We start from the raw sequence: 144,179 nt of genomic DNA, 5'->3' as shown, positions 1-144,179 counted from the left end.
TCTTGACTTTATCCTTTCTTTCAAGGTTTTAACTCTACCAATAGTATCACTTTAGAGTTATAGTATCTAGATTAGTAAATTGGTATATTGAAGCAATTATATGTATGAATCCATCTAGCATATAGGTCAAGAGTCCCCTTACTAATGTGGGTTGGCCAATCTTTGCATCACAACTAGTTGTGATACTAACAATTTTTTTAGTCTTGTTGTGAAAGAACAGATGGTTTCAACATCTTATATAATCAATTATCAGATTTAGATTTAATGATTTGTAACTGTGTGTTGTTGCGCATGTGTAACGTACACTAACATATCTGGTTTTAAGTGTATCACACACTTCCTTTGCAGAACTAACTCTTCGGGTAGCGTTTGAAATAAATAAGCACCTACATACTTGCCCTTGTTGACATCTGCAATTGTTTCAGTAGGGAGTTCTACCATCTCCTATAGACCATTTGCATCTAGTATGATCATCATTCGAAATGTCCTGGTTTTGCAGTTTGTAGGCATCAACATAGGGCATTGGAATATCGACAGAGGTGAATCTAACTCCTTATGACTCACATGGGTATTTTTGTTCTTTGATGATTCTGACATGGTCACCTGACAAAACTAATAGGTTAATGTGTGACCAAATAAACACACAATCGGATTTTGGCCTAAATGCCAAGTTACGATTTCTTTGTATTACGGGTAAAGTAGTCACAAAATAGGAAACGACAGATTTAACAAAATGCATACATAGGCTTTCTGTAAGACCGGGGAACAACAGCAATGCCAACGAGGGGTTGAATTTCTGAACTTTGGTTACCAAGAACACACAATACTGCCTATTTTGATCCCGTGGCAAAATCAAACTGATTTCTAAATGCTTTGGGATCTAAACTGAACACCTTTATCTTATGATGGTGTGACATTTGTCAATTTCGGGTTATTTTATACTTGTATTCTTAATGTAAACCCGACCCGTTTTGTATCCCGAACCTTTCGATATTATCAAAATGATGAATTTTATGTTTTATAGTTGTCGGATCTAAAAAAAACACCCTTTTCGGTTCTTAAAATGCCCCGAAAACGCTCAAAACGAACTCCAGGGACTAAAACTACCAAAATGAAGACTTGAAAGACCCATTTGTAGTTTGTGCTTTCTTGGGTCTATAACCAACCCATTTTCATGAAGCACCCTTTATGAAATACCCATTCAACTTACCTTATATACACACACACATCTTCTTCATTTATGCTTGCTCATTTCCTCATTTCTCTCTCAAATTCTTGAATTTTAAGGTTGTTCTTCATAGTTTGACTCTCAAGGTCAAACTAAGCTAATCTTTTATTTTAACTAACTTCTCGATACTTAAAGCTTGATGTTACAACATATATATAATATACACTCCTTGTTTACCTTCGGTTTTTTATTTCTCTGGTCTCGGCCGGTTGAAATGTCGGGCTAGTAAGGCAAGGTTACATGGAGGACTTTGTAGTCCTTGTTTATATATTTAACAAATCTAACTATATAACTTGTTATACTTGCTTAGCTTCTGCATATTTTAGTTTATCGTTCATATTTGTCAAGTTCCATGGTATTGGGTATGTGGTGACTAGCCTCGGTTTCATCCCGAGTTGAGAACCGAACCAAAAACCGAACTTTCGTTTAAAAGCTTTATTGTTAACTTTTTTAATGTAAAACTTGAGTATTATTATTTATAAGTTATTTTACAAGTTCCATGGTAATTGGGTATGTGGTAACCATCCTTGGTCTTATTCCGAGTCAAGGACCGAACCAAAAACCGAACTAAACCGAGTTCACTCGCTTAAGACACACAAGTGTGTTTTTAGCCACCAAAACTCATATTTTTCTTTAAGATTATATTTTAAATCAATTTTAGTTAATTTCTAAACATACTTGGCATGTCGGTAATCAACTTGATCTTATAACAAGTTCGGACCGATAAAGTCGTATACTCGCTTAACGGACGTTAAGGTTCTTCACAATAGAACTACATACTTGGTTAAGTCTATTTTGATTTTATTGAGTTATCTCATAACATTTATTATTTTGGGAAGTTAACTTTGAGCTTGGTCAATTATCAAGTCTCGGACCGACAAACCCGAACACTCGTTTAAACCTCGTTTTGGTATTCTTATAACCAAGGGTTTTGCAATATTGCATTTTAACCCACATTAGTACTTAACATAGGTTGAGTAAAAAAAGAAAAAAAAAACTAATAAATAGAATACCGAGACCCGGTTTCGAGTAAACTTATTTTACAAAATTCGTTTCTTTAATTTCTCAAATATTTACATTTTAAATCCTAAACTTTATTTATTTATTTTATTTGTCATGTATTTTATTTTAAACCCTTCCAAGACTAACTACTAACACAAGACCCATTTAATATAGGTTTTGCTTGTTAAACCGATCTCTCCGATTATTCACGACACTATCTTTCAAGTTACTTGTTAATGTGAGTACTTTTTCATCCCCCGTTTTCCATCTTTCGTCTTGGGGGTGGCATTGCATACTTACTCAAATTCAAATGATTTATACTTGAGTCTTAAACCACAACACTTATTGTATATGTTTACTTAAATAAATGCTCGATTTGGTGTTATATGCTTAACATGATTATGTGCAAATTCTTGAATGCTAAGGCGGGTAGCCTCATCAAAGTATGATCATACGTTAATTCCGAGTATATATGGTATCCCCATATAGAAAGGTGTCGTCAATGTATTCTTATTGACGATTTCATTATTGTCGTCAATGTATTCTTATTGACGGTTCGTCAATGTATTCTTATTGACGGTTTTATTATCTAAATTGTTGCTATAATTTATTGTTTTCATATACTAGTTGTGGATTTCATACTATATACTTATTGTCCAAAACAATGAAAATTGCTCACCCAACCTTTGTGTTGACAAACTCTATTTTATGCAATGTTACAGGTTTGATGTTAACTTGATTGGATTACTTGAAGAAACTTATCATCTTGGCTTTAGGATATTAGAAAATGAAAGAACAAGTTATTTGTTTATCTATCTATTTGGCATTTTGTATGAACAATTGTTGTGTTATTTATGATGATATGAATTTAAATGAGTTGTTTAAATATTGTAACTTTATAGTGTCGTTGTGCAATGAGCAATCATGTCGCACCTCGACGTTTCCGCCTTCATTGGTCGGGGTGTGACAGATGGTTTGTCGAACGAAACAGAAATAAGTACATTTATTTTGATTTCGAGCATTGAAAATAGACGTAATAGTCTGTATTTCTTGGTATAATTTCTCAAACAATAGAACCGATCAATTAAGTGTAATCTAAATATGCAGTCGGTAGCAACTATCATGATTGCAGAATCCATTTTTTTTCTTGAATACTCAGAAACGGACCAAAAAACCAGAATGTGATTCTTATGATATGGCTTGATTGTAAAATAGAACAATTCAAATTGTTTTGGTATTTCACAATCAATTCCGTTAAAGCCGGTTTGCGTGTGTAATCCAAATCGATAATGATAAGCGATGAATGCAATTCTTCAATTGAGAACAAAGGTGACACTAATGCCAATTGCTACCCAAGAACAATAATAACAAGAAGATTGAAAGTGAATAATAACAATAAATTGCGGAAGGTGTGTGATTTCCGTTGATTTGGTTTGCACATAACATACCAATTCATTCCTTAGCCTAAAACGACATCACTTGATAACCAAGTTTGATGTTGTTGGAGTTTATTGTCATAAATGTCAAGTTTGATGTTGTTGGAATATACCAACTCATTTACATTTATTTTGAGTTCAATTTATCAAAAATAAGATCCTGTATACATAGAACTGGTACATCAAATTCGGCTAGCTGTGAAGTGTGAAGGTATCTTTAAAATACAAAATTTACTTACTCTAGAGGTATTCTTAATTTAAAATACATTATATTTACTTACCGTAGCCGAATGAGAATTCCGACATTGCAACCGCACTCTGACTTCTAACAGGTCTCGGCCCCGTTGGCAACCGGTTCGAGCCCAACCCAATCTCTTGAATCTCACCTTCTTCAACATCTGTCCGATTGTCTCTCCTGAAGTTATCTGGTTCGTTTAAAGAAGACTCGTTGGCCCAGCCTTCGCCTCTCGGTGATTCTGGCGGGCTATCTACACTGTCGACTGGGTGCCTATGTAAAAGATGTATAGGGGATGTACTCCCGTGAAGAGGGGTCCCGGGTCTGCTTGAGAATGGTGTGTTTGTACTCGAGTGGTGGCCGTGTTTGATGTTGTGTTTGGCTGTGTGATGCCATTTTTCTAGACCTTTTGCTACATTATCACCAAAGATGGTTGGTTTCATTCTTGAACCCATCTGTTGAATGGTCAACCACAATAATCAACGGTCAAATTGTGTTATTGTGCCTTTACATTGTTTAGGAGTTCAAATCTCTTGATGAACAAAGGTGTAGATTTAGAAATAAGATTAGAGGGTGTGTGTTAGCTTTTATAAAAGAACCGACAAATTTACCTGCGACACTAAGGCGTATAGTGGGAGTGTCACATAACTGCAAAGAAACTGTATTACCACCCTGAAAACGAGCAACATGCCAAAGTTAGTGCAATGCTTGTTATGGTTGTTGCGCGTTATGAATAAAAGGAACCCACCCCATTGTGAGCCTGATTACGATGTCTTCAGTTCGGTGGTGGAAGCAAGTAGCAATTCCGAATGTATCCTGTAAGAAAGTACCACAAACAGCTACTTAATACCATACGAAGTAAAACTAATCAATCCTGAAATCATTTTGGTTTTTGAATCCATTCAAGATGCTTACCCAACTCCACCAAAGAAATGCCAGTTGAAACGCATTCTGTAAAATTAACAAGAAATTATTATAACATCGTGTCAAGATGACACGAAAACGATTAACACTCGGTATATGGACCAATTTGACAAATGTCCTAATGTCTTGGGCCTAAATTGCTTCACTTACAATCATATACATTAGAAGATTTTGTATCTTTTTTATCCATTTTAATAATAAAAGTGTGTATAACATGACATTTGTTGATTTAACTTTGTGCGTGTACAAATTTCGAACCTGAAAGAGAACGAAGTTGATCAAAAGGAGTATGAGTCCTGGTTTTCCAAACCAAAAGAGATCGTCGCTGGCTGAACCATGGGTGTACCCTTCACCACATCGGCCATTTCATGAGTCCTTCTCCCCATTTTTGTTATGATCACCTGTAGCTTTGTTCCAACCACAAGTATTACCTTGCATTGTTTCAAATTCAAGTCATCAACACATGGTCACAAGATGAGATGAGAACACATAACTGATAACACTACTTACAATTAATGGGATGAAGGGCAGCCAAAGATATGCATACCAATCTGTCAAAAAAAAAAGTGAATACAAAGTATATAAATGAAAAAAAAGAGGGCAACAAATTGTACTTTCAGTGAGAATCTAACTTTATTGTTCCTTATTTCGTAATCATATATATGTAGAAAAAGTTACGTGACTTGTTCATAAATGTATAGGCGCATTAAAAATAGTTGTTGTCAATTTCCCCATAAATATAACATATAACTAAAATATTATTAGTCCCATTATTAATATGCGATGATTGATTTAAGAAAAAGTATTTGAAGAATTTTAAAAGTTAAGAAAAGCTACAACATACCATGGGTGTTTGTGAGGAGAAGCAAAACGGCGAAAAACCACACTATAGGACTGCATATACAAAGCCTTAATTTGTTACAAGCTTCATCTTCAAAATAAAATGGTTTTTGAACAAAATAAAATGAGTAACCTTATTCCAACGACTTCTTTGAAATCTTCCTCTAGTGATTTAGTGATATATTTGTGGAAATCAAGCTGACTTTCGGGAGTCAAATGTGTCTGCATATACACACACAAATATGTGTACGGTAAACGTATAATGAATTAAATGGTTAGCGATTTCTTATATAAAGTGATTTGATGTAGAAGTTTTGAGCTCAATCTTTCGCTGATCTAGGTATTGCCATAGTGAACTACATAAATAACGAGCCTCTAATTTTTTTTTAAGAGCAAACCACTAACGAGCCTATATTGGGTAAATATATAGGCTGCTTTAAAAACTTTATAGAAAATGGCACATCCTTTGTGTTACAGAATCCATACAAAGAGGGGTTGTTAGGTCGGGTTTACAAGAAAAGTTAAGAGCTAGTGCTGGCTAAAAAAAATTTGTTTAGGAGTAGCAGATAAATAAAATAAAGAAAAAAATTACACTAAAAGTATAATTCACCAAAGTTAGGAGTAGCGCCGGCTACCTCGCAACCCATACAAGATTCACCCCTCTGTGAGATGTTTAATGAAAATAATAAGCTTGGAAGGTTGTTTTTAGTTACTTACATTGATGAAGCCATGTCTAAGGGTAAGGTAATCAACTTTTGTGACCGATGAGAAAAACTGTCGGAAAAAGCAACCCTATAAAAAAAGATGAATAAGTTAGCATTCACAAATATAAAAAAGAAAACTTATAAAAATTTTCATTACGATAAATAAGAAAGATGTATTTAAAAATATACCAATATGATTTAATTGATTTCACCATCACCATTGGAAGTAATATGTTTTTCAGCGGGGAATTCTAGGGACACCCCCCTTTTTGCTAAAACACCTCCCCCCAATACGCCCAGCATAGAGTTATAGAGGCATATTGGGTTATATTTGGGGGGTGGGTTGGGTGTCCCTAGCATGATCTTTTTAAGCTTTGTTATATTTATAATATATTATATTTAGATATTCTAGTATTGGCTAATCTTCTTGTTAAATATAAATATAAATACATAAAAAGTATAAATTATAAATTGAAAATCACGTACACTATTATGAAATATTTAGGATTCTTTTTAGTTTAAGACGTCTTCACGAAATACATTTTTGTATTTAACTAAGTTCTTGAACTTATAAAAATATTTTGGGGGATTGTTAAGTGCACGTGCAAACTAAAAGTGTAAAGATTTTTTTTTTCTTTTTTTCTTTATTTTTTGAAAATCAATATTTGTTTCATAAATTAACAATCCTGTTCTACTCAAAGCTCAACTATACTAAAATTGTTCCAAAAATATTGTATTATTTTAACTAATTAAATTGGTACAGTTTAGCAGATATTACGTAACATATTTTGACTAATTTTTTAAAGAAGTATATGGCTAGTTCATGTTGTTTTTTTTTCTTTATACACAAATAATCCTTTTAATCGAATTCTACGTGCTTAAAAAAAGCAAAACCAATAAACTCTTAATTTATATGATAGTGATAAACATATAATATAATTACGCAATTTTACAATTTGAATTGATATATTATTATAGATGGTAGACTCGATAAAGGCAAATTTGTAGTGAACCACAGTAGAGTAAAAACGCTCTGTCACGTACGTGAAAAGCACCTCACAAAAAAGAGTATGTAATTGTTTCACTAGTCACATTAATTAAAATAATATATAAGTTAAATAAATAAGAAAAAGTAAAACGAATTTGGAGAGCGCGGTAGCCTATATACAAGAAAGTCGCCCAAGTCAAACTCTGAACTTAACGTAGGCCCGGTTAAGACAAAATAGTCTGGCCAGAGTGAGGCATCGGGGCTCTCCAAATTTAGAGAGCGCGGTAGACTATATATATACAAGAAAGTTGTCGTTCTAAAAAAAATCCTATGTTGGATCTGAAATTTGATAATGATATTATCAATTAAATGATATATTTATTTCACACTCTTGAGCGGCATTTCTTGTGACACTAGTATTGTCACAGAAGGTATTTTCAATATTAGAAGTGCTGCCCCGACACATAGCGATAATGGATAGTGGTTTGAAGTTGGTTCCAAAGAAGATACAAGTTGTTGATAACATTAATCTAAATGAGAGATTGTTAGGGTTTAAAATTGTAGTATAGACTGTTATTATTAATATAAATATGTAATTGTGTCAACATCAACGCTATCAAGTCAAAACACCATTGTTTGGACGAAGGTTTATCACGTGAAGTTCAAGTTGTGAACGAAAATATTATTCCGACCATATTATATATATATTTAGTGGTCACATAATATAGTTTATATATGTTTTAGATATACTCTAGGGACTTAAATGTAATTAGCCTAAGTTTGATGTTCGGCTATAAATAGAAAAGTGTCATAACACATATTAGAGAGATTTGGGTTGGGTTTCTTAATTGTATTTATCTTTTGCAAATCAATCCAAGTATCTATGCGTGCTGATCAAATTTCTTTATCAAAATCATATTCGTGTTAAACGATCCTATACCCTCGTTCACAATACACCGAAATGATGTTGATGGTTTTTGGCACGATGTGACAATGGGTGTACACCCACACCCACACCCACACCCACACCCACACCCACTACAAGTAAACTAGGAATCAAAAAAATTATTATTTTAGTGAAAGAAATTATTTGAACAGTTACGTAAAATGGTTACTTAGAGCATTCTCATCCCGTACCCTATCCCTATATCCATATATATCATATAATTACACTAAAAGACACTAAGTTTCTCTCTCCTGTTCAATTAAATAATATTTTTTTATATCTTTTTCATTACAGTTTTCTCTTTCCACCCTATAATTTACAAAAAAATCACTACATTTTCCCTAAATTTACAAAAAATCAATACCTTTACTCTCTCCATCCTATAATTACACTCACAACCCCACCCTACAATTTACAAACCCTCCTCACATAATTTTAGGGGATGGGCTATCTTCGTTTTTTAGTTCGACGTCACTATTTGAATGCTATTCTTTTCATTAAACTTTCAGTCCAAGAATTTGTCAAAATTAGTGTTTTATTACGAAAACTAATGATGGGCCCTTTGTTTGTGGTTGTGTTTTAAACTACAGTGACAGAGTTGGCCCAATCGATGTTTTGGTGTATGTTATTTTCACTTTAATGAAGAATTGAAGAGGTCAACTTGTGCACATTGTTGGAATTTCTTGAATTCCTAGATATTTATAGTCTACATATACTTTTCTTTATTAATCTTAATTTGAAAATTCTTATAACTAAGTTTTGGATAACTACTCAAGTTTATCTATTAAACCCATCGTATGCATGATCACATTATTTTTGTTTTAGAGGACATGTGACCTTTGAAAAGAATACGATTACTAAAATGATGTATTATAAACACAAACTAGTGTTATTTTCTTAGATTAAATTGGGAAACTTTTGGTTTTTTAAGAGAGCTAACTAGTATTAAGTGCTTACAATCCATAGGAGAATTGTCGAGGTACTCCAAGATCTTAAATGTCGACGTCCAAATGTCGTCTCCCTCGCGAATCTAAATCTTTCAGGATCTGATTTTCAAGATAAAACACAAAAGGGATATTTTAAAAAACTTAAATAAACTCAAGTTATCTAACTTTATAAATTTTTAAAACGTCCCAAGCTATAGAAATTTAAATATTTCAAAAAACGTAAGTTACAGAAATTTACAAATTTTCAAAAACACTTCAAACTTAAAACTAACATGCTTACCGTGATGGTATTGGTATTCAACCGTCCTTGTTTCATCTTCCCAAGCCTTCCACCTCCTCATCTATATTCATTTTCATAATAAATAATCCTAAGTCAATTTTCTTGATAAGATGAGAGGAGCTAAAGTGGTTTATTCTAAGGTCTATTCGATTATTAAGAGTATCTAATGTCACCATTTATTAAGACCTTCACTTTTCAAATTGTCACATATAACTTAATTAAAGCATGTGTAAAAGGACTTTTATTATTACCCATAGTTAAAACAATTTTAATTGTACTAGTTATAAGGAACGACCAAACACGTGTATATGCATAATTCGAGTTTGAGTTGTTAATAAGTATAGAAACTAATACTCAAAACACATGCATATGTTAGAAAGTTATTCGATCAAGATTATGTGTACCTTGAGTTTTCCCAAAACCAAAGTAAGAAGGCAATACGCGACATGAACCACAGCTAACACAAAGAGAAATATGTGGAGTTGGTGTATCCCATAGTTTGACTCCATTTGTACCTTTCCCTGATCATTTAACATCAACATGGTAATCACCATAAGAATAAACTAATAATTGGTTTATAATACACTAATAATTGGTTTTGTAAGAAATTATACACATGAAGAGAGGTAATTTGTATATCGTTAAATATGCAAACTTTAGTTATACAAATCGACCTTTGGTGATATACAAATCATCTCTCATATATGAAATTGCATTTATGATGGCTTTGTGCAAATGTATATATACATTGAACCCAATGACATATCTAGAAAATTTTGTACTGGCGGGGGGTAAAAGTTGGGTAGGTTCAGTAAACAATAAATTAACAGATTAATTGGCTAACCATTAATTATTAATAACATGCATTTATCCAACACTTTTAGATTATTTATATTCAAATCAAACTAAAACGTATATATAGTAATTATAAGTAAAACCAAGAAAAAGATTAAAAATGCATACTTCCTGCTCTTTTAGAGAGGACGGGGCACCCATACGGATAGGGTGTATAGCTTCCAAACGACATGTCAACACCACTCCACCTCATGTGGGTAAGGTGTATAGCTTTATTTCATGGCAGTGCTTGCCACATAAAATTGATTTTTTATTGACCATTGAAAAATTAAAATAAATTTATAAAGTTCTAGGCTACGAGCGACAATATTAAATGCTTTTGGCACCGCCTATATATACACGGCACCTACCATTTATTATTATTATTATTATTATTAAATGACATGATGTATATCACATACCTTCTTAAGACAAGGATCATAAAAATCAGTGTCCTTACTGTCGTCGTTACAAGGGTGCCATGTTCTTGCAACTTCACTTGAAATACATATTTTGGAAATCGGTTCTTGACCCACGGTTAGTAGCAGTGATATGAACCTGAAGAAACACTAAGTGACCCCGGGCAGATTATAGGTAATCTGGGGGCTAAGTAATGTTTCCCACGAAGGTTAGGTCCAGCAGAGTAAGTTGTACTTCAGGGAACCTGCAAAACAGACACCGTAAGCTCGTCACTGAGAAGGGGGGGGTTCCTCCTTATGACCACCCTCCGGCGTGAGAATCAGTCTATATTGCTCTTTGAATATAAAAGTATATGAATACTATTAGAGCAGTTATCAAGTAAGTTATACGAGATAGTAGATGATGAAATGATAATACCATTTGCTGTCTTTTATAGCCGAAGGTGGGTTTCCAAGGGGTTTAGCCGGCCCAACACGCTACCAACTGTAACCTATGCACGTGCCCTACCTGTGAGTGGTGGATAGGTAGCGGCTGACACAGAGCAGGCGTGCCGTGCACTCTTCGTCTTCTACCAACTGCAGGCTAGGCACGTGGTCTGGCAGGAGTTGGTGGGCAGGCGGCGGCTATTGGTCACAGTGCTGTGGCGTGCTGTCTGCCACGCTGCTGTCAGTGAGCTGTCGCATTCTTGGTCAGATCTTTTGTCTTTACCTCGTCAGGTATCACGCAAAAGATCCTCCATCATACGGACTGGCCCATTTTGGCGGGAGTTTTCCCCCTCCCGCCTTTGCTCATTCTTTCAGGTGACACTGAATATTTGTAAGTGTTAAGCCTTATGCGTGTAGCTATGCTGTGCGGGTAGCCTTCCCTGATGGCTTGTATCCGCAACTGCGGGAACAGGCGGGTTACTTTACCATTGGGAGGCTTTTCCCTGCGTATGCAGCTTGCATACTGCGCGTAGGCTTCTCTGAGCATGGTGGGTCCTGCGGGAGTAGATGGTCTTTGCGCAGACATCCCTGTTCAAGGTGAGTCATGCGGGACCAACTGAGCCCTGCTGGGACCTACCTCTTCAAGTCCCCCCAGTCCAATGTTCTTCTCACGAATGTCTAATAAAGTGAGGTGAATTTTTGGACTTAAGCAAAGGGTTTTGAAAAGGGGTTTTTGTAAGGTTTTCCATGGGGGTTCTTCCCGCGGAAGTCCTTGTCACTTGCAGAAATTCCCGAGTTTCCTGCTTGGTCTTTGGGTATGATGCGGGTAGGTCTGTAACCTCCTCGCAAGTCAGGAGCATTGAGTCTTAGTTGTGCGGATTCTCCCTGTGGTTCTGGTAGTTTTTGAACATAGTGATCAATTATGTTTAAACCACCAATTCCATCTTGGAGCCTCAAACAACGTAGTACTCGATGTTCCCGCAATGCGGGGATATTATTTCCGTTTTCACAAGCATTGCCCAGAAGATCCTTCCTGGTTTCAATTCTCAGCGGGTGCTAGGTATGTGAAGGGTTTTGCCTTTACACTGTACCTGCGTCCGTCTTACGGTTACTTTACTTCCAAGGTATTCCTGGCGTCCATTCCCTGCGGGTGCTAGGTATGTGAAGGGTTTTGCCTTTACACTGTACCCGCACCCGTCTTATGGTTACTTGGTTGCCAAATATTTTGGCTTCAATTCCCTGCGGGTGTTAGGTATGTGAAGGGTTTTGCCTTTACACTGTACCCACACCCGGCTTATGGTTACTTGTTTGCCAAGGTAAGGGGTATTTTCCCGCTTACTTTTTTGAACCTTAGTCTTCAAATTTTTAAATTTTGAAATTTGAAGAGTTGGATGGATAACAACCCAATACCTCAAACGTCGTGCGACGGTTTCTTCTGACTGTGTCAGGACGTGCCAGAAGTTATGGCGACATGACATTATGTGGTCATTCCAGTTGCTTTTTCAGGCGCGTGGGCACGGGATTTCGGGCGCGTAGCCGCGAAATCTCTGGCACACGTCCTTTTTGACAGCTGTTGCCAGTTTGCTTTTGCCACGCGTCATGGTTTCATTGCACCTTTGATTTCTCTCTCTTCCGTATTAAATTCATCGCATTAATTGCGATTGCTATATAAAGGGGGAGAAGGTTATTTGCAATTCACACTTTCCACTTTCATCTCTTCTTCTCCAGTAATTTCCGGCGAATTTCTCTTTTTCAGTAAAGCATTGCTCTGAAATCTCTTATTTCTTCCACCATGTCTTCTCACGATGCTGATGATCAGAAGACTGCTGGCGAATGCCAGTGTTATCTTCCTGTCGAGCTGTACCAGTATATCGTCAGGAAGTTCATGCTCGAGTCTCTCGAGCCTGAGTTTCCTGAGCCCCATCATACTGTGTACGATGCCCCTAGTGGCAAGATCGGGGTTTATGCTGCATTCTTTGTCTACGGGAACCTTAGGTTTCCGTTGACAAAGTTTGTGTACCGTGTCCTAGAGAGGCACGGTGTGCACCTGACAGAGGTGCACCCCATGGCCATTGCCAAGGTCCGGCACTTTGAGTGGGTGTGCCGGATACTGGGCCTTGAGCCCCTTGTTGACCGCCTGATGACCTTCTATACTTGGAGGTGCATCCAAGGGTGGTACACTCTTACAACCCGTATCAAGGGTTTAAAGATTTGTACCACCGAGCGGAGTCTTCGCTCATGGAGAAGAGAGTTCTTCTTTATATCCGCTCGAGCCATCCCCATTGCCATGAAGTTCAAGAATGGCCAGCCGCTTCCGAACCTTCCCGCCATCAACTACGAGGAGGCGGAATGGTTCGCGAAGATATCCCGGGTCCAGTCCCCGGTTTTCCGTTTTCCGGAGTCGGCGATGGTGATGCTGGGGATGAGCCGGGTGTGGAAGGCGGCGAATGCGGATAAGGTTCCGATCGTCCTTGAATATGGTTCGAACTCTACCCCTTATGGTATGTCTTGTTTCTTTTTTGCTGACTACGATTTTTTCTAACTTTCTTGTTGATTTCAGAGGGTAACGATCTTCAGTCGCTCCTGAATCCGCGGGAGGAAGATGGTCCTGCGCGGATGGGTACTCGTGCTCTGGACGAGAACGAGTTGCCCATCTTAGAGCAGACTGCGGGTCGGTTCGTGGAGGTTTACCCGCCAGGCCAAGAGATCCTGAGCCACCGACGGCCAGGTAAGCCTATCTTCTACCCTGAACCTCTCAATGCTGTGCCTGCTGCTGGAGTTCATGACATTTCTTCTTCTGAGGAATCCGCAGAAGGTCCTCCACTGGTGCGGAAGAAAAAGGCTGCCGTCGGGAAAGGCAAGGAGAAGGCGGCCTCTACGGCCGACCCGGTAGTCCTATCTGACTCGGAGTCAGATAATGCAGAGGTGGCGGGGAAGCCCGGTGGTGAGGAGACCACCGCTCCGGAGGCTGCAGGTGTTACCTCCGGGGAGGCAGCGACGACGACGGTTACCGGTGTCAAGAGGCCGGCTCCATCGGGTTCGCCCCCGCTCGTCCGTGCGTTCAAGCTCAAGAAACCCCGTAAGTACCCCCATAATTCTTGTCTAGATTTGTTGTTTCAAATAAATTTTTCTAACACTTTTGCTTGTGCAGGTGTGGATGTTGACGCATTCCAGGGTGGAGTTGGAGCAAGTATTCCCCCGCCAATGACGGTAGGCTCGGTCAGCCTTCCCGAGGCGTCGACCCAGGCGTCTACGCTTGCTTCCGCTGGTTCCAGCCTTCCTGAGGCTGTTCCTGCTGAGAAGGTGTCTCCGCCGGCCGTGAGTGCAATTTTCACAGCATCTTTCACGGAGCCGGCGGTTACTGTTGCTGAGGAGACGGCGCCAACAATGGCTACCACGGCGGCTGCCACTATACCTGCGCCACCGGCACCGACGGCCGGACCATCAGGTACGCGCCGGGCTTCCCGCCGATCTACGCCACCTTCCCGTCTGCCTGACCTGTTGGATGGATTTCCTTTAGGTTCAGGTGATGGGTTTGGCGGCTATCGGCCTGTTATTGACCCTACAGGTACGTAGGGTTCTTTTTTCTTTGTATATTTTTGTCATCTTTTCCTAACTGCCTTTGTTTCTTTTGCAGTGTCGGATTCCAATGAAGTGTATGTTCCAAGATGGAACATACGCCGAGGAACAACCCTTCGCACCCCTGTGGAGTGCGTGGACTGGGCTCGCCACGCTGCTCCTCATGGTGCGTTGGGGGAAGCCATGGCTAGCTACCAAGAGGGTAGGCTAACCAATGAGCTTCGGGTTCTCCAGGCCCGAACGCAGCCCCGCGTCGAGCTGCTTTGTCGTGAAAACGACAAGTTAAAAGCAGCTCGCGCCAAAGATGTATCTGAAGCGCGGGCTCTTCGGGAGGAGAACCGGCAGTTGGCCGCTGCCGCAGCCGAGAAGGAGAAGGCATTCAAGGCCCTCGAGGTTGAAGTCCAGGCGCGACTCGAGGCCCGCTCCAAGGCTGCCCAAGCTGTGAATGAACAGCTTCGGCTGGCCAAGGAGACTGCGCGAAACTCAACTGAGAGGGATGCCAAGGCTGAAGCTGTTGCTGAGCCACTTCGCGAAGAGAATGAGCAGCTTAAATGCAAATTAAAGGCTCTTCAGCATGCTCATGACGCCTTGGCAATGGAAGATGCCAAGAAGCTGCAGGAGATCCTTGACCAGAGGGGGATGCTTGACCGTACTGAGAGGAAACTCAAAAGCGTCGAAGAAGCTGCCGCCAAGGAAGTTCAACTTGCCAACCTTGATAAAAGCGGAGCCGAACGTGCTTACAAAGAAAGTCAAGCTACCCTCCAATGGCTGCTTCGAGAAGCGTTGCCTGAGGTATCTTTATCTTTTTCTTTACGCTTTCCGCTCGTAATTAGAAAATGTTCTAACTTGTAATTTTCTTTTGTAGGTTGTGCGTCGGGTCCTTTCAGAGACCTCTTACGACGATGCAATGAGCGCAGCCCTCAACGCTTCTCATGAGGATGGGCAGAAGACTGGCTTCCTGCTTGGTCTAGGGTTTGCTGAGAGAGGCTTTCCGCCCTCCAACTTCCCTTTATTCAATGTTAATACTGAAGCTGCTTATGACCAAGCTGTGAATCAGTACGCTGCCTTCCCGCATCCAGTGGTGGAGAAGGTGAATGAAGCTGCTGCTGCTGATGATGGGCTAAGCATCCTTAAGGCTTTCCTTGGGCAGCCGCGCTCTGACGGTGCTGGTCCAAGCGGAGGTGGCCCTGAAGCCTGATCCTGAAGATCCCTTCCCACTGCTAGGATAGACTTAGCCTTGTATAGATTTCTTTTAGGCGGGTAGTTACCCAGCCATTCTTGTAATTGATTGTGAAATATTAATCTCTTTGCGTATAAGATTGTTATTTCCTTCCTTGGGTTCTTTGCTTTATAAACTTATGACTTGCATACTTAGTTTAAATTAGCAATTTCCCAAGTGTTTAGAATAAGAACCTTTGGACGTGGTTGATGATGGGTTAAAGTTTCGCCTCCTCCTTCGTGATTGTGCGGGTAAAACCGTCACTTGCACTTGGTAGGATGGCTAATCTTTACCCTCTATCTGACCTGCGTGTAGGTTTTCCTTTTCGAAATTTCTAAGGCATTAAGTTAAACCTTTGAACGTGGTTGATAATGGACTGAAGTTTTCGCTCCCTCTTTCGTGATTGTGCGGGTGTAACCGTCACTTGCACTTAGTAGGATGGCTTTAACTTTAGACCTATATCTGACCTGCGTGTAGGTTTTTCTTATCCTTTTTAAGTGTTCATAAGTTAACCTTTTAACGTGGTAGACGGTAAGTTAAGTTTGGCTTCCTTGTTCGTGATTGTGCGGGTAAGACCGTCACTTGCACTTACAAGGATGGCTAAACTTTACCTACATCTGACCTGCGTGTAGGTTTTCCTTAGAACTTTTTAACATTTTGGCGTTGTGTTTATGCGGGTATTGCCGCCTTCCACACGCAACTACTTCTTCCCGTAAGGGAAGTTCATAGGTTACAAGCTATTAATACATCATGAAAGGAGAATCATTTCCATTAGAAGTGGCTCTAGGCCTTTTCTTTACAAGTTGGAATTGATCTACATATAACATTTGCGTAATTGAGCTCCATTCCATGTTCTAGGGATGGGAGTGCCATCGAGCCTTTCGAGCCGGTACGCGCCCTTTCCCAGAACTTCTTTGATAATGTATGGCCCTTCCCAAATCGGGGCCAACTTTCCTGGGCGTTGTTGGTTCGAAGCCTCGTTGTTACGCAGTATGTAGTCTCCTTCCTTGAAGTTGCAGAGTTTTACCCGCGTGTTGTAGTATTTTTGCATTTGTCGTTTGTAGTTTTCTTCACGCACGGCGGCTAAGTCTCTGCGCTCTTCGGTTAGCATAAGGTCTAACCGTCTTTCCGCATCATTGTCTTCTGGTTGGATTAAGACCCTTGGTGAGGGTAAACCGATTTCGACTGGGATCATGGCTTCAGTGCCATAAGTGAGACTGAACGGGGTTTCTCCCGTACTGGTCTTCTTCAGCGTTCTGTTTGCCCAAAGGACGTGTGGAAGCTCGTCCACCCAACCGGATCTATGTTCCAAGAGTCTTCTCTTTATGCCTTCGACGATGCTCTTATTTGCTCTTTCCACCTCACCGTTACCTTGCGGGTGTGCCACTGAGGTAAAGGTGTGGGTGATTTGAAGTTCTTTCAGCCACTGCTGTAGCTTCTTGTCAGCAAAGTTGGTGCCATTGTCGCTTACCAAATTCTGTGGAAGTCCAAAACGACAAATAATAAATTCCCAAATAAATTTTTTGATATGCTTTGCGGTTGTTTGGGCTAAAGGTTTCGCTTCTATCCATTTGGTGAAGTAGTCAATGGCTACCACTAGGAACTGAACATTCCCAGCTGCTGTTGGAAATGGGCCTGTCACGTCAATGGCCCACTTCTGAAATGGCCACGAGGAAGTGACAGGAACAAGTTCATTTTTCGGGCGATGCGTGTTGGGTGCGTAAAGCTGGCAAGATCTGCATTTTCTGATGTATGCCAACGCGTCCATATGCATCCCCGGCCAGAAGTATCCCGCGTTGTTTAGCTTGGCTACCACAGCGCGGGGGCCTGCGTGTACTCCACAGATGCCTTCGTGAACTTCCCTTAGGAGGTAGTCAGCATCTTGGTTGTCCACGCATCTTAACAATGGGCCAAGAAAGTTACGTCTGTAAAGGGTGTCATTGACCAGCTGATAATTCAGTGCTTTACAGCGTAGTTTTCTTGCCTGTGACTTCGACTCTGGTAACGTTCCTGCTTCAAGGTATTTTATTATTGGGGTCATCCAACTCTTCAAATTTCAAAATTTAAAAATTTGAAGACTAAGTGACCCCTAGAAGCATCAACTCTGAAAGTAATTCAAGAAAAACACACTGTAAAAATGTAGCATATATACTTTGAGCAACTTAAAACATATACAATAGAATTATAGAAAAGATTAGAAATTTACCTGCTTTGATCTTTTCAAGGGCTTCATGGAGTGATTTCTTATGTTTGTGTTGTAACCACTGGAATTTAAAACAAAGTTTACTCTTCACCACTAATTTTTCATTTCATTCAATCTACACTACTAGAAAATTGGGTATTTGCGACAGTTTTGTGACCAAGGTTTATTTTGCAACTATAATTTAGTGACTGCTTCAGCTATAGCAAATACTGCGACCGAGCTGCAGTTGCCTTGCGACAGCCTAATTTACGACTGGTATTTATACTTCAATTTTGATTAGTTGTGCTTTTTGCAACTGAGTTGTGACTGAAATTCAGCGGTCGCACCTTTTGCAAATAGTTTGCAACCAAAATTAGTGGCTGCTTCTTCCATCGCCACATTGATATCGGTGCCTGACTTATGACCGGTATTTATATACTTAAAACTGATTAATTTTTTTTATGGTTCTCGCAACTGAGTTACAACAGACTAAAGTCCTAAACTATCACTTTTGCAACCGATTTGCCACTGGTTCCTCGTCGGTCACTTTGCGACAGTTTGATATCTGTCGCAAAGCGGATGCTAACAATTTTATGACCCTTTTCTCAGTTGCAATTGCCCGGTATTCCATTAGTGACAAGACATCACAAACAAATAAGCAGTTTTGAGGGTAATTTATAATCAGGGATTCCTAAATTATTTGCTTGGAAAAACAAATTAGTTGTATAAAATATTTCATTTCAGTTTTATTAAGGCTGTTCAAAATTGTTTATTCAAACTATTTTATATGATTTTTTAATGATAAATGAGCATATATCAGTTAACCATTAAAAAGTTGGTTATTTACAACATCTTTATATAATTATATCATTCTTTTAAGAAAAAATCTTTATATAAGCAAACCCCAAAACCTTTTAGGTAATATTAATGATCAAAGAAAAAGATAGGATACATACATGGCCAATGAGATGAAGTATGTATTCCAGAGCAATTGAGATGGCAAGTATCACAAACACCACCACTGCTACTGCCCATGATGGTGTTATCTTTAATGATCTCTCTTTTGTCTTTTTAAGTAACTCGACCTTATCTGCCATCTCTCTTCACTCCCTCTCTATGTATCTATATATATGTACCTCTGTCTCTCTCTTAATTGAAGAAGATGAGTTGATGAGTAGAGTTTGGTGCCATGACAGATGAAGGATATATATATGGTTGTGTGCGGTTTGATTATGCATATATAGACAATATATAAACATATCCGAACACCCAATAAGATATTTTGAGAACTATTATGAGTTGTGAAAATACAATGGAAACTCAATTTAATAATTTATTTTTAATCTTTTTATATGCATCATATGAAAGTTACATTTATGAAAACATTTTTTTATTTTTTGCACAAGTCTAAACATGTGTAACGATCAGTTTCGTTACGTATTCACGCTAAACTGTGACAACTCATTATACATATTTCAATAGTTGACTCACGTAAATTTTTTTTTAATTAATGTAACTTACATATAATAATTAATAGTTTAATACGTAGAAAAAAAAATTGTTATATGAAGTTGTTTTAGATTCTCACAAATCTTGAGAGTTCTTAAAATATTTTAAACTTGTATACACACACAGAGGATTTATGATATAAATTATTAAACTTTATTTCTTTTAATTATAACTTATAAGGTTAGAAATGCAACAAACAAATAAATAATATGTAACCCATGAAGTTATACAAACGTGTCTTGTACGTAACTTCATTATTTATATACTTTATTTTTTTTAAATGTCTTTCACATCTTTAACATTAATAATAAAACGAAGGAAATGAAAAAAATTGATTGCTTAGTAATAGTTCTTATCTCTTTTTAATTTTCTCATGATATTTTTTCTTTTCTCTCTCTCTCTATATATATACAGAGGAGGATCGATTATAGTAAAAAAAAGTATTTTTCTAGGAAGAATAAGAATAAATCATAGTTATTGGATCATGTTAATCAATGGTTGAGATTTAAAATTATCAAAAACCGATATGGTTTCCTAGAATTACTCTTTCACCATTATAACCGACATGGTTTCCTATAATTATTCTTTGACCATAGATTTTAATGCCAAATGTCAAATATTTGGTTCTTACCATTTCTTGGAAACTCTTATATTTGAACACTTATATATATATATATATATATATATATAGGGGATGGATCTTACGAGAAGTGATATTAATAGCGAGAAGAGAATCTGAACCATTGATTTGTTTAATCAATGGTCAATAAAATAAATAGCAAATTCGTAAATACAAACACATGTTTATGATATATTTATAATTAAAAAGGGTGTATATGTCTTTTATGATGTAGCTCTTTTCAAGCTAGACATTAATGCATTTAGCGGTTTCATTTTTTATGTTTAATCATTGGTCATAGTGTCATATGTAATTTTTACTATTTTATTTCTTTCATTAAGCTAGACTTTAATGTATGTGAAAATTTTATAATTGTAAATTATTAACATGATCCGCTAGTTATTATATGTAGTTTAATATATATAAAAAAGAGTTTATTTTGTATTGTGTAAGTAGTATTTAACGGATTTATTTTTTTATTCTTAATCAATGGTTATAGTGCCATATATAATTTTTACTATTTTATTTCTTTCATCAACCTAGGCATTACTGTATGTGAAAATTTTATAATTATAAGTTATTAGCATGATCCGCTATTTATTATATGTAGTTTAATATAAAAAAAAGAGTTTAGTTTGTACTGTGTAAGTGGTATTTTGAATTGTGTATGTGTAAACTTTATTGTGTGTGGCTACATATATGTAATGTGGAGGTGGTATTTTGAATTGTGTACGTGTAAATTTTGTCGTGTGTAAGTTCATATGTGTACTGTGTAGGTGGTATTTCGAACTTTGTACGTGTAAATTTTATAACATATAGGATCATTTATGTATTATATAGGTTCATATATGGGTTGTGTAGATAACATTTCATATTGTGTATTCGTAATTTTTATCTTCTATAGGTTCATATATATACTGTGTAAGTGGTATTTTAAATTGTGTATGTGTAAATTTTAGCGTGTGTAGGTTCATATATGTAGCGGGTATGTGGTATCTCGAATTATATACATGTAAATTTTATCATGTGTAGAATCATTTTATGTAATATGTAGATGGTTTTACTAATTCGGTATAAAGTTGAAAATATTTCTAGATATGGTTAAATTTGAAATATTATGACGAACGAATTAATCATAGATTAAAAAAACAATTTAAAACAAAACGTAGTTTGTTACTTGGTTATATTAGTTGATAAACTGGTATTCAAAATGCATCAATTATTTCATGGTAAATGGAACTAGTAAAAAAAGAAACAAAAATAAATTCATACTAACTAAAGGAGATATAGTGATATAAATAAATTGTAACTTACAAATCATAAAGTCTGGATATTAATGCTTTAGACTTTTATTTAGGGATAGATTAAAAAAAAATAAATGATAAATTATTTTAATCTACCTATACTACCCTTTTATTTATTTATTTATTTATTTTATTTTTTCTCAAATTTCATTAATTACAATAAATGCAATACATTTTCAACCATTGAATAATAATCTAATTGTTAAGATCACTTCTCGCACTTCTCGCTATAAGAATCACTTCTGAAATGAGCCTAATCATATATATATATATATATATATATTTATATTCTACCAAAATCTTTCCAAACTTACACTTGTAAGTTTTTAAGCCCGTCACCTTTTTTTCATAAGCAAACACCATCCTAATAGAACAATTGTATTTTAAGGGGTTTGAACCCACACTTTTATGTGGTGAATGGTTCACACTTCTTTTAATAGCGTTTGAAACTAGCCTCAACTTAGTTTTTTTAAGACGGAGAGTCAACCGTCCATACTGCTCCCTTCCCGATCACCCCGAATTATATATTAAAAGAATATGTATTCTTAACATTTAAATCCAATTACCCAATTCATTTAAGCTCATTTTTATGAGGAAAAAAAAAAGAAAAAAAAAATTGCGGAATCCAAATCATAACCCAATAAGCCTGTTTACAAATTTAAATGTTTTACACCCAATAAAAAAAACCTTTTATTTAAGTTCAATTTTTTTTCTCTCATTCGGTCTAAAATTTTTAAACGGTTCTCTCTGCCACCACTATGAGAAATCCCTTTTAAATGGTAAACCCGGTTTTAAACTTCTTACTACTCTAATAAAAGAGCACCATGTTTTGTCACTTGTCATGCTTTCATGACCCCCCCCCCCCCTTTTCTAACTCATATCCACTAGATAAATCAATTTAATTTAAGAGATAATTACTATTTGCGTCCCTGTGGTTTTAGGGCGAAGACACAATGAGTCCCCAAAATTTTTTTTGACCTGGTTGAGTCCCCGTGGTTTTAGAAACAAACAATTTGAGTCCCTGTGGTTTCAGTAAAATGAAAGTTTACCCTGAAAGTTAAGTAACGGCAGGGACTCAAATGGTTCATTTTTGAAACCACAGGGACTCAACCAGTTCAAAAAAAATTTCGGGGACTCATTGTGTCTCCGCTTTAGAACCACAGGGACGCAAACAGTAATTTTCTCTTAATTTAATTATACATTTAATATATTAGCAATTATGTTGTATTAATTTTTAAGATTGTAACTTGTAAGTATCGAATTTGACTTAATAACTGTTCAAAAGTCAAAGCAATAATGACGATTAAAAATGTTGATCTTTTAAAATAAAGTTTTTCTGTTTTAATTAAAATCTAGATTTGTTCTGCTTGGAATTTTTTCTATGGGGATTTAACTTTTAGGAATTTTTTCTATTCAATTATTTTTCACTAATGCTTGGATTTCAACTTTAATTTTCAAAATGAATGATTTTTTAATTTCGTCAATAGCTTATTATTATCTTATCCTTGGTTTGCTAATTGCATAAAATAATGGTGAACCAACACTTTTTCAATTGATATTTTAAACTTTCCATAGTCAATCAACATTTTTTAATGAAGAATTATTTCGAATTTAAAATCAATTGATATTTTGATTTGTTTAGTCTTACTTAAATTTGTTTGTTTAATTCATTCAGTATCATCAAGAATCCAACTCCATTACTGTTGGTGCGTCCGTTGACACATTTAGTGTAAAGGTATGTCACTTTTCATTTTAGGTTATTTTCCTTTATTATACAACAACAATAAATTATTAAACAACATTTGCTATTTACCGCTTCCTTTTTAAAATAGTAGTTGACACATTTGTTACTAGAGGTGCACAAACCGGTTTTTGGTTTAAACCCGAGCAGTTTCATTGAACGTTCGATTCTTAATGCCTATATTTTATAAAGAAGTTTTGACAGATTGTATATATCATCATCTTTTTTTATAACCTTGAGAAACTGTCAACCAAAGCATTACCAAGAATCTTTTACTTACCATATGCTATCAATAGATTTGGGTCTTCACGTACGTCAACCAAGACTTACGTCAATTGATATTATCCGATCAGTGTTAGTATCTATGTATTGAACTGCCATTACGGCTGGAACTAATTACTATATATTGATTTCCAATTGATATTTCCTATTTTCCTTTACAATAAATTGATTTCTAAATTTCAACCGGGCATTACATGGAATGGTTAATGAGCTATAAATGGATATGATATGTGAGCTATAAATTAGTTTTGAAGCTGACGTATATAGACAGACGAGTTTTAAACCGGGTTAAACCTGTTTTTGACTAACCGGTTCCAAAATATCTTTCTTATTGTAACATAAGCAATTGTTAATATCATTATTATAATTACAATCATATTTTCCTTTACAATAAATTGATTTTTCAATGGGGCATTACATGGAATGGTTAATGAGCTATAAATGGATATGATATGTGAGCTATAAATTAGTTTTGAGCTACAAACGGGTTTTAAACGGGATGAAACCTGTTTTTGTGTAACAGTTTCCAAAATATCGGGTTCAAACCAGTTGTAGCTAAAAAAAACTCCAAACCGGTCCTAACCCGGTGGTATATAACTACAAACCGTTTTTTGTAATATCGGGTTCAAACTGGTGTTCATGTTATGTTCATTAGAAATCTTAACTAGAAATAAGGCTTATGTAACGATACTCGATTACAAATTATATCTTTAGGTACTCGTGGAGTTGAAGCAAAATTATTTCTGGAAATAACATTGGACATAGAGTTTTGATCCACAGATCACCACTGACTCCAACAGACAACAAAATAGTATATAAGTTTCCAAGACGACAGTTTCCCCTTGCAGTATGTTTTGCGATGACTATAAACAAAAGCAAAGGTCAATCATTATCTAAGGTTGGTTTATACTTGAAAGAACCCGTGTTCTCACATGGACAACTATATGTCGCCTTGTCAAGAGTTACAAGTAGGTGTGGGCTAAAGATTCTGATTCTTGATAAACAAGGTAATCTGACCAATACAACCACAAATACAATGTACATGAAAATTTTTTCTTATTTGTAAAATAGTTGTGTAATGTTTGTTTTGTAATTCCTGTAATTTTAATGTAATTTGTAATTGTATTAATAATATATGATAATTGTGTTATGTGTTATTAATTGTATTTTGCTTAATGTTTAAATATTATAATTTTTATGAATTTCCCGTGTAATACACGGGTCTCAAACTAGTATGACCACAAAGATCTTATGCATCAACCGTCACATCTATATCATTAAACCAGAACACCCATTACGGTTTGCATAACAATACAAAATGAATAAATATGACAAACCCATAGGCAAAACAAGTTGCATGCGGAACATATTTTCGGGAACCCAATCTTCTATGACGGCTTGAATAGTAACCAATCAAATTTTATGTATCATAATAAAGGTTTTGATTTATAATAACAGTAGGATATAGAAAAAGAAAAATTCCCAAAATAGCCCTTTTAGCTAGAGAAGTCCTAAAATAGCCTTTTTTTTCTCAAAATCTTTTATAATTTAGACTGCCAAGACGTATTAGGAAAAGATAAAAATAAAGACGAGATTTCGAAAGAAAGTCAGGTAAAAGACGAGATTTGGGGAAATAATGTCGGTAAAGTCCAAATTATTTGTAATCTTGGAGCAAAAGTTCAAATTTTTCAAAAACTTTTTTACTAAAAAAAAACCGTCTTTAGAGATGTTTTTTTATGTTTTCTACCTTTCCCGTCCAGATTTTCAAATTCGTGAAAAAATATATTTTTTACGATTATACCCCTGAACCACCACCACCACCTTGAACCACCACCATCACCGACGCCGTCGGCCCCACCCCATCACCACCACCGTCACTACCACCATAGCCGCCTCCACCACCACCACCACCTTCTTGAACCACCACCGTCACTACCACCATAGCCAGATCAGAACCATGTCGCAGATTTCAAAATGGGTGAATAAATAAATCATAAGCACCAAAACGATTAGTACTTTGTACATACCTTGTGACCAAGTTATAATAAGCATGGCTGATCATGAGAGAGAGAGAGAGAGAGAGAGAGAGAGAGAGAGAGAGGGTTTTAAATTAGGGATTTATTTGTTTCTTTTGTTTGTTTACAAAACCGATTTGTAAGTAACCCTTGATTGCTTGATCAAATAGTGGGATTGGGACATTCACGGCCAAGAAAGTAATGTAAAATAGTGGGTTTAACATCATCGGTGCTGGTGGATCTGGCTATGGTGGTAGTGACGACGGTGGTTCAAGGTGGTGGTGGAGGCGGCTATGGTGGTAGTGACGGTGGTGGTGATGGGGTGGGGCCGACGGTGTCGGTGATGGTGGTGGTGGTGGTTGTGGTTCAAGGGTACAATCGTAAAAAATATATTTTTTCACGAATTTGAAAATCTGGACAGGAAATGTAGGAAACATAAAAAAACTGTCTCTCAAGACGGTTTTTTTGAGTAAAAAAGTTTTTGAAAACTTTTGCTCCAAAATTACAAATAATTTGGACTTTACCGACATTATTTCCCCAAATCTCGTCTTTTACCTGACTTTCTTTCAAAATCTCGTCTTTATTTTTATCTTTAACCAATCCGTCTTGGCAATCCAAATTATAAAAGATTTTGAGAAAAAAAGGGTTATTTTGGGACTTCTCTCTCTAAAAGGGGCTATTTATTTCCCCAAATCTCGTCTTTTACCTGACTTTCTTTCAAAATCTCGTCTTTATTTTTATCTTTTCCCAATCCGTCTTGGCAATCCAAATTATAAAAGATTTTGAAAAAAAAAAGTTATTTTGGGACTTCTCTCTCTAAAAGGGGCTATTTTGGGAATTTTCCCTATAAAAAACGTGTATACTAATGAAATAAGGATCACGGTAAATTTAGAATATAATCAAAATAATATTTTAATTGTGGATTTTACATATTTTTTTGAAGACTAGAGAAGCATACAAACACCGGAGTACAAGGAACCGAAAATCAAAAAGAAAAGAAACTCTCGTACCACGAATATGGGTAGCTTTGGGAAGTCTCCGTCTAGGCAACCAAAAATAACTCTGAATGGTATGGAGATCTGAAGTCACATGAGTTCTCCCAACCTAACCCAACAAATTGTCTCCAAATTTTCAACCCAGAGGAATCTAATCTTCTAATGTCTTCCTTGATTCAGTTAAACATAAACCTCTGTTTTGATAAGCATGTAATTCCTTATCTTTCATAAGCTCCAAAATAATACTAATAAAATTATAAAATATATTTTTTTACTAGCTCACAGATATATTATTCACAAGAAAAAAAACCTGGAATGTTGAGTGGAAAACATGACTAAGATTACACAAAACAAAAGAACACAAAAAAGAGTGTAGGATTTTTTTTTTTTTTTTGAAAAGATAAAAAATAATATTTTGTAAAGCATAGAGGAACAAAAGTCCAAAACTATATTTTAGATATTTGTGGAGATAAGATTAAGATCGGCAAATTAATATGTCAACTACCAATAAACAGTTATTTCATTGTCATAAATGGAAGGCATTTTGAAATCCAACTAAAACACGCCATTATATCTTTGTGTGGGGTCAAGGAATTTATGTCGAGTTGATTAAACCATCGGTATACAACATTTTAGGTCATTGGGGATGTTGAGGTGACACTTGTCAGCTCACTGGAACCACCACCACCCCCGCCCCCTTGCCATCACTAGTGAGTGGTGACCACCCTCACACGGGTCATTTGCCACACTCAAAACCATCATATTTTTTGTTTTTTTTTTCTTTTTGTTATTTAATAATACATATAGAAAGAAGTGATGAAGAAAGGATCATCTGGATATGGCATCCTTTCAAAGCAATGATATTTGCATGATCTTCTACATGCATTAGTCTCATTAGGTATCTACCCTTATCTACTCTTGGATCATCTTCTACAGGCTACTACATCTTTTTTGGATCCAACCTTATCAGTTGAAGTTCCGATAAACAACATTTTATTACTTGATCTTACAGATGCCGAGCATCGTGCTCTTGCTCATGTTCTTGTTGAGATTCGTTGAATTATGTGGTCTACGTTACTCTTCGTTGTACACCTCAACTGTAGCGTGACAATATTGTTGCTACCTATTTACTAATGTTCTTCATTAGCATATATAAAACGATATATGCTAATAACCTTGATTAGAGGTATAGTTCTCTTATCTATTATTATTTGTTATGTGCCTGCTTTACATTGTTACGCCTTTAGTTTGAGGGGGCATATTAGAGTGATATATCTCTACTGACTTTCGGTTTGTGGCTAACCATAATTAGTTCTGATTTTATTACATTTAGACGCCTTTGACACCATTTGTCACAATAAAAATACAATACTTTTTTATTATTTCAAACTCATGCTTAACATGAGGCAACACAACACAACACAGCACAACCAATCAACAATAACCATAACCTTACATGCATCAAGCAGAAGGCCTAGCAACCTGCAAGGAGGCAGATTTCCACTCAACCGCTTGACCACAATGCCCGCCTGTAATTCCTGCCGGGTGGGACCCACCACCACCGCCAACAAAAGTTTCCATCAATACAGTCGGAGGTCTGGCGGCAATAGCTTTCAGGCGGTACCACTCGGCTCTAGATCCAATAACCTGTCCAAGAATAGAGGCGGCAATGGTAAAAGCCATAGCGGTTTTTGGCATCAAAACCGACTTTCTGAGCATGCCGATAAATGGGACCGCTGCATGAACGGCTACAAACCAGGAAGGTGAAAACTTTTTAGTGTGTTCTCGCCAAATCCCTAATGGAACATTAGCCGCCATGCCTAGTACCCCGATGGCTAGTATCTTTGCTGGCAGAGGTTGTGGTCTGAGGTTCTTTGCAAAGGCGGTGCGTGCTAGAGCCGCCCGGGCCGCCACAATGGCTGGCGGGCATTGGTATTTTATGCCAGGTGGCGGTTTGAATGCCTTGGCCACAAGTGGTAGGACATTACTCACTGCCCTGTATGACTTGGCAATTGGACAGTTCCCACTTTGTAACCACTCCTCACCCATTGCCTCTTGCTTCGAGTCTCCTTTCTGTATAATTATTTGAAAACAATGCAAGAACAAATATCAGCTGTAATAAAACATGTTGCAGAAAATAGTGTTTGGATGTGTTTGAAGCTATAATTACATAATTCATTGATAAACATAATATTATTTATGCAGCTAACAGATAAAATGATCATAACAGACATATATTGTTTCAGTATTATTTGTAATAAGCTATAACAGTATTTGACTATTTTCTATATATTATTTGCAATATTACTATTAACAATATATTATTTGTAATAGTGCATTAATCAGTTTTTATATGATACATGATTCCCAAAATTATACTTTTTTAATACTATTATCAACAAAATATTAAATTTCTTAAATAATCAGTTTTGCAGCAGGTATGAGTATGAAACTAAGTAATTAAAATTTAGAAATGAAAATCATTTTATCTAAACACTAAATCTTCCTGATTTTTTTAGTTAGCGGGGTATTGGCAGGTCCGTGAGTTGTCCAGTCACGGGTTCTCATCGTTAGCAAAAAATAATAATAATAATAATAATAATAATAATAATTGCAACCAATTTATCAAACTGTAATGTTTTTTTTTACCATTTTCTGGAACTTTTATCATTATTTTAGAATAAGCATCTTATAAACATGATAGCTTTTATACAAACCTGAGATGAGTCTTTCTTGGATGATTTGTGATTTTTCTGTTGATTCTTGAAGATCTCATTGAATGCATCAAAACCGAAGGACCCTCCAAAACCCGAAAGACTGATAGTTGCAGCCTTTGCTGCTAAAGGATTAAACTGCTGGGATACAGATTCAGGCTTCAACTTTTGGGGAAACCGCAATGATCCCTCAGAAAGTGGCACGACACCATTCTGACCATGGAAAAGCCTAAAAGCCATATCAAAATTGGGGCCATCCTCAAATATAGGACCCTTGGTTCCACGAGCCTGATATTCAAAAAATAGATAATCACATTAGTTATTATACTTGACTTCTAACTAGTCAAACAGTAAATAAAACTTGAGAAATGTGTCAAATAGGTCAAAACTCAAAAGGGTTTAAAGTCTCCCACAGTGTATTTTTAATGCATATACCCACCTAAATCATTTTATATAGAACATTCAATTATGAGTTAAGTTCTTTTTTCGTCCACGTGGCTTGACTGTTTTAAGTTTTTAACTAGTTTGGTACCAAGTCCAATTCTTATGCCATATCAGCCACTTTTTTGGGGTTGGTCGGGGAGAGAGAGAGAGTAGATAGAGAAGTATTTATATGTTGAACCGATAAACAAGGGTATTTTGGTCATCTCATACTAAAAAAAAATCTAGCAGAGTTAGTGGTAGCGACAAGAATGGTTAACAAAATGAAACCCCAGTGGCTGATATGACGAAAAATTGGACTTTGTACTGAATTAGTAAATATGGTCAAACCACAAGGATGAAAAACAAACTTAACTCTGTAATTATACTTGACAGCTGACACACTAATTATTATTAATAGATATAAGAGAAAAGCTTACGGGCATTGATGGAAAAGCCATGGATGAAGAAAAGGAGAAGTTGGTAGGTTCATTAATGTTGCGCAAAAATGGGCATCGAGCAATATCATCCTGTGACGATGATGATTCACCAGCCATATTCTTGCAGAAAAAATTCATTTCTTGAGAGACTGCACATGTAAGAGAAACGTAAGCAAGCAAATTACACAAAGTATAAACAAAATGTCATATGTGATTGATTAACAGGTCAATTAATAAAAGACAAATGAAAATAAGCATCACACAACCTGCAAACAAATTCCACAATTTAGATGCTCAAAAGTCATAAAAATCAATTAATAACTATAGGTTTATTTAATAACTTTACAGAATCACCATCCGTATTATGAAACTCTAATCGCATTCGAGCTATATGAAAACCTAGACATCAAACACCTCATCTACAGATTGAATCACATGCCTTAATCCGGAACAGAGTCTTTGAATACCATAAACTTACAGTTTAACAATATCAAATACCTAAATCAAAACTCAAAACATCAACCTAGTTCACAATTCCATATAAAAAAACTTATAAAAAACATGCAAAAATGTGTAATTCCTTTAGCTGTTTAGCATCAAGCTCCAGGCAAATAAACCTAATTCTCAAAAGCATCGATAAATGCATGTATCAAGGATCAAATTGAACAACGAAATCCAATCCGGTTATCGTAGTTCTCAATTTAATAACCAGCAATTCAATTCGAATCAGAAAAGTCAACATCATCGATCAATGAATGAAGAAATGTAATTGATACCTTATGGATGGAAGAATCGAGAGTGGACAAGTAAATATCAAACTCAGATGATGAGTTTGTTTGAGAGAGAAGGAAATGGAGGGAGGAGTGGGTCGGCCAAACGCACGATAGATATAGAAACAGTAAAAAAAGGAAGAGGTGGGTAATAATGTCCACACTCCTGGACGGGACTCTTGAAACGACACCGTAGGCGTATTGTCATGTTTGACCATTGGGCCTGTTAGTTAGAATAGTTGGTGAGGATTTGGTGGCTGTCACTTCCTTACATTTAATTCTCAATAATAATGCATGGACACAAAAGTCGACTTCTTTTTTAGTTTATTTATTTATATTTGACTCTCTTTCAATCATCTCCATTTCATTTTTGAGAAAACCTCAACCTAAAATCAAACCCCTATTTTTAATCAAATAGACTTGAAATCAAATCCTTTTCTTTCTTAATTTGAACTTTTCAGGTGTCTCACCTCAACTATTTAAGCCGGTGATCATTGAGAATTGTTTTTTATTTAAAAGGGAAAAAAAAATAAAAGAAAATTACCAAATTAAACAAGTTTGACCCAAATATTTTCAAAATAGGCATGTCTAATTTAGCCCACATCCATTCAATCATTGAGTTTTTGGTTCAATAAACAAGTGACACGTCAGCGAAGCCGACTAAGCCTTAGCCATCACTTTATGGGCACGAAATTTTGTGAAAAGTAAATGAGACCCACTTTTAGCCTATAATAATTCGACACGTGTCAAAGACGACTAAATTTAGCCTACATCTATGGTTATTTAGCCGGCATCCTTTATTCTTAGCCGGCTTCGTAATATGTGTCTATTCACTTAGCCGGCTCCATATATTCCTTCTTAGCCGGCTCTAACCTGTAGGCTAAAGCTTCACTTAGTCGTCTTCATTTTTTTAGTTGTCTAATTTTAGCCGCCAAAATTAAATAGTTTACCAACTTTACCTGCCCAATTAAATACTTAGCCAGCTTCTATCTTTTCATCTCTTAGTCGTCTTCTTAGCCGGTGTAAATTTACTCCCCAAATTAAATATTTAATTGAGTAGGTAAAAGTATTTAATTTTGGGGACTAAATTTACACCGGCTAAGAAGACGACTAAGAGATAAAAAGATAGAAGTCGGCTAAGTATTTAATATGGTATGTAAAGTTGGTAAACTATTTAAGTTTAGCGGCTAAATTTACCAACTAAAAGGGGGAAAAAAATAAAAAGAAGATAACTAAGTAAAGTTTTAGCATATGAGCCGAATTGGAGCCAGCTAAGATGGAAAACAAATAACCGACTAAGTGAATAAACACATATTCAAAGACGGTTAAGAAAGAATACACAAGTTAATTTAAAGTGGAATTCAATCCCGTTTTGATTCCGTAACAAGTCTACGCCACCAAGTTGTGACAAGGTGTTTTATTAGGTAGGTACAAATATTTAATTTTGGTGGCTGAAACATGTCGCCTAAGAGGGAAAACAAAGACGGCTAATAGTAAAAAAAAAACGAAAGCGGACTACGTGTTTTATTAGATAAGTAAAAATATTTAACTTTGGCGGTTAAAACATGACGACTAGGAGAGAAAATGAAGACGGCTAAGAGAGAAATAAAATGTGAGCCGACTAATGTTTAATTTGGTAGTTAAAGTATTTAATATGATGGCTAAATGAAGACGGCTAAAGAGAAAAAAACAAGAGAGCTGGCTAAGTATTTAATTTGGTAGGTAAATATTTTAAATTTGGACGGCTAAAAGAAAACGGCTAAGTTAAGCTTTAGCCTACAAGCCGAGTTGGAGCCGGTTAAGAAGGAATATATGGAGCCAGCTAAGTGAATAGACACATATCCCGAAGCCGGCTAAATAACCAGAGATGTAGCCAAATTTAGCCGTTTTTGACACGTGTCGAATTTTTGTAGGCTAAATATGGCTCCCGTTATAAAGTGGGGGCTAAGGCTTAGCCAGCTTCGCTGACGTGTCACTCGTTTATTGAATAAAAACTTAATAATTGGATAGATGTAGGCTAAATTAGATATATCTATTTTAGAAATTTTGAAGTCAAACTTGTTTATTTTGGTAATCAACCCATAAAATAATATTGTCTAATAAAAGTAAGTATAGATGAAATAGTATTTACTAAAAACGGTTTTTGTTTTTTAATTTAGTCTTTAAAATTAATAAAACAAACCCAACCCCCCCTCTCAAGTCTCATCTATGATTAGTTGTTCTACAATAGTCACCGTAAATCACTAGTCAGCTCTCATGTATAAACTATAAACCCTTGTTCGGATACATATGAAGATGCTAGTTTCATTGATCTGGCTGCTAGTACTCTAGTAGTGAGCTGCTTGTTGCGCAAGAACATCATGATTGGCATGAAATCAAATTCATAAATTTTTTCAAGTCTAGAGAAAACATTAAGAATTTACCCGAAACCCGAAACCCAACCCGAAAAAACCCGTATCCGAACTAACCCAACCTGAACCGAAGTAATTGGGGTTGGTTCTCGGGTTTGATTTATAAGTTTCGGGTCAACCCGAGTAAACTTTTAGTTTTGAAATTAAATATATCTTTAGGTATAATAGTCACTAAAGTTATCAGAATCTGGCTCTAATAGACTGTTGTCATTTTAACTATTACTGATTGATTGTTTATTATTAATTTATGTTTTTCGTTTATTACTAATAGCAACCGTAATCGAATATCCAAATCACGCCCGATTGAATACGATTATGGTTCGAGTTAGTTTTACTCTTCTTTTGAATTGTTTATCAAGTTATGTTGCTTTATTATTTGATTATTTGGTTATAAGTAAAGAAGAATACGTTGTTTTAATTTTAGCATTGTAGTTTTTTAATTTTTTTTTCTAGAATACTCGAAACCCGATTAACCCAGCCCGAAAAAACCCGAACCCGAAAACCCGAGAGAGATTTGGGTTGAAAAACCCGAAGAACACCCCTCGTGGGGTTATAATGTATGAATTCATCTTTTGGTAATTGGATGCTTGTTTTAGCTTCGCTATTTGTTCTAGAAGACTTAAACGTATGCTCTATGTTTTTATACAAGATAAATTCAACTGTTGGTTGTCTGTTGGATTTAAGCATATCGTCTTTACATATCATATAGTTTGAAGTATTTCTTTGAAGCATTTTGTTTGTGAGATTCCATATCTCTAGAGAAAAAGCTAATGAGGTAATTAATACCTTCAGTCCTAAAGAAGAACACTGTAACACCCTATTTTCGGAAAGTAAACCAAGGATGTTTAAATTAGGTATATTCCCGTAACATGTAGCATAGGTTTGTATGAACGAGATGAACAAAGGCAGCCCAAACCATGTGCAAGGTAGGCCACCGTGCAAACCCACAATCTCAAGGAGCCCATATACATACCAAGTAAATAGGACACTATACCGTTTTTAGCACAAACGCCCTGCTTGCGGTGCGCGCATATAATGTATATATGTGTGAACCCTCGGGTGGGCAAAAGTAAAATTGCACTAATTTTGACGTTATTTTACTAATCTCGTGAAAATAACGTTAAAAGTGGCGGAAGGTTAATCAGGCATCATGTGGTGGCGTTGATAGCCGAAAGACAAGGGCACATGCACCGATCAGCCGGTGTCCCGATGATTGAGTGCTATGTGCCTTATGTCCAAGGCTTGATGCAAAACTACTATCGAGCCGGGGGTCTCACCGGAAGCAGCCTCTCTATCCCTATGGGATAGAGGTAAGGCTGTCTACATCTTACCCTCCTCAGACCCTACCATAGCATTGCTATTGGTGGGATATACTGAGTACGATGATGATGATGATGACCGTTTTTAGCACAATATAGATTTAAGCCATCAACTATCATGATTCAAAAGCCCAAATATATTCCTATGACACTATCTGGTCTTCTGTTTTAGGGCGCCCGCCAGTAACATCTCAAAAATAACATACTATCATTTTGCAAGTTAACAACTTAACATAGTAATGCAGAACACGCTACTCTTACACGTAAGTCACTAGTAATCTTTTAAACACCCTAACTTATTGATAAGAGCTTTTTCCTTAGCTTTTCTACACGTCCTGCATGACATCTGCTCCAATTCTCTAACCAATTCAGCAGCATCAGGCCTGAGTTTGGGGTCTTTCATGAGACACCTCATTGCAAGTAAGCCAGCACGTGTAGCAACCGCAGAAGAATACTGACCTTCAATACTTGGGTCCATGATGTCTAACATCTTTTCTTCACTACTCAAATAAGTCTTAGCAAACTCGACCACGCCTTTATAGGCTGGCCTGCCTGTTAATAGTTCAAGGAGAACCACCCCAAAACTGTATACTTCACCTTTTATTTTACCTTCCATCACAATATCAAAGGCCATATTCAAAATGAGATCGCGAGAAAGTATACAAATCTCAAAAGTTTTGTAAACAATTTCTAGTAGGATTACCTTTACATTCGGGAGGTACAAACATACTGCACTTCTTCTCCAACTCTAGATTACAAAATTTTGCATTGTAACTCTGAATTGAAGCATGAAAAGGGTTAAACTTGTATACTAGAAAAAACTAAACAACGTGAGAATTGACAACCCATTTAAGGTTTACATAATCGATTTGTCGAAGCACGAAATGAATCTGACCTGATCCATGACGATGTTTCCACGGATTTTCGAGATGAACGAACCACGTCTTGATCTTCTTCTCCGGTTGCTTGAGACCTGCAATGGTTTTTCGGGGGTGTGGAGGCGACTGCTAAGAAATCTCAAGGATCTATTGTTTACAGACACAAAAAGTGGTGGTGGCTCTTATTGAGCATGACCTTTTAATAAGGAGGTGGAGACCTCCTTATATAGAGAGCCTCATGGCCACCATCATGGTACCCTAATGGGCCTAGCCCAGTTAGGGTTACCTCCACAAAACCCCCTCAGCCCAATAACATTGTATTAGTCCATATAATAAAATAAGCCAAACATAATAAATTTAGGGTCGTAAAACCGGGTTTAGTACCATACCCCTACAAGCCCCCCAAGTCCAGCGTTGCTCCTGGGCGCGCAAGCGTCTAGGTGGAGCGCTGGACTTTATGAGGTGTGTTAGGCCATGAGGCGGTTTTTTCCCTTTTCTTCGGCCTTGTCTTTATTGTCTTTGAGTTTTGGGAGGTTTTCCTCATGATGGTGACATGTTGCGGTCCTTATGATAATGAAGGTGCCCTGGCATAAATAAGATATAGCACGCATCATAGTGGCGCGAGGCCTGATAAAAGATGGAGCGCGCATCTCGATAATAATGTAACATAACTTGCGCGCGAGGCAGCTTACGAGCTATAAAAATAATAAAGCTTGCGAGCGAGGCGACTTACGAGCTATGAAAATAATAAAGCTTGCGCGCGAGGCGACTTACGAGCTATAAGAATAATAAAGCTTGCGCGCGAAGCGACTTACGAGCTATAATAATAATGAAGCTTGCGCGGGTTGCGGCTTACGAGCTATAATAATAATGAAGCTTGCGCGAGTTGCGGCTTACGAGCTATAAGAATGATAAAGCTTGCGCGTGAGGCGACTTACGAGCTATAAGAATAATAAAGCTTGCGCACGAGGCGACTTATGAGCTATAAGAATGATAAAGCTTGCGCGTGAGGCGACTTACGAGCTATAAGAATAATAAAGCTTGCGCGTGAGGCGACTTACGAACTATAATAATAATGGAGCTTGCGCGAGTTGCGGCTTACGAGCTATAAGAATAATAAAGCCTGCGCGCATGGCGACTTACGAGCTATAAGAATAATAAAGCCTGCGCGTGAGGCGACTTACGAGCTATAATAATAATGGAGCTTGCGCGAGTTGCGGCTTACGAGCTATAAGGATAATAAAGCCTGCGCGTGAGGCGACTTACGAGCTATAATAATAATGGAGCTTGCGCGAGTTGCGGCTTACGAGCTATAAGGATAATAAAGCCTGCGCGTGAGGCGACTTACGAGCTATAATAATAAAGGAGCTTGCGCGAGTTGCGGCTTACGAGCTATAAGGATAATAAAGCCTGCGCGTGAGGCGACTTACGAGCTATAATAATAATGGAGCTTGCGCGAGTTGCGGCTTACGAGCTATAAGAATAATAAAGCCTGCGCGCAAGGCGACTTACGAGCTATAATAATAATGGAGCTTGCGCGTGCGCGTAGACTGTGCGTCATGCGACGCGCGCAGATGTTGCATGCGCGTGCGCATAGGCTCTGGCTTGTGTTATGCGCCACGCGCAGATGTTGCATGCGCGTGCGCGTAGACTTTGTGTCATGCGCCATGCGCAGATGTTGCGTGCGCGTGCGCGTAGACTTTGTGATATGTGTGAGCATGTGATGCGTAAGCATATGTAATATGCGTGAGCATATGTGATGCGTGAGCATATATGGTGCATGAGCATGTGATATGCGACTGCGCCCAAGCATCATGGTGGTGTGCATGTTGAACGGAGCGGAGCCGCGTTCGGTCTCGTATTCGGCGCGAAGCCGTATGGGTTTATGAGGATTCCCAACCTTTAAGTTTGGCGCTTGGCCTGATGGGTTTATGAGGATTCCCAACCTTTAAGTTTGGCGCGTAGCCATATGGGATATTATGAGGATTCCCAACCTTTAAGTATGGCGTGTAGCCATATGGGATATTATGAGGATTCCCAACCTTTAAGTATGGCGCGTAGCCATATGGGATATTATAAGGATTCCCAACCTTTAAGTTTGGCGCGTAGCCATATGGGATATTATGAGGATTCCCAACCTTTAAGTTTGGCGCGTAGCCATATGGGATATTATGAGGATTCCCAACCTTTAAGTTTGGCGCGTAGCCATATGGGATATTATGAGGATTCCCAACCTTTAAGTATGGCGTGTAGCCATATGGGATATTATGAGGATTCCCAACCTTTAAGTATGGCGCGTAGCCATATGGGATATTATGAGGATTCCCAACATTTAAGTTTGGCGCGTAGCCATATGGGATATTATGAGGATTCCCAACCTTTAAGTATGGCGCGCAGCCATATGGGATATTATGAGGATTCCCAACCTTTAAGTATGGCGCGCAGCCATATGGGATATTATGAGGATTCCCAACCTTTAAGTTTGGCGCTAGGCCTGATGCGCGCATGCACGGCGATGGAGTGGTGACTCGCCAGCGCGCGTGCATGGCGGAGGTCTCTTGCGCAAAACCCACATGGTGGTTTCCGCGGTGGTTTCCACGGGTGCTCACGCATGTCGGCGGAATGGTGACCCACTGGCGAGCATGCGTGATGGCAGTCTTCTGCGCAAAACCCACATGGTGGAGGTTTTTTGCGCGAAACCCACGTGGTGGTTCCCGCGGCGGCATATGCACGGCTTCGGAGTGAGAATCCGCGGGCGCGCGTTCATGGCGGCGGAAGTCTGGTAATTTTTGGAACTGCAATTTAAGAGTTAGATCTGCAATTTTAAACCTAAAATCCAGGTCTGCAATCTAGATCTAGATCTGTAAATCAGATCTAGATAGATCTGAAGCTCGGAGCGGATTTAAAACCATCACAGATCCGGAGACCTGATCGTTCGAATCAGGCAGTTTCTTTTTGCGCAGATCTGGAAGCCTCCTTTAGATCTATGGATCTTTTTGAGCTTTAATAGAACAAGCCTTGAAGCCTTTTTCTGTAAACTTCCAGATCTGGGTTTTTCCTGGGAGAGATCTGACAACCGAGAGGGAGATCGAAGGGTAGTTCGTTGCCGTCCCACGGATGGCGCCAATGTCGAAGCACGAAATGAATCTGACCTGATCCATGACGATGTTTCCACGGATTTTCGAGATGAACGAACCACGTCTTGATCTTCTTCTCCGGTTGCTTGAGACCTGCAATGGTTTTTCGGGGGTGTGGAGGCGACTGCTAAGAAATCTCAAGGATCTCTTGTTTACAGACACAAAAAGTGGTGGTGGCTCTTATTGAGCATAACCTTTTAATAAGGAGGTGGAGACCTTCTTATATAGAGAGCCTCATGGCCACCATCATGGTACCCTAATGGGCCTAGCCCAGTTAGGGTTACCTCCACAAAACCCCCTCAGCCCAATAACATTGTATTAGTCCATATAATAAAATAAGCCAAACATAATAAATTTAGGGTCGTAAAACCGGGTTTAGTACCATACCCCTACAGTACCCAGTAGACTAAATATTTTAGCGACGATGTACTCGAAAAGGTTAACAGAAATTTCAGTTGCGATATGACGTTAGTAAAAGCCGGACCAGATTCAATTTACGTGGGGTGGATTGATGAACAATCAGGTGCAGCTACCAAGACAGGTACTGGCACCACCATTGCTGTCAAGAAGTTATACTACACACCTCCTTATGACACTTACAAAGAACAGAAGGTAAGTGAAAAATGTCATCATTCCTTCATATGGTCATTTTATATGTTATTGATCCTTTATACTCTTTAATACTCCCATTAATTAAGTTGGTTTTCTATTAATATTCTTGCAGGCAGAAATCAACTACTTAGGACAGCTAAATCATCAAAATATTGTTAAGTTAATCGGTTATTGCTGCTTAACTATTGACTGCCGAATCCATGTGTATGAGTTCATGCCTAAAGGCAGCTTGCAAAACCTCCTTTTCAGAAGTGAGTTCTTTCAACTGTACCACACGTGTTGAGTAACGGGTCCAAAACCGACCAATACATAAATAATGGTTAAAACTGACAGATCTAATCTTTTGACAGGAGGTGATGACTCTGAACCTCTTTCGTGGAATCGTCGTCTAAATATCGCTGTTGGTGTTGCAAAGGGACTTGCATACTTAGATACCACTAAAGCAAATATAAGAGATCACGTGTTAACGTCCTCCATGATATTAATCGTGTAGGGGTATGGTACTAAACCCGGTTTTACGACCCTAAATTTATTATGTTTGGCTTATTTTATTATATGGACTAATACAATGTTATTGGGCTGAGGGGGTTTTGTGGAGGTAACCCTAACTGGGCTAGGCCCATTAGGGTACCATGATGGTGGCCATGAGGCTCTCTATATAAGGAGGTCTCCACCTCCTTATTAAAAGGTCATGCTCAATAAGATCCACCACCACTTTTTGTGTCTGTAAACAAGAGATCCTTGAGATTTCTTAGCAGTCGCCTCCACACCCCCGAAAAACCATTGCAGGTCTCAAGCAACCGGAGAAGAAGATCAAGACGTGGTTCGTTCATCTCGAAAATCCGTGGAAACATCGTCATGGATCAGGTCAGATTCATTTCGTGCTTCGACATTGGCGCCATCCGTGGGACGGCAACGAACTACCCTTCGATCTCCCTCTCGGTTGTCAGATCTCTCCCAGGAAAAACCCAGATCTGGAAGTTTACAGAAAAAGGCTTCAAGGCTTGTTCTATTAAAGCTCAAAAAGATCCATAGATCTAACGGAGGCTTCCAGATCTGTGCAAAAAGAAACTGCCTGATTCGAACGATCAGGTCTCCGGATCTGTGATGGTTTTAAATCCGCTCCGAGCTTCAGATCTATCTAGATCTGATTTACAGATCTAGATCTAGATTGCAGACCTGGATTTTAGGTTTAAAATTGCAGATCTAACTCTTAAATTGCAGTTCCAAAAATTACCAGACTTCCGCCGCCATGAACGCGCGCCCGCGGATTCTCACTCCACAGCGGTGCATATGCCGCCGCGGGAACCACCACGTGGGTTTCGCGCAAAATACCTCCACCATGTGGGTTTTGCGCAGAAGACTGCCATCACGCATGCTCGCCAGCGGGTCACCATTCCGCCGACATGCGTGAGCGCCCGTGGAAACCACCGCGGAAACCACCATGTGGGTTTTGCGCAAGAGACCTACGCCATGCACGCGCGCTCGCGAGTCACCACTCCATCGCCGTGCATGCGCGCATCAGGCCTCGCGCCAAACTTAAAGGTTGGGAATCCTCATAATATCCCATATGGCTGCGCGCCATACTTAAAGGGAATCCTCATAATATCCCATATGGCTGCGCGCCATACTTAAAGGTTGGGAATCCTCGTAATATCCCATATGGCTACGCGCCAAACTTAAAGGTTGGGAATCCTCATAATATCCCATATGGCTACGCGCCATACTTAAAGGTTGGGAATCCTCATAATATCCCATATGGCTACACGCCATACTTAAAGGTTGGGAATCCTCATAATATCCCATATGGCTACGCGCCAAACTTAAAGGTTGGGAATCCTCATAATATCCCATATGGCTACGCGCCAAACTTAAAGGTTGGGAATCCTCATAATATCCCATATGGCTACGCGCCATACTTAAAGGTTGGGAATCCTCATAATATCCCATATGGCTACACGCCATACTTAAAGGTTGGGAATCCTCATAATATCCCATATGGCTACGCGCCAAACTTAAAGGTTGGGAATCCTCATAAACCCATCAGGCCAAGCGCCAAACTTAAAGGTTGGGAATCCTCATAAACCCATACGGCTTCGCGCCGAATACGAGACCGAACGCGGCTCCGCTCCGTTCAACATGCACACCACCATGATGCTTGGGCGCAGTCGCATATCACATGCTCATGCACCATATATGCTCACGCATCACATATGCTCACGCATATTACATATGCTTACGCATCACATGCTCACACATATCACAAAGTCTACGCGCGCGCGCACGCAACATCTGCGCATGGCGCATGACACAAAGTCTACGCGCACGCGCATGCAACATCTGCGCGTGGCGCGGGACATAAAGTTTACGCGCACGCGCATGCAACATCTGCGCGCGTCGCATGACGCACAGTCTACGCGCACGCGCAAGCTCCATTATTATTATAGCTCGTAAGTCTCCTTGCGCGCAGGCTTTATTATTCTTATAGCTCGTAAGCCGCAACTCGCGCAAGCTCCATTATTATTATAGCTCGTAAGTCGCCTCACGCGCAGGCTTTATTATCCTTATAGCTCGTAAGCCGCAACTCGCGCAAGCTCCATTATTATTATAGCTCGTAAGTCGCCTCACGCGCAGGCTTTATTATTCTTATAGCTCGTAAGCCGCAACTCGCGCAAGCTCCATTATTATTATAGCTCGTAAGTCGCCTCACGCGCAGGCTTTATTATCCTTATAGCTCGTAAGCCGCAACTCGCGCAAGCTTCATTATTATTATAGCTCGTAAGCCGCAACTCGCGCAAGCTTCATTATTATTATAGCTCGTAAATCGCTTCGCGCGCAAGCTTTATTATTCTCATAGCTCGTAAGTCGCCTCGCGCGCAAGCTTTATTATTCTCATAGCTCGTAAGTCGCCTCGCGCGCAAGCTTTATTATTTTTATAGCTCGTAAGCTGCCTCGCGCCCAAGTTATGTTACATTATTATCGAGATGCGCGCTCCATCTTTTATCAGGCCTCGCGCCACTATGATGCGTGCTATATCTTATTTATGCCAGGGCACCTTCATTATCATAAGGACCGCAACATGTCACCATCATGAGGAAAACCTCCCAAAACTCAAAGACAATAAAGACAAGGCCGAAGAAAAGGGAAAAAACCGCCTCATGGCCTAACACACCTCATAAAGTCCAGCGCTCCACCTAGACGCTTGCGCGCCTAGGAGCAACGCTGGACTTGGGGGGCTTGTAGGGGTATGGTACTAAACCCGGTTTTACGACCCTAAATTTATTATGTTTGGCTTATTTTATTATATGGACTAATACAATGTTATTGGGCTGAGGGGGTTTTGTGGAGGTAACCCTAACTGGGCTAGGCCCATTAGGGTACCATGATGGTGGCCATGAGGCTCTCTATATAAGGAGGTCTCCACCTCCTTATTAAAAGGTCATGCTCAATAAGAGCCGCCACCACTTTTTGTGTCTGTAAACAAGAGATCCTTGAGATTTCTTAGCAGTCGCCTCCACACCCCCGAAAAACCATTGCAGGTCTCAAGCAACCGGAGAAGAAGATCAAGACGTGGTTCGTTCATCTCGAAAATCCGTGGAAACATCGTCATGGATCAGGTCAGATTCATTTCGTGCTTCGACAGGTACTAAGGCAGAACCTGCCATTTAATTAAGCACCAGATATCTTGATCATAGTGGCATATGTCAACATCCATAAACATTTAAATAATATTAAGTTTCAGCAGTATTAGATCGACATGTTACTCACATGTATAATAATGAAAACCTCATAAGGTGTAGTTTATTATTTATCAACTATATATAGGAGTACATAAGAAACATAATCAAATATTATCTCATAATTATGGTATCAGTATAATAATCAAACTATAATATTATGTTCTATAATATTCTCTAATAGATGTGAACAGCTTACCATGATCAAGACGAGAATATCGAGTGTTCGATCCAACATTGTAACATGAACCCATTTGATATTCTTCTTCTTCTTCTTCTTCTTCTTCTTCTTCTTCTTCTTCTTCTAACTGATTAAAGAAAATATATATAATCTTAACAATTTCCAAAGTAAAATCAAAGATGATTGATTACCTCGTTGAAATTATTATGTACCTTGGAGTAATATGAGAATGCAACTGCAGGTGCGTGTTCATCGATCAACCCCACGTAAATTGAATCCTGTCCAGCTTCTACTAAAATCATATCACGACTGAAATTTTTGGTAGCCTTTTCGGGTACATCATCGCTAAAATATCTAGGCCTAGTAGAAACTGAGGCAGGTCCAGTCAATTAATTAAACAACATAAATCTTGATCATAGGGGCATATATCAACATCCATAAAGAATTAAATAATTTCAAGTGCCCGCAGTTGATCAATGATACAAAATGCTTACCATGATCAAGACTAGAATATCGAGTGTTTGATCCAACACTGTAACAAGAACCCGTCTGATTTTCTTCTTCTTACTTATTCAAAAAGAAAAAAAAAATTCTTTAATATATCTTTAACAATTTTCTAAAAGTAAAATCAAAGATGATTGTTTACCTTGGAGAAAGTATGATTTGAAGAGGTTCAGTTTCTCCGTCTTTCTATTTATGCATGGTATACTCGCATGCATTCATGAGCTTCAGTGCGTTCATTTATGGTCATTTTCAAATCATTATTTTTAAAATAGTTTAAAAGCATTTTATTTTATGTTTTAAAAAAAGTAATAAATGTATTTTATAGATTGAAAACTCACTCCAGCCATTGTGAAAACTCAATATAACAATTATTTTTGCATACATACGTAATATATGTTATCACACTTAATATAAAAAAATAAACTTTTATAAAAAGATATGTGTCGAACGGTTACATATTAGTTTGAGAAGATAAAAAAGTAAAAGAAACTTTTTACATTTTTTATTCTCTTTTATAGGCAATTTACACAAACCCACTTTTTTTACTATTGACATGTGATAGAAAATAAGTTACCAAACTAAAATGAGTTTTCATTCAAACCCTTCGTTATGCATCATATTCGTCATCCCAAAAGTTTTAGTGTTTCTATTTATTCAATTTATATTTATAATATTTATGTCTTTAATTTTTATTAGTTCGTAGTATACTTTTTTAATAACATTGTTCCGGCTGGCAGGTTCTTAAAGGGAAGCTCTCCTGCATCAACCGTTTCTTACCCGAGTTCGAATCCTCTTACGACAGTGTTCTCCCTAGTAGGTGGTATGCACTTGTGAGAAGAACATTAATTACGTGTCAATACTTTATTTTATTTTATTTGGTTTAGAGCTAGCTTTTTAATATTTAATCATCTTACAACGTTTTTTACAACTGGATATTCGCCATCCCAAAAGTTTTAGTATTTTACTTTATTCAATTTTTGTATTTGTGTATGGTTTTTATCTCTTCAAATTTTCATATTAAACATATTTTTTAAATTTGTTATTCCGACGTGGATTTTTGAAGGGAAGCTCCTACATCAATCGCTCCTCAGTACCCAAGGCCGAATTCTGTTATTGTGATGTTCTCCTAATTAGTAAGTGGCATGCGGTTCTGATAAGGAACATTAAACACATGTGAATTGTTTGTGATATCTAAATAATGAAACCTTGAGATAATTAATGTAACATGCCATGTTCATAGCTACATTGTTCACTACTTTTCAATTGATCAAACTAGTTTTCAAACAAGGTCATGATCGAATTTCTGTTACGTATTAACTCTTAACTACCCTATTTTGACAACCAAGTAAGAGCTATCCCAATGTTTCTTTTGTCTTTCATCGAATTTTCCTGAATATATTTCACGGTTTTAGACTTTTCACAAACTTAACACTTAATTAGTGTAATAAAAATCTTTGAATAAGATTAACCCAAGCTCTAGTACGTGTTTATTTGCCTGATGGGAATGTCAACTCGTTATGTAATGAAACGCAGGAGAAGTCTTATTTGTGCTCCGGGCAATTAAAATCCATGAGGATCCCTACCAAACTAATGAATCGGAATTAGCTGCAGTAGTCTTCGCAATAAAGCTAGATTGGAGGCAGTATTTGTACGTAGTCGAGCACACCATATTTACATATCATAGAGCTTGAAGTATTATTTGAGCAAAATGATATGATCTTGAGGCGAAAATATGGTTAGAGCTGATCAAGGATTTTGCTAGTGAGATTCTGTATCTTTGAGGAAAATTAAGCTAATAAAGTAATTGATGCTTTGAGTCCCAAAGAACACTATAACACCCATGTTTTCAAAAAGTAAAACACTTGTGTGTTTGTTTTTGAAAAATGCTTTTTTTTTTTAAATTCAAATATGTAAAAGAGCCTGGTTTTGGGGTGTGTTTTGATTGTTTAAACATACTCCGTTGTACATTCTTCATTATAAAAACATGATTGACACAATTTTCTAATGCATTACTATATGCCTATATCAGTCAAAAACTAAAAACCATATAATATGTACCAATCAGGAATAGGCTGATTCATATTTATTCATTAACATCTCAAAATGACATTCTGACATTTTACAGGTTAACATAGTGATGCAGAAAAGAACTACCCTCTAAGTCGGTAGTAATATTTTAAACACACTAACTTGTTGATAAGAACTTTTCCCTAGCTTTGCTACCACTCTTGCATCTGCTCCAGTTCTCTAACCAACTCATCGGCATCGGGCCGGAGTTCGGAGTCTTTCATGAGACACCTCATTGCAAGTAAGATAGCTTGTGTTGCAATCGCAGAAGAATACTGGCCTTCAATACTTGGGTCCATGATGTGTAGCATCTTTTCTTCACTTCTCAAATAAGCCTTAGCAAGCCCGACCACGTTGTAAAGGCAGGCCTGCCTGTTAATAGTTCAAGGAGAACCACCCCAAAACTGTATACTTCACCTTTTGCGTTACCTTCCATCACAATATCAAAGGCCAGATTCATAATGAGATCACGGGAAAGTATACAAATCCCAAAAGTTTTTGTTTAACATTTTTTAGTAAGATTACCTGTGACCTTATATTCGGGAGGTACACGTGCATCGTACTTCTTCTCCAACTCCAAATTAGAAAGTTTTGCATTGTAATTCTGAAGCATGTAAAAGGTTAACCTTGCATATATAACAGAAAGACTAAACAAAATGAGAATTGACTACGCATTTGAGGCTTACAGAATCGATTAATATCATGGAGGACGTAAACATATGATCTCTTATATTTGCTTTAGTGGTATCTAAGTATGCAAGTCCCTTTGCAACACCGACAGCAATATTTAGACGACGATTCCACGAAAGAGATACAGAGTCATCACCTCCTGTCATAAGATCAGATGTATCAGTTTTGACCAATTATTTATGTATGGGTCGGTCTTGAACCCGTTGCTGAACCAGTGTGGTATAGTTGCAAGAACTCACTTCTGAAAAGGAGGCTTTGCAAGCTGCCTTTAGGCGTGAACTCATACACATGGATTCGGCAGTCAATCGTTAAGTAGCAATAACCGATTAACTTTACAATATTTTGATGCTTTAGCTGTCCTATGTATTTGATTTCTGCCTGTTAGAATATTAATAGAAAACCAGCTTAATTAATGGTAGTATTAAAGAGTGTAAAGGGTGGTCTTTTTGATAAATAAATAACATATAGTGACCAAATAATGACATTTTTCACTTACCTTCCATTCTTTGTGTCATAAGGTGTATAGTATAACTTCTTGACAGCAATGGCGATGCCGGTGCCTGGCTTGGTAGCTGCACGTGATTTTTCATCGATCCACCCCACGTAAATTGAATCTGGTCCAGCTTCTATTAACATCATATGACGACTAAAATTTCTAGTAGCCTTTTCGAGTACATCATCACTAAAATATTTAGGTCTAGTGGGTACTGCGGCAGAACCTGTCAATTAGTTAAACACCATAAATCTTGATCATAGTGGCATATATTAACATCCATAAAGATTTAAATAATTTCAAGTGTCGCAGTAGATCAGCATGTATAATAATGAAAACCTCGTAAGGTGTAATTTATTATTGATTAACTATATATAGAAGTAGAATATAGATAAACACTAAAAACATAATCAAATACTATCTCATAAAAATGATAACAGTATGATGATCAAACTATAATATTATATTCTATAATATTCTCTAATATATATAAATAAAGCTTACCATGATCAAGACTAGAATATCGCGTATTCGATCCAACAATGTGACATGAACCAATTTGATCTTTTTCTTCTTCTTCTTCTTCTTCTAACTGCTTCAAAAAATATATATAATCTGAGCAATTTTCATAGTAAAATCAAAGATGATTGATTACCTTGTCGGGATTATTACCTTGGAGGAAGAGGAGAATGTAACTACACGTGATTGTTCATCGATCCACCCCACATAAGTAGAATCCGGTCCAGCTTCTACTAACATCATATCACGACTGAAATTTTTGGTAGCCTTTTTGGGTTCATCATCGTTAAAATATCTTGGCCTAGTAGAAACTGAGGCAGGTCCAGTCAATTAATTAAACAACATAAATCTTGATCATAGTGGCATATATCAACATCAATAAAGATTTAAATAATTTCAACTTTTCAAGTGTCAGCAGTAGATCAATGATACAAAACGCTTACCATGATCAAGACGAGAATATCGAGTGTTCGATCCAAAACTGTAGCATAACCCATTTTATCTTCTTCTAGCTTACTGATTCAGAAAAAATTATAATCTCAACAATTTTCAAAGTAAAATCAACGATGATTGATTACCTTGCCGGGAATATTACCTTGGTGGAAGAGGACAATGTATGATTTGAAGAGGTTTAATTATTTCTTTTTGTACAATTTGGGGATTGCTTAATTTCTTTGTCTGGCTACCTTTCACATGTTAGTTTTTAATTGTTCACATAAGCAACGCGCCTTTCTATTTTTGCATGGTATACTCACCTAAAATTGTTATATACCACTAGTAAAATGAGAATTATGTTTAAAATAGTTTTAAAACAGCTTATATTATTTTAAAAAATAATAATAAATGTATTTTGTAGGATGAAAACTCACTCCAGCAGTTATGAAACCTTGATATAGCTATCAATTTTTTTTAAACATATTTAATATTTATTTATTACATTTAATACAAAAAACGTAAACGTGTATAATAGCAATTATACACTAAATGATGCATACGTGTTACACATTTGTTTCTTGAAAGAAAATAAAAGTAACATTAAAAAAAATTATTTTATTTTATTCACAATCATACAAACCCACTTTTTAACTTAAAATATGTGATGAGTTAGCAGGGTATCACAAATGTAATGAGTTTTCATTTTAACCCTTTGCTATGTATCATCTTTCCCATCCTAGAAGTTTTAGTATTTTAATTTATTCAATTTTTATTTATGATTTTCATGTCTTTAATTTTTATTAGTTAATCGTATTCTTTTAATGACGTTAGCTCGGCTAGCAAGTTATTGAAAGCTCCTACACCAACCGCTCCTTACCCGAATTTGAATCTGCTTAGAGTAATGTTATCCATAGTAAGTAGCATACTGCATACATTTGTGAGAAGGAATGTTAAATATGTGTTAATGCTTTTTTTAAAGATTTTTAATATTTAAGTACGTTTGTATGATTGGTCCTGCGGATCCAGTTGGTCTCTGCGCGTAAGGACGTCACTTCTCTGAGCATGGTTGGTCCTGCGGATCCAGTTGGTCTCTGCGCAGACGTCCCTGTTTAAGGTGAGTCTTGCGGGTCCAACTGGGCTCTGCTGGGACCTATTGAAGAGGTAGGTCCCAGCAGAGCCCAGTTGGACCCGCAAGACTCACCTTAAACAGGGACGTCTGCGCAGAGACCAACTGGATCCGCAGGACCAACCATGCTCAGAGAAGTGACGTCCTTACGCGCAGTATGCAAGCTGGTCCCGCAGGAAATGCCTCCCATGGTGAAGGACTCCGCCTGTTCCCGCAGCCTCGGATACAAGCCATGAGGGAAGGCCACCCGCGCAGCATGGCTACACGCACAAGGCACTTAGCTCTCAATCGTTCAGTGTCACCTGAAGGAATGAGCCAAGCCGGGAGCAATCCCGCACAGAGGCGGGAGGGGGAATACTCCCGCCCAAATAAGCCAGTCCGTATACTGAAGGATCTTTTACTGTACCTGACGAGGTATGGGCAAAAGATCTGATCAGAGATGCGACAGCTCACTGACAGCAGCATGGCAGACAGCACGCCACAGCACTGTGACCAATAGCCGCCGCCTACCCACCAACTCCTGCCATACCACGTGCCTAGCCTGTAGTTGGCAGAAGAGGAAGAGTGCACGACACGCCTGCTCTGTGTCAGCCGCTACCTATCCACCACTCACAGGCAGGGCACGTGCATAGGTTACAGTTGGTAGCGTGTTGGGCCGGCTAAACCCCTTGGAAACACTACCTTCGGCTATAAATACCACAAATGGTATGATCATCATATCTTACTAGATTATCATCATATATACCTGATATCTGCTCTAGCAATCTCTTAATATACTTTTATATTTAAAGAGCAACCTAGTCTGATTCTCACGCCGGAGGGTGGTCACAAGGAGGAACCCCCCCCCTTCTCAGTGACGAGCTCACGGTGTCTGTTTTGCAGGTTATCAGAAGAACCATCTTCCAAGGGTTTAACCCCTCGTGGGAAACAGCTCTCCAACCCCCAGGTTACCAGTAATCTGCCCAGGGTTCGGTTAGTGTTTCTTCAATATGTGTTAATGCTTTTTTTAAAGATTTTTAATATTTAAGTACTACACATATGATAAGAAACCGATTTAAATGGTCATTTGACTCATTTCTACAGTTAGAACTCTTTAAAATGTAAAAGTAGGAGCTAGCGATTTAGAAGTTGAATGAGATTTGACGTCATTAAAATGCAAGAACATGGTTTACACAAGTCACAAGTGATTAAAAAGATTTGTCATATCTAAATAATTAAACGGTGAGATAATTAATGAAACATGTCATGTTCATAGCTACTAATAATTAAATTGTCCATTACTTTTCAATTGAACAAACTAGTTTTCGGACAAGGTCATGATCGAATTTCTGTTACATTAACTCTTAACTACCCTACTTTGACAATTTAGAAAAATTAAAAGGAAATAAGAATATTAATAATTTTAATAATAACAAGTCCACAAGAAGAAGGAGAAGAAGAAAACGAATTGTGCACTCCTATTACTATAAAATTTGGTCCATTTGAGTGTCAACGGACTCTCTAGACACCATCTCTGGTAGCACTTATAGAGTCATAGATACATGTACTCTTTAGGATTGTAGATATCCCATTATATATATGGACATACCTGTCAGAAATAGGCAATCAAATGCTTCTTGAAGTTTCAATAATCAAAAACTAAATACAAATTCATACAAATTATATGATGAAGTAGACAAAAAAGGGATGAAACCCTAAAAACAACAAAGAATACTAACGGCTACATTGTTGATTGTTGTGTATCTCTTCAATATTGGAGAAGATGATGGATATATAGTCATTGGGAGAACGAAGTAGTCGTTAAACTTGTCAAACCTTCCACACATAAGTGCTTCCATAGAATAGTTGGAGTTTTCCAAACTGACAGAGATACGTGGGGGATGTCAAGGTTAAATTTAGAGGTGCATAAATCGGGTTTTTCAAATACCCGGTTCCGGGCATGGAACCGGGTTCGGGTATGATCGGGTGTTGAAAAATCGGATATTGGTAATATCTGGGTCCGGTTCAGGTCCATAATGATGTGGTAGGGAATTGGTTGGTTGTTGGATCCATAAGCCCACAACAGGAGTGGCCCAATATGAAAATGAAAAGAAAAGTAACTATATCACATGTAATAAGGATTATATAATTGACAAGAGTATATAATTTTAACAATACCAACACTCAATTAAACTAATTGATCATCGAATAAAAATAGAGAATCTAACATCTTACGCAATCCGAGAATCATTCATGCATACTTTAGTGAATTGTTAGACCATTTTGTTTATGTTAGTCTTTTGTATTGAATGTATTTATTTCTCTTGGACTTTAATAGCTTATTTTGTATGCATTGGCCCATGAGAAAAGGCCCAAGGGAAAAACATGTAAAGAAGCCCATTGGGCATATGATGTGACTTGTTTCTCATGCATGCTTCTCTATAGATAGAGAAGCATGCCATGTGAGATGGGGGTTGATTATCAATATATAGAAAACCTTTTGTCAAACTTCTATCTTACTCTCTAGATTTCACTCTCTCACTCTAACTTTCTTATCCGAAATAAACTCTCAAGATCCGAGACCACTTAGGTGACTTAGTGTGATTTCCGCTAGCACTAAGTTTGGTTGATCCAAAGATTGTTGTTAGATCCATCCGTGTTGGGACCTACAATTGGTATCAGAGCATCGGCTCACTAGTTGAGAGTTTTTGGATCACAACCTTGGGTTTTGATCTTGAGAAGAAGAAAAGAAGTGTTCTTGGCAAGAAAACAAGAAAAATAACAAAAATACAAAAACAATCGGTTTCTTGTTGATGAACATGACTTAGGTTGTGTTATTGGTGAAATACAACAAGTGTACTAGCCTTAGATCCAAAAGTTTCGGGTTTAAAGGTGTTCAAATTGGTGTTACAAGATTGAAAATCCGTTAAAAGGACATGTTAACTTTTTCGCTTCGCATGGCATAAAAGTTAGTGTACCAACCTTTGACCTTGTACTGACAAGTTAGGTGGAACAGATCCCAAGGAAGATTTCTTCTAAGAAGCTGAACTTTTTCGCATCAGAAACTTTTTCGCTTCGCTTCATTTTTTCGCTTCGCATAGTTTTTCGGTTCCCTTACTTTTTCGCTTCGCATCACTGTTCATTTTCGCACACTTTTTTTCGCTTCGCTTGAGACACTTTTTCGCGCGAAAAAGTTGTCTGTCTTGATTTTTGAGCTGTTTGAAGATTGTTAAGTGTTTGAGACTGCTAAGACCATGGCTAGCACTGATTCTGAGTTGTTAAAGGGGTATTTATTGTTGGAAAACCAAGTGAGAACACCTCAAAAACCTCCAAAGTATATGACCCTAGATGATAATTTTGCTGACTTCAAATGGAGGTTCATGAACTATATCTCATTGACTGAAACTGATTTGATGAGATGTTTTGAACAAGGTCCTCATGTTCCCGTGATTGTTACACAAGCTGGGGAACAACTAAAGGCTCCTGAAAATTATGATCAAAATGATAGGGACCTGTTAGCACAAGATAGGAAAGCATATCTCATTTTGACTGTTTGTCTTTCAAATGAGATCACTGAGACTTTATGTGAACACAGAAGTGCAAAGGGTCTGTGGGATGCACTTGTTGAGAAGATAGAGGGCAATGCTGAGATCAGGGAAAACAAGAAAGCCCTGTTGAAAGAAGAGTTTAACATGTTCAATCATCGTCAGGGTGAAGCTGTATTGGACCTAGTGAAGAGATTTGAGAAACTAATGGTGAGAATAAAAGCTGCAAGTGTCAACATCATCAACTCCAAGGTCAATCACAAGTTGATGAATTCATTGCCTTATAGTTGGAGTACAAATACAATCACAATCAAGAGAACCACCAATCTGAATGCTATGACAAACAGTGATTTGATATCTACTATCAAGTCATTCGAGATGGATAAGCAAATGAGAATGAACAATCATTTGAGTTCTCTGAATCAAGCTGGCGTGAGTACTGCATCTTCAATGCCAACTGCTTTTATCAGCACAACTCAGCAAAATGTGTACCCCGTGAACACTCCAAAGTACTCCTCAAGTGTTCCTCCACAGACCACTGTCTTCATCTCAACAGGAAGTCAATCTGGATCATCTGAGTCTAGCACATTTCAGAAGGCAGTCGATAGTGCAGTTAAGCAAGCATTGAAAGCCCATGGAATTTCATCGTCATCAAAGAATAAGCCAAGCAAAAGTTCCAGTTTCCGTGAAGCATTACCCATGCTGAATGACTCAAACATCGTAATAGTTCATGCTTTTCTGTCAAGCCATGAAGAGTTAATGCAAGGAAATCTATTGCCACCACAGTTTGAGACTGGGGATTTGAGAGATATCAATTAAAAGGATCTTGAAAAGATGGATATTAAGTACCAAATGGCAATGGCTGTGCAAAGAGCTACAAATTTCATGAAGATGTACGGGAATGACAGCTTCAATGATTCTGATAGGAAAAGGATCGGGTTTGATAAGTCAAAGCTACGATGTTACAACTGTGGTGAGATGGGTCACTTTTCACGAGAATGCATGAATCCGTCAAAGCCAGCCAATGATATTCGTGTGACTGAGGTGACTGAGGAGGAAAAAAGCAAAGCTGCCGGAAAGAGGCATGAGATGCATAAGCCAAGCAGCTCAGCTCAAAGAATTGGAAATCATCCACACAAGGGAAATTAAAGTTCAAACACAAAGGCCCTTTTCTCCCAATCGGAGGTCCAAGTTGGTGTGGATTGGGATGATCAATTTCAAGAGCTGCAGAATCCTCTCAACATGGCAGGAATGGCTTTCACGACAAATGATGAAGCATCCTCATCCACTACTGCAAGTTCCGATGCATCACCCGCTAATGAGGTAAATCACAATCTTTGCACTCAAGTTTGCATAAACAAGGTTACGTATTATAGATATCTTCAGGACGAAGTTTTGAAAGAAAATGCAAAACTTCGTCAATTAAATGCTGAATATGTTAAAGACGACAAGATTTATGTTGAAAAGATAAAAACTCACTATGATGATGTAGCAAATCTTAAACATAAAAATTTTGTTAAGGAGCAAGATGTCATCTATTATAAAAATATAATTAATGAGTTAAAAGATGAAATTGAGAAATTAAAACTTGATGCTTCCGATAAGAAAGAAAAGGAAAAACAAGTTGAAAGATTTGAAGCATCATCTGAGCAATTAGATGATCTTATTGGAGCCCAGAGAAGTACTAAAGTTAAATCGGGGCTAAGATATGATTATTCAGCGGTGCCTCCACCAATGAATGATAATTACACTAGCCTGCCCCACTTTAGCTATAATACTTCTCCTGATGAAGAGATGGCTTATGAGATTGATAAAGTACCAAAACCAGTGAAATTCGATCTTGCTGCCTCTCCATCAAATGCTCAAATTCCATCATCTGATAAGTCTAACGTAAACGTGTCTTGTGTAGCAGGTGATGAAAATGGTGATTGTGGGAAGGTTAACCAGGGTTGTAAGCCAAAAGGAGAGTTAGAACCCCGTTTTGAGTCTTGTGTGGGTCTAACAAAAACGATTAACAATCCTGTCTGTAATAAAGTGTGTGTGTCAATGTTGGGAAGTTTAATGTCTAGATCAAAGGATGTATTTTGTGAAACTTTAGTGATGACAGTTGTACAAATATTTGTAATGAAAGTGAATGCTCTTCTTCTTATTCGGAATGTGAAACTGTTTTTGATGAAACCATTGAAGTCAAGGTTAATGAACAGACCAGTCATAGTTGCTCATCAACTGATCATAATGTTGAGAACTTAGTAAAAGAGAAAATTAGTTTTGTAAATGAAAAACCAAGCACTTCCTGTAAATACGTGCCACCAAAGAAAACCTCATTTTCCCAATACACAAATTTAAACAATAGTTCTCAATATTATGATCAGGTTGATAGTGACTATTATTATTCTCAACAGAAACCTAGACATTCAAACTATTTTGCTTCAAAATTTTCAAATGTACATCATTAGAAGACAAATACAAGTTATAGACATGTTAACCCAACTGCTTCACCCTATCCCACATATCTCAGTGACCAAGATATCTATAACTACAATCAAAGAAAATGTTGCTTTGTTTGTGGCAATCCGTCTCATCTTGCAAGACATTGCAGAAACTGGCATAAGCAACAAAGAGACTTAAACAGTAAGTTTGGTCAGACATTTTCTAAGTTTCCCGCTCAAACTAAGAAAATGCCTAAACAAACTTACACTTCAGCCAGTGAGACGGATTTCAGACCCAAAAGGACCGACAAACCCAAGAAACCTTTCTGGCTAACCCAAAGGGAACGGAAGCGGTTAGCTAAGGGATCTGAAGCTGAAAAGCCCAAGAACCCTTCAAAGGTTTTCACCAAGGCTAATCAAGAATATTTTGTGGTTAAGCCAAACAAAAACGAAGGCAATCCAGAAAACCGTTTCAAAACCGAGGAAATCATAATTCAAGTTCCTCGAGGGATTGCTCTTCAGATTCTGACTCACCAAAAGATTACATTTTCAGAAATCATAAAATTAAGCTTGGTGATTTTGTGTTTAATTTTCCCGAGACAAGTGCGTCTCGGGAAACCCTCCACTAACTGGTTGTTCGTGTGTGTAAGGTCAGCCTGGAAGGCCTATCAATAGTATTTGGTACTTAGACAGTGGCTGCACCCGACACATGATAGGAGACGAGTCACTGTTGTTCGACATCAAACCATTCAACGGTGGACATGTTTCCTTTGCCGGTGACGTTGGAGGAGAGATTGCGAAGCAAGGAAAGGTCTCGAATGGTACTTTGACATTTGATGAGGTCAATCTGGTGGAACAGCTCAACCACAACCTGCTCAGCGTCTCTCAAATCTGTGATAAGAAATTCTCAACCCTATTTACAGAAAATGAATGTCTTATATTCTCAACCCTATTTACAGGTTTTAAATTCCCTGAAGAGTGGATCATGTTGCGTACTCCGAAGCACAACGATGCCTACATTCTGGACATGAGAAGCAATTATTCCATGCGTTCTGCTTCTTGTCTGATGTCCAAGGCCTCGGAGAACGATTCATCTTTATGGCATCAACGTTTGGGTCACGTCAACTTTAAGAACTTGAATAAGTTGGTTAAAGGTGACCATGTGAGGGGTTTACCTGTAAAATCTTTTCACTGTGGTAAAAAATGTTTATCTTGCTCTAAATGCAAACAGCACAAACTTCCTCACAGACCCAAAACCGTCAATTCCATAACCTTTACTCTCCAGTTGTTGCACATGGACCTCTTCGGTCCAATTCAACCAATGGCAATAGGTCGTAAAGCCTATTGTCTGGTAATTATTGATGACTTTTCGTGTTTCAGTTGGACATTTCTGTTAGGACACAAGGACGAGACATCACAGTTTCTACTCAGGTTTATTGTGTTGGTTGAGAATCAAACTGACAAGAAAGTGAAGTGTATCAGAAGTGATAACGGCACAGAATTTTGCAACAAAGTGGTGAATGAATTCTATCACAAGAAGGGAATTCTTCATTAATTCAGCGCACCTTACAATCCCCAAACAAAATGGGGTGGCTGAGTGAAGAAACCGTACGTTGGTTGAAGCCGCTCGAACAATGCTGTCATATTCCAAACTGCCATTGATTTTCTGGGGTGAAGCCATCAACGCAGCTTGCTTTACCCAGAATCGTGTGCTTCTGAACAAAAGATTGAACAAGACTCTTTATGAAGTCTTTTATGGAACGAAGCTAAGGGTAAATTTCTTTAGAACGTTTGGATGTCCCTGCACCATACTCCAAACCAATGCTGGAACAACCTCCAAGTTTGTTGAAAAGTTGGATGAGTGCTACTTTGTTGATTATTCTGCTGACAAAAGTGCTTATCGGGTCTACAACAAGAAAACTAGGGTGATCTTGGAGTCTTTCAACATTGATTGGCAAGAATTGAACCCTACAGATGCACACAATGGTCCTGACTGGATGTTTAATTATGAAAGATTGTTCAAACAGTTTCGTGGGATGTATATGACTCCCGCTGTACCAACGGTTTCTTCTGTTGTTTCTGCACCGGTTCAACCTGCTGATGATCAATCTATCTTGATGCATGCTGTCTTGAGAGATCTTGGACATGTTGAGATAGCTGTTGCTGCACCTATACTTAATGTACAACCCGTGGCTAATCAACCAGCCCCGGTCAATAATGTGCAGCCCTCTGCAGACACAACAGAAATGCCCATTTTTGAAGACATGACTGATTCAGATTCTGGTTCATATGTGTCAGCCGACAACAATGAAAATGTTCAAGTCGAACAAGCACAACCACCTCCTGCAGAACCAAGTGTGGTGGAATCTGTCCCCACACCTCCCTCAGAAGAAGACAATCAAGGTCCTGCAATGGAGGTCGATGCATCAAATGTGCAGGTTGATCCAAGTCCAAATGAAGCTTCTGATAACACCAACACAACCTCTGTTCCAGCCGTTGTTGACCCATTTTATGACAACCTATGGGAAGGTCCCATTGCTCCAGAACACTTGATCAATCAAGAGGAAGGTGAATTTGATCCTCAACCAAGTGCTTCTGTCCCTGTAACCACTGTTTTTCATCCCATAGAGAGCCTGACCGTTCAGCTTGAGGCATCACCAGTCGAGTATGTCGAGAAAATTCCACAGTTACCAATTCATCGTCGACATCCGACTGAGAACATCATTGGTGATCCATCCGCTGGCATCCAAACACGCAGCACCTCTGGTACTATTAACAGATGTCTTTTTGCTTGTTTTATTTCACAGGTGGAACCCAAGGACTACAAAGTTGCACTGAAAGAGAAATCCTGGGTAGAAGCCATGCAAGAAGAGTTGTTATAGTTCAAGAAGTTAGATGTTTGGGTAGAAGACATCCGAATACACTTTATTCGTGATTGTTTTGATCGTAAGCTTGTCGATATAAAAAGGGTCCATTCTGACTATAACTTTGCAGATCTCTTTACCAAAGCTTTTAGTCGTGCCCGATTTCTGTTTCTCGTTGAGTCATTGGGCATGATTTATTTTGAGTAAATTTTATCTTTAATTTTAAAATTGTAAATATTTTTCAAATATGTCTCAATTTTAGAGGGAGAAAATGAGTTAACTTTAACTCACCAAAAAGATTTTAAAATTTACTTTTAGTAAAACAAAAATCAAGTCACTTGACTTAACAAAAAGAATTTAATTTTTATATATAATATTAATTTCATTATTACTCCTATTTAAGAAAATCTTAAGAAAACTCTAAAAGTGTTGTCCCATTTAGAGGGAGCTCCTTAGTAGAGGGAGTCGGTTATTTTAAAATTTTCAATTAAGAATTTGATCCGACCTTTTGGAAAGTGATAATACATTGGTATGTAATGATACTAGCGTGTTAAAAGAGTAGAACAAAAGGCTACAAGGTCATTCATAGATGTGTAGATAGGCTTGACAAACAAGTAAGTGTCGGGTGATATAAACTTAAACTACTGTCGTTGCTAGTGGCTATACATTTAAGAAGAGGTTGCATGATTTCGTGAAGTCATATTCATGAAGGCAAAAATGCAATTATACATGTCATACCCAAGCCTCTCTTTACCTGATCACAGTCGTCTTACGAAATAAGTATCAATTTTTAATTTTTATTTGAGTCAAGTAAAGCCTCATAGAAAGGCAAGAAAAAGAAAAACAAAAGAGTCAAGAAAAGAAAAAGAAAAACAGAAAAACAAAATGAAAAATCAAGAAAAAGAGTCTTTTAGGATTTTAATTCTGCTTTATTTCTTCATTTATTTTGATTCAACCCTTGGACTTTCTCTGTTTGTAGTCATACAAGATCTGATTGTTAAGGCCTTGAATCTTCTGCTTTATTTCAACTATTCTAGATCGAGTCAAGTGTGCAAAACACAAAGTGTAGAGTGTACAAAGTAAAAATGTCAAGTATGTTAATAAGAGTACTGTGATCAACTAAGAAAGGTTTAAATCAAGTTGAGGTGATATGTTAACACAAAGTAGGCCTGAGATATGATGGAATCAGTAACATGTCTGATTAAGTGGGGACCATATAAGCACCGTGCCTAATTGAACTTCAAATGTATCACTTTGGCATCAAAACACTTATCAAGTTAAAAAGGTGGACAATATCTGCAGTCAATGATGAACTTGTGTCACAATAATTTCAAAATGGAAACGCGATCTAGGGCTTTGCAAATCAGTATGATTCCATGTCGCGATCGTTCTTTGTAAATCAACTAAAGAAAAGATCAATGTAAATTAATTAAATATTATTTTTAACTTAAAAATGTTTTAAATTTTCTTTTGTTTTAGTTTATTTTGTTCTGTTTTTGTTTTCTAAAAATATTAAGTACCTGTATAGTTTAATATTTTAAGTCTTATTTTTTATTTTTTTTTATTTTATTTTAAATTTTAATTTTATTTTTATTATTATTATTATTATTGTCTTCTTTTATTGTGTTTTTATGTTTTGTTTTGTCAAAGAGATCAATCTTGCAAACGTTAACAGTCACGGACCGACAAAAGAAAAATCAAATAAATAAACAAGTGCTTGGATTCGGTGGGTAAATGTTTTTCGGGGATTGAAAATGCAAATATTTTTAAAGACCGAGGACCGAGAGTATATTTTTAGGTAAATACTCGCGATGTTTTGACCTTATCACGAGATAGGCTGACCCTATATATAAAGGGAACCTAAAATATTTTTCACTATTCACCAAACACTTTTACTTTTCACTCTCTATTCTCTCTCTTCTTCATCTTTCAAACCCTAAACCTTTTCAAAAATCATCATCAATCCGGCCCTCATTATCAACCATGCCGTTGAATCCAGATCACGCCCCCTTGGTATTCCATCATAACACCATCGTTAATCCTTTTATTCTCTATTTCTGGGTTCTTGAGGATCGAGACGGCGGTTCAAATGAACCGTCGGCTAGATCTAAGGCTGGATTTCCATTGTGTTGTGAATTTCTTGAGTACAATCTGTTATTAGGATAATAGGATTTGATTATCATCATTATTTTGTTAGACGATAGGTTTAATTTGTAAAGTTTGTAGATTTAGGGTTAGTTGGTGAGTACAAGGGTTCAATAGACCAAGCAAACCAAAGGGTTTCTGGTTCAATCTTTCCAGAAACCCAATTCATGGCTAGGCGACACCAAAGGAATGAAAAGGAAACAAAAATTGACAAGTTACATTTTTTTCGCATAAGAGGTTTTTCGCTTCGCATACCCATGCGAAGCGAAAAGGCATTTTGTTTCGCTTCACATGCCCATGCGAAGCGAAATGATCTTTGTTTCGCTTCGCATGCCCATGCGAAGCGAAATTGCTTTTGTTTCGCTTCGCGTGCCCATGCGAAGCGAAATTGCTTTTGTTTCACTTCGCGTGCCCATGTGAAGCGAAATTGCTTTTGTTTCGCTTCGCATGACCATGCGAAGCAAAATAGCTTTTGTTTCGCTTTGCGTGCCCATGCGAAGTGAAACTGGATCCTATGCGAAATTCTAATGCGAAAAAGGAATACTTAGAAAATTTTTCAGAACTTATCTTTGATAGCTACTGGACTGGTTTCCACTTAAGGACTATTTGGGCTTTTGAACTGTTTTGTACTTAAACTTTGTACATATTAGACTTAGTAACTTATACATAAACCAAAATTAACTTATTAACTTATTAAATCTAAATTGTACATAATTAATTAACTATAAGTAATTAATTAAATTAAGTAATATATAAATATTTAAGGCATATGTATATAACTTATTCTGTTTTTTTTAATGATGATTCTCGTGTTCTTAAATGACTAAATTTCAGGGTCATAATCACTTTTGTGCTCTCGAGTTACCAAAGTCTAAGGCAGATAAAGTGTTCACGTCTATGGTCAAGGGGCTTAAGCAATCACCCCTTGCACATGCTATCTCTGTTGATCCTACAGTTTATTACAAGTGGGCTTTGGACTTCTGGGCATTTGCCAAGATTGCTGATGATTCTCTATCCTTTACAACAAAGGTTGCCGGAAAAGAGTTGACTATCACTGAAGCAGACATTAGACGGGTGTTAAAGATTGCTGACGAGTCAGATTATACATATGAGAAGGGAGACAGAAAGAATTTGGTTGAGTTTGTTACACAGATGGGATACGACACCGAGTGGAAGAGCCTCGAGAAGAAACATCTCCCGCCATATTGGAGGTTTCTTTTCCACATCGTGACTCATTGCTTTGCGGATATTCGTGGGGGATTTGATAGCATAAGGGTTGACTGGGTTCGTATCATGTTTGCACTTACGACTAGGGAGAAGTTCAATTACTCTAGGAGGATATTCCTATGTATGTTGGGAAATATCAAGAGTGAGGCTACATGGCTTATGTATCCGAGATTTGTACAAATGCTTCTAGATGATTTGATTCCAGATGTTCCAAGGCCGGGGACAAAGAAAGCTAAGGACAAGAAGTCACTTCCCGAGCCCTATCATGTGAATGAGATCAAGACTTCAATTTTTGGTGTGTTGTTGAGAACTAAGGGCAAAGGATATTAGTATGTGGGACCGAGGCCGGGTCCTAAGTTCGGTTTGTTTGAGGAAACTGAGGCTGCGGGTGACCAGTCTGTTGAGAGTGAAGAGGATGATGAGCCAGAGGTTGAAGCAGAACAAGTTTCGTCTGATGAGCCTCCTGAGGACCACACGAAAGCTAAACATGATCTAAAGAGGAAGGATACTAAGAAGGGCAAGATTGTTGAGTTGGAGGAGGAAGAGGAAGACCAACCGCCCCTAAAGCGTCTGAGGAAGCTTGGAGACTCCCAGAAGGCACCAAAGCTCGTTGTCAAGCTTCACTCCAAAGGTAAAACCTCTAATCCCCCTGTAGTTACCAAAGAAAACCTAGCCCAAGTACTAAAAGACCTAGATGTAAGAAAAATCCAAATCCCAACCTATAGGAAGCCAAAATCTAGGAAGAAATCCAAAGTCAAGATAACCAAAACCCTACTCCATGACTCACCAGAATCCTCACTCGAACCCACTCCAATAGACCAACCAATATCGACCTTCCTACCCCAAATACCACCCTCACCACCTCAAGACCAACCACGACCATCTACACCGACTGAACCAATTCAAACCGAATCCATAACCACACCTCTTGCACAACCTACCTCAATTTTCACATCCTCTATCTTTAGCTCACCAACCAAACAACCAGCTTATGGAGCCAAACCGTTATAACTTCACCACCCCAATCCACAACACCACTTGCCAAACAACCAACACCACCCACCACTACAACTTCACCAATCCTTACCCAATCCATTACCCTACCTTTGCAAACAACCCCACCACCCACAGTGTCCATCACACCACCATCCACCATCATCTCACCAAAACCCATTGCCCGAGGGAAGTCTTCGAAACCTCCAGTATACGCCGATCCTATCCTCAATAGGATCGTCGCACTGGAGGAATCCAACGCAAAAAGGGCAGAACGAGATATAGGGCTTATTCGCTTTATCAAGGAGATGAAACAGAAGAAGATTGCTGATGAGAAGGAGAATGCGGAGTTTAAAGCAAGAGTCCAAGTTCTGGAGGAGGAAAAGGTGGTGAAAGAAGCTCAATTAGAAAATCAAAGATTGCTAATCAACACGCTTCACACCAGAGTTCAAAATCAACAGTTGTTGCTAAACAACGAAGCATCTCAAAACGCAAATCTGAGGGCCGAACACTCAAGGCGTGCTAACAGAATGACAACACTTGAAAGGAACTTACCAAGTGCAAGTGCCCTCAGAACAAGTCTGAATAAGAAGATTGAGGATGCCACTCGAAGATGGGATGTTGAAAATGAGGCTACAAACTCAAGAGTCTCCATCTTAGAGAATCATCTAGCATCATCGGCCTCCCTCGATACTCTCACAGCTGATAATGCAACACTTAGAGCCGAGATGGAGGCCATTCAACTAAAAGTAAAGGAGCATGATCATCTTAATGAGCTTCAATTAAAGACGAATGAGGAGTTGGTAAGCAAGTATCAAGCGGCCTCAGATCTTATGGGTATTCATGAGGATGACTTTCATGATCTGGAGGATCGACTTGATACAGTTTTCAGAAGTTGGAGAAGGTCTGGTGAGACTTCTCAGGCTATGCGAGGAGTACAGGTTGTGGCGTCTGAAGATGAGGCGGCTGTTGGTGGGTTAGTACAACAGGGCAGTCAGTCTAGTGGTATTGGAGGTGGAAATCAAGATGAGAAGGAAGATGAAGAGGAAGAAGATGATGATGATGGTGAAGACGATGAGGACGATAACGTACATGACAGTTTTGATGATAGTGATGATGATGATGATGATGATGATGATGATGATGATGATGATGATGATGAAGGTGGAAATAGAGGGGCCGGGGCAGCAGGAGGTGGGGGTGGAGATAACACTCAATCACCTCCACCCACTCAACATGACACTCAAGACCCTGCTGCTCACGACTCGGCCGGCAAAGTCAGGGAGCATGACTCGGAGATACACAATATGTATAAAGATTTATTTCCTGATGATTTTGCAGGTGTCATGGACGGTTTCATAGAGGCTGGAATGAACTTGGAGCAACTCATTGAACAGAACATGGAGGAAGCAGTAGAAGACGACTACATCAACTACTCGCCAAATCCAGATACACCTCCAGCTCAAGTTCACGCTTTAGAGACTCCAGCCGCTGATCCCATCTCCGATCCAACCGCCGACTTGACACAGGAACCACTTAAGATGAAGAGAAAGACGCACATTGTGTCAGGTCGTGCATGTGCCCGCTCGCTCAACTACCCTTATCATGACGATTCGCTGATCGTTTATGCGAAGTATGATAAGAGGAACTGTGTGTGGGCCATCAGAAGATGCAGCGGCGATCTGATCTATCTTGACCACCACGAGCTGAAGTCGTTACCAGAGCTTGACATCAATTATCTTCGAAAAGCTCTAGGTCATGGTGCCTTTGGGAGTACGTTAGAAAGTTGGATCCCCAACTATCTACATCGTCAAGCGAAAGTGGACTACAAAGATTTCGAGCTGAATAAGGGTCACAACTACAAGAACCCAAGGGAGATCGACCCAGCCACCGGAGAGCCATCTATTATGTGGAGGTACAACGCACCAAAAGACTGTCACGAGATATATCATGGAGAGCCCTATCTTCCAAACACTCTCCGAGATTTTATTGATTGGGAGTTTGATAATAAAACCGGTGAGGCCGTCATCCATTGTCGTGACATGCACGAGATTCGAGTGTTTGATGAGCATGAGCTGATGGGATTCCACATTGAAGATGTGAAGAAGCTCTACAACTCACCGCTTGGGACCGTCGAGGACATTGGTCGTCAAAATACAGACCGGATAGTTGAAGCCTTCAACAAGTTCATCCGTAGACTTGTTGAACTTCCACTATCCGAGGACGAATGCTTGGTCTACGACACCGACGGGTTTCAATACTAAAGACTAGAGGGAGATTGTTAGACCCATTTTGTTTATGTTAGTCTTTTGTATTGAATGTACTTATTTCTCTTGGACTTTAATAGCTTATTTTGTATGTATTGGCCCATGAGAAAAGGCCCAAAGAAAAAACATGTAAAGAAGCCCATTGGGCATATGATGTGACTTGTTTCTCATGCATGCTTCTCTATAAATAGAGAAGCATGCCATGAGAGATGAGGGTTGATATAAATATATAGAAAACCTTTTGTCAAACTTTTATCTTACTCTCTAGCTTTCACTCTCTCACTCTAACTTTCTTATCCGAAATAAACTCTCAAGATCCGAGACCACTTAGGTGACTTAGTGTGATTTCCGCTAGCACTAAGTTTGGTTGATCCAAAGATTGTTGCTAGATCCACCCGTGTTGGGACCTACATGAATGATGCATTAAAGAGATTAATTCATATAATTGTGCGATTAGCTTTTTAGGTTCATTTTCTTTGCAGTTTTGGCTAGTGCATTACATATTTGCATTTTTCGCATAGACACAATGATTTTATTAGGGTCCACATTAGCTTCGTTGCTGACTTCACATGGTGCATCATTCTTGACTTGACAGTGCGTCTTTCACAAAATACTTTAGCCTCCATAGAGTCGATTCACTCTACAAAACACGAATAATATAGGTAGCATATAAATTATAGACACACAAAGATGACTGAAAATAATGTTGACCTGAGCATCGATGTCAAGGGCAATATCGGCTGTTTTTGACTAAAAACTCGGGTTATATTTGACCAACTACTATATCAAGTGCCTTGCTAAGATCTTCGAGACACGACCAAGTTAGAGCTATCCTAGTGTTTCTTTTGTCTTTAATTGACATTTTCTTTAATATATTTTACGTTTTTAAACTTTGCATAGACTTAGCACTTAGTGTAATAAAAATCTTTGAATAAGATTAACCCAAGCTCTAGTGTCTTCACTACCTGATGAGATCAGTGTTGACTCATTAGGAATGAACCACAAGAGTCTTATTCATGCTTCGCGTAGTTAAAATCCTTGAGGATACCTACCAATCTCATGAACCGGTATTAGATGCGGTAATCTTTGCATTAAAGATTTGGAGGCAGTATTTGTACGTAGTCGAGCACACCATATTTAAATATCATAGAACTTGAAGTAACTCTTTGAGCAAAAAGTTCTAATCTTGAGGCAACAAAGATGGTTAGAAGTGATTAAGAATTGGGAAAATTCTCAAAATAGCATAGTTTGATCAACATTTCAGAATTAACCTATGTTCTCCAAAAATCCCCAAAATTTTCAGTTTAGGGGTTTTTTATTTTAAGTTCTAGAGTGAAATTGAACACTATGGTTGTGTTCTCCTAGAAAAGCTAAGCGATTTACACGATGGATTTGCTTGATTTTGTGGAGACCTAAGAAAGATGGAGATGGAGGTTGGTTATGAAAGTTTTGGGTTTGAGAGGTAGAAGATGAAAAATTCTGTTGGACCCATTAAAAATTTCATGGATCCGACGGTTCTTTAAAAGTTTCGTCGGATCCATTAATACGTTGACACGTGGCGCGATTTTAAAGGTCCATGAATTCCGTCGGATCAATTATTGTTTCCATCGGATCTGACTGGATTTTTAGGCCATTTTCGGTAGGAGTGAGCAAGATAAGGGCCGGACCCTTGAAACCTGGTTACCCGGCTCGTAAAACCCTTAATTAGACCCGAATATATAAGGGTTGGGTTAAGGGTATTTAAATTTCACCTTAAAGGGTAAAAGGGTTTCAAGAGTCCGACCCTTTTTCAAACCCTTGATCCGTTTACTAGTTTCTAGATAGATATACATCATATTTGTGATTAATCTGAAATTTAAGAGAGGTTTGTGTTTCATATATAATTCATCAGAAATTTTCCAACTACTAAGAAAAATAAAAAATAAAAGGCAATACTAGTTACTTGAAACAAATATATGGGAATCACTAAATTGTTCTCTACATGTAATTATGAATGTGATAAACTTTCGAAGTTAGACTTTACTATGTTATCAAATGAAAGTACAATTGTTCTAGGATTTATATATTAAAGTCATATATAATATGCAATTAGTAAATGTAGAAAAGGAGATTATTATTGCCTTAAAGGGTAAAGGGTTGGACCCTTGAAACCCTTATTTATACCCGGCCCTTTTATTGTTTAGAGGGTAGGGTCTCGGGTCCACATTTCTTCCTAGAAAAAAATTCTATTTGTATACCTATGGTTTGTTGCTTCCATCCATTTGTATACAAATTCGAAACATTTAACACTTTGAATACATATTAATTCCAATTGCATCAATTTGTATACAAGTTTCAAACGGAGTTAACCAATGACGTTAAAACCTCCCCCACATGAGGGGTATTTTCGTCTATACAAATAAAAAATAAATCCAAATTTCATATCAGACCAATTCAAAAATTTAAGCCAATTACAAAAATACATTGTTTAGTTTTTTTTATTATTATTCCCAAACAACAACATTTAAACCTTATGACCTAATTTTGATTTTTAATGATATTAGGGAAGAGGATACATTGTATGAAAATGATAATGTCTTTATACTACTGTTAATGAAAGTTCATTGTGATTGCGGGTACCTAATGGCATATTGTTAGTGAAAGTTCAATGTGTAAGCATGCTCCATTTTTTCAGTTTAGTCTACTAGGTAGTGTGAAAAAAACCAGACATTAGGCATGAAAATCTGACAATATATTCCTGCAATATATGATCTACTGCAATATATTTGTAACATTTACGTCGAAGTCAAAAATCTGAACTTAACATTTTGGTAGATGTTTTAATGGGTAATTAAATCAATAATTCAATAGTTTGACCAAAAGGTCAACTGTTGATCATGAACATGTGAACCTTAGTTATATCACATTTATGTGTTTTCAAATTATGTTTAAATTATTTCAAAATCGCCTCCTTTTTATACAAATAAATTATGTTCTATTTAAATCTTGTAAACACAGTTTAACTATTGTCAAACTATTATAGAAAGTCACCTACTGCTATTTTCTATGAGTTATATGTAGGCATGTAAACGAAAATGAGCATGTTCTTAGGTGTGTATTTAACTTTTAGTGAAAACGAACACTTAATTGAACAAAATTTTGTGTTCATGTACGTTCATTTTAAAATTGAACATGTTCTTGTTCATTTAAAAAAATGAACATGTTCTTGTTCGTTTATGTTCTTTTAAAAATAAACGGTTTAGAGCATAAACGATTTTATTGGAATAGACGAAATATCCCTCATGGTGGGAGGTTTTAACGGTTTGGTTAACTCCGTTTGGAACTTATATACAAATGGATACAATTGGAATTAATATGTATTCAAAGTGTTAAAGGTTTCAAATTTGTATACAAATGGATGGAAGCAACAAACCACAGGTATACAAACATAATTTTTTTTTCTTCCTAAAAGGGAAAAGGGTCCGAGTAGAATATTAAGTAAAAGGATCTGATCTTACCCTTTGAACATGCCTAATTTTGGGGATTTTTTAGAACATGAGCTATTTCTAGAAATTTTAGCTCAAATTAGGCTATTTTAGGAATATTTTTCCCTTACAAATTTTGTTTGTGAGATTATGTCTCTTTGGGGAAAAGCTAATGGAGTAATTGAAGTTTTAAGTCCCAAAGAATAACACTACAACACCATGTTTTCAAAAAGTAAAACACTTGTGTGTTTGTTTTTGAACAATGGTTTTTCTTTCTTTCTTTTTTTTTCCTTTTTCTTTTTGCAATTCTTGGGGTGTATTTTGATTGTTTAAACATACTCCGTTTTACATTCTTCATTATAAGAACATGAATGACAATTTTTCTAATGCATGACTATATTAGTCTAAAATACATATAATATGTACCAATCTGGAATAGGATTCATTCATTAGCATCTATCTCGATCAAAATGAAATACTGCCATTTTACAGGCTAACATTGTAATGCTGAAAAGAACTACACACCACTTTTAACCTATAAATCAATAGTAACTTAAGGAAACACACTGGAATATTCTACTAGCCACCTTTTAAACTGATTGATAAGAAACAACATTTTTCCATAGCGCGCTTTTCTTCCTGCATCTGCTCCAGTTGTTTAACCAACTCAGCAGCATCAGGCCTGAGTTTGTGGTCTCTCTTGAGACACCTCATTGCAAGTAAGCCAGCACGTGTTGCAACCGCTGAAGAATACTGGCCTTCAATACTTGGGTCCATGATGTCTAGCATCTTTCCTTCACTTCTCAAATAAGTCTTGGCAAACTCAGCCACTTCTTGCTTACCGGATGGTTGATTTTTGTCAAAGGCTGGCCAGCCTGTTAACAATTCAAGGAGAACCACCCCAAAACGGTATACCTCACCTTTTGCAAACTGCATACCTTCCATCAAAGACCAGATTCAAAATGTAAGTATACAAATCCCAAAAGTTTTTCTAAGCATTTTTTAGTAAGATTACCTGTGACCATTTGTTCAGGAGCTACATAAGTACTGAACTCCTTCAGTCCACTATCAGATTAGAAAGTTTTGCATTGTAATTCTGAATTAATGCATGAAAATGGTGAAATTTGTATATATACAAGAAAAACTAAACAAAGTGAGAATTAACCACCCATTTATGGCTTACAGAATCGATTGGTATCATGGAGGACGTTAACAAATGACGCCACATATGTGCTTTAGTGGTATCTAAGTATGCAAGTCCCTTTGCAACACCAACAGCAATATTTAGACGACGATTCCACGAAAGAGGTTCAGAGTCATCACCTCCTGTCAAAAGATTGCATCTGTCAGTTTTGACCCATTATTTATGTGCGGGTCGGTTACAGTTGAAAGAACTCACTTCTGAAAAGGAGGCAGTGCAAGCTGCCTTTAGGCATGAACTCATACACATGGATTCGGCGGTCAGTCTCCAAATAGCAATAACCGATTAAATTAAGAATGTTCTGATGATTTAGCTGTCCTAAGTATTTGATTTCTGTCTGCAATAATATTAATAGAAAATCAGCTTAATTAATGGGAGTATTCAAGAGTATAAAATATAAAGGCTTTTTTTTTCTTTTTTTGTAAAAATGACCAAATAATGACATTTTTCACTTACCTCCCATTCTTCGTAAGTGCCATAATTACGTGGATAGTATAACTTCTTGACAGCAATGGCGGTGCCAGTACCTGGCTTGGTAGCTGCACCTGATTGTTCATCGATCCACCCCACGTAAATCGAATTCAATCTAGCTTCTACTAACATCATGTCAGGAAAATTTCTGGTAGCCTTTTCGAGTACATGATCGCTAAAACATCTAGGCCTAGTGGATACTGAGGCAGGTCCTGTCATTTAAATAAACACCAGAAATCTTGATCAACATACATAAAGGTAATTTAAGTTAATAAAACTTTTAATAAACAGATTAATGCTTACCATGATCAAGAAGAGAATAATCAGTGTTCGATCCAACACTGAAACCTGAACCCATTTGATCTTCTTCGCACTGATTCAAAAAAAAATTGTAATTTTAACAATTTTCAAAGTAATATCAAAGATAACTGATTTGAAGAGTTCAATTTCTTTTTGTACAATTTGGGGATCTGGTAATTGCTGAGAAGATTCATCAAGACGACTTTGATTTCTTTGTCTTGCTACCTTTTACAGGCAATTTTTCATTTCACAAAAACTACAAGTCTTTCTATTTTTGCATGGCATACATTACGTATTAGCAAATGGCACCAGTAGTAAAATAACTATAATTTTTATAATAGTTTTAAAACATTTACTTTTAAAAAAAATTAGTAAATGTGTTTTATATATATGTATTTATCATGGGAAAACATAGAATGAAAATTTACTACACATGAAAACTTGATATAACAGCCACTTTTTTAAAACATATATTGTAATGCATGTTATTACAAACTTTTATGAAAAATTACTCATCAAATTGTTACATATGCGTTACACATTTGTTGCAGAAGGAAAAAAAAAAGTAAAAGTGAATTTTGCATTTTTTATTATTTTTTATTCACGACAGCATCAAATTGTTACATATGTGTTACACATTCGTTGAAGAAGAAAAAAAAAGTAAAAGTAAATTTATTATTTTTTATTCACGACAACATAAATGATAAACCAACCTACATGTGATAAAGAATGAGTTACTACGTTTTCATACCTGAAGTGAGTTTCATTCTAACTCTGCGCTATGTATCATATTCATCATCCTAAAAGTTTTAGTGTTTTAGCGTATTTAATTTTTATTTATGACGTTATTTCAGTTGAGGGAAGCTCCTACATCACTCTCTCCTTAAACGAGTTTGAATACTCTTAAAGTTGTGTTCCCAATATGTGGAATACGTGTGAACACCTTTTTTTTTTCTTTTGTCTAGAGATTTTTAATATTTGAATACGACATATATGATAAGAAACCAATTCAAATGGTCATTATTTCTAAGATACAATGCATTTAAAAAAAACCTATTCAAATGGTCATTTCTACATTACCATTTACCAATAAATAAGAATTCTTTAAAATGCAAGTGTAAGCTATTTAAAAGTGAACGAGATTTGAAGTCATTAAAATGCTAAAGCATGTCGGTGGCCATTTGGTCCACTGGGATCAGCTAGAATGAATAAGATCAGTGATCTTATGATAACAAGTTTGAATCCCACTTTCAGTATAAAAATCGTGTTGCCATTAACGCATTTGAGCTCTCAGATATAGCAAGTCAAGAGGCTTTATGAGAGTTGTTGATTTCCTTCTAGAACATGTTGATGCCAAACTAATGATGGAAGGTTAAAATCATGTCTGATATATCATATATGACACCTGGGCTATTAAGAAACATACCACTAAGCCTAAATTGTCATCGCTGTTACAAAAAAAATTGCGAGAACAAGGTTTACACTAGTAATTAGAAGATTTGTCAAATCTAAATAAATAATGAACTGTTGATATAATGAGTGAAATATGCCATGTTCATAGCTACTAAAAATTAAATTTTAAATTGTCCAGTACTTTTCAAATGATCAACCTACTTTTCAAGCAAGGTCATGATAGAATTTTGTTACATTAACTCTGAACTATCCTACAAATGACAATTTAGAAAAACTAAAAAAGTAAAAATAAAAATAATAATAATAATAATAATAATAATGGTACACTCCTATTGTTATAAAATATGGTCCACTGGAGGGTCAACGGACTCTATAGACACCAGCTCTAGACCTCTAGTTGCACCTATTGATACATATAGCAACTACTCTTTAAGATGGTAGAGATATCCCATTACATGATTTATGGGCATACCAACACTCAATTAAACTAATCGATCATTGGAAAAAAAACAGAGAATCTAACATCTTACACAACCCGGGAATCATCCATGCGTACTTTATGAATGATGCATTAAGAAAATTAATTCAATTAAGTGCATGATTAGCCTTTTTGGTTCCTTTTCTTTGCGGTCTTCGCTAGTGCGTTACATATTTGCATCTTCCGCTTGGACACAATGTTTTTAATGGGATCCACATTAGCTTCGTTGCTGACTTCACATGGTGCATCATTCTTGCTTTGACCATAAAGCGCATCTTTCACAAAATACTTTAGCCTCCATAGAGTCGATTCACTCTACAGAATACGTATGATATAGAAGTCATGTAAATTATAGAATACCTATTTTGATTTATAAAATAACTATTTAACCCTTATTTTCACAAAAACTATATAATTTCCAAACTTTTTCATATTTACCCATATATAATTAGTTTTTCTTTTTGTCCTTTTTACATTTTTATCTTTTTTTGCGTTTTTAATAAGGTTTTTTTTTCATTATTTTCTTTCGTCTATGTAAATGTACTCTTCTTTATCACGAGTTTTTAAAGTAGCAATCATAAAAAATAGTGACAATCATTAAAATGAAAAACAAATATTTGGCTGGATATTTTTGAAAGGGTCTTTTAGTCATTATCTGAAACTTCAATAAGGGAAATGCAATTTTAGTTTTGAGTTGGGTAAGTGTGCAATTAGTGAAGTTTACAAGGGGATAATGCAATACTCACATTTTTGCGTAAAACGATTTAACAAGTTTAAGCTATAAAGGGTTGGAAACTTAATATATTGTATATAGACACGCACATACACGAACACGTGTGTGTGTGTGTGTATAGTGTGTGGGTGGTTAAAGATGAACTGAAAATAAAGTTGACCTGAGCATCGATGTCAAGGGAAATCTCGGTTGCTGTAGACTGAAAACTCGGGTTATGGCGAGCTACAATATCGAGTGCCTTGCTAAGATCTTCGGGACACAATCGAGTAAGAGCTATCCCAATGTTTCTTTTGTCTTTGATCGACATTTTCCTGAATATATTTTACGGTTTTAGACTTTTCATAGATCTAGCACTTAGTGCAATAAAAATCTTTGAATAATTATCAAATACCTAAAATAACCCTTGAATCTTGGTAACATAAAAGTAAGCAAATTTATTTGCCACAAACATCACAATTATAAGGAATGAGTGACAATATTGGTAAAGTTTTGGTTAAATACATTTACAAAGCCGAACTTAACCAAACCAATATATGACTGAACCAAACCAAACTGTTATGGTATATTTTAAGGATTTCACTGAGGGAGGAAATTAAGAGCTTCAATATGTATTAAGACCAGAGCATATTTTAAATTTATTTGAATTTTTTTACTTTATCAAAACCCAAATTTGTATTGACCCGGCCCAATTAAACAAGGTCCAAAAAGGAAGGCTGGAGACTGGAGTGGTTGATTAACCAAAACATCTTATATATTAACCGGAAAATAACCAAACACCTCACTTTTACATTTTAACCAAAATTTTCAGTTATGGGTCATAAAAAGTTTGTGTAAATATGCAAACATGAACGAGAATAGGAGATGAAATGACGATGACGAACCTGCATTTTTTAACCACAATTTCTCTTAGTTCTTCTAACCGCATATCAGTTTCATAAAGCTGTAATAATAGCAAAGTTTAAATTTCAGAAAGATATAAATTTCATAGACGAATATATGTTTTAAAATTCAAGAGATTATTATTTTACCTCATTACTTAAATCCCGAGCCATTTTAGCATGAGCTGCCTCTTGAGCACGCTGCAAACTCAATTGTGCTTCTGCTTCCTCTTCCTCCCGCCTTTTTTCCTGCATTTTTAATAATAATTATAATTATGAGTTTATTATCACTAGTTTATTATTAGATTAATTTGTCTTTAGAGTTTCTGGTTTGTTTCCTATATCTTGAGGATTCCCTCTACTGTAATTACAGTATTCAGATAGATATTATTCTTCTCTCTTTTACACGTAACAGAAACAGATTGCAGCTTGACTAACATAGCTCCTCAATATAGCTCCTCAATAGAGGTGCCAAAATGCACGGATCAGGTGGGTTGGATAAATGGTCAAAACTGGTGTGAAGTTTTACTTTTCACTTTTCTTAGAACTTTATGAACAATTATTGTGTCAAATACAATCACAAAGATTAAACTTGTAAACGAACCGAACGAACACCAATGAGGCATATTTATGTTCGTCCATTTTAACTTTAACAGGACAAACGATCAAACACGAACAATTAAACAAACGAGACTTTCCTGTTCATGTTTGTTTATATTCGTTTTGTGACAGTTAAATGAACGTTTCCCCACCTTATACGAACAAACATAACTTAACATAGATGAAAGAACATATATACGAACCTAACTGAGCAAACACCAATTAAAACTAGATGTGAACATCAATATGTTTAGTACGTAAACAAAGAGCTTAAACAAACGTAAACTGTCTAGTGTAACAGTTACCTCTTCAGTAACCCGTGGTAAAAACTGAAGCCATTTCTCTTCAAATTTTTCCAACAAAGTTTTGGCCATCCCATGAACATCGCTTTTATCGTCATTATATTTCATGGCATTTTGAAAAACTAACTGAACATCCGAACATATATCCCGAACATGTTTGTATTCAGTACCATCCTTCGCCTCCATTTGGTTTTTTATTGTACTGAAGTCCATCGGCCTGTCAATTACCTAACACACGCCAGCCATAAACCAAATGTTAGACCATTGTAAAAACCATAGGACAGTCATGCATCTTAATAATCCCTAATAGGTTTTCTAGCAGAAATTACAAAATTGCCCTTACCAAGTTGAAAAAAGAGCATATTAACATGCCAATAAGAAACTCATATGTAAAATAAACACAGCGAAAGAACAATACTACCTCATAATAGTCATGCAATCCAAGAGCTTCAACATCTACAGGTTGCATAAATGGCCAGGCCCACTTGTGCTGAGTGATCTGTAAGATGATTTGTAAATGAAATTGATATTTTAACTCAATATACACACCTAAAGAAACCTATCTTGGGTCCATGGACTATATACAACTAAACCCTTATATTAAAACATTGATAACTATAACTAACACAATGCATATACAACTATAATTAGTTTGTAATTCAGAAAACAAAACCTAGTTATAACTACACCAAAGTTTAAGCAATTAAGAAACTTAGTGTAGAATTAAAATCAGATAAACTTTCAACCATTGCCTAAGAGTTTTCTATAAGCTAACTTATATAAGCAAACCTGGCGCAGAACCGAGCCAAATTGTCGCATAATATCCTGCATTCTTTTGGCAGCAACCGCCTCTCTGCGCGCTGCTTCTTGTTGATATTTCTTAAACCCTGGAACATGCTTTATCTTATCTTTATCCTTCTGAAAAGAGCTTTTCACAGAAGCACTACCGGATTGCATCTTGCTTGAATTTAAGAAGAACTGCTCAATCTCATTTACTCTTTGCTCAAGCTGCAAACAACCATGAAGCTAGTACCATAAGGTTCAAAATAACCTAATCAAACATAATAATAATAATAATAATAATAATAATAATAATAATAATCTTACCTTGTCAACCTTGGTGAACAAATCATCTACTTTGTGGCCAATATCATCATCAGCATTATTATTATTATTATCCTCCGTCTTCGCTATCTCGTGACCATCAACACAAATGATCAATTCTTCTTCCATTTCCTTCTAAGGGTATAAAAATTGGTACAACAAGAGCACAATAATTAATTAATTCACTTAACAACTATAGACCTTATCCAACTAAAATTCACAAGAATTCAGAATCAGAAAACAAATTTATCACAATAAATTTGCTTGATATTATACAAATCGGTTTAATTATGCACAAAACTGTTCGAATTATACTATCATGTTAATTGCCCTAAGTAATTCAAATTAATTTGAGAATTACACAATCAAAGACATATAAGAGCTTGTGGAACAAACAGAAAGCGAGATTTGCACCTGAATTCGTAATTGAAGGAATAAACAGTAAATTGGGAGAGATATAAATGTCAACTAAGCCTTGTAATCTTACGTTACCGGAGCCGGAGATACGCCGCCTGTGGATCGGTGAAAGTGTCCGGCCGGCGACGAGTAGGAGCAGAAGCCGTAGGGGTTTCTCAATACAATCAAATGCCAACCAGTACTTTACCCGGACGGAACATCAACGGATTATGTGAAATCAAACATTAAACATATTTCATAGCATATAACACGATTATGTAAACACACTAACAATTTCTCATAATTAAACACAAAAACCTTATTGAGTGTTTTTGTCTCAGGGCGAGATGGGCTGGAGATTCAGAAATATGCTACTTTTATCAATTGAATATGGAGATTTAAAAGTGAAGAAATTTTTTATTAGATAATTTATTTTTTTGTTACTTGTTATTCTAATAGAAATAGAAAATGTAGGTTTCCTTGGGATGACTGGCTAAAGACCCCACTTCTTTTGATGTAATCTTTTTCAGTTCGGCTTCTTGTCGGACTTTTTTTTTATTGCATCTTTCAAAAAAAAATACATATTACATTAAATATAATAATGAAAAAAGAAAAATCATATATAAAAATTGTTCGTAAGAGAAATATTTTAATGTACAACATTTTCATCGGGTTTGAAAACAACAATTGCACTCATAAATGGATGATCCGCACCTTAAGCACATACTCATCTTTTAACTCAAAAAGACCACTAACAAAAGTTATCTTTCTTTTTTTATTTTTTTTTTCGAGTGACGAATTCCTGTCATTATGAAGACTTGAAAGACCTCTCACCCTTTGGAGTTCTAAAGACTTTTGTCTCTTCCAGTGGTAATCCGTGAGTGAGTGGAAAAAACAATTAACATACTATCACTAACAAAACTTGATTGAATGAAGTCAATATTAGACTGATAGTCAATAGAAAAATATACATAGAAAAAACCCATTGACCTGAGTTTGTTTTGAACAAAACATGAATCCGACTCACTCATTTAAACAAACATAAAAACTTAGAATATATAAATCTGACTTTCAAGTTAGAAGATATTATAACTTAAAACAACCTGTTTTGACACGAACTCATTCCGGTCATAACCCGTTTTGATCCGAAGTCATTATACTAAAGCAAACACATTGACCTAAAGTTGTTTTGAACCAAACATGAACCCAACCAGCCACTTAAATTAATATAAACACTTAGAATACATGAATTAGACATTTAAGTTAAAAAAAAATATTATAATTTAATGCAACCCATTTTCACTCGATCTCATTCTGACAAATAACCCTTTTTGACTTGCCTATTTTGACCCGAACCAATTTGATATTCTTTTAAAATAACCTGTTTCGACCTGATCTCATTTTAATAATAGGCCATCAAATACGTGCCCTTTAGCGTTCAATGGGAATACGATAACTGAAAACAAACAGTTTAACCAATGTATTTGGTATATGAATAGACGAATAGTTAAATACTTAATACAATGATATTTACAACCAAAAATGTATTTTCTTTCCTGGTCATTCTAAAATATAACTAATATTGAATCATTAAACCTATATACTCTAAGCGCAAGATTCTCTGGGGTATCCACCTAGGCTTGCTGGGGCTCCTTGCCAACCCATTCTTGTTCCCGGGGCCTGCTCAGTCAACAAATTGAATAATCAATGTTTTAACTGAATATTAGTTGCACAACAGCATTTATTCACAACAAACTTAATTTCAGCAAGAAACATATTAATATTATCATTCTTGTAGTAGCAATAGATTCTCCAAATATCACGTCAAATTGACATATACATCCAGACATAATAAATCATTCAGAATGTAATAAATCTAATTATGTGTTCTGACTTTAAAAATATGTTTGAACCGTGGTTGAAGTCCATGAAGTTTTTTTATGTGACGGTAAATAAAACAGTTTCAAAAATTAGCATGTAAAGTAATACATTTGACTTTAAAAAGTCAACCATTATAGTTATACAGTTATTGTCCCTGAATGTGGGCATAACTAAAATTATAATTTGACAAACAATAGAATAAACAAATTGATATACAACAAATTATGAAAGTACAGGTGCAAATTTTGATATACTCATTTTGCTTATAGCCCGCCTTGACCCAAATTAATATACTCATTTTGCTTATAACCCGTCTTGACCCAAACCAAAATTAATAGACAATGCTACAAAGTACAAACCTCTATGCCTTGAAGCCACACTGCCATTAACCATGAAAAGTTAAACCTGTAAACCAGGAGCCTTTCAACCAGGGTGGCATAGTAGCCAATCAACCGGAGCAAGTTTCGGTGAACCGTAGGCTTATAAGCTCCAATTCGGTCCGATTTGACAAAAAATATAAAAGCAACCATGTTGATGATTGAAGAACCTGATCAATCATAAGCACTAGTCAACCCAATGCTCTAGATCAATCATAAGCACTAGTCAATCAAATGGCTCTAGCTCTAAGAAAACATTCAGGTAACACAGGTTCCTGAAACATGGGATCTTCTTGTCATTTAACATGTTATTGGTATAAAGTATAAACAAAAATAAAACATGTATATATTGATACCTGCATAAGGAATAGTACGTCCATCAGGTCATTATCTTCACATAGCGTGCAGGGAATGAACACGTAGTTTTGAGAGTAGACCATGGATGCATATAAAATGTGGTCAACCTGCTCATTTATATTAATAAATTAATTACGAAGTCGTACAAGCATGATGCATAAGAGACACGATACATATACCCTAATGAAAGCGGTTTCATGGTCGAGTTCAAATTTCACTTCGCTTCTTTTTAAGTGACAGTAAAACTTATAAGTGAGGAATGTGTTCCTGACCATACTTGTTCCATCCCAAGCAGATTACCTTCACATCTTCATGAATTTAAAGCAAAAAAAAATTAGTAATTTTAACTCTTGAACTTTTTTCTAAATGCTAAGGAAACAGCATGGCACAAGCCTACAATGCATACCTGTAACAATAGCAATGACCGAGTCACTCTTGCATCTAAAATCTGTGGCAAGGTCTGATAAAACCACACGTTAGGAAATATAAAAGAAGCAGATTAAAAATAATAAGAAAACTTTAGTAAATTAATGACCTGTGCTTTAATCAGTTCATATATCCAATTAATTAACTTTCCTCGGTCCCGGTAGCCTGATATGAAACTTTAAAAAAGATGAATAAACTATCAAGCAAACTTAAGACGATGTTTCTTATCAATCTTAAGAAATTTTCATTCAACCTAATGTCACAAAAATTTTCAAATCTAGCACAATATGTCAAAGTCATATAATACACAACTATATGTATATATTCAAAAACACAAATCGTAGACGAAAGACAATCTTTATAGAGAAAAGGGCGATCCTCTAGGTCTATAGGTTTTATTTATTTAAAACTATCTTATAAGGTGCCATGCAAATATAGGAAAAACCATCTTCACCTATGAAAAAAAAACGCTAAACAGAAGATATTAGAAGTCACATGAACACCAACACCTACAACAATCCTATCTGCAATGCATACAAATACGACACAATTGGACACCGACTTCGACCCAAGGTTGTAGCAAATCGGAATCAGAACACAATAATAAGAGCTGGATTTGACTGTTATTATCAAACTCAATTTGCTATTGACATGTATATCAGCAAAAAAGAACAACTCTACTTGCAATATTTATATACGTGCACATAATCACAAAAAAAATATACAAGAGAGAATAAGTGAGTAAAACATCCTAAACAATCCAAATACAGAGCATCATAATGCCTCTTAACAGTTGCAAAGAGGTGAAAGAATGCATGTATGACGAAGAAGCCATGTAATTGATAAGATAACAATATGCCAAAAACGGTTCCGTCATAAACTGCTACAATGTTTAGCAATTTTATATAGCTACACAAACCATGATATGCATATTAAGATATCTTGAGAGTTGAGACTTGTGATAAGACAACAATATGCCAAAACGGTTCCGTCATAAACTGCTACAATGTTTTGCAATTTTATATAGCTACACAAACCATGATATGCATATTTAGATTTGTTGAGAGTTGAGACTTGAGACACACAAAGATAAAAATAAAACAAAAAAGAAAATTACCTATTAACCAGATTAAATTTGGCCCATCAAAAAAACTTATTTCTTTTATCTTTGAAACTGTTAAGTAATATTAAATTATATGCTTGAGTGGTCTCCGCAGATATTTCCCAAAAATTAAATATAGTTTGGCGTAAAACCTTAGTCCCTTTGAGTTCTTATTCATGTCTACAAGTACAAGTTATGCAAAGAAAACCTATGAAAGAACAATTTAATTAACACTTTTTCTCCATAAAGATGCAAAATATAAAATGCTCACAATATACATTAAAGATGCTCACAATTTACATAATCACAAAAATATACAAGAGAGAATAAGCGAGTAAAACATCTTACACAATTCAATATACAAATTTTAGGTCATTCATAAAAAATATCCTGACAGTTAACTTCTAAACGATTTGTAATCTAAGCAAACTTAATTGATTCATTCTAAAAATCAAACAATAACAGGAGTATAATTTAAGGTTTTAAGAATATACTGAGCATTATGAGAGTGTTGAATATGGTGATAGCCAACAATACATAATGACGACTAAATCTTCAACAGACGAAACTGAAGCATTATGAGCTTTGCTCTTTTTCGAGATAAAAACACGCGCTTCATAGATAACCTTGAAACCCAGTTCTTGTTTGAACTAAAAAACGCAAAATAATAATAATAATAATAATAATAATAAAGTAAAAAAAAAATAATCCCAGTTCATAAATGATTAAAACAAATAAAACCTAGTTGATAAATCACTAAATTGATGAAAACCCAATTCGAAATTGATAAAATTAAGTACCTTTGTTCTTAAAGGATGTTGGTATTGTTGAAGCCCTCTTTCCCTAAATTAGGTATCCAATTAGCCCTAATTCCGTCAACAAAGATCCAAACCGAATTAACACAAATCAATCACGCCATTCACACATAAACCAATCAATCAACAAATCTCCCGTTGGATTGGAACAACAGAAATCAGATACATTTTGTTATAATTAAAAAACAATATACAAAAATGAATCTATATATTATTATATAAATTACCGGTTTTAGGATGGCGAACACCCATTCTATTAATCACGTAACAATTATGTGTGTTTGAATATAGAGATGAAATCAACACATACAAAAGAAACTCCAATGAAAATGAAAAAAAATAATAAAGAATTAGGGTTCATACCAAGAAGACGAAGTCGGGAACGGTAACGAAAGACAACGATCACCCCATACCTACAATCATAAACACGATGTACACATTAAGCAAGCTAATCAAAACCGCATAAACCACAGGAACAAAAATTATGCCGCCAATTTACCTCCGACGAACACAATAAATTAAATGGGCACAATGCCTGAACATAACAGTGAATTAAGAAGGATGAGGGTGGTAAGATGAAGTGAGGGCTGATTTTGATTTGAGTGCAAGTAGGAAGAAAATTAACAAGGATGAGGGTGGTAAGATGAAGTGAGGACTGATTTTAATTTGAGTGCAGAGATATAGATTTAGGGTTGGAGGTTACCCACGTCGACCTAAAAGGGGTGATGAAACCTCCTCCCGTAACTCCATGGAAATTGTCATTTATGTGACCTTATCGAACTACCAATATTCAATTTTGGATTCTAATCCTTATCAGACGGTTAATATTCAATTTTGGATGTTCTTATTAGGCGGTTAATATTCAATCTTGGATTTTGATTCAATAGTCGGTTTCAAATCTCACTCTATGGTAACTATATATATAATAAGTAAAACTAATTAATTTACAGTTTTGTCTCACGTTATTGTGTTTTTGTAAGAAAGACCCTGTTTATTGAGAATGTTTGCAAATGGATATCAAAGTGTTAATAGTAGAGTATAACTAATTACTTTTGCTTTTGACACTTTTGGTTTCCTCGTGTCTGAAGCTGTGGAGTTACTTACTCGTGTTCAGCGGATCATGCATAGTAATGTTATGACTCCAAGATCAGCAAATGTAGTTTTTAAAAGATTGGGTTTTGCAATTCAAAAACGGGTAGCGGCACAACTTGTTGCTGCTTGCCTTCTGTTTCGATGTAATCTTAACATTTATATGAATTAGAGTATATTACATTTTTAATCCTTTATGTTTATAAGAATGTTTAGTGGTTGAAATTTACTTTAAAAATTTGTCACTTATTAGTATTATCATTTCTCTCTTTTATATTTGAATGTTTCTAAATAACGTAATTTTTGTTTTAATTTTATATGACAAAATCATACTCATATAAAGATAAAAAAAACGTTTGTTATTATGATGAGTTTTTTATTTTTTTTAAATATCATATGAAAAAGTTATAGACGTTTTAAAATAATAAAGAGTTAACACGTGACTTACAGTTGGAGAAAGAAAATATGGAGTGTTACTTTTATACATCTTTTCTTTTGGTTCCCACTTTACGTATACAAACTATAATTATTACTTCTTGCATCAATCATTTTTGTTGACGTTTCAGTCAACAATATTATATTCTTAACAAAATAATTTATTTTAGTTATCTTGATTACTGTGTGAACCGTACATAATCCAACAGAAACTGAAAATGGCGCCTTGCTTCTGCTCACTAACCCCATTACCATCATCTTCAATCTCCATATCCAAATTCATATCAGACCAACCATACCTTTCCATTCTTGAAGCCAAATGCTCCACCATCAAACACCTTCAAATCATACACGCCCCAATCATCAAATCCGGTTTAATCCAAGACACAATTGCCGCCTCTCGCTTATTAGCATTTGCCGCCACTTCCCCAGCAGCCGATCTCAATTACGCCTTAACCATTTTCGATCACATTCAAAACCCCAACATTTTCACCTGGAACACAATTATTAGAGGCTTCTCCAGAAGCTCAAACCCTCGTATGGCGGTACTGTTGTTTATTGACCTGTTATGCTATTCGGTTGTCGGCCCAGATAATCGGACTTACCCTTCGGTTTTCAAGGCGTGTGCTGAACTGGGTTTGGTTCGAATTGGTGCTCAGCTTCATGGGAGAGTGTTGAAATTAGGGTTGCAGTTTGATGCTTATATATGGAATAGTATTGTACATATGTATGCGAATTGCGGGTGTTTCGGTGAGGCGTTTGAGGTGTTTGGAGATGGTGAGGGTGTGGATGTTGTTGCTTGGAATTCGATGGTTATGGGTCTTGCGAAATTTGGGAGAGTGGCCGATGCGCAGAAGCTGTTCGATGAAATGCCTGAGAGAAGTTCGGTTTCGTGGAATAGTATGATAAGTGGGTATGTGAGGGCGGGGAAGTGGGTTGAAAGTTTGAGTCTTTTTAGGGTTATGCAAGCGGAGAACGTGAAACCATGTGCGTATACGCTTGTGAGCTTGTTAAACGCGTCAGCACAGTTAGGAGCACTGAGGCAAGGGGAGTGGATTCATGATTACATTGTAAAGAATAAAGTGGAACTGAATGTGATATCAACCACTGCACTTATCAACATGTATTGCAAGTGTGGAAGTGTTGAAAGAGCATTGCAAGTGTTTGAATCTGCGTCCGTAAATGGATTGTCTTGTTGGAACTCGATGATCATGGGCCTTGCGATTAACGGGCGTGAAAATGAAGCAATCGAGCTGTTTTCCAAGCTCGAGTCATCTGATGTTAGCATGATCCCCGATCATGTTAGTTTCATTGGTGTTCTTACAGCGTGTAACCACTCAAGATTGGTTGAAAAAGCAAAGCATTATTTTTGTCTAATGACCAAAAGATATAAAATTGAACCGTCAATTAAGCACTATGGATGCATGATTGATGTGTTATGCAGAGCGGGACTGCTTAAAGAAGCAGAAACACTTATAAAAAGCATGCCAATGAAACCAGATGCGGTTATATGGGGATCTGTTTTGTCATCTTGCATGAGCTATGGTGATGTTGAAATGGGACAATGGGCTTATAAGAATCTGGTTGATTTAGGTGGTGATGAGAGCTCTGGTCATGTGCTTTTGTCGAATGTGTATGCGGCTCATGGTTACTCTGATATGGCGATACACGAAAGGATGGTGATGAAAGAGAAGCGGATAGAAAAGAAGCCCGGGTGCAGTTTAATTGAAGTGAATGGGGAAGTTCATGAATTTGTTGCTAGTGGTAGGTTGCATCCTCAAATACAAGAGATTCATTGTTTGTTAGAAAACTTAACTTTGATGTTGCAGGACATCAATTTCCACAGCCCTTGAAAATAAAATATTCATTTATTTTTTGTTGTAAATGTGGTGCTATAAGAGTGATGATCTTAATTCATAAGTGACATGCAATTCTTTTTTTGTAGAGCTTTAAAAAAAATATTTTATTAAAATAGGGGCAAAGCAATGGCTAGGCCATTAACTGAAATTAGCCAGTTGTTTTTGGTTATCGATATTTCTATAACCGACTAAACCGAAACCCAAGTTTTAGTAAACTCGTGGTTAACTAGACGACCCAATGCATATAACGGATCTGTACAAGATGAATGATACAAGTGTCAAAAGGTAAAACTCTTAATTTTCAAGCCTAAATGGATAATAACAATTTATTTAGCAGTTAAAAAAAATCAAGCCCAAACTTAAAGACCCGGTTACATTATTTCGGGTTAGGTCGAAACATTCCAAGATCAAATCGGATTCACCATTAACGAACTCATAATCGAGCTGAATCAAATAAAAACCGACTAACCATTACCAACTTCACCAAGTCAGTTAATCATCACCATTCTATTTGGTTTACTTTCTTTTATTTCTCTGGTTTTTGTCATGATGTGTTAGTAAATGTTGGTCGGTGATATTAACACTGTTTTTTTGAGTATGATATATAACCTCGCCAGCCAAAGAATTAATGTACACTAAAAAACATATATTTGAAATGAAATATTGAGACAAATATATATATATATATGCTATATATATATATATATGCTAAGTATAAAATGAAAACCTACTTGAGTGGTGACAACTCTAGAAACTCATTCTCAACCACATATTTTTAATTAATGTTTAAATCTTGTGGTCCAAAATTAAAATGAATAAAAAAATCAACTTTTTCTCTCTCCTGAAAACATGTAAAAAAATGTTAAAAAATAGTAAAACATTTTTTTTTGATGTTTCGATGTTTTGTATTGAATGTTACAACATATATTACATATAACAAAAAAAACGATGTTACATAGGGTTTTCACGGGTTTTTATAACTCAAATGGGTTTTCATTTTAACCTTATATATATATATATATATATATTCTAAAAGTTGAAATATTGCTTTCCTAATTCAATAAAATGGATATCCCCCAAATCGCACCTCCTTTTGCCACTTGGCACGCCCAAATATTTTTAGAAATTTTTTACTAATATAACCATGACATCACTAAATCTTTTGTCAACTATATATAACTATGGTTTTTTTAATCTTGTTTCACAAACCCAAGCACACTTAACACACACTTAATCAAGTATCAATCAATGGAGAATCTAAACACTAATTCTACAACATACGATTCAAACGAAGAAGATGAAGACATAGACACCCTCTCTCTTTCGGGACTTTTCATGTACAAGGACAAGAATATCGAATTCTTGGTTGAGAACCGAAGCATGAGCCATGATTTCGATCAAGACTTTGAGTTTTCAAGTGAGATGATGATCACTTCTCATGACTCATCGAACCCAGTTGTGTTTTGTGGGAAACTCATTCAAGTTTCTCCTCAAAACGTCGAGATGTTTGAGCGCAAGAAGCAGCAAAAAGGTTCAAAGACAAAACCAAGATCATGGTACGTGCTCATGTTTGGATTTGGGTCAAGTAGGTATCCTAAGAAGATGCACATTAGAGATTTAAGGGAAAGACAAACATCCGTCAAGAGGACTCAAGATCGCTACAATGGCAGAACGAGGTCCCGGGGGCTTATAAGGTTCTTAGGTTGCATTGGTGCCGGTACTGAAATCGACCACCATATATGAGACACCATGCAAACTTTATTATATATTAAACTAGATTGATCATGAGTGTCTGATTTAAGAACCAAGTATACTTTGAAAGTTTTTATGTGGCCCATTATTTGGATATTGAATGTGCTTATTTGAGTATTATGACAATGCCTATATTAATATGGTAATATAAATACATTAAACAATATATACACGTTGCATTTGATGAGCATTGTATGTACTATTATAGGTCAGATTCTCATTTGGATCTGCTAATAAGATGTTTAACATAAACTTTTAACTTTTAGGTAAAATACAAAGTCGATAGTTGATATGGACAACCATTTCGCATAATTAATTACTGTTACTATGTCAAACAATATGGACTATATGTGTAATTACTTTTTAGTTTTCAATTTAATTTTTTAATCCATAAATAATTAAATACGACTTATATGAAGATGAGAAGATCAATAATAAAAGAGTTAAACCTCTATCGATCATTCACACAGAACAAGACATAGCTTTCGTTTTTTTCTCAAAGGCTTGTGTTAGTTATGCCTTTTCACCTCTTCTTTCCCTCTTGCAATATTTTATTCAGCACATTATTTAAAATAAAATATGTGATTATTAAGTTTTTTAAACGGCAACTCAAACACTACCTTTAAATTACAATTTTTTTACCACCACAGGACGTTGAACCCCTTGAAAACGCAGCCTTTTCAAGTAATAATTTTAAATTATAGATACTGAAAAGAAGAAAAAAAAACAGAATAAAAGTTATGAATAACCGAAGAAAAGTAATACTATGGATAAAATAAATAAATTAACATTGTTTATATATTTATAACTATATTGATCACAATAAATATATGTGTTGCTATTTACTAATTACATAATTTAAAATAACATCAATATGAAAAAACAAATAAGAAAAGCCACGGCCAACAATTAGCCGGCGGCCTAATATAAAATAAAGCTAAGACCAGTTTTTTCTAGAACATGATCCGGCTAGTAAACGGCTTAACGGCATTTAACATTCTATATATTACCGTGAGGGGTATATTCGATATTTAGTCAATTAAACTGACAATCGAACTGAAACAATTTAAAACTAAACTATATATTTGATATTCAGTTTCAGAAATCTGAACTGAGTTTAAGCAAATAAATAAGTAGCAAATGATTGTCATTTAAGTTTTTTTTGTCATTTCAATCACAACTCTTGTTCAATCTTTATACAGCTCAACTCAATCCAATAACAATAATTGAAAAAAAAAATAACTGTCTATATAAGATCGATTCAATACGAAATTTAGTTTGCGGTAAAGTTGATCGAGGAGGGACACGAAGAATGACCAACTTTGGAACCTGTGGTTACGGCAGCTATACAAAAAGAAGTTGTCCCGATGTTGTAGTCTAAATTGGCACCGTCTTCAATCCTAACGGAAGAGTGTAGACTTAGATCAGACCTAAGATTGTTTTACTTATAAACTTATGACACTGTATATATAATGTGTATATATAATGTATATACAGATCAGGACTAGTGAAAGTAATTAGTATACGTTCAAAAATACAATTCCTACGTCAAGGTATACAACTAAAATTACAAATAATGCACGCCTTCATAGCAAACGGTATTTGATGGTTTATATATAAATCACAAATTAACTTGTGGCTTAAATAATAATAAAATGCCAAATACGGAAATGGACTTTCTCCTCCACACACAACACTACCTTTATGGTTTCCAAACATAGTCATTGTTCATGCTATATATTCCTCGTCCTCCTAACATTATCATCAACGTGCAACAAGCAATTTTCTCAGGATCTCTTCTCTTCACCTCCCAAATCTCTTGCAGCAACAAGGATTATCCTTTTCACTGATTCCTTGATTAATATTAAGGAAACACAAGACAAGGATCGAATCTTTCTGTTGGTTGCTGCAGGTATTATTATTACTATTATTAACATTTATATTTAATAATCATATTCCTAACATCTTTTAGATCCACATTTTTTATAACAAATTGGTATTGTTTTTTTGAAGAGATTCAAATGGGGAAGAGAAGCTGGTTTTCTGCCATGAAGAAAGCTATGAGGGCTTCTTCTAAAAAAGAGAAGGTGTGTGTGTGTGTGTTCCTACTTCCTTTTTGCATATTAAAATGCATATATATATATATATATATATATATATATGAGTTATTATTTACTAGCATGTTCATGATGACAGAGATCCCCAAAATCCAATTCAAGTCCCAAAAACTCATTGAATGTGAGCTTGGATGCATGTTCATCTCATACACAACCTGCATTGGCTAACCCTCTTGATCAATATCATCTAATAACCGAAACGGAGTTCAATCTACCCGAGAATGTGGAGATCAAACACATGGATTCGGTCACCTACACCACAACCGCTGTACAAGATGCCGATGTCAAATGCACGACATCAAACTCATGTTTCCTTGGTAAAACAAGGGAAGAAGCCGGTGCCATCAAGATTCAAACAGCTTATCGTGGATACGCAGTAATTTTCTTTTTAGAAAATAAAGTTGAACAAAATACAAACTGACCCAGAAAATCGACTCCCAAATTAGTGATCTTTTAAACAAGAATCACTAACTCTTGTCATTGCAAGTTTTTCTAATTCGTGGAGTTTGTTGTTTCAGGCAAGAAAGGCTTTCCGGTCTTTAAGAGCAATGTCGAGACTGAATTTGTGGATTCAAGGACAAGCGGTTAAACAACAAACCGCGTCCACGTTGATGCGTATACAAACAATGGGTCGGGTCCAGTCTCAAGTCCGGACCCGGAAGACTCGAACGGCTGAAGTCAATCAGGCTCTCCAACGCCAACTAAAGCAGAAGCGCCAAGTTCTTGAAAAGGTTAGTTTTTACATCAGTCATTTTTATTTTTTATTTTTACAATGAAAAAGACAAGCATTGGTTGCTAGCGCTTTTTGAATAGCAAAACTAAGTCTTATGAAAAATATTTATTTTTCTAACTTTGTGTTGTTGCATAATGACTTGGATATTACAGCAAGCTTTTGATCTGAGCCCAAGATCCAAGGAACAAGTGGACGCCATGCTGCGAAACCGAAAACAAGCTTCCGAACGACGAGAAAAGGCGTTAGCTTACGCAAAGATTCGTCAACAAGAGTGGAGGAACTCACAGAAATCTGTTCCTGCATTTGAATGGAACTGGAGTTGGTCAAACCGATGGGATGCAAACAGACCATGGGAAACAAAGTCACCGGTCAAACGCCAGGTGTCACCCTCTAAGGCTGTGTCAACTGGTCAAAGAGTGAAGTCAACCAACAAGTCACAGATATTGAAAGCTGTCCCCACGAAGAGGAATTTGGTCACAAAGTCGTTGTCTACACGTGGTAAATTGACCACATGTGCACCTATGGTTTTGGTGAGGTGAAGAGAGTTATAAAGGGTTTGAACCAAGAATGCTTTTGAGATGTATTTGTAAAGGGTGTGGAATAAGCAGAGATTATGTATGAGATTGAATTTAATATCCCAACAAAAATTTGTATTTGGGCGTTAATGTGGATGTGCTTCATTGTTTCACTCATCTTTTTGGAATAAACAAAAAAATTGCATAACATTTAATCTCTTTAACACGTTTGCAACTTAATTATAACTTGTTTATAATTTGTCAAGTTGTTTAACTCAGTAGATTAATAAGTTAGAAAGCCTATGGCCGGGCTATAACTTTAAGTGTCTTAGTTAAGATCTACGCATTTGACAAGGAAAACTGCATAGGTGGTGTTTAGGTTTAATTCAACTCGTGAATTCTGAAACTTACTAATTCGTAGCAATCGTAATTCGTAACCTCAATTCATCACTAAATAGGTTGTAGAGTTGTCTTATATAACTTGCATGAATTGTCTTTAAACTTTGAAAATCATAGATATTGCCCTTTATGTTAGCATGTTATGTTTTTCATCATTTCTATTAGCTAGTGTTAAAAACTTAAAATCCTGGTAACTTTTTATGAAATAACTATTTTGTCCTTATTTAATGATAAAATCTTCATGATTGTTTTTCTTGTTTTTTCTTTTACATTATTTTTTGTTTTATTCTTTTAATCCCTTTTATTTTATAATTTATAAAATTATTTAAAATTTTATTAGTTAATAAACTTATTTAACACACACATATACATATATATCATTACTTTTGTATGATTCTTGTAAATAAATAATTAAAAAGAGGTTATATTTTTTAAATAAATATATCATTAATATTATCTATCAAGAAACATAAGATTATTCATTTTTATATTTTTTGATATATTGATCTAAATATATAAATTAACATATGAAACTATTAGAAAATCTAAGCTTACATAATTTCTTCCATTACAGATATCAACAAGATAAATATAAATATAGATAATACAATATTATTCAAACAAGATAAATATAAATAATGCAATATTTATCAAATTTGATGGGCTTAAGACATTTGTTAGTGGGTTCGTTTGGGTTAAACAAAGCAACGGAACTATTTGGGGTAGTCTTTGTAACATTGATAGAATTTCGCTCTCCAAAAGTTTGAAAACGACGCCGGCGTATCTAAGCTTAGCTACCTTTGGGGTTGCCGCGTCTCTTAACATGGTTCAGCAAACCTATGCCTGACGTCTTCAGAATGAACATTGCCTTACCCATTTTAACCTCCCATTTCTTTAGAACTCCGCCGACATCTTCTCTTAGTGGGTGTTCTTGATTTAAAAGCGCACGCCTCAGGCGTGAGAGGCTCTCAGGGCAGTCAAAATCATTTCATTTTGGTCCAGGCGGTACTTCATGTATAATTATCGCATGTCCTTAGTGATGGTGAGCTTTGTTTTGGCCTCTGGTTCAGCGAAGTATGAGAACTCCGACTAAGTTTCAGCCTAGATTTGAGAATACAGCAAAGATGAGAGTCAAAGTGAGTGAAAACCCTGATTTAAGAATACACATTACGTATACACTCGTCAGCTGCAGCAGATTGGTGAATACTGTTCACTGATTTTCTTTAACCTGCTAAAATGCTTTTGACTTGAAGATCAACAATGAAAGGAGGACTCTGATACCACTTGTTTAACTTTGGTAGAATAATCAAAGTTATGCATGTGAGAAAGTAGAAAATTTTACACACAATATGTCACACAAAGATGTTAATTTTCTGGATAATCAAAACTGCATACAAAAGCAAATAAGTATAAAGGCTACATGGAAGCAACAACAAGGACACAACTGACCACTAAATCATAAACGAAAAACTACTCGCTAATGCTGAAATAAACTGAGCCTAAACTATCCAGATATAATAGAAAACTAACTTTGTAAACAACACGAGCTGCAGCCGGATGAACTGAACCGTGGCTAGGGATGTGACTGCAACTGAGTTGAACCGTGGTTTAAGGAGGGATCGCAGCTGGGACTGGGTGTTGCACTTTGACAGCGTGATCGTCGTATATAGATGATGCTAATTATTTGTTAATACAGATGAATGGAAATGGAAGATCTACTCCACAACAAAATTCAAAAATATACAATTTATTTTTCAACATTTTCCTCAATTTTAGAATCAACTTCACCTATCACCGGAGACTCAGATGTAGATGCTCCCACCGCATCATTTTCTGGCGAATGCACCATTTCACCACTAATTCTTGCCTCACCATCCAAACCATTTTCAGTCCCATCATAAATATTGTTTTCCGGTGGTGGTTCCGCCACACCCAACCCTTCTCTCCCACCACCATCCCTTGTTTCACCACTTGTTTGGGGCGGCACCACCACCGGAACTCCCATCCCTTTAGCAAGACAAACATACTTGAACACAAGCTTCTTATAACCATTTAACAAATCTTCCACATCATCTATTGTCAAATCTCCACTTTTCGAGTACAAATACCGATAATCCTCAAACTTTTCACTCACTTCTTCCTCCACAACCATACTCGCACCTTTATTCTCCAAATCCGAAACCGGCGGCACTTCTTTCAACTTCGACTCCGACACGCTTTGACTATGCATATTTTCACCATTAGAGTCCCCAGAAAGCCCTGAAACAACTACTTGAGCCAATTCCATATTTTTAACGAATTCGGTTTCACTCATCGACAGCGCGTTTGCATCAATGTTCAAAATAAACGATTCTGCAGAGAGCATATTGGTGAAAACATAAGCCGCTTCTCCAGCGAGTCGCGATTTGTTTCTATACCTTTGAATATACATCAAATTCGAGTGAAATTGCGGCGGGTTTGCTTTAATGGTAACATATATTAAAACCGGAAAAAAGTCATCAGCCCCAGGTGGATTTTCATTTTCATAACCGGAAACTGAAGTGTTAAACATCAAATTACTAATAACCTTACAACAGCTAAGGATGCACGCGAGTTTGTCTCGTGGTGATTTATACGAGTTGATTTTACTAAGTTCATTTTGTGCTTGTAACCATGACGTTTCATGATATATTGATTTGATATCCAAATGATCAGGATGTATAAATTGCTGGATCAAAGCTGATTTTTTGTATAATTCATTGTCAGTTTTGATATCATCAGGGTGTGAAGCGAAAACCCGAGTGAATAACTTTGTCATTATGTATTTCTCGAGGCCTTCACCTGCACTATCTAACTCTTCTTCAGTCCGACCCACCCATAAAGGGTGGGCCCGGAAGCTGGCTTCCATGTTGCTGAAAAATTCCTGTACGGATGCAGCGTCGTGATCTGGATCTGGAGCGTTGTTTGATAATGACACGATAAAGTTTTTGATCTGCTTAACGAATTCTGTAGCGGAAGGTTGTCGCATCCGGTCCAAAAAGTCGTGCCATGTACGGGTTGCGGCTGATGAAACTGATGACTCGGCATTTTCCATTGATGTTACTTAAGTTGCAAGCAATCAAGTCAACCTGCAAAAGAAAAATATCAACACAGGTTTGAGTTTTGGCATCTAGCTATTGTTTATATAAAAGATAGGGTAACTTAAGGATGACCAGAAGGTACTATTTTGAGCTGCTAATAACAAGTCCAAGTCATATGGAGTTTGGTTCAAATACAAATACAAATAAACATGCGAAACGTACGAATCAAAGGAAAGAAAAAGGATGCGGCGGAAAAGGTGTATATAAATCATCATGGCTTTTTAACATGATTCTTTGTATAACTAGAGTAATCACACTACAGTGATATTCACTCTAGTTATAAAAATCAATTACTCTAGTTACACTAACAATTACGCTAATCTAATGCATGATATTAATAATCTCAAATTGAAATCGTGATTTCAATCAAACAGTCACAGGATAGTGAAATGGTGATATAATTGAGGAATTGAAGTATTAAATTCTTAACTTTCTAGGGCAAAAAAATGATTCAGGCTTCAAATTGAAATGATAAAAGAGTTTGAACACTGCACCGTACCTGAAGATTAGTGAGTGAGTGGAGAATTTAGCAGAATCCGTGTGAATGATTATTGCAAGCCCTAGCCTAACGAGCGATTTCGAACAAGACGACCAAACCCAACCAAGATCCCATTTTCACTCGAGTAATAATTATTATTGAAATTAATCAATCAAATTAAATAATTTTGAAACTCCGGTCGGTCCAAATAACACAAAAGCCCAGTACCCACTTTCTTTTAGAAGCCCAGACCCTTAAATTTTCAGGCATGAGCCCATGAGTCCCATGACAGTCTCAAGTCTCAACTCTCAAACTCTATTTGTGGAGAAGCGAATTCATAACATAACTGAAAAAAAACTGTTTCAAACCGGGCGGTATTACCGGATGTACCTTTTTGAGCCCTACGTGATACGGCATAAAATCGTTTTGAAACATTGAGAAAAACTCGAGCTCACATCCTCTAATACAAAATTTCAGCGCTTTTCCAATGGACCGAGCTTCCATTTTAGTAAATATTTTGGGTTCACTTCAATTACGCTCCAAATAAAACGCAAAAATTACTGGTATCGCATGACCCCATTCTTGACTATGTAACTCCGCCATTGTAGATCTAAGGGGAAGGGGTACTCGTGAGTACCATCTACGCACCGATAAATCATACATGGTCACCTCATTTCTACCCTCAAATACTCACAAACCATAAACTCACTGACATCATCTACCCACAAACCATCGCCACCTCATTTTTTTGAATTGAAATTAAATTAAACACAATATAAACATAGATTGATTAAGTGGCAGAGATTTGCCGCGTGAGTTTGAAGCCATGCATACTCACATAGGTAGTGACGGTGTTACCACAGGGGTTCGAAGCTGCCACGAAGTGCACCATCCCCTAAGTCTTTTGTTACGACGTCATCGCCACTTATCTCTCTCCAACCTAATACACACTTCGGTCATGTCAAAAACTGATGTTTGCTAGTTAATACTTTTTGTAACTTTTTCCTTAAAGTTTATTGTTTAATTTACCTTTATCAAATCATCATTGAAAATAAATGGGAAATGGTTGAACAGCCTTTTGCACTCTCACCTTAAGGCAGTTAATTTCCTATTTTGAAGCAATTAACATAATAAAGTTGTTCAATTATAGAAAAAAAACAGTTATATAGACTTTACAAAAGTAAATTGGCTTGAAGTAAAAGGAAGGGTGAAAAAAACGGGTGGTGTTGGTTTCGGAGACAGAAAGGGGATGCTACAAAATTAGAGCCGGGGAAATGTATGATTACCACCACTACAACCTTTTTCGGGTCACTATAACATCATAAATAGTACTTGTATAGTTGTATAGCCCATGGTCGTTTCTGAAGATTTAAATACCTCGACCGAGCCAGAAAAAAAAGGCTCATAGGCTTAATGAGTAACGAAATGTATAAGCTAATTTTTTTAAACGAGGCTTAATTTTATAACAATAAACATAGAAAAATATATTATTAAAATTAAATACCGTAATAATTAACGATTAACCAATGATTCGTGTCCTAAGTCCTAACATTGAAAAAAAATAGCTTGGTCAACCATGGAGGAGCCTGGTGGTTAACAACGAACCAACAGTGGTGGTCGGCTGGGTTGGTCGTTGTGCAGCATTCGTAAAGAAGGAAGGAACCAAAGAGAAAAATTTCAATCGACAGCTATTTCTTTTATTTTGCATCGGGTTTTTATTTAATTTTTTTAGTTTTTAGTTTTAGTTTGGGCCCAATAATTTAAACATAATTAAATGGATTATGGATAAAAAATAATTTCGGGCCCAATAATTATAAGATGGTAAAGAGCAATTCGTATTTTATAAGTTTTATATTTTTAAATGTATAAATAAAAAATATAGATAAAAAAAATTTTGGCCCCTAAAAATTACAGGCCCCGACTGACAGTCCAACAGGCGCCACCCTATAGCCGGCCTTGGTATAGCCATTAACTTGTATCTTTTTTTAAAAAAAAATCCTACCAGGGATATCGGGGAAAAATTAGCATGGACCCTTCAATACGTCACAAAAAGCCTTATATGTGGTGTATTGAGGTTTTGTTTTTATGTTGTACCTTATTCGTCACGGATAGAATCATTCGTGGCGTATAATATATAAATTGACACCTGGTTTGATACCTGCAGGCTATGCAGTTAATGCGGAAAAATAACGGATATCGGTCAAGGATCGTTATCCGAGATATCGGTTTTCACAGTGATATATCGGTAATTTATATATATGCATATAATGTTGTTTTTATACTTTTTTATGTATATATTTATAAGTTTAAGGACAAAATGTAAAGTAGTGAAGATAAAGGAAGTTAATTGTTAAAATTAAAATATATATATATTAATTTTTACACTTTTTATGTAAAAGTTTATAAATTTTAGGTATTAAATGAAAACTAGTGAAAAAGAGAGGGTTAAATGATAAAACACCTAAACTTTATTTAACCTAAAAAATCCAAAACGCATGCATCTTCTCCCTTACTTCTAAATGCCACCACCGTCTTCTTTCGTTTTCGTTTCCGGCATAAAGTTCGCCTTATAGCCCTATCTGTGGCGTATATGGTACATTGACACCTGGTTTGATATCTACATGTTGTCATGTGCCTTATCCGCCATGGATAGGGTTGTGGCCAATAGGAACGACAACCTGCGGGTATTAAATCAAGTGTCAACTTGTACCTTATACGCCACGCATAGCCCTATCTGTGACGTATAAGTTACAACATAAAAAACACCACAATACGTCACGAACAAGGCTCCTCGTGACGTATTGAGTGGTCCATGCTAATTTCCTCCCGGCGTCCCTAGTAGTGGCGGAGGTAAGTTGGTGGATGGGGGTCGGCCGACCCATATGAGAATTTTTTTAGTGGTATATATGTGTTAAAATTCCGGTCGACCCCTATGAAATTTTGACACTGACCCCTGTGGATTGGAGAACGACCACCAACAAAGAGAACTTGAGATAAAAAAAAAGTAAGCCATCCATATTTTCCGGCAGCCGGCGCAAAGAAGTATTCTCATGTTACAGTTAAAGAAGAATAGAAAGAAGATGACCTAATTTTAACATTTTAAGGATGTAAAGGGCCTTTATTAACTCTCTTTCACAGCCCACTATTTTAGCAGAATTTAATAGGACATGTGAAAATAAAGATAATGTCAACAAAACATTTATTTATTTCTGAGTTAGTTACTTATAACCTAATATATAATAAAAGTCAGTATGTTTTTTTTCCCAAAATTACTTGTCCATTTATTTCGTATATGATTAATTAACTTTTTAACTTTTAATTAGCATTTATTTTGCTTTTATATTTTTTTAATATATGAATATCGAACGAATGATGTTATGATTAGATCCCAAAAAATAAAAACTTGTAAAAAACAATTATAAATATATTGTATTTTAATTATGCATAACTAATGACGTATCATGCATTTCTTTTTGGTTATATGGTAATATGATATGTTGTGTAATTATCTTTTTTACATGACCCAGCCCGACTTAACCGGACTTAAACGACCAAAGCGGATCGAAAAAGAAATTATATACCGATTTGACCCGACCCGTAAAACCGAACTGGACCGAAGAAAAATTTATATAGTGACGTAGGCTGTCGTGGTCTACTAAAAAATAATTAATTAAAGACTTATAATAAGTACGGGTAAGTAAGGTCGTCTCCACAGGAACTCAAGGAAAGTGCTAATTTTAATTTAATTATTAAACTAAGTCGGACAGATGATGTCAAGCGGTTTTTTTAAGAAAAAGATTAAAACTAACAATTACTTAAAAACGATTTGTAAATAATATTAATAGAGGCATTCATTCTAGGTTCGGTTAATGTAACATTCAACTTAATCCCAGATTTGATTATATTGATTACGCAGTAATTACTAAACCTAGTAGTTGGATTGTGATGTCAAACGATACCCTAACCGAATTGATGACACAATGAAACTCGGTTTACCTAATTACCAACTTATGTTTGTTAAAACCAATTAAAAGACAATATTTGATGATAACTAATTAATAACCCAAGAGCTTAAACTCTAAATGTTGATGAACACAAACAAACAAATAATACATTAATTAATAATCCCAAACACAAATTGTTTAAATAATCAATCACAATTTAATCAAGACTAAGGCAATAACTCAATCAAGCTCATAAACATTAAGCATATGAATCTGGTTAGAAGTTAAAATACATAAAAACCTACCCTATAATGAACAAGAAACTTAGCCAAGCATCGACATTTCGATTATATCACTTATCTTGATGAACATGCAATCCCAAGATGAACCGGAAGCCTTGGAATGATGGAAGATCGTCCTAAGCAGCCTCTTTTGCCTCTGGAAGTCATAATAAGCCGAATGGGGAGGTTTTAAAATGTATCACTAAAGATGTCCAAAACTTATAACATTGAGTTTCATTAGGGTATTTACGTCTTTTTAAACTTTGAGGGTACTTTGTCATCCAAGTGGTATTGAAGTAGCAAAACTTTAGTAATCTTCTGATTAAATAAGAAGTGAATATTTTTACTAAGAACTTTCAACAAGGAAAAACAAAGGCTGTGCTTTTCTTGTTATATTTGAATTTACCTAAATACCCTCTGCCTTGTATAAATTTGGCCTTGATTCAACGAGGAAGATAAGAAAGTCAAGGGCAAAATGGAAAAATGTTATTCTCAAACCGAAAAGGTCAATGGGATGATTGCACCAAACTAACAGGGAGTTTTCAAAACTGTGTTACTGAATTACATAAATACCCCTAAGAGAGGAAGAAAGACAGGTCCCACTGATCCGAGTGAGACTTCTCAATATTATTCTGATTTAATGACAGAAATGTCCTTGTTAAAATATGAATGTGTCGGTTAGAGAGGAGTGGGGCTGTTTGGCTCTGACATTAGACTCTTGCGACATGTATAAAAAAAGACCTAAATGCCCTTGGACCCCCTAATTACAGAGTACAGTCTCCTCTCAACAAGCGTGATCATAGTTATGTTTTTTGACAGAAATAAATGCTCTTTTCAGGTGATAAGAGCCAGGACATTTTTTTAGGGTCCTACCAGAGCACCAAAGGCTATGTCCCGTATAGGGCTATACACACCTCAAAACGCCCCTTATAGAATCATACGGGACGTTTAGGGGGGGGGGGGTTAGCAAGACCCCCGGTGTCTCTAAAAAATCCATTTAACTGTCAAACAAATTAACATTAAGGGAAAATCATAAAAAATATTCGTTCTCACCAATCATATTAACAAAATACACTTGACATTTTAAAGTTACAAAACGTAGTCCTTTAACTTTTTTATTTTAAGTTCCAATAATTTCCACCTATCACAGATTCACAGATGGACACATGTAATCAATCACTGACGGATTAGCCAAAGGATCCAATTTGATCTACACAATAGGGTGAATAAGCTGCGCTAAAACGATTGAATCCGCTGAACCAAAGGAACCAATTTGATGTATCAGATTGAAATCCGTTGCGTCAAAACACTTGTCGCATTCTGGCTAATTAGCAGTTTTAAAAAGTAATGACTATTTTGTTAATTTTCTTGTCAAAATGGATATTAAGACGCTGATGTCTCAAAGCCACATGGTAAGAGATCAATGTTCGATTACTTTAGAATGGGTGAATCGGTAATTTCACTGTACCTTAACATTTGTGGAGAAATTGATCAAGTGGGTTTGGAGGTAGGTTGCTTAAAAGCGACAGTTGGAGCTATCCTGCAACTCCTCCTTTGATGCTCCAACACGAGCTCACCTGCAAACCAATCAAGTTTCTCCATATTGGTCTGCTCACTAATCCTCTTACCCCCAAAAAGAACCGACTCTACGTTTTTTTGTGCCAACATTTCATCTGCTATGTCTGTCAACAACTTGATGTTTTTGGGGCTACAGTCGGTGTCAATGTTCACCCCACAACGATCCATACTTGATCCATTTGCCTAAAAAAGAAACACAAATATTAGAGGAATATATTTGATCTAAGCTATAGTGATTGTTACCACCGCGCTACAGTTTTGAAGCGGCCTAAGAACAAATACTCTATCATTTTGTTCGTATAACTAATAATTGCCAAAACACATGTCACTTGGCCTAGAAAGAAGTTACTAAGAAAAGAAGGGTATAAACATGTCCCATTAGTTTTCGGGCAACCAGAATAAAAATTTAAGTTACTGTTATTGGGGAAAAAAATTAGACATTATCAAGAAAAGTCATAATGCTCATTTGGACCCCTTGAGTACTTGGTTCTTTAAGGTTTCAAAGACTAGAGAAATACAATTATTGTGCTCTTGTCTGTAGTTATCATAAAATGCTATACCATGATAACCCTTGTCTCTAAACTTCAATTGTGGATTAAACTTAAAAGCTTGACCCGAGATTCATATACCAAGTTCGGATAGGATTGCAAGCCTTAACATATCATCCATTTATATAAAAATAATAATTTATATTTAATATAATAAATATATATAACATTGTTAAATAAGAATTAAAATAATAAAATAATATATATGTAAGATATAGAAAATTATAATTATAAAATATGCAAAAATAATTATATATATGTAGATGAATAACTAGATAATTTACAAAATATTAAAGCAGTCTAGCTCGAGCTTGAAAACTTTCTCACAAGCTGAAATCAAACATTGGGCATAGAGCTCAAAAGGAGTTGAGCTCGAGCTCAGTTAAGCTAAACAAAGCACGTTTGGTTCGACTTGTTTACAACCCTAGCTAGCTTCATAGAACGTTACTCAACATCACACAAAAGGGAACTATGAAAGTCAGCTGTCGTATGCGAATAATATCGTGCTTGCCTATCTGTCTCAAGAAAGCTACACTACACATACACAAAATGTTGTAAAAGACATCAATTGGCTCTGTAATAGCTGGAGGAAGTAGAATGAAACAAAATAATATCTCTGGAAGAATGGCCATTCATTATCCATATTTAATTGCATAAGCCTAAAAAACAACACCAGGGCATGTAAACTACCAAACAAACCATAATCATTCCTGCAAGGACCATTCTCTCTCGTCCCAAGTAATTTATAACCTTTCCAACATTTTTGTGGCATTATCGAAATTCAATCCATGTATTTGACCCAAGAAACAAATTATCATGAGCCCACATGATGAGTTTCAAATGACCAATTGTCAATTTGGGTGTTATTTGATTTGTGACTAGACGCGGTATGGAGAATATAACTATGAGCCAAAATCTACACAGTATTTGAAATCTACTATGCGAAACTGATTGATAAAAAGAAGAAATTAGTAAACTAATTAATTTGACCAACTTTTTTTTTTCACCAAATAGTCATTTAATGGGACAAAAACTTGCCTAACCACTTTCCAAACTAGGGACGAGCTCGGTACTGTACCCGTACCGAAAATCCTAATCCCGAAAATATCAAATTTTTGGTACCGGTACCAGTACCGAAATGTTCGGTTCAGTACCGGTATTTAAGGTAAAATTCGGCAAATACCGGTACCGTACCGATTTTTGCTCATCCCTAGTCCAAACATTAAAAAAGCCATTACACGTCGGTTAAACACTAATTAAACAGCTTTTAGCTGCCGATTAAACCCTAATTTCCAATGCCTTTTTCAAAAAATTTCATCGTCAGCTTCGTAAAACTCTTAAAGAAAAACTATCCTAGCATGTGATATCTGATTATTCAAAACTAAAATTAATTTAACAAATGAGTGTCTTTTCAGTTCAATTCTTATATAAATAATTAAAATTATAATAATAACTTTAATAAAGATTAAATTCTATTGGAAATGAACTTTGAACAACTTCTGGAAAACTTGTTAACAAGTTTATCAAAACAGTCGAGCATTAAAAAAAATTTCAATATAAACACAAAAAAATATGTTTTATTCAGCAAGGCTAGCGGATTCTTTTTAGTGTTTAACCTGTGGCTAGGACTTTTTTTAGTCATCTCGCGGCTAGGGCCTGGGACCACTTTTTAGTGTTTAGCCAACGACTAAAACACACCGTCGGTGCTTTAAGGCTTAGCCAGCAGCTAGGGTGTTTATTAGGCGTTGATTGGTATAACCTATCAATAACTTCATAAAAGGTTACCTCTAAATCAATCAGACAATCAACTTTACTACTTTAACAAATGATGGACCAAACGCCAGTGAAACACCATGGTCCACCTAAACACCGTGGACCACATTCATACTGTCATACATACCTGAATACGGACGTAATTACTGCTACGGCATTGACCAAACGCCAGTGAAACACCGTGGTCCACCATCTCCGCCGAGCTGTCACCGGATATTCTCGCCATCGGCAACGTCCACTCTTTACCCTTCCACCCTTTCACCTTCTTATAATCATACTTCCCTTCCATAACCTGACCCGTACCCAACGAAACCACCAGCAAATCCTCCACCCCTCGCACGAACGGAAACTCATGCTTATTATGCAACACGTGCGTAATCGCAGCCGCTGTAGGGTTACTCATCGCCAAACCACCGTCAACCGCCACACACCGGGTTTTCCCATCAACAGATTTCATCGAAACCGGTTTGAATAAACTTGGTAGAGCTGACGTGGCACGGCACACCTCCCATAACCGAAAGTCAAAGCTGTCCGTTTCCAAAGCGTCAGCTCGCGAAAACAGAAACGGAGCTGACGTGGAAAGGTCGTAACACGGGATCAGAACCGGCTTTAAAGTGTTTTTTAAAGTTAAGTTACTGAAAGCCTCCTTCATTGCGTTTTCAAATCCAACAGTGTTTCGAACCATGCCGTTTCGAAATAAACCGAAACTTGGTTTCTGATTGTAGAATCGCTTTCCGTGTCCCGCCATAAACTTCCAAGTGTCTTCCGCTTTGAAAATCGGACGGTTAACGCTTCGACTACCGAATAGCATCGCGGTGAAGACTCCGCCCACGCCCGTGCCCGCTGCCACGTCGAAATAATCCGCAATTCTGGCGTCCGGATTGCCAGACTTTGTTTTCAACGCGTTTTCGAGATAAGCGAGCGCTTTTCCCGCGAGAATGCTCCGCATGCCTCCCCCGTCTATTGAGAGGACGCATATTTTTCCTCTTTGGTTTTTCATTAACTGAACATCGGTACCGGTATCAGTATTATTATTAACAGAGACGTCTATAGGTTTCCAGAGTTTAGGATCGTCGTAACCGAATAAAAACTTCGACTCGAGAATCGAGAAGATCTCGTAGCTGAGCTTATCGGTATCGATGCTCGGCTCGTGCAGCATTTCCAACGATTGATGATGATTCAAAGCCATTGTTTTACAGCAAAATTGTTTTTTTTTCACACACGTATTTATAAAATTATAAACTCTAGTTCAGATGCATTCAATTGCTGGAATGCGTGAATCCTGGCTGAAAATTTACTAACCAGGGGAAAAACACACAGAATAATAAATAACAATTTCACCTCGTGTCTCCCGCCAAAATCGAAATTGTCACAGGCATTTACAAAAGCAAATTAGGAAAAATAATATGCTAATAATTGATTTGAATTGAAGGATGTGAAAGTGTATACGTTGAAGAGTTAAGGATATGAAAATGAGAGAATGGAGGACATGACCAAGGGACTGGAGAGCATGTCTGTTTGGTCGCTGATATTTATATTACTAGTCGCTGAACAAAAAATATATTTTATAACTCTTTTTGTCTGGTGATAATAATACAATTATATATGTAACGTGTTATAACACTACCGACGGTTTTACAATTGTGTATGTCACCTTTTTCACTTCTTGTCAAACCAATAATGTGAGGAGACCTTTATGTCAAACCAATAATGTGAGGTTGTCTCCTCAAATAGTCCTTGTAAATAGTTATTTTGGTATTATATATACCATGTATTGTTACGATTAATAGGCATCCAGTAAAAATTTCATATTCTCATATTCTCATATTTCCTTGTTTCTTGAAGTTCATATATTATAAGCTTGTTAAAGTTAGGGCTAATATTATAACACGTTATCAGCACGAGCCGCTTATATCCTAACCAAGAAAGGTAATAGACGCAAAGCAACAAAATGTCAAATATAGCAAAACTCGAATTCCCTGCACTCAACATTTCTGGAGAAAATTATGTGTCTTGGACAGTAAATGTCAAAAGACAATTAAAATCTATGGATGTGTTAGACGCAATCCAAGAATACAATGATTGCTCTGACCAGGATAAAGCAAGAGCTGATGTTTTCATCCATAAACATATTGATGAATTACTACAGCATGAGTATTTTAATTATGATATGGGAAGATTTGAAAAGCAGATTCGGTCATCTAAAGGAAGTTTTACTTCCTACTTCTAGAGATGAATGGAACAGTCTTAGGTTCCAAGATTTTAAGAGGGTAAATGATTACACCTCTGCTTTATACCGAATTTGTTCAAAGCTAGAATTTTGTGGGTATCCCGTAACAGAGGAAGAAAAGTTAGAGAAAACTTTCTCCACGTTTCATGCATCAAATATAAACTTGCAAACACATTATCGTTTGCAGAATTTTAAGAGATACTCTGATCTAAATGCATTACTCCTTGTAGCAGAGAAAAATAATGAATTATTGATGAAAAATCATCAATCTCGTCCCACGGGTTCATTAGCAATACCAGAAGCACATGTTGCTCACAAAAGTTCTCATAAAAATTCTGATCATAAATGGGAACAAAGTCGAGGACGAGGCCGTGGACGTGGTCATTTTGACAAAAGGCATTTTAATGATCGTAAGCATCCATTCAAATGGAACAATAACTCTTACGGTCGTGGTTGTGGCCGTGGTCGTGGTCGTAACCAGAGAGCCAATAATTATCATGTCCCACACAATACCAATTCCAACCACCAAAATAAATGGAATGAAGCTGGTAGGTCCGAAAACAATGGCACTTCATGTTTTAGATGTGGAAGTACAAACCACTGGGCAAAGGCTTGTCGCACAGCTCCACATCTGTGTGAACTGTACCAAGCCTCTCTAAAAGGAAAAGAGAAAGAAGTGAACCATGTTGATAACTTTAATAATATCAATGCTGAGCTGAGCGTTGAAGACTTTGGGGTAGAACTTTGAAACAAAGTTGCTTGACCACTATAATTAGATGCAGTTATTAAGTGTGTTCTCATTATCTTTAATTATGTAGTTCCTCTTTTCATGTACTACTTGTGTTTCAATTAAATAAAGTTCTTATTAAAATATCATATGTCTTCGTTATACACTTATTTTTTTTCTTAATATTTTTCAAGATTTAAAATGAAAATCACCGGAGCACAAGATCAAACAAATGAAGAAGATATATGTATAGCGGATAGTGGAGCCACGCATACTATACTTAGATCTAAAAAATATATTTATAAACTGAAACCAACAAAAGGAATCATCAATACAATATCAGGTCCTACAAACTTGATAGAAGGAATGGGAAAAGCTAATTTAGCATTACCAAATAGTACAAAGCTCAAAATAGAAAATGCTTTATTTTCCCCAAAATCAACAAGAAATTTGTTGAGTTTCAGAAACATATATCATAATGGATATGATACTCAGTCAATGACTGTTAGTAATGAAAAATATCTGCATATCATAAGCAAAGATCAAATATTGGAAAAATTGCCAATGCTCCATTCTGGTTTGCATTATACATATATAAATGTGCCTCAAGCACATATGGCAGTCAAAGAAAATTGTTGCGATTCTGGTATCATAAACTTATGGCATGACAGATTAGGCCATCCAGGATCCACAATGATGAAAAGGATCATTGAAAATACACATGGGCATCCACTGAAAGGTCAAAAGATCCATAAAATAGATAAAATGCCTCAATGTACATCTTGTTCTCTTGGAAAATTAATTACAAGGCCTTCGCCATTAAAAATCGATAAAGAAACACCAATGTTTCTTGAAAGAATTCAAGGTGACATATGTGGACCAATTCATACACCATGTGGACCATTTAGATACTTCATGGTCTTAATAGACGCATCCAGCAGATGGTCTAATATCTCTTTATTATCGACTCGTAATGTTGCTTTTGCAAAATTTCTTGCTCAAATTATTAAATTACGTGCACATTTTCCGGATTATACCATTAAAAGAGTAAGGCTTGATAATGCGGGAGAATTTACATCACATGCTTTTGATGATTATTGCATGTCTGTGGGGATTATTGTAGAACACCCTGTTGCTCATGTACACACACAAAATGGCTTAGCCGAGTCGTTGATCAAACGCCTACAGCTAATAGCTAGACCATTAATAATGAGGACAAAACTCCCTGTTTCTATTTGGGGTCATGCAATTATGCATGTTGGATCATTACTCCGCGTTAGACCAAGTACAAATCATAAATACTCTCCCACACAACTTGTTTCTGGAAATGAGCCAAATATCTCTCATCTTAGAATTTTTGGTTGTGCTGTGTATGTTCCTATTGCACCACCACAACGCACAAAAATGGGTCCCCAAAGAAGGTTGGGAATATATGTTGGATATGAAACATCTTCCATCATAAGATACCTTGAACCTTTAACAGGTGATGTATTTACAGCACGTTTTGCTGATTGTCATTTTAACGAGACAATGTTCCCGACATTAGGGGGAGAAATGAAAAATCAAGAAAGAGATATATCATGGTGTGTGCCATCATTGTTACACCTAGACCCAAGATCAAAACAAAGTGAGACAGAGGTTCAAAAAATAATACATCTACAAGAAATTGCAAATCAGTTACCTGATGCATTTACTGATATAAACAGGGTCACTAAATCTCATATACCAGCTGCTAATGCTCCAGCTCGAGTTGAGATTCCAAGCAAGCAAAACCATAATAATGCACTTCATGAATCTCAAAAACGTTTAAAACGTGGAAGGCCAATCGGTTCAAAGGATAAAAATCCTCGAAAAAGAAAGGGTTCTGAGAAGGATACTGACCCTAAGGAAGGAATGATTGACAAAACCTTCCCTCAGGAAATAATAAATGATATAACATTTCCTCAGGAAGAAATAAATGATTCCAATAAAGAATTGTCAATAAACTATGGTAAATCACATATAATGTGGGATCGAGATGAAATGGAAAATATTGATGATATATTTTTTTATTATGTGGCAAGCGATATCATGGAAGAAAATGATGACCCTGAACCAAAATCTGTAGATGATTGTAAAAATCGACAAGATTGGAACAAATGGAAAGATGCTATGCAAGCTGAATTAAACTCACTAAACAATCGAAAGGTTTTTGGACCTATTGTCATTACACCAAAGTCAATGAAACCTGTAGGATATAAATGGGTTTTTGTGAGAAAACGAAATGAGAAAAATGAAGTTACAAGATATAAAGCAAGACTTGTAGCTCAAGGTTTTTCTCAGAGACCAGGAATTGACTATGAAGAAACGTATTCTCCTGTCATGGATGCTATTACGTTTAGATATTTAATCAGCTTAGCAGTCTCTAAAAATTTAGAGATGCGTCTTATGGATGTTGTCACAGCTTACTTGTATGGATCACTAGATAGTGACATCTATATGAAAATTCCCGAAAGATTTAAACTCCCCGAAGCAATAAGCTCAAAGCCTAAGGAAATGTATTCCATCAAATTACAAAGATCCTTGTATGGACTGAAACAATCTGGAAGGATGTGGTACAATCGTTTGAGTGATTATTTGATAAGCAAAGGATACACAAATAATCTTATTTGTCCGTGTGTCTTCATCAAGAAGACAACATCAGGATATGTGATCATAGATGTGTATGTTGATGATCTAAATCTAATTGGGACACAAAAAGAAATTAATGAAGCAATTGCTCTTTTAAAGGAAGAATTCGAAATGAAAGATCTTGGAAAAACCAAATATTGTCTTGGTTTACAAATTGAGCATATGCATAATGGGATACTTGTGCATCAGTCAAATTATACTGAGAAACTCTTAAAACGTTTCAATATGGACAAAGCAAATCCTTTAAGCACACCGATGGTTGTTAGATCACTCAATGTTGACAATGATCCATTTCGTCCTTGCGAAGATAATGAAGAGATTCTTGGTCCCGAAGTACCATACCTCAGTGCAATTGGAGCACTTATGTATCTTACTAACTGTACAAGACCTGACATTTCTTTTGCAGTTAATTTATTGGCAAGATTCAGTTCATCCCCTACTAAAAGACATTGGAATGGCATTAAACATATTTTTCGGTATTTAAAAGGAACTGTTGATTTAGGTTTATTTTATCCTAACGATTCAAAAGAAGGGTTGGTTGGTTATGCAGATGCAGGTTATTTATCTGATCCCCATAAAGCAAAATCTCAAACTGGATATGTATTTAAGAATGGAGGAACTGCGATTTCATGGCGTTCTCAGAAACAAACACTCATTGCAACATCTTCAAATCATGCTGAAATCATTGCATTGCATGAAGCTTCAAGAGAATGTGTATGGTTAAGATCTATGTCACGACACATATTGATTTCTTGTGGACTAGAGAAAGATCGAATTCCAACTCCTATCTATGAAGATAATGCAGCTTGTGTCTCGCAAATGAGGGAATGATATATCAAAAGTGACAGAACAAAGCATATACCAACAAGATACTTTGAGTATACTCGAGACCTTATTAAAAACAATCAGGTTGAAATGAGATATGTCCAGTCCAGCAACAACTCAGCTGATCTTTTCACAAAAGCACTTCCCACAGCAACATTCAGGAAACATGTTCATGATATTGGCATGCGCCATGTACGAACAATGTAACGACCTGCAATTTGAGGGGGAGCTATATATTGCACTCTTTTTCCCTTAGCTAAAGTTTTTTCCCACTGGGTTTTATTTGGCAAGGTTTTTAATGAGGCAGTACTTCAAAACCCCGAAATTTTGAAAAGGTGTCATCCAAGGGGGAGTGTTATAACACTACCGACGGTTTTACAATTGTGTATGTCACCTTTTTCACTTCTTGTCAAACCAATAATGTGAGGAGACCTTTTTGTCAAACCAATAATGTGAGGTTGTCTCCTCAAATAGTCCTTGTAAATAGTTATTTTGGTATTATATATACCATGTATTGTTACGATTAATAGGCATCCAGTAAAAATTTCATATTCTCATATTCTCATATTTCCTTGTTTCTTGAAGTTCATATATTATAAGCTTGTTAAAGTTAGGGCTAATATTATAACATAACGTACAATATAAATCACGAAATCGTCATTGAAAGTAGAGATTTAATGATTTATATTGCTATGAACTACTTTATTTTTTTGTTTTTCTTATTTATTTATTTTCCATAAAAGATATTTACCAACTAAGAATAAAGTTGTCAAAATAAAAAAAAATATTAAAAAAATCAGCTCCCTGTATAAAGTTTTATAATAAAAAAATTGTTTATACCATCAAAAATTAATTAAAAGTATAATTATATGTAATAACTTTAAAAATTATATATTCGAGTATTAATCAATTTTCCTTTTATAACCATGAAAATGATGATAGTGAAATAGCTCTAAATACTATATAAAACAAATTATGCTCAATGTGACTCTATTTAATGGTGATGTATCTACTTTCGTGTGTATAATACTATAATTTCGTCAATAACCAATGTATATAATAAATGCATTTGATACGCGATCAACACTCATATATCACATTTTCATCAACGTTGTATCAGAAACTGTCTTTTTACTAAAGAATCTTGCTATAATGTGCGACATAAACTCGCTTGGTACCTACAATTTAACGTTTTTTTTATTGCCATGGTTTGATGTTAGTTTTATAATACCTATTTTTCATCTTTAGTAGTTTTACATACATATTCATTTCTTTATTAGTTTTACATACATCTTCAACTTTTTGTAGCATTTTCATAATCAAGCTGAAAATGCTAACTGAAATAATAGAGAGCAATTTTTATTTATCTTCTAGCAATAAGAATTATTAACCAATTATGTGTCTATTTAGCAAATAATTTGGGTCGACCCTAGTATACACTTTTGGATATCAACCAATCATAACCATCTTACCACCCCACTAAATTTACACTCGGCATGAATCACTCCACTAAGTTTGGAATGGCTTTTAAGATAAAGTTAAAATATGATTCGTATTATTGAAAATATAGTAAATAGTGAATGATGGGCATTGCTATAGTTGAAAGATGAAGGAAGGTGATGATGGGCATTGCTATAGAATGGTGAATGAGGACCCCACTTGATATAATGCCTATTAGACAAACTTAACATGTGAGGAGTGTACTGCCTGGCACGCTCTGGCCATGTGGCCTACTCAGACAAGGCTTAAGCTGTAATTAGTGTCCTTGAAGATTAATCCATAATTAATCTTGGTTGAAATTTCAAGATCGGTCCACCATTGAGAAAAATGTATCTAGTGTTCAGACAATCAATCCAAGGCTTTATAATTTGTTTTACTTCCCGTGTTTTTGTCTCACCATCAAACGGTCAACATTTTTTGTCTCACCATCGAACAGTCTACGCATGGCATTTTCGTCATAAATTGTTACGAGCCTAAGCATAATTTGAACTAAAGCATTACTGTCAATCAACAGTTAGCCCACCCATCAATTATGTGGGCATTGGGAACTTTTGTAGCAAAAGTTTCATGCTTTCTGATTTACGCAACAATTTGGAGATTTGTAAAAAAAATGCCCATTTGTATACAGTAATTGTATTCATCACACACAATGACATTCTTATCATCTTCAAAATTTTGTTCTTAAGCTTGAATACTTCAACAATCTCCTCTTTTTTTAGTATGCCAAACGTTGTAAGCATTTGTGTGAAACACCAAATATCAATGTAAACTAGAGATGCTCATGGTTCAATTTAGTAACTATTTTTGGATGTGAGTTATTCATATGAAGGCATATAACACTTCTGTAAATAATAATTTAAAAATAATAGTAATATTTACTCACTTGGGTTTCAAACGAGCCTGGATCAAAAGACCCAAACCCGAAACCATTCAATAACAAATACATCAACCCTTTATTAACATGGAGTCTGTGACCTCCAAATAGGAATACACAGTAATATCAAGAACCCACCTTTATTCAACGACGACAAATCAACAAAGAGGACTATGATACACATACAAAATGGAAGAATAAAAACCCGACTTGTAGACAACACTTATTCTGGAAACCGAGTTTAATACCTTACAGTGGTTACGTGCTTCAGAAGCATCCCGACAACATCGCTTGAAATTCTTTCAGCCTCGGTTTTCAGGTGTTGAATCTTTGCATCCGTTTCTTTCTCAAGACGTTTCACGTTAGCACCCGAGTCTCCACTACTCTGTTTCTCATCAGACAACAGAAAATAAAATAATGACCAAAAGTTATCTTTTCAAAATTTTGTAGACGTGACTTCGACATGTTTGCCTAAGAATGGCAGGTTCCAGTTATATTTCAACTTTAAATCGGTCGGCTCTAGTTTTGAAGCATAGGACCGTGTAAATCATTTATCCAAAAGAACAGATTATTACTGAAAGATCTGTAAACTTTGGGCAAAAAGTATTTCGGCCATTCGGGTCAACATGACGGGTATAAAACTATAAGTTTGACCCATTATCATTTTACAACCTCCAAATAAATGGCAATTTTATGTATAAACTTGAGGGGCAAGGAGGTCATTTAAGCATAAAAGTCTGTAGACACAGATACACAAAAACATTTCAAATTACTGTTAGCACTTGATATCTCAATATCGATGATGTGAATATCAACATGAAAACTATCGCTTGTAAATTTATCTCCTTAAATATCGACTGGTCACAACTCACAATAACTATGTTCCCATCCTAATTTAAAGCAAAAGATTATGGTGTTTGATTTACCTCAGCAAGCTTTCTTTGAAACTCAGCTTCCATTTGAGCACGAAACTCCGCAGCCTCCCTCTCAGCCTCTTCTTTCGCTTGTTTTAGTCTAGATAATTTTGCTGGTACACAAAAATACACAGCATCAATGAACTATTATAGATTATATCCTACAAGAAAAATGTTGAGCTGAAAGTAATCATATCATATCAACAATTTATAGAGCAAAATAACAACAGACCGTTTCGAGCAGCATTAACAATTTGCTGAGCTTCCTGCTCTGCAGCTAACAAGAGTTGAATTCCATTCTGGCCCCTGCTAGACTCCATGTCTGCTCATACACCACACAACACTTTATCATCATAATATGAAAAGATTAAAAAGTTTATAACAAAAACGCATAAAGGAAACTTAAGGGCGCATTTTTAGAAGTGAAAATTCATAATTTTAGACGAGTATATATAGAAAGCATAAAGAGCATGCTTCCAAATTTCATGCTAAACCTCAACGATTGACCTTTGTGGTCAAAGGCGATGTCAATTACTAACAACTAAAGAATTACTAATCGAAAGTTTAATCATTAAAAAACAACAATGTTGTTTCTAAAAACCAATGACAATAAAAATTACTGGAATATAACCTAATTGCTAAACAAAGCTGATAATAAGTATAACCTGAGCAATCAATAGCAATCTCTAAGCGACTGTAACATCAAACATATATAACTTTGTAATTAGAGGTGGATTCATATGAGAACCATTAAATAATTAGAAACCAATCATCTTACATTCTTACCACCATCTATGTATATAAATGCATATTAACAAACCAGGTAGAAAATAAAAAGATCAAAGCAGACTCCACTATTCACCTTTAACATGGCATTTTACCATTTTGCAACAACATAGATTAATTAGAAATATCCCTAGACCACAATGACATGCTTAAATAATAAATTGCACCACAATTATGCAACTGATAATTTTCATAGTTTGTAATTAATAATAAAAAAATGTTCATAATTTAAGTGACACCAAAATAGCGTACAAGATGCAATTATTTTTTCATACTTTGACAACCGAGACCAAAATCAACAAGCAAAGTTTAAAAATCAGAAAATAATAATAATAATAGCCAAATCCGACTGATAAACGAGACTTAAAAGCAAAAACAGCAAACAAGTGAATCATATATGAGATCCAAACTGAGATTGAAAAGACAAAATCAACAGCAAATGTTATCCACAAAACAGATAATTAAGATCAAGCCTATATATATATCCGGAAATCAATTCAACGTACAGGAAGAGATCGATCGGTCGGTCACAAACGGATGAGATGAGAGGAGCATATATGATATGATGTTGGTTCTTCTTATATTTGAACGGGATCCTTGTATTTATAGCCTATTGCATATATGGCCCCTATACTATCCATCGTTATTAAGTTTTAGTCATGTATATTCCTTATTTATGGTTGTTGGGATCAAGATATGGATCTATGTTATGTTTATTCCTGTGTCACTTGCTTCATGTATGATAAATGATTAAATGGTGTGTCGATCAATCAACTTAATACAATTTTGAGCTTAAGTCTAAGCAAAGAGGAGTATACTGATAGACACATACAAAAACCATTAAGGGAGTAAACCCAAGTAGATAATTCTACTAAAATGAATTGAGTTGAACTGAAAAATAACTTAATTTACACTGTCATGTAAAAAACCATTATGCAATATTAACGTGTCACTATCTGACCATCATTCCCAACCGTCACTCTTTTATTGTCAAACTGCATTCTTCAACCTTACATCACCATTACTTCTAAGGATGGCAAAATAATCCGAGCCCAAGGGGAATATCCGAAACCTAAAGCATCTGGAACGGGTATACCCGAAGCCCGAGGGGTATTGGGATACATATTAGCCGACTGATATTGGGCCCGACGAGTTATTGGTTCGCGTACAAGACTAAGAGATTTATCTGTTTGCATAAACCCAAGAATCATCAGTCAAGTGGAAGTTTGTTAGTAATTTTATTGTGATTGTTGATTTGTAGTTGAAGCATTCAACAGTTACGGTAAAGGGGGAGGTTGTCTGTTTGCATAAACCCAAGAATCATCAGTCAAGGGAAAGTTTGTTAGTAATTTTATTGTGATTGATGATTTGTAGTTGAAGCATTCAACAGTTACGGAAAAGGGGGAGGCTGTTAGTACGGTAGTTGTTGTCCGTTACTAATCAAATAGGCTAGGCGTAGTTTAGTCATTACTAAATATTGTAAACATGGCCCATACGTTTGTAAGCGTATGGAGTCCATTTGTCACACCCCGATTCAGGGCCTGGGTGCGACGCCCGTTAGTTGGTATCCGATTTTGAAAATATATCAGAGTTGCGGGTTTTTAGCGGAAGGCTTGTAAATATAATATTCATTTATAAAATGCCGGGTCAGAATACCCGTTGAATAATGTATAAAATATCAGCGGAAGTCTTTTTAGATAAAATATTATTATATTAAAATCTCGGGAGTTGAATACCCGTTTGATAATTTAAATACATATCTTTTGAAAATATCATTCTTTATAACATTCTGAATAAAATATCTGAGCCATCAGATCACCTATAATGACTATGTCTCCAATCTTCTATCAGTCCTGCCTGTCAGTTCTATTCTTTACAGTTCCCTGAAATGTGGGGGAAAAATACGTCAGCACACAGCTGGTGAATGACGTTGACTCAATAATATCATTGTGTAAACAATAACAATACCTTTGTGACAATACTCATTAGGCACCCAACTTAATTGGGTTACAATTATCCTAAGTACATGTACAATTAATCATATACACAATATCATTTATCTGATCAGTCCCGTAGACTACCAGAGGCGTGTTTGATGATATGCATGGCCTCGGGGAAATCCGAGTCACCATGTATGTATGGATCCAGACACATGTATACTCTTAATCTGAGTATGCCCGTTTCTTATTATTGTAACACAAAGTTTAAGGATTCGTAAATCCTATGTAAACAGTTCAGACTCTAAAAGAGTTGTAAAAGTTTAGGGCTTATTCACCTTTTATGATTGTAATCAGCTTCTGACACTGATTCCTGTATATTTGATCAGTTTCGGTTACTGACCCCTGTCTATAAATCAGTTTATGTTACTGATTCCTGTTTATGTTTTCAACTTTCTGATTGATTGATTGTTATCCCGAACCTGTAGTACGAGATTAACATTTATATAAATATCTAGATCAACAATCTAGCTTCAGACCCCGTAGTTTGTTTTGTATAGCTGTAACCTTGATAATTTATTTGTTTGTATAAAACATGTGGGCATTTAGTCCCTTTGTTTATTTATTAATCATATATCAGGTTTCTTTTTCAGGAAGAAACATTTATACCAGGTTTCTTCTTCAAAAAGAAACATTACTTTACCTGTGTGAATAAATAGTATCTTTATTAATCATTAAGAAATACTATTTAACTATTCCCTTTGCATGTAAATGATTAAGTTTCTTAATCGTGAAGAAACAACAATTAACTATAACCTTTGCTTATGAAAAGCTATATTATATTTACCAGTGATCAAGGTTCGGGCTATACCCCCGACTATGGTCTAAGCTATTATAATAATAATAGTAAAAATAAATATGGGTTTTTCCTAGATGTTACACCATTTGTTCAGACTAAGTTACATATGCCTAGATGTTGGCGTATGGCAGCCCATTCGCCTAGTTTAGGAGCCTATATGCCTAGTGTTTAGTGTATTAAGGCTCACTCGCTTATTATTATTAGAGAGCCCATACACTCCTGATACGAGCGTATGGGAGGCCATTCGCTTACGAGACATTCTCATACACCTGAATGGTTAGCGCCCTTGGTTTTCCATGAATTGTTGGCTTAAGAAATGAATCCACCCTTTGTAAGTTAGGGAGGGAACATGATGATAGTTTGCCCCATGGACTTGCATATACTATGCGTTGCGTGTCTTTTTTATCCCTTTCCTTCTTTGCAATAGTGATCGGTTATCATCGGGCGGGTCAAAGATAAAGAAGAAATGTATTCCTGGCCACCTTAAAGTAGTTAGGGTAAGAAGGGTGTTGAACCACGAAGAGTTTGTGGTCGGTGATCTAAATTTATTTAATTCATAATTATGAAGCTTTTTTGAGTAGTCGTTTAGACCAAATATGATTTAGATTTAAATAGATATTTTTTTAAAGTTTGAATGAAAACAAGTAACAAATTGAAAGAAATATATTTGATTTCTAAACAATGATTATGAAACGAATCAAACCCGGGTTTTAAGTTCTGTAAGCAATTCGGGTAATATATACTATAAAATGAGCTCATGCAATCATAATGGTTATTTAGGTAGCAAATAATTCATGACGAAGGGTATCAATATTCATCTATCACAAGTAATTGGTACAAAGAAAACCTTTACAATATGAATTATGGACAGATATATGAAATATAGATTAAGAGCATTCACAACCTTAAACACAAATAAAAAATCATAGCCATTATCATTTTACGAGGTCAATGATGCAAGGAAATCTTAACAACGCAAATTCATAATAATACAAAATTACTTAATTCATGTATTTCAAACCAAATGATTACATCAAATATCGCCTCAAATTTTAAATGTGAAAAACCCTAAAACTTACAGAACTCTACGCCTAGAAATGATTTGAGGGTTGATATGCCGCTCATGATTGTGGAGACCATTTTCAATTTTGTTGTTTTTCAATCTTCAAATGGATGTAAAAAATGATGACCTCTCATAGTGTTGGGTCTTCAAAACTTTTGATTTATCTACCAAAATAATTGCCATCCACAGCCCTCTAAGATAATTTGAATCAAACCCCTCTGGCCCTTTGTTTTCGACTTCAGTTCCATCTATTAAATCAAATTAATATAAATGCATTAAAAGGTAACAAATTATTTTGATTTACTTAATTTAATGTCATCCAATAATATTGTTTCCTTGAGACACTTTTTCTTAATTTAATTAATTAAATACTAAAACAAATAATAATAAAAGTAATATACTTATAATAACATAAAATGCATAACAAGACTACAAATAGGTAATTAAGTATGATAAACACAAGTAAAACACCAACACATCAAATAGCAGCCTTGAGATTGGCAATCTGAAACAAGACATGATTTTTAATCTAAACGGTTTATTAAATCAAAACAAAGATACACAAATTATGAAAAAAAAAACCCTGTTCTTCGAGGGTCTTTCACACATGCACTATCTTTATGTACTTGTGCAGCACCAAGTTCAACAGTCGCCACCCACTTAGCAAACGTAAGTGTACTGAGTGTTTCTCCAACATCATTAAGCCTGTGCTTATGTAAACAAGCATCTGTATCTTGCTTTGCCCTTTAACATAGATATAAAAAAATTTAAGTTTGGCAGGAAACCATAATAAAGATAAAAAGGGTTGGAAGCTTTATAAAAATTTTTACTTAACCAAATGAATCTTGAGTTAGTTCAGCATGTTTAAATATAAAACGTAGAAAACTCAGTGAGCTTTCCGACCATATAAAATACACTTTTATCGGTGCTACGATTAATTTTATACATATTTTATAAACACAGATAAGAAGCATTCAACGTTGTCAAGCAGCTCGGTAAACTTTCTTTGTGGCCGCTAAAATCAACATTTTTGAATCCCCTTACATTCCGAATTAGATTCTCACTTTCAAATATGAAACATAGAAGACTTGAAGAGCTTTTTAGCAAAATATAAAATATAGCATAAATTGAGACTCGCTTGATTGTCAGCAGCTAGATTTCTATTTTATTTTCCAACATCTTTGTTATCTTAAATTTATCAGCTTCAAAACGTCGTTTTACATTCAATGAACTCTACTATGACTCGAACCACTTTTTTTTAATCATGTTAAGCACATTATTAAGACAAGTTTGAGTTTTTACCAAGCTAGTCAACTTGAAGCTAAACATAGTTTCACAAATAACTTAGCAACAGCTAGTCATTTAAACATATACTTCACTACTTATTTGATTGAGGCATTTACACAAACATCTTATGTGCACATTCAAAATAATCATCATTTCCTAAGCTAGAATGTATTCATTGACAACAAACACAATTAGAAATTAGTATAAAAAACATTTGTAACAAAGAAGCTCATATTGTAACTAAACTTTAAACATCAATCTCTCAAAATGCTCTTAAATCACGAATTAAGCCCTAAATTCTAATCAACAACACAACTAGTTAAAAAACGAGATTCAAATGTCAAAATTGTGAATAATCACACTAATAATTCAAACATTGTTATTTTAGGGTTTGACGACTAAAACAAAACTTGGATCATCGGTTTACCAAGGATCTCAACAAGGGGTTTCCTCTTAAATCAGGAAGAAGATCGGCTGTAGTAAAACATGGGTTCTGTTGGGTTGATGATGACGTTGTCGATTGTCTAGGGTTTGAATTTGGTGAAAATGACTTAGGCGGTATTTGAAGAGAAATAGGCTAGGGGTTGAAAATTTTATTTTGACTGAAAGATGGCTTGCATTAGAGGTGTTCAAAAAAACCGGTTACGGAACCGGTTTGGGCGGTTAACCGGAAAACCGGTTTTTTAAAAACCGGTTTTTTTAAAAACCGGTTTGACCGGTTTACGTAACCGGTTTACGTATCGGTTATACTTTTTGGAGCCAAAACCGGTTTTATAACCGGTTATAAAAAAAACCGGTTTTTTTTAATAACCGGTTATTAAAAAACCGGTTAACCGGTTTTTAAAATAACCGGTTTATAGCCGTTATAAAAAAACCGGTTAACCGGTTTTTTAATAACCGGTTAACCGGTTAAACCGGTTTTCGAACGTTACCAAACGGCTTTATAGCCGTTTTTTTTTTTTTTGCCCGTTTTTTTAGCCGTTTTTTTGGTTTTTTTACCCCCACAAACATCTATATATAGTTTAGGTTGGGTATTGGTTAGATCACACTTGATTATACAACTCCAAAAGCTCTAAACGTTTATTTCATACGCGATTATAACTCCAAACGCTCTTCTTTCGTAGTCGTTTATTTCATACTCGAGTATACCACTCTTAATTCGTAGTCGATTATCATGGCCTCCCAAAGTGCTGCTTCATCGGTCAACATGGGTGCCTCGAACACGGGAGAAACCGTCGTTCGGGTCATCCCCACGAAACGAAACCAAGATATTTGGCAACATTTCGACCTATGCGAAATGTCTAACGGAACCCAAAAAGCTAGATGCAAACATTGTTTGAAGTTTTATAACAAAGAAGCAAACTCCAGTTTAAGAGCTCATGTAGAAAGGCCCTCTTGCAAGGTCTTGAAGGACGAATCCGGAAGTAGTTCGCAGCCGGAGATGACGAATCAAGGAACGGTGTTTACGTACGACCTTGAAGCGGTACGTCAACAGTTTGGCAACTTTGTGATTCAACAATCACTTCCTTTCAACCACTTCGACAACCCTCAATTCACGGAGATGATGCAAAAGTATGTTCAACCACGCTACCAACACGTAAGTCGTTCGACCCTTAGAAGAGATATGCTTAAAGCATGGAAAAACGCTAAATCCGAACTAATTTCATACTTTTCAAACTTACAAACTGGTGTGAACTTAACAACGGATGTGTGGTCGGTACCTAATGGTTCGCCCGACTCATACATTTGTGTGACGGCTCATTGGGTTGACCCCCGGTCGTGGCAAATGATGAAACGAACCGTTGCGTTTCAATTGTTTGATTACCCGCACACGGGTAGAAATATTTTTAAACTCTTGGATAAAGTCATTCGACAATACAAGATTGAAGATAAAATCTTTTCAATATCGTTTGATAACGCGTCCAACAATACGGCCGCGGTTGGCCATTTAAAATTAAAGTATAAACCTATTTGTGATGGAGCGTTTTTTCATAGCCGATGCATTGCACATATTATCAACTTGGCCGTGCAAGATGGGTTAAACGTGATCGAAACGCAAAGAAACAATTTTAAAAGAATGTTACGAGATGTTTTTAGCAACAATAAAACATTTTCAAGATACAAAAAATTTTGTGATGAAGCTAATTGTCAATGGTTGGGGCCCAATTGGGATTGTCCAACAAGATGGAACTCGACTTGTGATATGTTTGAGAAAGCCATCCAACAAAAAGAATCACTAGTTGCGTTTCATCAAATAATGTCAAGTAGGGGTAAATGTGCACCGTACGATCCTAGAAACTGGTTATTGATTGAGATCGTTACGGAGGTTCTTCAAATTTTTAAATCTTGCACAACTAGTTTATCCGGGGTTTACTATCCAACAAGCCCCATTGCTTTACCAAAAATTGCTGTCATGTGCACAAAGTTGACTGAAATTCATTGTAGGGGTGCACCTTATTTTGATATGGGTGCAAAAATGAAAGAAAAATTTATAAAATATTTTCAACAACTACCCGCTGTTTTGACCTGTGCGGCTGCGTTAAACCCTTGCATCAATGTTGGTGGTGTTGAAGCTTTAATAGAAAAAATTTGTGATGAGCTAGGGTTAAACGACGATCAAAACCCCTATTATAGCCAAACTTTAAAGAATGATTTCAACACCACATTGGCAAACATGTATGATGTTTACCTTACAAAACACGGGTCGTCTTCCCAAATTCATGACTCGTTAAGAGCTGTTGCCCAATCCCAATCCCAAACCGACCTTGAAATGGGGATGTACTACATGATTTGGGAAGACGCCGGTAAACGTCAAAGGGTAAACACCCCAAGCAGTGAACTTGGAAGGTATGGTGGTACCAACTTTGTGAAACACATGACTCCGGATGAATTTAGAAGTCTTGATTTGCTGGCTTGGTGGAGAGGTAAGGAGGATGAGTTTCCGATCCTCGCCGCCATGGCCAAAGATTTACTAACGGTCCAAGCTTCCACGGTAGCTTCGGAGTCTGCTTTTTCTGTTTCTGGCAGGGTTATATCGATTAGGAGGACTCGACTCACTCCAGCAGCTGTAGAGATGTCGATTTGCTACAAGGATTACTTGGACTCTTTAGACAGGGCACAACATCAACGCTCACTCGAGGGGGAAATGGACTATGAGGCGGCCTTGTATGAAGACGAGGTCAATCAAGGACACATTCAACCAATGACCGATGAAGAAGCCGCGTACGACGATTACCTAAGGAATAGCTCGGGATCGGGTAGCGAAGAAAATGAGTAACAAACATCAACTTGTTAATGTAATCGTGTCTAAGCATTCTTTAATGTTTGTATTTTTGAGTTACGAATATGCGATAACGATTTAATGTTTGTATTTTTAATGTAAAAGCTATAAATGAAAGTTATGTGTTTTTAATCTTCCAAGCAAAGAATGCTAACAACGAAACCCTAAACCCTAAACCCTAAAGAAAAAAAAAAAAAAAAAAAAAAAAAAAAAAAAAAAAAAACCGGTTAACCGGTTAGACCGGTTATTAAAAACCGGTTATAAAAAACCGGTTTAATAACCGGTTCTAACCGGTTTTTAAACCGGTCCAAACCGGTTTGGCCGGTTTGAGTTTTCAGCAATAAAAACCGGTTAATAACCGGTCCGGTTATTAACCGAACCGGTTTTTTTCTGGATAAAAAAAACCGGTCCGGTTAATAACCGAACCGGTTTTTTCAAAAAAACCGATTTGTGCACCTCTAGCTTGCATATATGAAACACACTTATTTTTTTTAATTTATGACACTAGTTCAATGACATACAAAAATAAGTGTCATAAATCTTCTAATTTTTTAAAATATGACTTTTTTTTAACGACTCGCACAATTACGCGCCATAAATCAGCGTGTGTCATTGTGAACATACCGTTAAAGCCCTTTTTTCAAGTAACGGTTTAATCTCAGCTACATACTTGCATGTCTTGTCCACATGTATAATGTTAGTGTAATTATACCCACATTTTTGAATGTGAGATGAAGTTTATTTAATATCTTTTTTGAAATTTTGTTTCATCTGATCTGAACTTATAAATATACGAAGAAACAATACAGCATTTACACGAATTTAACTAGGTTTTAAATTAGATTTGTTAAATATACATGCGAGTTAAGTTACGGCTATATATGCTTGTCTCCTAATTCTTAAAAAAATAAAGAACCATATATATATATATATGCATGCAGTGATTTAGTTAGATGATTCGTTTCTCGCTTTACCGTGTATTTTGCGTGTGTCCACGTCACTTTGAAGATTTGTATCAACTATCAAGTGATGGGATATGCGTGGGAATATCTCAAACGGTGGCTGACCCACGTGGATCAAGTAAGCATTGTCCAGTCAGTGTCTACCCTCGTACTTTATTAATTTGGTTGACAGACAGCACCTCCCCTAAAGTCTCTTTGAGACCGTTTTTATTACAATAAGAATATCTTTTATAAATGTAGGGTATGTTTGGCAATGAGCTTTTAGGAGCTTTTAGGGGCTTCAAGTTTTTTAAGAAAAAACTCCTACCTAACAAAAAGCCTTGTTTGGTTCAATGAGCTTGAAGCTTTTATATTAGAAGAAAAAGCTTTTTTTCTAAACGCTACTAATATTAGCGTATGAGAAAAAGCTACAAGCTTTTACAATTTTGGTACTTGAACTTTCATCAACTTTTGTTAATTTATATAATAGTTACATATTTTACCCTTATTCAAAACTAACTACCCATGACTCTTTAAAAGTCCATAACTTTTTCACACGTTAATGTTTTTTTAAACACATTACATCATAAAAAAGAGCATTTTATTCTCTTTAATTTGAGTATGATATTGATATACTTCTTTACCGGTTATGATTGGCAACAAGTCGAGTCAGACGAGCTCGGGTCATGTGTAAGACCAAATTAGGGTCGGAACGAGTCGATAAAAAAGGGTTAATTTAGTTCGGTTCGTGTCGGTACGGTTTTGGGTCGAAAGGGGCCAGGTCAGAACATGTTTAGATTAAAACGGTGTCGGGTCGGAAAGGGTTTCAAATCAAAAGAGGTTGGTTTAAAAAACTATCTATTTGAAATTAATATATATTTTAGCTTTGTTTCTTGATTTTCGTCATGATTACACGCTTGCTACCTTTGCACGAAGTACATGTCTGCATTCGAGTTATGCGTGCACTAATATCAAGTGAATCACGTACCGACACTGATTATGCGTTTGATCTCAGGTTGCGCGCGCACTCCGCCGCACCACGCTGGCACCCAATTAGTTTTATTAAAAACTCTAGCTACTCTGCCAAATACCTAAATATATTTAAAAAGCTTCAGCTACTCTGTTAAAACACCTAAACATATCTAAAAAGCTACAGCTAACAGCTACCAGCTTCTAACTACCAACTAGTTTTACCAAACATACCCATATTCATCACAAGTTCACAACTCACAAGCATGAAATAAGTTGATTCAATAGAAAAATGATTGAAGTGTTCAAGTCCCGGAAGTGAAAAAATAGGGGGGGGGTCGCATATACGGTGGATGGGCCCATGATATTCAGATAATGGAAATAAGCGGGGTGGGCCGGTGACCCGTTAGTAATCCAAATTAGCCGTTGAAAAAAAAATGACCATTACAACCGTTCTAATTGAACATATACGAAGAATAAGTGAAAATGCCATAGAATACGTATGATTGCGTATGCTAAATTTGACTTCAGATTGTTGATGTAGCAAACACCTCTTTGACATAACCCAAAATAGAATTTTAAGATGGATGAATATAAGATGTAAGCCGAGGGACTCAAACCGTATTACACTAGAGTTTTTGGTTTTAAATATTCGTACTGACGTTTAAATAAAATCACAAAATAAGAAAAAAAAAATTTCTAGCACGTCGACATAGAGTGATTATAGTGGTCGATTGAACTATAAACTCGTATGCTTGCTTCTTTATTTTTCATGTTTCCTTCTATCATCCTTTTATTTGTTTTAACGGTAGTATAATCTACTTTTAAAATACTACGTCAATGTTTATAACGAGACTCAAACCCATAATCTCCAAAAGCATAAGCATAATGGCCGGTATTTAGATTTTAGTATCGTCTAGCGGTATCATTCATGTTAAACATGCAACATAATGTGATCATGTGGTAAACCGGCCTTTCAACTTAGGTGCATATAAATTAATAAAATAAAAAATTTGATGGGCACTACCCACCATCTCTAGACGTATATTTATATATAGCCAACTGAGAGCACATAACACACCTACCATTTCTTATTGATTTATTCGCCCTCTTTTCAGCTTCCCATCGTCTTCAGTTATTCACTCTATACGTCGTAGAAAGGTTGTTGCATGGCCGCTAATTCGCATAGCCGTGGACTCGCGAGCTTAGGGAAGCGATTTGTCAGCCACGTCCGAACCTCATCCGCGGTTCATCCGAATCTCATTTTCAGGTATACCGTATACATATTTCACAAATTCACTTATCATTTTGTATTATTTGTTTCTCTGTGTGTTAGCATGATTATAGATAACCTTTTTGGAAGAGTGATTAAAACAAATATATGATTTTTAAGTGAAACTAGTAAAATTACCCGCGGGGCTACTGCGACAGGATATTGCTAAGAACTTAAAATCTGTAAGGATTGATTTTGACGATTTGTAATTTTGTATATTAGTATTCACCCTGTGTGGAGAAAATCACGTCAAGACACTGATAAAAACAAGCAAGTTGAAACTGCAAATCTTGAATATTTAAAAAGAAAATCATATTTTAAAGGTCGAAAAGATAAAAAAAAATAAAAGAAAACGAAACCTTGATCGGCGGCTTTGACGATTTACATATTCGCGCTTTGATAGCTTATATATTGTCACGCGCTTTGATAGCTTGTATATATATATATATATACTAGATTTTATACTCCGTATTACAAGGGTTGTAATACATTATTCGTTTTTAATATTTATATCTTATAACTCGTTTAAGAGCTATCTGAGTTTGGTGAGACCTTTACCGGTGAATTCGGGTTAAATGCATGAGAAACTTTCATTTACATATAAAGCAATCTGATGGCTTGAGAGAATGGTTGTTTTACATTTTTCGTTTTTTAATATTTATTTTTTGGATTTTAATTTTCTTTATTGTAAAAAAGTTAATAATACACTTAAGGTTTGATGATTAAAAGGTTTCATAAATAAATGATATGTTTACTCGTTTAAAAGCTATCTGGATTTGGTGACCCATGACCTGCTTATGTTTTTTACTATAAAATTGTTTATTAATTATAAATAATATCTTTTTCTTTTTAAAATGGATATTAAATTTTAGTATATCCCTATTTTATAGGATTTTCATATCAAATAATTGGTAAGATTAATTTTTAATTTAATGAGACGTTATAACCCGTTTAAGAGCTATCTGGTTTTGGGTCTTACCCATGAATTTGGGTTAAATCAATGAGAGGCCTCCATTTAAAAATCAAGCAATCTGGCGGCTTCCATAAAATGTTACAGGGTTTGTTTTACATTATTCGCTTTTAATATATATATATATATTTGGATTTTAATTTCATTTATTGTAAGAAAGTTAATAATTAATATGCTTGAGGTTTGATGATAAAATGGTTTCACAAATAAATATTATGTTGTAATCTGGTTTAAAAGCTATCTGGGTTTGGTGATACCCATCACCCGTTTATTTCTTTATTATAAAATTGTTTCTTAATTATAAATAATATTTTTTTTAAATAAAATAGGATATTAATTTTTAGTGTATCCCTATTTTATAGGATTTTCATATCAAATATTTGATGAGATTAATTTTTAATATAATGAGATGTTATAACCCGTTTGAGAGCTCTCTGGGTTTGGTGAGACCTTTACCCAAGAATCCGGGTCAAACGCGTGAGAAGCCTTCATTTACAAATAAAGCAATCTGATGGCTTGAGAGAATGGTTGTTTTACATTTTTTGTTTTTTAATATTTATTTTTTGGATTTTAATTTTCTTTATTGTAAGAAAGTTAATAATATATTTAGGGTTTGATGATGAAAGAGTTTCATAAATAAGTGATATGTTATAACCCGTTTAAAAGTTATCTGGATTTGGTGACCCATGACCCGCTTATGTTTTTTTACTATAAAATTGTTTATTAATTATAAATAATATCTATTTTTTTTAAATTGTATATTAAATTTTAGTATATCCCTATTTTATAGGATTTTTCTATCAAATAATTGGTAAGATTAATTTTTAATTTAATGAGATGTTATAACTCGTTTAAGGGCTATCTGGTTTTGATAAGACCCATACCCATGAATTTGGGTTAAATCAATGAGAGACCTCCATTTAAAAATCAAGCAATCTGGTAGCTTCCATAAAATAGGGGAGCGACCACATCGCGACACGTAGGATTTTAGGGTTTTCATTTATATATATATATATATATATATATATCATCACATACAACTTGGTGTTTAATGAAATCTACATCAAAACGTAGATAAAAATACATATGTTGCTCCGATATTTTCATAAACAATATGAGTGTGACATGAATATGATCGGGTACTGAAAAGAAGAATATAATAAATTATAAAATTGAAGTGTGTAAATGGTAAGCGTGAGGTGGGCGTAATTCTAGATCGCGACTTCATTCGATCTTTTTGTGGAATTTACGTAAGGGAGTAATTAAACGACCGAAATATGGGACGTATAATATCTCTCCCCAATTATTGCGAAAGAATCGAAATTCCGTTGGAAAAAAATGATTTTGTAGCTCGAAAGATGAAAGCGAACGTGTCAGACTTTTTAGAAGGATAAAGATGCCGGGGCCATTTCCATGTCCGTTAGTTGGTTTCCATCGATAGTGCCTTGTACTGGATAAGTTCTGGACCATATGTTCTTCACTTAGACGTCAGATGTAGCATGTTTGTTATACAGTGAGATTCGATTGGAAAATGATTATTTTAGTATGTCACTCTTGAGTTGTCTTGTAAATATTTTTTTTGTTATTTTTAATAGGTGGCCAAGTTAACAGAGCCGGTTACGTCTAACACATTTTCTGCTGCTTTTAACTGATTTGACTCGTTTCATTTTTAAGATTTTAAATTTTAACAATTCAAATAGTCCGGTTTATAGTTAAGTTAAATGTGTTGAGATTGATTGTCACATAAATATAATTTTGTTACGTGTTCAGGAAGGCGGTGCATGTGTCCGTGTATGACAAGAACATAGACGATCAGGTTCATCCGTCATTGGTCCCAGAAGAAGCGCTTACCCAAGCCCAGCCAGAAAAGTATTGGGCCCCGCACCCAGAGACTGGGGTTTTCGGACCAGCACATGAGAAAACCCTAGGCGGATCCAAGCCAGAAGTGCATGGTTCAGTGTTGGAGGAGAAGACTTTCTTCCGTCCACTAGAGAACTTGGAGAAACCGGTTAACCCTTGAGCCGGACTTTATGAGTAGTAAGTTAAGGAGGTATATGTAAGGTTTGGTTTGGTGGTAGTATGTGTAATAAGGAATAAATGGTAAGTCATATGGCGGCATATGTGAGCAATCCATTTTGGGATTTTGCTTTATGCACATCTAATAAATATATTGATTTATCAAATAATAAACATCAAGACGAAATATAATCATTATAAACGTGTTTTATTTAACATATAGTAATTAAGCTGGCAGAAATAACATGTATCAAAGTTAAGGACCAACACGTTCGTCCACGTCTAAGCATCATAATAGTATATGCATCATCGTGTCACATGGCTTTGTTACATGTCTTTATTATCTAAATATCTAGCACAAGGTTATCTTGATTACATTATTATATCATAACTCGCGTGGGCTAAGTCCTCAAGGGAAATCCAGCTGCCACTATGCATATAGTAAGACACTTTTACTATCGTCTTTACAAATTGGCTCCTGGGAAAGCATTACTACTACGTGGCTTGTGATGTCATGTACCGAGCTTTGTATGTTTGTTTTGTTTATAGGAATTAATTGTAGTTTTCATTCTTATGGTTTCATGCAATCTAATAGCACAACTGACAAGAATTGCTTCTTCAGCTTGAAAATCCAGTCATATGCTTCTCATGTTGAGTTGCTATGTTCGGTAGCAAATACTATCTGATTTCATTGCGTGGCTGCTGCATGTCTGTTATTATGTTTTGAAGGCCTTTGTGAGATGTTGCTTGGTGATTGGACAACACCGTTTCGATTTGTCCGTTGACAATGTTCTTTAGCAAATTGTCTCAACAGGTTACAATAGTAACATTTTAATTTAGATATGTCAATACCTACTCTCATTTAGGCAAATTGCCTCGAAATGGTCTTCCATTATTACATAAAACATTTTTGCCTTTAAGCAATCATGGCTATCTATGTTGAACATCTATTTCCTCTAAATTATCATGATGTAAGCGTTTCGAGCTATTTTTTAAATAAAATCATAACTTCCACCGTTGTTTGCAACAAATGTTGAATTATGCGTTATTTGTTCTAAGGATAAACATGACTGCATGAGTGGCCTAAATGATTAGAAAACCATTAAGCTAATAGTCTCTACGATAATCTGAGGTTTCATATTTTGTTCTTAAGTATGAGAAATCAATGCTATAATCTTGAGTTACCTAAAGTTCACTTCACGTCCATTTTCCGTCCTTTGATGCGAAAGGATATTGAAAAATTCTATCAAAATTGGAAAATCAGCTTTTATATCTTTTATTTATTATAAACCTTTTAAAATTAAGAAAAAAGTAGACCGTCAACATCACCTCTCACACGATGTTGCCTTACGGTGTTGGACATAATTTCAAACTCCAAGTCATAAGTCAGTGAATTTGAGGGACCAATAATGACAAGTCGGTCATAGTTGGTTATGCTTCCTAACATTTTCCTAATTGTTATGTAATTATAATAGGTAATATCTTGACTAACAAGTTATGTTATTCTATATAAACTGAGTCATGGTTAAACATTATAGAGGATGTGTGAGATGCAACAGAGTCACGGTTCATCCAGAGACACACATAAGATGTAACCGAGTTAGGGTTCATCTAGATGGAACCAAGTTACCGTTCATTAACAGTCAAACCGAGTTAGTGTTGAGAGTTGTAATCAGTTTTTTAAATTATATTTTCTGATTAATATAAACAATAGTTAGTTGTTTAGTTTTGTGTTTGTTTATAGACCGTGTATCAATTTACAAATAAATAAATAAACTAGTCAAAATAGTAGAATATGAGAATTTTCATCCCACGTTAATGAAAGAAGAAAATGAAATCATTTCATCTTAATATAAATAGGAAAGTAAGTTCTTATCCCACATCGCTAAATTACAAAACTTATAATCTCTTTATAAGGAAGAGAGCTCGCATTATAATATTCTTATATGACAAGACACTCTCAGTGGTCCTAGCGAGGGTGTGAACAATGCGCACGGGCTCAGGCGAAGCGCGATGAGCGCAATGTGGCGCTTTGATTGCACACTTTGCATTTCGCAAGCTCACAACGCCGCTTATTGTTGCCTTAGTATTTTTGTGGAAAATATATATATATATATATATATATATATATATATATATATATATATATTGTAGTTCATCGCGATAGGCGACGTGGAGGTTACGCTAACATGACACGCCGCGGCATGCCAAGTGGCATATCTAGGGCTGACTCGGCAACCCTATAATCTCATCTCGCTACGTGATGACCTTATTTTTAAGGCCGTCGCGATGCGCGACCATATCCGAAATCAGCTATAAAAGGGGAGTCAATCAGACTTTCATTTCTCGTCCCAAATTCACAAATCTCTCTCACTTTCTGATATATATATATATATAGGAGTGTTGGTATAATACCCTTGAGGAGTCGTTACTAATCCGATCGAAAGAAGCTTCGTACGCGAATCCAAAAGCTATGTCTGAACAAAGTAAGACTTTGTGCCATCGTATAAAGTTTTTAATATCGTGATTATCATTATGATTATCGGGTTATACTAATCAAGATATACCACATTGTGTTTAACTAAGTGCTTAATACCAAGAAGCACTTTGTTTATAAACTTTCAAGGTGAGACATTCATGCTTTTGTACAACTCACATATGCGTGAGACAACTGGTTTTCCAATATTGTCATAATGATTTTTTAAACTTATTAAACTCATGACAGATAGTCCAAATGCTTTCAAAATGTTTTAATCACGTTATAGTGATTAAGTTTATGTAAATTTACGGGATAGTTACTACTGGTATTGTGGGGTTGTGTATACAAGGCTTGCCTAATAGGCTATTACACGTTACTTATTGGACAAATGTTAGCCGATAAGTAATATGACCGCAGTCACAAATACGATTGAGTGACAATTACCTTTCGGTAATTTGTAAGCAGACATGTGTAAAAACGTCTTAATGTTGTAATTGTAAAAATGTGTCGTTTATAAATGAATGTACTCACCAGTATTTCCTGCTGATCAAATATTTTTAAATATATTTCAGGTGACTTGTTAGAGACACAAGAATAATGTACGCAAGCATTCAACTTAAATAAGTGGCTTGTCATCAGAATAAAGAAATATGCTTTGTAAACCCTATAAAACTTATGTTTGTATAAGTACATGTCCATTCCCAGTTTGTAGGGATATTGGATTTTAATAATCCAAACTTGGTATATTGACCGATATTAATTCCAACTTATGAAATTCCCTACATTAATCCTAACTTTCACTCTATTGGCCCCCACTGAGCCTTTTCTTAACGAGAACTAACCCGTTTAGTTTTAAAGCAAAATATATCAAATTTTCAAGTTGAGGGAGACAAATGAAAAACGTAATTTAACTTAAAAACTCACCATCACGGCCGCCTCTGTCGCCACCGCCACCACTGCTGCCACTGTCGCCACCACCACCACTGCCATTGTCACCGCCACCACTGCTGCCACTGTCGCCACCACCACCACTGCCATTGTCACCGCCACCACCACCATTGATAACTGTTTTCTTTTTTTTTTTGTACGCTACAATTGATTATCACGATTTTGATATTGTTAAGCCAAACTCAATACAAAAAGTCAATATTTTTCTAATAATAATTGAACAATTAAAGAACAGTGTAACCGAGAGAAGTTATATATCTAATATGGAGCAGCACTTTAATGGCGAAAACCAACGCGGAGGACCCGGACTACTGCCTGATTTCATCAACAACTCTATTGGTCAAAGTAGCCCGTCAAATTGAAACGTTCAATTGCTCTCTATTTGACGCGTTTAGCAGCACGGTTTTCTGCGTCGATGTGATTTACGATCGAGCAGAAGATAACGGTTTGAATTTGCCAGCGACAGAGAAAAGGGAGGTGATTTGTTTAACCATGGGAATGGAGCATGTATTCGGAAGCGTCGGTCACGAGTACGATGATGGTCTGAAGCTTGTAAAGATAATCTCCACAAATAAGTTAAAATGGGTAATATTTAAAGTTTTTTTTGAACAACCAACAAACATAGAATGCCTAGGTATGACTCAATGGCTAAAGACTACCGCCAGCTGGCCTAACCTAGCCGTACGGAGCCCTTAAGCACCTCAAAGTTATCTCTAGTTCAGGGGAAAACCCACCAACCCGAAGACCGACCGGTGGTAAAACCCGGATGCCCTCAGAATCAAACTGAAGATCACAAAAATCTCAGTCACTCATATCCCCTAACAGTGTTGTAAGTGAGAATTGAACTTGAGACCCAAATTCTCTGTCACTACGTCACATTGGAAAGAAACATATTTATTTAAAGTTCTAGTAGGGTAAAATAGTCCTTACATGTATTATTTTTAATATTTGAAATAAAATGGATATGTTTGCAAAAATTTTAGTTTATGATATAGAAATATGCAATTAAAAATTTAGATTGGATATATATACGAGGATGAAATAATGCCATTGGCCTGGTTGACGAAACCCAAGAACATCATCGGTCGACCGACCATTCAACACAAGAAAATCAAAATTAAAATAAAGTGAAATAAATCCACGAGCTCCTCTTGATCTTCTTCATCATTATCATCAGTTGAAAACTCTCTCAATTCAGGTACATACATCATTAGGGTTTCACTTAAATCAGTCTCCCCAATTCTCATGGTTGTTTTATCTTTCTATTCTAGGGTTCTGTTCTTGGATCCGAAAGAAAAATTAAACTCACTTGTATACTAGTTCTTACTTAATAATAAGAAGAAGAAGAAGAAGAAAATATATATTATATTATGTCGTCGTCTGGTGGTGGGCTTCTTCCTAGATCTTCGAGTGCTCCGTTGAAAGACGGCATCCCTCCTAAAGAACTCCTCGACGATCTCTGCAGGTATTACTATTACTATTACTTCCATTTTTTTTACCACTTTTCCACTCTTGTTCTTACTATTAGCAGGCTTTCATAGATAGATGCTAGGGTTTCATGTTCTGATTATGATTATTATTATTATTATTATTATTATTATTATTGTCTTTTCAAGATGGTTGATATGACTTTGTCAGCCCCTCCCTGCCTTAGAATTATTAAGCTGTTCGTTATTAATAATTAGGGCTTTCGACTCAGGCGTTACAATTGGGCTGTCATACTTGTCTAAGGCACAAAGGATGAGCCTTGGGCCTACGCGCAAGGGGCTTAGAAAGCAAGGGCTCAAAATAAGAAAGGCGCATAGCATAAACATACTATTTTTTGGGGCTTTAGGCTTGTTTAGGATGGTTCCATGCCATTTTTGGATGTTTTAGACCACTATGCCTGGAATTTTCAGCATTTAGCCAGAATCTCATAGGAATTCGACCAAAATCTGTCTGGAATCTCACCCTAAGGTTGCCAGATCCCTGGATGGCAGCAAGGCACTTTCCCTGCTTCTCAGCTGCGCACCTGAAATTCTTTTGGCAACATAGGTCTCTGTAAGTGCGATGAATATGAGTAAAAGATTTTTTTTGGGTGGGGTGGGGGGGGGGATGATAATGCAATTTTATGTGGCGTCTCCGTAGGCTTAGCACAAATGTCAAGAGTTGATAGTGTTTTTCTTTTATGGTATGCTTGATGTTTAAGTTCTTGTCTTGTAAACTTATAGTGTTTTTTTTTTCAATTCATAAGTTTCCGGTTGCTGAAAGTGAAATCTGATAATTTGTTTTTCACCAAATTGCAGTCGATTTGTACTGAATGTGCCAAAGGAGGACCAACAATCATTTGAAAGGATTTTGTTTCTAGTGGAGTATGCACATTGGTTCTATGAAGACAATTCTGTGGAAAACAATCCATCTTTAAAGTCATTCACTCTCAAAGAATTCACCTCTTTAAGTATCCTTTGCTGTTAACTGTTTTACTACTGATTAATATTTTTAAATGATAATCATTTATTTTTTTCCTTAACATGCAATAGTGTTCAACAGTTGTGATGTTTTAAAGCCTTATGTCCCACATATAGACGACGTATTCAAAGATTTCACGTCATACAAGGTTCGAGTTCCTGTCACAGGTGCAATTATTTTGGATCAAACATATGAAAGGGTGAGCTTAATTTCTTATGAATTAATTAAATTTTGTATAACATATTCAGAGAGTTAATATTTGATGTTTGTATACAGTGTGTATTGGTTAAAGGATGGAAGGGAACAAGCTGGAGTTTTCCTAGAGGGAAAAAGAACAAAGATGAAGAAGATGATGCGTGTGCAATCAGAGAGGTTCTTGAAGAAACAGGATTTAACGTTTCAAAGCTTATTAACAAAGAGGAGTATATTGAAATGACATTTGGGCCACAGAGAGTCAGACTCTACATTGTTGGAGGTGTTAAAGATGATACCGCTTTTGCCCCACAAACCAAAAAGGAGATCAGTGTAAGTTGCTTGACGGTTTGACCACATTGTTGACCGAAAACCAAAATGGATTTTTTAATTGTTTGTCTTGATTGTAGGAAATTGCATGGCAACGTGTTGATGAACTTCAACCTGCGAACCGGGATGTGATATCACGCAGTGTAGTCGGTCTTAAGCTTTACATGGTGTCTCCATTTTTGAAGTAAGTTTTACATAATGTGCTAAACGAGTGAATATTGCCTGCATGCATATAAAAGTTAGCGCATCGTGATGGTATTCTCGAAATTTTATAAAACATTATATATCAAAAGAAAAAGAATATGCTACATCGATCAAAAAACATAAAAACAAATACCGATAGCGGTTCCGATAATACGGGTGCCGACAACCACGTTGTTCGATTGGTATCGGTTCGTTTTGTTACAGTTTTGGTATCTACAATTAGTATGGTTTACAACACAAAAGGTTGCATTATTCTAAACACAACTCTGTTCGTTACGGTACTGGTAGTTGGTATAGTTTACGATACTAAATTTTTTTTTATTTACAAAATGCTTACAAAAGTAACCCAAAAAATAAAATGATGTTTTACACCAATCAAGAACCAAAAGAACAAATATCAGTACCGGTACCAATGATGTTTGATCGCTAATGGTTCAGTTAATCATGATACTGGCACGGTATAGGTACGTGGCGACATACATAAAATCAAAATATGTGAGTGGGTAGTGTTTATAAGTTGGTGACTGTAGTGTATGTAGTATGAGTTTGCTTATTTTTAGCTACTAATGTTTAAAAATGGGTTTCATCAGATTTTTGAGAGCTTGGATTTCATCTCATCAACCCCCGGTTGCACCAAGACCAGATTCACCTGCTAGAGGTTTGTTATCTTACTTGCAACTAATGATGAGCTTCCACTTTGATTTTAATATTTATTTATTTTTGGAGGGCAGCCATGAGTTTGTGGAAGGCAAAAGGCAGTTCTTCGGGAAGTAACTTGGTGATAACTGAAACTGCATCAAACAGTAACTTGGCTTCGGTTTCAGTTTCAAACGATAAAGGGCCCGGGCGAAGCTTCAGGAACTTTCAGTTGGATAGTGGTCCCATATTGCAAGCTATTGAGACGGCTTTCTTGTGAATTGATTGCACATAACATAATGATGCATGTATAGGAGGGGTAAGTATTAGTCTTTTGGAGTCGTGTTGGCAGACTTTTGTATTTGGAATGGATGTACTTGGCAACTTCTGTGTTTTGGTAATCTGGATTTACATTTAAGTTGAGACATGAGCTACTTTTAGTTTGTTTCTTTGCCCGTTATGTATTTGTTTGGTACATGAACATGCGTATATATGAAAGTAGCTTAATGTTGGCAGTAAATTATAGCTTAGTCAAATGCAAATTTGTTTAGTTTGAGAATGCATTTTGCTTAAATATCATGCAAAAGCATCCGTTGGGAATCTGTTACTCATTTTCCCTTCAGATATGTGGGCATATCTGTTTATTTGTCTTGTGTGGTTAACAAGTATCCATTGCGATGCCCCTTATTCGAAAGCCGACTCACCGCAAAACCAATATAAAGATTTCAATTACATTATTAGTTACATTTTTATGATTATGCATATATTTATATATTCGGTTTCGATGTGGATGTCAGTTAAGATCATATTCGTCACAAAACCTAAAAAATAATTGAAGTTTCTCTCATTCCCAAAGACTAGGCTTGAATGTCTCGAGTTTTGATTTATGGGTTCATTTGATATCTCTATTGTTGAAATGATAACACAGAGCTTGCATTCCGTAACTTATGATTTTATGACTTTTGTGTTAAAAAAAAATAGCCTTTCTTTCCAGCTCTTTTAGTTTCATTAAACTTATTCTGGTAATCGGTTCTAAAGGTGCATTGCTCATTCGTTTTTAAGTGATATGACATCACATGTGTTGTTAGCTCAGGTTTTTGTTTGTGACATGTCCTAGTGTCCAATTTGTTAAATTTTCTATGATACTAAAGAATCCATGGTCCCCTTGTCCATCGAGTGGGATTTTTTTGTTTGATTCTTCTTACCATACATATGCAACACTTTCCATGAAGATTACATTGGCTTCTTGTCATCCGATTCATCCATCCATACCGAGTTCTAGCTTTGAAAGCCATTTTCTTTTCCGATGTATAGTTTTTAGTTTCTCCTAAGCGCAGGTGTGTTAATCATTGATGAGGAATATCAAATTGCACACAAGTTTTTAAATCCTTGCACAATTGTAGCATGTATTTAGATTGCAACCTTTACCATAGAAGCACAAGTGCAATTATAGAAATGACCCATAATTTCAAATAAGACACGTGACTAAGTTGGTGATCATAGAAATTAAGATAAACCTCCCTTTTGCTCAGAAAATGGTTAAAAAACAATCCCTTTAAACTAAGTGCAGCTCCATCTCTATTTCCAACATTAAAAAAAAAAAAAAACACCTACTTTTTAAGTTGCACAACACAAAGAGAAGCCTACAAAATCCTAAAAACACCACCTTTTTTTTTTTTTTGCCATCAAATTTGCAGCCCTTCAAAATCCAATTTGGTGCCATCTTTACATACAACTGCAGCATTTCCCTCTTCATCTTCTGCTGGTAATGCTGACATGGCTAGTGGAGATTTGAAGTCTTCATAGGTGCCTGTATTGCTTTTCACTTCAGTTGGTGCTGTGGCAGGCTTGATAGGAGCTGCAAAAACTGGAACCGCATGTCTAATAGTAACCGAAGGAGCTACAATAGACGGCCTTACAAATTGTGGAGAAAAGTGATTAGTCGGTGGCGCAGAGAAAACAGGAATGGAGTTGCGCATGGTCACTGGTGGGGCCCTCAATTGGCAAACAGGGATGTATGGGTCGGCTTCAACAGCAGGAAACCTGTGCGGGCGGGGTAGGGCGGCTGTTTGAGACAGTGGCTCACTTGCGGTGGTGGCGGCTGCAAATGGCTTTTGAGGTGTGTTTGTGCATGTTTGAGGCGTATTCGATTGGTGATGCTTACTAGGATCCATTTTGGGGCATATTAATGGAAGGATTTTGGATGTTGTAGATGACGATGGTTGGCCATTAGGTGCTTTTGGTCTTGGGGCTTGAAAACGGATTGGAAAGGGTATATTAGACATTCTTGCCCTTAATCTGAATTTCTGTAAAGCACGTGCCACAATAACATGTTCTTGTTCCTCAGCGTTCCCTTTTTGCAATGATAAACCTTCTGATTGCTCTGTTACTGAACAAACAGAGGATACAAATGTTATTCATATTGTATTCATTGTTAATATAAACAGATAGAATGTATATGCATAAAGCGGAGGTGCGAAGCGTTCATTTCACGAACAATAATATGTTGAGATTTGAACCAAATAATGCATTTGCACCTATTGCTTTGAATGCGATACACAAGGCGGTTATTTAACCGCCTTTGTTTCTCTCCCATTACTTTTGATTATTTTATGCATTGTGTATGTGGTCCTTAATGTGCCACATTTGCTAAAAAGATAATTATACCTAAAAAGTGTAAGAAGTAGAGGTGTAAACGAGCCAAGCGGGCTCGATAAAATCTCGAACCGAGCCAAGTTCGAACTCTAAAATAAGCTTGTTAAAAAAAACCAGCCTGAGCCAAGCTTCACTTATCGAGCATGAGAGGGCTCACAAGCCTATTATTTATAAAAAAATTAATTAAATATCTTGAATATATATTATATAATTTAATATAAATATTAATTATTATATATAAACTTAAAATAAAAAGTAACTAACAAAAATATATGTTATGTTATATAAAAAAAATTATTTAAGTACATATAAAATCTTCAAAACTTTATATAAACTAATTATTAAATAACTAATGAGTCAAACCCGAGCCTGATATGAGCCTGAGCTTGAAAGAACTACTCACAAGCCAAGCTCGAGCCTAGTCAAGCTCGGACTCAGCTCACTTACACCCTTAGTAGGAAGCCACAAGGAGACGCAAAGTAATAAAACACGCACTGAGGCACCGTTTAAAAAAAAAAGGCGCCGATGCACCATTCTATATTTTTGAACACAGCGTTATAATTTCCTTTTTAGCAGAACCCTTCACTATATATGAAAATGAATATAAAAATTCGAGGTGGATTCCTTAACAGTATGTCCTGCATTGGGAATGAAAACAAATGGCATGACTTACAAAGTTTTAGAGAAGACCAAGCTGACATGGCAGCATTCTTTTCAGCTTGTTTCTTATTTTTGGCTTGTTCACCCGTAAATATACAGCCAGCTAATTCTACAGTGCAGGTAAAAACAGGCCAACGGCCGAGGCATGATCTAAAAGTTGTGTATGTTGGTAAAGATGACCCTACCCTTTGAGATACCTCCTGCAGAAGGTTCTTGTACACCCCTGTCTCATCCTGTCAAAAATAGCATGCAAGATAATCCTTAACAGCAGTCTCATTCTTCAGATCAAAACCTTTAACTTATGAGTTATAAGAATAAAAAAAAATATAATTATTAGCTCAATTATGTAACTTCAATCAAAGAAGATAGGGATTTGGAACATAGTTAAGTGAGGACACGATAGAATAATTTAAATGCAGTGAAGATATTTTGAAGATTGCCTATTAATAAATGATTTCATGATGGGCTAGTAAGTACAATTACTTAGATACCTATCGTTCAAAATAACCATGCATGTTATTAAACAAGGTGATCCAACCACGACTTAAGAAAATGAAATCCGCCACGTCTCTAATGCCCGATAACCTACTTTCTGCCCAATAACACCCGCCCAAACCCTAAGTAGAAAATCCAGTTAGCCTTTTACCAACATCCTACAAGACCATAATAGCTTTCATCCCACTTTTCCATCAACCATTCCTCCTAAAGAATAAGAACATAGTGTGATGTTTTATGCAAGTACACATTCGAAGAGAACCATGCACAAAGGGGTGTGTAATCACATCAAACCATAAGATTTGTGCAAAATATGCAACACAACACTAAACTAGCTTCTCGTAGCTTGAGCTACCACAAGTGCACAGTCGGTTCACCCGTTATAGTAAAAGTGAACTATGCTTTGGCTAGATCTCCTATACAGATGAACAAACTCCATTTTAAAACATATAGAACTTGTTTCTAAATTGCAAAATCCACCTTAAGATACCCAAATCTAAAACTCACCACATTAAGGATTCTGGTTTCTAAATTAAGAGCAACTTAAACTCTTTACAACTTGTCGTTATTATTAATAAAAACGAATGGCCAGTTAATCAAATTCACTTTACCATAACTGATCGGTTTTCAGTTAACGGCTTACGGTTCAACTTTTGCTCACCCTAAGCGATAAAGTCATCTAAATCCAGTGAAGATATTTTATAAATTGCCTATTAATAAATAATTTCATGATGCTAATTACTTAACCTACCTATGGTCCAAAATAGCCTTTTAACAAAAGAAAAGAGGCGTTTCTAATTATTATTATTATTATTATTATTATTATTATTATTATTATTATTATTATTATTATTATTATTATTATAACTAAAAACATCAAATTCAAAATCCATAAGTTAATGGTTACAATAGAATAGAAACCCTAGAAATGAAATGAAGAGAGACTGAGACTGACCAGTATTCTAGCGGCCAAAGAATTAGAAGGACCTTGGGAGGCAAGCTCACCGAGAGCCACCTCAGCAGCAGAGTGTTCGGCCTGCCTCAACGTGGTGCAGTAATTAGGGCTCTCAAACGTCTCGCCGTTAAAATTAACAGTGGCCTTGAACCGCGGCGCGTGATCCGGACCTTCTCGTATGCACGTGTACGAAGGCAGATTGAAGCAGCTCCTCTGAGCTAATTCTTGCAGCTGGTTCTTATACATCTTGGCAAACACTAAAAACGTATTCGCTGTGGTTAGATTCGATGACTGATCATAGATATGATATGGTGTTTTCTAGGGTTTTGATTTCAGCAGCATGTGTATATGTAGTATACATTCAGTTATATGTATCTAAAGGTTTGGTGACGAGAGAGGTTTAGTAAAACAACGACGTGATGAGAGAGAATGAGTGACTGTACCATTTACACAATTTTCTGATTTTGAATTTTTTTTTAATTCACTGTGTTACTAAAAATGTTGTGTTCGCTACTTTTATATACTAAGCAAATATTCGGTACTGGTACCGGTGCTAATTTTGAATTTTTCATTCCTGATTGTTTTAAAAAGTTTATACTTGTAATGAAATGCTCATTTCGGTCTTGATACACGAAATCATTTGTTCATTTCTAGTGTGTCAGACTTAAGCACCCAAGATTTTGGGTTTGAGTTTCACGGATCATAAAGAAAGTTGTTTTTTATAAAGAGAAGAGAGGTGATTTAGGGACTAGGATCTTAAAATGTATTGATTGACTAATGTGACTTAAGTATCTAATTTGGGTATGTTATAAGATTAAAAATACCTCACTCATATTTTTATAATTATCATGAGATGGAGCTTATAAAAGGGTCGGTTGGGAACAATAAAGAAATTACTTTTACGTATTGAGTCATATGTTAATCAAATATTTGTAAGTAGTGATTAAATCGAAAAGAAAGTAAGCAAGCAACAAGTTGCGCCGCTACCCCATTTTGAACTGCAAACCTTAATCTTTTAGAAACTAAATTGGCTAATCTTAAAGTAATAACATTACTATGCATGACTCGTTGAACTCGAATAAGTAACTCCACAACTTTAAACGTAAGGAAAAGTAAAAGTGTTAAAAGCAAAAGAAATAAATTACTTTTTGGCTAGACTCTTGGATGGGCAATAAATTGATATGAAAGTTTATGGAGAATTTCAAGGTTGATGGGTGATATGAAAGTTTATGGAGATTATGTCACATGGAATTGCAATTGGGAGAGAGCTTTTAGACTTCAAGGAGAATTTATGATATGGGAGCAATGTAAAAAACTGTAACAGATGAAATTTTCATATGGTAAAGATAAATGGAAATGGATGTACAATCCATTAAAAGAGAACTCGTCACAGTCCTTATGGTTGGTGATTGAAAATAAAATTTGCTCCCATTTCAACTTGCTTTTTGATTGAATTAAATGGTTGCCTATCAAAATCAATTTCTTTGTGTGGCGGGCAGTCTTTAATGAACTCCCTTTATTGGCTTTCATTGTAAAAGGAGGGAGTTAGTATCTTTGCTAAGGAGTTCTATAAAAGGTGATTAATGCGATAAAAGATGTGGTGTATATGGAGATCGAGACATTAAAAAGTCTTCAAAGATAAAAGTTCGTGCTCACAAAGGACAAACTGACAAAAGTCATATCTTTCTTATATTGATTAATCATAGGATGTCAGGTGGTTAGGGTGGTACAGTTGGTGTAAATTCGATGTAATTTGTAAATTTTAACTTAGGTTTATTATTTGGGTCTTAGTTTCTTGTTAAGGGCGATCTTTCTTGGTATAATATATCCACCATTCAAAAATATATAAGATTGTACAATAAAGTAACTTTTATAAGAATATCATATATTGTTAAATAATCTAAAATCGTTAGAAATTACCCTAAGCTCCTGTTCGTTTCAAGGATTTGGAAGGAATCCTAAGGAATGAGATTTTAAATCCCATGAATTGATATGTTCGTTTCATTAAATGAAAGAATGGGAATGGAAACTAAATCCCATCAAATCCCACGTTTCATGGGATTTCAAAATCTCACCTATTTGAAAGGATTGTTATGGAAAATAAAAACCCCTCCAAAAAAAATTCAAAAAAACTAATAAAAAAACCATAACTCAAAATATAAATCAAAAACGAAAAATGTAAAAAAACTAAAACGTTTCCTTCATTGTCCTCGTTCTTCAAAAAAAAAAACAACCCGAGAATGAAGAAGATTCCAATTCCAATACATATTAATCAACCAAACACATGAAAGGGATTCTCAAACATTCCATTCCAAATCCAAATCCAATTCCAATTCTAAATCCTTTAAAAAAAGTCCGTGAAACGAACGGGCCCTAAAAACATAGTGTAGGACGAATTATATGAAGGGATCTATTATTTCATTTATCAAGCGTAAGTACCTAGATAGGAGATTTAGGAATGACAAAATCGAATTAATCTATAACTCTAAAATGATTAGAATAACATATATAGACTCTATTTGTACAGTTATTGCAACTATGATAATATAATGTTGTCACTCCTTGTTGTTAACAACCTAATATAGTCGAGAATGTTGGCTCATTAAAAACCTTAAAAACCATATTTTCTCTTCATGAGACTTTTGGATCGGTTACGTTGTCTTGTAAAACATTTATTGGGCAAAACTTAGTGAAAAGAAAAATAGTGTAAGATGTATAACATTTTCCCCTTTAAAAAAATATGTCATTTAAGTGGTTGGTGTGTTCTTCTATTAAGGTTGCTCAAAGTCGTGCAGTTAATGATGTGGCATATGATCTTTTGACGTGCAAATATATATGTCAAGCAATGTTCACTAAATGCATAAGCTATGCACTTCTTAAATCTCATGGCATCAATTTTTTATAATGGCATATCCAGTAGACACGTTTAACATGATCTATGACTAATTGACTACCCTCTCATTTGATCGGTTTAGTTGCTTCTCACATATTCAAGTGATATGTCATCATTCTCTTGAAGCATGTGAGCTGTACAAAGTGTAAGAAGGATTTTAGACTATTAGATTAAGAAAGTTAACGAAAGAGATAAAAAGAGATTGCCACATCATAATATTTCAAGCGTGAAAAGGCCTGGAGAGGCAAAATTGGTAAAGCATAACATTGTTATTGTTGACTTTTACTAAGTTTTTCATTTTTTTAAAACGTCCATGATCTTTTCATACAACATTATTTATTTAAGAAAATTATATGATAAAATCGAGCATTTGATTCTCTTTAGTTTGAGTACCCTATGCTATACTTGAAAAAAATCAATTAAAAAAAACGCAGATGTGTTGTGCGTATAACGACGTGATTACGTGCATGCCTAATTACGAAAATAGGTTGCCCATTCTCAAGGATTCGAGGACAAATCATGCTGTAAGGAGGGTGGACTTGTAACGTCAGTAAATTTCCTGTGTAGTAGAATCTCGAGTATAGCTTTGCATAAATGATGGATTTGTCATCTTGAAAACTAAGGGGTTTTATTGTATTTCTTGAAAGTGCTTTTAAATAACTTTGGGAGCAAGGAGTTTGTCTTATCAATCTTGATGTAACATCCGTATTTTGAGATTACTAAATAAAAGAGAATTTATTGTTACGTGTGTGTCGTTCGTTTAATTGTGTGAGTGTTTATATTTGGATAAGGATTGGGTTTGGTAAAGGAAGTGAGTGGTGGGGCCCATAGCCTTCTATATAAGGTCATTCCCCCCATCCTTTCACTATTTTCTTCCCACAACACACACACACCTCCTAGAATACACACATACTCTCTCTCAAGATTCGAACACAAATTCGGGTTAAAGTAAGGAAGATTTTGTGTGCAAGAGTCTTCAAATAGCAAGAACACGTCCAGATCTACGCGTTGTCCAGATCTGAACTCGAACCCGCATGTGAAAGGTGGGTTTTGGTTTAAAAGGTTAAGTTTTGTGGTAGAATCGACATGCAAACAGATATAATGATAGATCGGGTTATGAAATGTAAGAAAAACATAAACTTGGTGAGTTTTAACCTCACGGGTGTGTCATAGAACAAAAAGGTGATGGTCGGACCATGAAAAACATGGGTATACAAAGTTGGTACAACCCAAAACCCATAAAAAAGTAGAATCGGGTCCTAATGAAGAGTCTCGAAGGAAAATGGCCTTAAAATGTAAAAAGGAAGTAAAAGGGGGTTTTCTCGCAAGAAAAGAGCTTCGCATCGCATGCCATGCGAAATCCAAGAATTTCTCATCGCACGCCATGCGAAGCGAAATATACCATGCGAAGCGAAATCGCATGCGAAATTCCATGCGAAATTCCAAGCGAAATTCCATGCGAAATTCCATGCGAAATTCCATGCGAAGTGGCCATGCGAAATTTCATGAAATCCATTTTCTAATGCGTTTTTTATGAAGGACCTATTATCGAAAATAAAATTTTTCTGAGTTGACCTGGCAGCTCAACCCCTTTGGACCCTTCTAGGGGCTGCCGCCCCTAGACCCCGCTACCAGGGGCGCTGCCCCCGGACTCCCATTAGTGGAGGGTTCAGTGATGTAGATGTTTGAGGTAGTAGTGATAAATAATTGACACTCGTTATGTGTTGCACAGTTAGCCGCACACAGCTAAGGAAGGGCATTACCATTAACGGTGAGAGAAACCGGCTTCAGGTGAGTTCTAGCCCCATTTCTCTTGAAATGTTTTCGAGGCTGTGTGCATACTTGTAAGACTAGTAACATATGTACTTATATGATTAATGAGAATGATTAATGCAAGAATGGAAGAAAAATGTTAGAACTTGTATGTGTTAGTTGTCTAACTTAACATGATTGTAAGAGTCTAGAAAGAATATAATATAAGAGTCAGGGTGACAGGCCCTTCTAATACCTGGGCAAGAATAGTAAGAGTCTCGTGTAAGAGTCAGGGTGACAGGCCCTTATAATACCTGGGCAAGAATAGAGTGGCCGACTCTATGATATCGGTGCAAGAGGTCAGGTGGTAGACCCTTATAATATCTGTGCAAGAGGTCGGGTGGCAGACAAGAGATCGGGTGGTAGACCCTTATAATATCTGTGCAAGAATGTAAGAATAACTGTATGTTTGTAAGAAATAGTAAGATTAAGGAAAGAATAAAGTAATGTTTGTTTGTAAATAAAAGAATGTGTAAGAATAATTACTTGTAAACGAAAGAATAAAGTAATGTGAATGTAAGACGAAAGGAAACAAGAACAGGATAAAGGTAAGAACGGTACCTACGGGTACAAGTGTGTAAGGATAATTCTATAACTTGTTAAACTAGAACTCACTCAGCGTAGCTAACTTTTAGTATGCACGCAGGTAAGTAGAATGAGGCGGGTTGCTTGAGGTGGGACACGTGGCAAATGGATAAAGGCTGGCATTGAAAACGGAAGATTCACGTGTCGTTTATGTTATTGTTTAAGACTTAATGTATTTTGTTAAGAAAAGTACTTATGTTATGTAAGAATGTTTAATATTAAGTTTTCCGCGAAAAGTTTTTAATTAACTTTGATTTTAGAACTGTGTTTATGAGTAAATCCAACACCAAAG

At 36.1% G+C, this 144,179-nt stretch overlaps 11 protein-coding genes and 3 pseudogenes across 13 annotated transcripts; 5 read left to right on the top strand and 9 right to left on the bottom strand.

Annotated features, from left to right (window-relative positions):
• Positions 1–3,937: 3,937 nt before the first annotated feature.
• LOC143619999 (MLO-like protein 2) lies at positions 3,938–19,422 on the bottom strand (annotated as a pseudogene). The gene is made up of 16 exons (XR_013151269.1): positions 19,146–19,422; positions 18,214–18,271; positions 18,087–18,111; positions 10,787–10,922; positions 9,935–10,051; positions 9,531–9,591; positions 9,261–9,349; positions 6,383–6,457; positions 5,799–5,887; positions 5,670–5,719; positions 5,336–5,376; positions 5,084–5,256; positions 4,817–4,852; positions 4,650–4,717; positions 4,513–4,573; positions 3,938–4,356 (listed from the first exon to the last, which is right to left on the bottom strand). The product of XR_013151269.1 is annotated as an MLO-like protein 2 (transcript).
• An 8,665-nt stretch (positions 19,423–28,087) lies between these two features.
• Positions 28,088–30,398, bottom strand: LOC143619930 (uncharacterized). Of its 2 annotated transcripts, none has more exons than XM_077091749.1 (3): positions 30,229–30,398; positions 29,372–29,656; positions 28,088–28,727 (listed from the first exon to the last, which is right to left on the bottom strand). In XM_077091749.1, exons 1-3 carry the CDS (start codon positions 30,364–30,366, stop codon positions 28,116–28,118), a joined length of 1,035 nt encoding a protein of 344 aa, XP_076947864.1. In that variant the 5' UTR covers positions 30,367–30,398; the 3' UTR covers positions 28,088–28,115. The 2 variants fall into 2 exon arrangements, with proteins under 2 accessions (XP_076947864.1, XP_076947865.1); XM_077091750.1 differs by having other exon boundaries at positions 28,088–28,712.
• An 8,807-nt stretch (positions 30,399–39,205) lies between these two features.
• Positions 39,206–39,848, top strand: LOC143620080 (putative serine/threonine-protein kinase PBL10 pseudogene; annotated as a pseudogene).
• A 6,148-nt stretch (positions 39,849–45,996) lies between these two features.
• Positions 45,997–47,037, bottom strand: LOC143620079 (putative serine/threonine-protein kinase PBL11). The gene is made up of 6 exons (XM_077091860.1): positions 47,031–47,037; positions 46,774–46,908; positions 46,531–46,673; positions 46,370–46,448; positions 46,257–46,273; positions 45,997–46,212 (listed from the first exon to the last, which is right to left on the bottom strand). The coding sequence occupies exons 1-6, from the start codon at positions 47,035–47,037 to the stop codon at positions 45,997–45,999; spliced, it is 597 nt and encodes a 198-aa protein (XP_076947975.1).
• A 21,562-nt stretch (positions 47,038–68,599) lies between these two features.
• LOC143620078 (receptor-like cytoplasmic kinase 176) lies at positions 68,600–70,050 on the bottom strand. Its single transcript, XM_077091859.1, has 5 exons — positions 69,996–70,050; positions 69,678–69,904; positions 69,420–69,558; positions 69,204–69,346; positions 68,600–68,950 (listed from the first exon to the last, which is right to left on the bottom strand). The coding sequence occupies exons 1-5, from the start codon at positions 70,048–70,050 to the stop codon at positions 68,600–68,602; spliced, it is 915 nt and encodes a 304-aa protein (XP_076947974.1).
• Positions 70,051–71,967: 1,917 nt separating this feature from the next.
• LOC143619929 (transcription factor GTE6-like) lies at positions 71,968–75,657 on the bottom strand. Its single transcript, XM_077091748.1, has 8 exons — positions 75,504–75,657; positions 75,186–75,404; positions 74,818–74,895; positions 74,400–74,624; positions 73,645–73,743; positions 73,498–73,556; positions 72,777–72,927; positions 71,968–72,198 (listed from the first exon to the last, which is right to left on the bottom strand). Exons 1-8 carry the CDS (start codon positions 75,627–75,629, stop codon positions 72,007–72,009), a joined length of 1,149 nt encoding a protein of 382 aa, XP_076947863.1. The 5' UTR covers positions 75,630–75,657; the 3' UTR covers positions 71,968–72,006.
• A 6,939-nt stretch (positions 75,658–82,596) lies between these two features.
• LOC143619928 (pentatricopeptide repeat-containing protein At2g42920, chloroplastic-like) lies at positions 82,597–84,269 on the top strand. The gene has a single exon (XM_077091746.1). The coding sequence runs from the start codon at positions 82,597–82,599 to the stop codon at positions 84,229–84,231; it is 1,635 nt and encodes a 544-aa protein (XP_076947861.1). The 3' UTR covers positions 84,232–84,269.
• A 3,505-nt stretch (positions 84,270–87,774) lies between these two features.
• LOC143619927 (protein IQ-DOMAIN 3-like) lies at positions 87,775–89,492 on the top strand. The gene is made up of 5 exons (XM_077091745.1): positions 87,775–87,901; positions 88,003–88,076; positions 88,186–88,482; positions 88,625–88,837; positions 88,992–89,492. The coding sequence occupies exons 2-5, from the start codon at positions 88,011–88,013 to the stop codon at positions 89,376–89,378; spliced, it is 963 nt and encodes a 320-aa protein (XP_076947860.1). The 5' UTR covers positions 87,775–87,901; positions 88,003–88,010; the 3' UTR covers positions 89,379–89,492.
• A 1,711-nt stretch (positions 89,493–91,203) lies between these two features.
• Positions 91,204–92,829, bottom strand: LOC143619926 (vacuolar protein sorting-associated protein 9A pseudogene; annotated as a pseudogene).
• A 6,165-nt stretch (positions 92,830–98,994) lies between these two features.
• Positions 98,995–102,953, bottom strand: LOC143619924 (patatin-like protein 6). The gene is made up of 2 exons (XM_077091744.1): positions 101,602–102,953; positions 98,995–99,336 (listed from the first exon to the last, which is right to left on the bottom strand). The coding sequence occupies exons 1-2, from the start codon at positions 102,661–102,663 to the stop codon at positions 99,067–99,069; spliced, it is 1,332 nt and encodes a 443-aa protein (XP_076947859.1). The 5' UTR covers positions 102,664–102,953; the 3' UTR covers positions 98,995–99,066.
• Positions 102,954–110,462: 7,509 nt separating this feature from the next.
• LOC143619923 (V-type proton ATPase subunit G 1-like) lies at positions 110,463–111,573 on the bottom strand. Its single transcript, XM_077091743.1, has 3 exons — positions 111,447–111,573; positions 111,227–111,327; positions 110,463–110,685 (listed from the first exon to the last, which is right to left on the bottom strand). Exons 1-3 carry the CDS (start codon positions 111,532–111,534, stop codon positions 110,542–110,544), a joined length of 333 nt encoding a protein of 110 aa, XP_076947858.1. The 5' UTR covers positions 111,535–111,573; the 3' UTR covers positions 110,463–110,541.
• Positions 111,574–123,479: 11,906 nt separating this feature from the next.
• On the top strand, positions 123,480–126,671 carry LOC143619922 (late embryogenesis abundant protein At5g17165-like). The gene is made up of 2 exons (XM_077091742.1): positions 123,480–123,606; positions 126,350–126,671. The coding sequence occupies exons 1-2, from the start codon at positions 123,506–123,508 to the stop codon at positions 126,597–126,599; spliced, it is 351 nt and encodes a 116-aa protein (XP_076947857.1). The 5' UTR covers positions 123,480–123,505; the 3' UTR covers positions 126,600–126,671.
• Positions 126,672–131,392: 4,721 nt separating this feature from the next.
• On the top strand, positions 131,393–134,159 carry LOC143619921 (mRNA-decapping enzyme subunit 2-like). The gene is made up of 7 exons (XM_077091741.1): positions 131,393–131,487; positions 132,308–132,459; positions 132,542–132,669; positions 132,747–132,995; positions 133,073–133,176; positions 133,787–133,854; positions 133,928–134,159. The coding sequence occupies exons 1-7, from the start codon at positions 131,393–131,395 to the stop codon at positions 134,110–134,112; spliced, it is 981 nt and encodes a 326-aa protein (XP_076947856.1). The 3' UTR covers positions 134,113–134,159.
• Positions 134,160–135,510: 1,351 nt separating this feature from the next.
• On the bottom strand, positions 135,511–138,843 carry LOC143619920 (double-stranded RNA-binding protein 2-like). Its single transcript, XM_077091740.1, has 3 exons — positions 138,598–138,843; positions 137,161–137,380; positions 135,511–136,221 (listed from the first exon to the last, which is right to left on the bottom strand). Exons 1-3 carry the CDS (start codon positions 138,841–138,843, stop codon positions 135,518–135,520), a joined length of 1,170 nt encoding a protein of 389 aa, XP_076947855.1. The 3' UTR covers positions 135,511–135,517.
• Positions 138,844–144,179: the final 5,336 nt, after the last annotated feature.

This window comes from Bidens hawaiensis, unplaced genomic scaffold (genome assembly GCF_021521415.1).
Source record: "Bidens hawaiensis isolate Kalapana, Puna unplaced genomic scaffold, B.hawaiensis_p1.1 tig00002525_1, whole genome shotgun sequence".
Lineage (NCBI taxonomy): Eukaryota > Viridiplantae > Streptophyta > Magnoliopsida > Asterales > Asteraceae > Bidens > Bidens hawaiensis.
Note: the sequence above shows the minus strand (reverse complement) of the source record. Positions and strands in the feature narration are given on the sequence as shown.

What these genes read in the sequence shown, in the direction of transcription:
- LOC143619930 (XM_077091749.1), bottom strand. Translation starts at nt 30,366, where the DNA reads ATGAATTTTTTCTGCAAGAATATGGCTGGTGAATCATCATCGTCACAG. An exon ending in TGGCTTTTCCATCAATGCCC is followed by an intron (nt 29,657 to 30,228) that starts GTAAGCTTTTCT and finishes TTTGAATATCAG; the next exon opens with GCTCGTGGAACCAAGGGTCC. An exon ending in CCAAGAAAGACTCATCTCAG is followed by an intron (nt 28,728 to 29,371) that starts GTTTGTATAAAA and finishes ATAATTATACAG; the next exon opens with AAAGGAGACTCGAAGCAAGA.
- LOC143620079 (XM_077091860.1), bottom strand. An exon ending in GCAAAGCCTCCTTTTCAGAA is followed by an intron (nt 46,674 to 46,773) that starts GTGAGTTCTTGC and finishes ATCTTATGACAG; the next exon opens with GAGGTGATGACTCTGTATCT. An exon ending in CCATGATATTAATCGATTCT is followed by an intron (nt 46,449 to 46,530) that starts GTAAGCCTCAAA and finishes TACATGCTTCAG; the next exon opens with AATTACAATGCAAAACTTTC.
- LOC143620078 (XM_077091859.1), bottom strand. Translation starts at nt 70,050, where the DNA reads ATGGGTTCAGGTTTCAGTGTTGGATCGAACACTGATTATTCTCTTCTT. An exon ending in TTATTCTCTTCTTGATCATG is followed by an intron (nt 69,905 to 69,995) that starts GTAAGCATTAAT and finishes TTTAAATGACAG; the next exon opens with GACCTGCCTCAGTATCCACT. An exon ending in GCACTTACGAAGAATGGGAG is followed by an intron (nt 69,559 to 69,677) that starts GTAAGTGAAAAA and finishes ATATTATTGCAG; the next exon opens with ACAGAAATCAAATACTTAGG.
- LOC143619929 (XM_077091748.1), bottom strand. Translation starts at nt 75,629, where the DNA reads ATGGAAGAAGAATTGATCATTTGTGTTGATGGTCACGAGATAGCGAAG. An exon ending in GATTGCATGACTATTATGAG is followed by an intron (nt 74,625 to 74,817) that starts GTAGTATTGTTC and finishes GGCGTGTGTTAG; the next exon opens with GTAATTGACAGGCCGATGGA. An exon ending in CCCTTGACATCGATGCTCAG is followed by an intron (nt 72,199 to 72,776) that starts GTCAACTTTATT and finishes CGTATTCTGTAG; the next exon opens with AGTGAATCGACTCTATGGAG.
- LOC143619928 (XM_077091746.1), top strand. Translation starts at nt 82,597, where the DNA reads ATGGCGCCTTGCTTCTGCTCACTAACCCCATTACCATCATCTTCAATC.
- LOC143619927 (XM_077091745.1), top strand. Translation starts at nt 88,011, where the DNA reads ATGGGGAAGAGAAGCTGGTTTTCTGCCATGAAGAAAGCTATGAGGGCT. An exon ending in CAGCTTATCGTGGATACGCA is followed by an intron (nt 88,483 to 88,624) that starts GTAATTTTCTTT and finishes TTGTTGTTTCAG; the next exon opens with GCAAGAAAGGCTTTCCGGTC. An exon ending in AGCGCCAAGTTCTTGAAAAG is followed by an intron (nt 88,838 to 88,991) that starts GTTAGTTTTTAC and finishes TGGATATTACAG; the next exon opens with CAAGCTTTTGATCTGAGCCC.
- LOC143619924 (XM_077091744.1), bottom strand. Translation starts at nt 102,663, where the DNA reads ATGGCTTTGAATCATCATCAATCGTTGGAAATGCTGCACGAGCCGAGC. An exon ending in GTAATTACGTCCGTATTCAG is followed by an intron (nt 99,337 to 101,601) that starts GTATGTATGACA and finishes TTTCTTTTTTAG; the next exon opens with GCAAATGGATCAAGTATGGA.
- LOC143619923 (XM_077091743.1), bottom strand. Translation starts at nt 111,534, where the DNA reads ATGGAGTCTAGCAGGGGCCAGAATGGAATTCAACTCTTGTTAGCTGCA. An exon ending in TGTTAATGCTGCTCGAAACG is followed by an intron (nt 111,328 to 111,446) that starts GTCTGTTGTTAT and finishes TTTGTGTACCAG; the next exon opens with CAAAATTATCTAGACTAAAA. An exon ending in TTCAAAGAAAGCTTGCTGAG is followed by an intron (nt 110,686 to 111,226) that starts GTAAATCAAACA and finishes GATGAGAAACAG; the next exon opens with AGTAGTGGAGACTCGGGTGC.
- LOC143619922 (XM_077091742.1), top strand. Translation starts at nt 123,506, where the DNA reads ATGGCCGCTAATTCGCATAGCCGTGGACTCGCGAGCTTAGGGAAGCGA. An exon ending in CATCCGAATCTCATTTTCAG is followed by an intron (nt 123,607 to 126,349) that starts GTATACCGTATA and finishes TTACGTGTTCAG; the next exon opens with GAAGGCGGTGCATGTGTCCG.
- LOC143619921 (XM_077091741.1), top strand. Translation starts at nt 131,393, where the DNA reads ATGTCGTCGTCTGGTGGTGGGCTTCTTCCTAGATCTTCGAGTGCTCCG. An exon ending in AAACCAAAAAGGAGATCAGT is followed by an intron (nt 132,996 to 133,072) that starts GTAAGTTGCTTG and finishes TCTTGATTGTAG; the next exon opens with GAAATTGCATGGCAACGTGT. An exon ending in ACCAGATTCACCTGCTAGAG is followed by an intron (nt 133,855 to 133,927) that starts GTTTGTTATCTT and finishes TTTGGAGGGCAG; the next exon opens with CCATGAGTTTGTGGAAGGCA.
- LOC143619920 (XM_077091740.1), bottom strand. Translation starts at nt 138,843, where the DNA reads ATGTATAAGAACCAGCTGCAAGAATTAGCTCAGAGGAGCTGCTTCAAT. An exon ending in CTTTGGCCGCTAGAATACTG is followed by an intron (nt 137,381 to 138,597) that starts GTCAGTCTCAGT and finishes TATTTTTGACAG; the next exon opens with GATGAGACAGGGGTGTACAA. An exon ending in TTGGTCTTCTCTAAAACTTT is followed by an intron (nt 136,222 to 137,160) that starts GTAAGTCATGCC and finishes CTGTTTGTTCAG; the next exon opens with TAACAGAGCAATCAGAAGGT.